The sequence below is a fragment of the Trichoderma gamsii genome (assembly GCF_001481775.2).
Source record: "Trichoderma gamsii strain T6085 chromosome Unknown Scaffold_2.2, whole genome shotgun sequence".
Lineage (NCBI taxonomy): Eukaryota > Fungi > Ascomycota > Sordariomycetes > Hypocreales > Hypocreaceae > Trichoderma > Trichoderma gamsii.
In genome coordinates, this window is record NW_020171339.1 from 696,152 (window position 1) to 826,259 (window position 130,108).

General features: G+C 49.1%; 31 protein-coding genes across 31 annotated transcripts; 18 read left to right on the plus strand and 13 right to left on the minus strand.

Moving 5' to 3' along the window:
- Positions 1-3,986: 3,986 nt before the first annotated feature.
- TGAM01_v200752 (hypothetical protein) lies at positions 3,987-5,705 on the plus strand (the record flags this gene model as incomplete). The annotated part of the gene is made up of 3 exons (XM_018802066.1): positions 3,987-4,630; positions 4,695-5,315; positions 5,429-5,705. 3 exons carry the CDS (start codon positions 3,987-3,989, stop codon positions 5,703-5,705), a joined length of 1,542 nt encoding a protein of 513 aa, XP_018664891.1.
- Positions 5,706-7,742: 2,037 nt separating this feature from the next.
- Positions 7,743-10,562, plus strand: TGAM01_v200753 (K(+)/H(+) antiporter 1; the record flags this gene model as incomplete). Its single annotated transcript, XM_018802067.1, has 5 exons — positions 7,743-7,874; positions 7,950-8,366; positions 8,432-8,531; positions 8,586-9,148; positions 9,222-10,562. The coding sequence occupies 5 exons, from the start codon at positions 7,743-7,745 to the stop codon at positions 10,560-10,562; spliced, it is 2,553 nt and encodes an 850-aa protein (XP_018664892.1).
- A 7,323-nt stretch (positions 10,563-17,885) lies between these two features.
- TGAM01_v200755 (hypothetical protein) lies at positions 17,886-18,656 on the minus strand (the record flags this gene model as incomplete). The annotated part of the gene is made up of 1 exon (XM_018802068.1): positions 17,886-18,656. The coding sequence occupies one exon, from the start codon at positions 18,654-18,656 to the stop codon at positions 17,886-17,888; it is 771 nt and encodes a 256-aa protein (XP_018664893.1).
- A 1,415-nt stretch (positions 18,657-20,071) lies between these two features.
- TGAM01_v200754 (phosphate:H+ symporter) lies at positions 20,072-22,006 on the plus strand (the record flags this gene model as incomplete). Its single annotated transcript, XM_018802069.1, has 4 exons — positions 20,072-20,592; positions 20,669-20,901; positions 20,982-21,560; positions 21,624-22,006. 4 exons carry the CDS (start codon positions 20,072-20,074, stop codon positions 22,004-22,006), a joined length of 1,716 nt encoding a protein of 571 aa, XP_018664894.1.
- A 3,180-nt stretch (positions 22,007-25,186) lies between these two features.
- Positions 25,187-28,483, plus strand: TGAM01_v200756 (hypothetical protein; the record flags this gene model as incomplete). Its single annotated transcript, XM_018802070.1, has 1 exon — positions 25,187-28,483. The coding sequence occupies one exon, from the start codon at positions 25,187-25,189 to the stop codon at positions 28,481-28,483; it is 3,297 nt and encodes a 1,098-aa protein (XP_018664895.1).
- An 841-nt stretch (positions 28,484-29,324) lies between these two features.
- On the minus strand, positions 29,325-29,942 carry TGAM01_v200757 (histone H3; the record flags this gene model as incomplete). Its single annotated transcript, XM_024548618.1, has 2 exons — positions 29,325-29,479; positions 29,552-29,942. The coding sequence occupies 2 exons, from the start codon at positions 29,940-29,942 to the stop codon at positions 29,325-29,327; spliced, it is 546 nt and encodes a 181-aa protein (XP_024406629.1).
- An 806-nt stretch (positions 29,943-30,748) lies between these two features.
- On the minus strand, positions 30,749-34,494 carry TGAM01_v200758 (hypothetical protein; the record flags this gene model as incomplete). Its single annotated transcript, XM_024548619.1, has 6 exons — positions 30,749-31,570; positions 31,625-31,693; positions 31,752-31,854; positions 31,909-31,964; positions 33,094-33,956; positions 34,023-34,494. 6 exons carry the CDS (start codon positions 34,492-34,494, stop codon positions 30,749-30,751), a joined length of 2,385 nt encoding a protein of 794 aa, XP_024406630.1.
- A 1,109-nt stretch (positions 34,495-35,603) lies between these two features.
- Positions 35,604-36,773, plus strand: TGAM01_v200759 (hypothetical protein; the record flags this gene model as incomplete). The annotated part of the gene is made up of 2 exons (XM_018802073.1): positions 35,604-35,924; positions 36,030-36,773. The coding sequence occupies 2 exons, from the start codon at positions 35,604-35,606 to the stop codon at positions 36,771-36,773; spliced, it is 1,065 nt and encodes a 354-aa protein (XP_018664898.1).
- A 547-nt stretch (positions 36,774-37,320) lies between these two features.
- On the minus strand, positions 37,321-38,285 carry TGAM01_v200760 (aflatoxin biosynthesis ketoreductase nor-1; the record flags this gene model as incomplete). The annotated part of the gene is made up of 4 exons (XM_024548620.1): positions 37,321-37,389; positions 37,446-37,545; positions 37,652-38,183; positions 38,243-38,285. 4 exons carry the CDS (start codon positions 38,283-38,285, stop codon positions 37,321-37,323), a joined length of 744 nt encoding a protein of 247 aa, XP_024406631.1.
- Positions 38,286-42,201: 3,916 nt separating this feature from the next.
- Positions 42,202-43,513, plus strand: TGAM01_v200761 (integral membrane protein; the record flags this gene model as incomplete). The annotated part of the gene is made up of 3 exons (XM_018802075.2): positions 42,202-42,381; positions 42,469-42,947; positions 43,015-43,513. 3 exons carry the CDS (start codon positions 42,202-42,204, stop codon positions 43,511-43,513), a joined length of 1,158 nt encoding a protein of 385 aa, XP_018664900.2.
- A 232-nt stretch (positions 43,514-43,745) lies between these two features.
- On the minus strand, positions 43,746-45,014 carry TGAM01_v200762 (hypothetical protein; the record flags this gene model as incomplete). The annotated part of the gene is made up of 1 exon (XM_018802076.1): positions 43,746-45,014. The coding sequence occupies one exon, from the start codon at positions 45,012-45,014 to the stop codon at positions 43,746-43,748; it is 1,269 nt and encodes a 422-aa protein (XP_018664901.1).
- Positions 45,015-50,621: 5,607 nt separating this feature from the next.
- On the plus strand, positions 50,622-52,005 carry TGAM01_v200763 (serum paraoxonase/arylesterase; the record flags this gene model as incomplete). The annotated part of the gene is made up of 2 exons (XM_018802078.1): positions 50,622-50,945; positions 51,016-52,005. 2 exons carry the CDS (start codon positions 50,622-50,624, stop codon positions 52,003-52,005), a joined length of 1,314 nt encoding a protein of 437 aa, XP_018664903.1.
- Positions 52,006-54,415: 2,410 nt separating this feature from the next.
- TGAM01_v200764 (ferric reductase like transmembrane component) lies at positions 54,416-56,894 on the plus strand (the record flags this gene model as incomplete). Its single annotated transcript, XM_018802079.2, has 6 exons — positions 54,416-54,867; positions 54,928-55,227; positions 55,287-55,516; positions 55,569-55,633; positions 55,690-55,811; positions 55,862-56,894. The coding sequence occupies 6 exons, from the start codon at positions 54,416-54,418 to the stop codon at positions 56,892-56,894; spliced, it is 2,202 nt and encodes a 733-aa protein (XP_018664904.2).
- A 560-nt stretch (positions 56,895-57,454) lies between these two features.
- TGAM01_v200765 (glycosyl hydrolase family 43) lies at positions 57,455-59,092 on the plus strand (the record flags this gene model as incomplete). The annotated part of the gene is made up of 1 exon (XM_018802080.1): positions 57,455-59,092. One exon carries the CDS (start codon positions 57,455-57,457, stop codon positions 59,090-59,092), a length of 1,638 nt encoding a protein of 545 aa, XP_018664905.1.
- Positions 59,093-60,330: 1,238 nt separating this feature from the next.
- Positions 60,331-64,215, plus strand: TGAM01_v200766 (aldehyde dehydrogenase; the record flags this gene model as incomplete). The annotated part of the gene is made up of 5 exons (XM_024548621.1): positions 60,331-60,552; positions 60,615-61,990; positions 62,527-62,598; positions 62,655-62,696; positions 62,769-64,215. 5 exons carry the CDS (start codon positions 60,331-60,333, stop codon positions 64,213-64,215), a joined length of 3,159 nt encoding a protein of 1,052 aa, XP_024406632.1.
- Positions 64,216-64,802: 587 nt separating this feature from the next.
- On the plus strand, positions 64,803-65,976 carry TGAM01_v200767 (hypothetical protein; the record flags this gene model as incomplete). The annotated part of the gene is made up of 4 exons (XM_018802082.1): positions 64,803-64,885; positions 64,953-65,235; positions 65,315-65,628; positions 65,694-65,976. The coding sequence occupies 4 exons, from the start codon at positions 64,803-64,805 to the stop codon at positions 65,974-65,976; spliced, it is 963 nt and encodes a 320-aa protein (XP_018664907.1).
- Positions 65,977-66,465: 489 nt separating this feature from the next.
- On the plus strand, positions 66,466-68,202 carry TGAM01_v200768 (hypothetical protein; the record flags this gene model as incomplete). The annotated part of the gene is made up of 2 exons (XM_024548622.1): positions 66,466-66,548; positions 66,612-68,202. 2 exons carry the CDS (start codon positions 66,466-66,468, stop codon positions 68,200-68,202), a joined length of 1,674 nt encoding a protein of 557 aa, XP_024406633.1.
- Positions 68,203-70,041: 1,839 nt separating this feature from the next.
- On the plus strand, positions 70,042-72,073 carry TGAM01_v200769 (amino-acid permease inda1; the record flags this gene model as incomplete). Its single annotated transcript, XM_024548623.1, has 7 exons — positions 70,042-70,209; positions 70,285-70,448; positions 70,509-71,068; positions 71,122-71,291; positions 71,348-71,426; positions 71,486-71,632; positions 71,691-72,073. The coding sequence occupies 7 exons, from the start codon at positions 70,042-70,044 to the stop codon at positions 72,071-72,073; spliced, it is 1,671 nt and encodes a 556-aa protein (XP_024406634.1).
- Positions 72,074-73,264: 1,191 nt separating this feature from the next.
- On the plus strand, positions 73,265-75,929 carry TGAM01_v200770 (alpha-1,2-mannosidase; the record flags this gene model as incomplete). Its single annotated transcript, XM_018802085.2, has 3 exons — positions 73,265-75,138; positions 75,218-75,316; positions 75,368-75,929. 3 exons carry the CDS (start codon positions 73,265-73,267, stop codon positions 75,927-75,929), a joined length of 2,535 nt encoding a protein of 844 aa, XP_018664910.2.
- Positions 75,930-76,147: 218 nt separating this feature from the next.
- On the minus strand, positions 76,148-81,236 carry TGAM01_v200771 (hypothetical protein; the record flags this gene model as incomplete). The annotated part of the gene is made up of 14 exons (XM_024548624.1): positions 76,148-76,796; positions 76,853-76,933; positions 76,992-77,610; positions 77,676-77,740; positions 77,902-77,973; positions 78,043-78,241; positions 78,297-78,527; positions 78,582-78,744; positions 78,806-79,500; positions 79,553-79,786; positions 79,850-80,129; positions 80,185-80,302; positions 80,367-81,019; positions 81,090-81,236. 14 exons carry the CDS (start codon positions 81,234-81,236, stop codon positions 76,148-76,150), a joined length of 4,206 nt encoding a protein of 1,401 aa, XP_024406635.1.
- Positions 81,237-81,738: 502 nt separating this feature from the next.
- TGAM01_v200772 (hypothetical protein) lies at positions 81,739-82,356 on the minus strand (the record flags this gene model as incomplete). Its single annotated transcript, XM_018802088.1, has 1 exon — positions 81,739-82,356. The coding sequence occupies one exon, from the start codon at positions 82,354-82,356 to the stop codon at positions 81,739-81,741; it is 618 nt and encodes a 205-aa protein (XP_018664913.1).
- A 2,437-nt stretch (positions 82,357-84,793) lies between these two features.
- TGAM01_v200773 (hypothetical protein) lies at positions 84,794-85,207 on the minus strand (the record flags this gene model as incomplete). The annotated part of the gene is made up of 1 exon (XM_018802089.2): positions 84,794-85,207. The coding sequence occupies one exon, from the start codon at positions 85,205-85,207 to the stop codon at positions 84,794-84,796; it is 414 nt and encodes a 137-aa protein (XP_018664914.2).
- Positions 85,208-86,027: 820 nt separating this feature from the next.
- Positions 86,028-86,731, plus strand: TGAM01_v200774 (hypothetical protein; the record flags this gene model as incomplete). Its single annotated transcript, XM_018802090.1, has 2 exons — positions 86,028-86,278; positions 86,362-86,731. The coding sequence occupies 2 exons, from the start codon at positions 86,028-86,030 to the stop codon at positions 86,729-86,731; spliced, it is 621 nt and encodes a 206-aa protein (XP_018664915.1).
- A 589-nt stretch (positions 86,732-87,320) lies between these two features.
- Positions 87,321-88,904, minus strand: TGAM01_v200775 (hypothetical protein; the record flags this gene model as incomplete). Its single annotated transcript, XM_018802091.1, has 1 exon — positions 87,321-88,904. One exon carries the CDS (start codon positions 88,902-88,904, stop codon positions 87,321-87,323), a length of 1,584 nt encoding a protein of 527 aa, XP_018664916.1.
- Positions 88,905-91,104: 2,200 nt separating this feature from the next.
- On the minus strand, positions 91,105-92,192 carry TGAM01_v200776 (histone H1/5; the record flags this gene model as incomplete). The annotated part of the gene is made up of 4 exons (XM_018802092.1): positions 91,105-91,269; positions 91,331-91,768; positions 92,006-92,032; positions 92,121-92,192. The coding sequence occupies 4 exons, from the start codon at positions 92,190-92,192 to the stop codon at positions 91,105-91,107; spliced, it is 702 nt and encodes a 233-aa protein (XP_018664917.1).
- Positions 92,193-95,781: 3,589 nt separating this feature from the next.
- TGAM01_v200777 (hypothetical protein) lies at positions 95,782-99,112 on the plus strand (the record flags this gene model as incomplete). The annotated part of the gene is made up of 3 exons (XM_018802093.1): positions 95,782-97,227; positions 97,291-98,949; positions 99,029-99,112. 3 exons carry the CDS (start codon positions 95,782-95,784, stop codon positions 99,110-99,112), a joined length of 3,189 nt encoding a protein of 1,062 aa, XP_018664918.1.
- Positions 99,113-100,452: 1,340 nt separating this feature from the next.
- TGAM01_v200778 (manganese lipoxygenase) lies at positions 100,453-102,281 on the plus strand (the record flags this gene model as incomplete). The annotated part of the gene is made up of 2 exons (XM_018802094.1): positions 100,453-100,758; positions 100,821-102,281. 2 exons carry the CDS (start codon positions 100,453-100,455, stop codon positions 102,279-102,281), a joined length of 1,767 nt encoding a protein of 588 aa, XP_018664919.1.
- A 4,079-nt stretch (positions 102,282-106,360) lies between these two features.
- On the minus strand, positions 106,361-106,676 carry TGAM01_v200779 (hypothetical protein; the record flags this gene model as incomplete). Its single annotated transcript, XM_024548625.1, has 2 exons — positions 106,361-106,403; positions 106,486-106,676. The coding sequence occupies 2 exons, from the start codon at positions 106,674-106,676 to the stop codon at positions 106,361-106,363; spliced, it is 234 nt and encodes a 77-aa protein (XP_024406636.1).
- A 634-nt stretch (positions 106,677-107,310) lies between these two features.
- Positions 107,311-108,222, minus strand: TGAM01_v200780 (hypothetical protein; the record flags this gene model as incomplete). The annotated part of the gene is made up of 1 exon (XM_018802095.1): positions 107,311-108,222. The coding sequence occupies one exon, from the start codon at positions 108,220-108,222 to the stop codon at positions 107,311-107,313; it is 912 nt and encodes a 303-aa protein (XP_018664920.1).
- Positions 108,223-110,749: 2,527 nt separating this feature from the next.
- Positions 110,750-112,620, plus strand: TGAM01_v200781 (asparaginyl-tRNA synthetase; the record flags this gene model as incomplete). Its single annotated transcript, XM_018802096.1, has 3 exons — positions 110,750-111,024; positions 111,080-111,407; positions 111,475-112,620. 3 exons carry the CDS (start codon positions 110,750-110,752, stop codon positions 112,618-112,620), a joined length of 1,749 nt encoding a protein of 582 aa, XP_018664921.1.
- A 3,631-nt stretch (positions 112,621-116,251) lies between these two features.
- TGAM01_v200782 (hypothetical protein) lies at positions 116,252-120,200 on the minus strand (the record flags this gene model as incomplete). The annotated part of the gene is made up of 3 exons (XM_018802097.1): positions 116,252-117,879; positions 118,014-118,035; positions 118,578-120,200. 3 exons carry the CDS (start codon positions 120,198-120,200, stop codon positions 116,252-116,254), a joined length of 3,273 nt encoding a protein of 1,090 aa, XP_018664922.1.
- Between the last annotated feature and the right edge of the window lie 9,908 nt (positions 120,201-130,108).

Sequence of the window (130,108 nt, forward strand, 5' to 3'; positions counted from 1 at the left end):
AAATGCTATACTACCTAGTGCTGCGTACATGTAGTTCGAGTGGAAATAGGTAACTAACGTAGCTAACCGGAAGTCGTCCTTTTTGGGGGGTCTGCAGGATTGGGTTTCATTGCTTCTTGGGTGGCACACTCGTGCTAGTAATACAGTTGCTCCCAATCCCTGTCATGTCTGTGTGCGTATTCCTACACCAATAGTAGTGTGCGAGAGCCCAACGGCCGTAGCATTCTACCATGCTGGGTTATATTGCAGCAATAGGCGAACCCAATCATGTCTAGGCAAAGTTGAATAGGATGGACCCTGGCGCTGATCCTTCATCTGGAGCTGAGCCAGTCGGATTGAAGAGGTGAGAGGGGCATTAATATATGCACATGCATGTATGGCGAGTGTGGGAGGGTAGTATTGAGCTCGTGAATGAGGCCATAACGATGCAAATAGTCAAAGAAGCGAGGGCTGCCTTGTTTGGGATTCGGATCCTGGGATGGAAGAGGGAGGGCATGTGCTTTATCTACCATGGCTTCATCCAAATTCTGGTGGGTGATTTGCTCCAAAGAAGTTTGGCCGCATAGAATATTGGCTGATGGAAGTATATAGAACGAATACGCGAAATTTTTGTTCATTGAGTCTGTTCACATGTTTTTAAACGGGAGGGTGGGACGGGGAGCAAGGGCCGTCTGTCTACATGTAGGTTATACCGTCCATGTAGGATTGCAGGTTCCACGGTGAAATCATGGGGCAAAGTATGGCCTATCTTGCATGAAATATTCATATGCGTATTGTTGGCCGGTGCCGCGGTCTTTTCTGTCGTTGTTGGCGGAACGAGCGGAAGGTTATCTTTGTAACCTTTTTGTTCCTATAGATACAGCCCTCGCGAGGTGAGGTATATATCGCGGGGAATGGGGTAAAAAGGTCGGGGTAGATAAGATCTCGATATGCTTACCGTTGGTAGGTTGCGATAACACAGTAGTAGTACATACTCAAGATAAAAATAGATGTTTGTATTCGGCCCATGTTTTTGAGAGATTTTGAGAGAGCGGATATTTCTGTTGCCATAGTTACAGTATTTGCATCGCGTAGACGGCCCGATGGCTGGTACTGAGATTGAAAAAGCGAGAGACGGATTTGTAAGTTGCTCTGGTGAGCGTTTTGGATTTTGACATGTGAAGAGGTTTGTGAGCGAATCTCTATCATTACTGCTTCCCCCATTATGAATTTATTCATTATTTTACTTTGCTTTGTCTGCTTCTTCTCCTTTTTTTTGTGGGCTCTTTTTGACCGGTATTTCTTCTTCCTCTTCAATTTTCGGTTTCGATGCATGAAGCAGTTCATTTGGAGAGGGGACTAGTAAGCGATCTTACTTGTACTTGATGGGTGATGTTTCTCTGTAGTGCCGCTCGAGGGTAGTAAGATGAAAAAACTCTGTGATGTAAGACAAAGAGAAAACGGTTGATGGAATTCGTAGATCTTGTTTGTCAAAGGTAGTTAGTTTTCTTTTGTCAGGTACAGCTATTTTCTCTCTCTTGAGATTGGCTGTTTCAAGGATTTTTCCCTTCAACGTCTTGACTCAGTATCACACTTACATAGTATGAACGCTAGCAAGCGACGTGGAATCGACCCTCTTTATTTCTATAGCGTTCTAACCTCATAAGAACATGCTATTTGATTTTTAGTCAGGTCCTTGTTGAACTAAAAGTCGGCAATGATTTGAATGTGGGTAGCTTAATATTAGCGATCTACGACTCGCGTGGAACGTGGACGATGGCGGGCTTCCTACCCTACAACATCCTCACTTTTCAATATTTTCTTTTGTTGAATGTTGCGGCGGTGGTGCAATAAAAATTCATGAGATTGGGGTAAATAGTATTGATATATAGTACTTATCATCTTTTTTTTTTTTTCTTAATCTTTCTCTCCATCAAAGTTGTTGGTAGAGAAGCTCGATACTCATCTTGCTATTCAGATGGTTTTATATGCCAGTCTATTTAAAATTCGTTATGGTGGAATATCAGTCTTCATCTCCCTAGCATAGAACAAACAGAGGGGATTCAAGTAGGAAAAAAAGAAGAATAAAAAGCTAGGAATGGTCCTGAAGATATAGATTCTCCCTAATCCATACGCCGTCTTGGACAGATAGGGGTACGAGATCGGTCTAGGACGGCCAGACGAGAGACTAGATTCGCTTCATAATTACTAATATATGAGAATTTAAGCATATCTTAGCGAAGTATTGGTCCTCAGAAGCGACAATATCCCATCGGGCTGTGGATATACAGGCATTCAAAGAACGCAGATGCCGTGATGAACATGAACAGATCAATTGCTCTCGACAATCGGTGCTACGAAAAGCTATGACGAGGTCATCGCGAGATTGCCATCTGCAGCAAAGCGCGGCAGTTTAGGCTACCCCTGGGTCTTCTTTTCGAGAGCGGTCGGCAGTTATCCTAGCTCTCGTTGAATTAACTGCCGACCGACGACCCAACTTGCCGGTCCTTGTTTTTTTTTTGCTGCCATTTTCACGGCGGCCGATTGATTGGGATAGGGGGGATACGAAAGATTTGGTTGCAGTGGAAATGTCAAACGTTCCCGAGGACGGAAAAACCGGGGCGCCATCCCGGCTACTACACAGTGTCAATATGGCCCTTGTAATTATACTAGCCTCCCCCTTATTTATTGTAGAAAACACCACTTGTACGCTTTTTATATCAGACTTGACCGAGCCAAGACCGAAAAAAGTAAAAATGGCGCCGAAATATCACATATTAGTAGTGCTACTAGGACTTCCGTCATAACTTCTAATACAAGGGCAATACTAGCCCTACTGTCAAGCAGAAAACTTGCTTCTGGAGATGAGAAAAGGGGTAGAGCTGCACTCAGTTATCACATTACTAACCAGCATGAACAGCCTCATTAAATGATAGGGAAAGTAGCTGACCAGAGAAGTCAACATCATCATCGGACATTCTACTGTGTAGGTACTTCCACGGTTCCCGCGAAGCTTCAAAAGCCCGCCCCCCAGCCGTTTATGAGACATCAAAAGCCACCCAACTACAATCTAGCAATTTCGTCATCTGCAAAGCTTTAGTTTGGTTGCGTAAACAAAGCAGAGTTCATTCAAGGCGAACACTAGATATAGGCCAGGTTGGTCGTAGTACTGGGCATAACAAGAGTAACAGGTTGCAGATAAACTCCCTTGTTGGTCTCTCAATAAAGGAAAACAAGGTGAAGAGCCGCAATTCGAAAAGATACCAATCGACTGTGTGCTCTCAAACCACAAGCAGCACCAACCATGAAAAGGGTTAGAGTTAGTAACGGCAAGATTCCCTCAGAAGAGGCCTCAATTTCATCAAATTTCCACCATTATCCAACGGGTGCTGCGAATTATGGGACGAAGTTGTCGTAAAAAACGAAGCCTCCTACCAGAAATAACATCTCAACACCGAGAAAAACACATATTGGTAGCACATACGCACATACAAGCCTGTTAATTGATGAAATGACGACAGATAGTGAAACAATACTCCACGGCCTAGACCTTCTCGGCAAGAATCTATGATACTGTGTGGCCGGGGGGCCCCCGGTCCGGACGTTGAACCCGTCTCCCGGAACCCTTTCTATTGCAACCAACCTTCGTCAAGCGAGTATATAGGTATATATTATGTGCAGAATACATGGTAAACCCGCATATCCGAAGTTAAAGCTGAAACCGCCTTCTTCACTCAGAAACCACGCGTATCGTCCTTCGGACGAGAGGAGTCCCGGCACTGAACGAGGCAGACATACGAAAGTTGGAATCGATAAGACTCCACTTGCATGAAACTTAGCACTACAAGTGATAAGCTAGTCAAGAACCATGTCATATCTGCCAGGCAGGATCATCTTAAAAAGGAGAGCATAGCGGCCGTTGAAGAACGATCAAGAATTGCTCGCTTCTCTTCATCCTTTCTGCCCGGCTTGCCAGGTTATATTTCATACTCAGTCAAACATTCACAATGACTCGACGAGATCTGACAGCCGTTGCCATTGTCGGCTCACTCGTGGCAACGTTTCTAACCCAACGGCCAGTCACACAACACGAAACACTGATCGGTGGCCGCAACAACACTGTCCTCGTCCTCACTGATAGCCACCCTGGGCTGTGCAACGCTCACCTGGCCGCAGTCTCGGAGCTGATCGAGAGCCATCCGGCACTAGAAGTTCACTATGCCTCCTTCCCTAGCCTGGCAAACAAGCTTGGGCGCATCGAGATGAATGCAAAAGCAAAGAACCCGTATGCTAAAGTGCATTGGTATGAATTCGATGCCCCCAGTCTCGCAGAAGAGGCTGGCGTCCACAAGGGTGGCCCTAGCGGGATCAGGACTCCTCCCGGGCTGCCAGGGTTGCATGCATTTGGAGACATCATCTCATTCTTCATGGCCGCATGGTCCAAAGAAGCTCATTTAGAGATATATCGGAGCATTGTCGATATCATTGATGAGGTTGATCCTTCTCTTATCGTACTCGATCCATGGTTTCGGCCGGGCGTTGATGCTGCGCGAAGTTTGAACCGAAGACGTGCTTACGTTTCACCGAATGCACTGCTGGACGACCTGAGCGTGAGGCAGCCCCTTGGAGCACATTTTTGGAAATATCCTGGGTGAGTATACCAATATCGAACTTGCTTGAGATCAAGGGATCATCATGTATTGACGATGGATTAGCATGGCCACGGGCATTGCGTTTCCAATTCCCTGGAAAGATGTCCCAAAAAACATATACCAGCAAGCTTATTCTCTGATTCAAATCCTTGGATCGTCTGCCATTAGAAGCAAGCGTTCCTGGCTTCAGGAACAAGGCATCAAACATGCTATTACCGCTAGCGAGATAGATAACCCAGCGGTACCATGGATTGCCATGAGTTTCCCTGAAGCAGAGTTCCCATTGGGCTATATTCCGGACAATATTCATGTGGCGGGTCCGCTGGTTCTCGACGCAGCACCAGCGGAGACGCAGAGCCCTGAATTGGCGGGCTGGATAAAGAAGGCTCCTACCATGCTCATCAACTTGGGTAGTATAGTGGAATACGACGAAGCAATGGCCCGAGCTATGCTGACGGCCATCATTCCTGTCTTGGAGGCTGAAAACGTCCAGATCCTATGGAAGATTAAGAAGCGAGGACAATTCGGTGACGAGTTCTTGGAGCCGGCAAAGACGTACATTGAGAGCGGAAGGCTGCGGCTCGAATCCTGGCTCAGTGTCGATCCCACTTCTCTGTTTAAGACTGGTGACATTGTGGCCTCCGTGCACCATGGAGGCGCCAACTGCTTCTATGAAGCGCTGCTGTGAGTGATCCCATCTATCCCTTTCTCCTCGAGTTGGCCATCTGGCCATGACCGTTGTAGATTGAAAGTTGAAGAAACTCCCTTTTGCTAACCAAAGCTCGGTGAATCTGCAGTGCTGGTCTCCCAAGCGTCATCCTCCCGCAATGGGCCGACCATTACCGATATGCGCAAACAGCAGAATACCTTGGCGTTGGCGTTTGGCCCTCAAAGGAGACGTCACCAGGGTGGGATGCTGCAGCTCTGACCGAGGCATTCCTCAAGGTGCTGAACGGCGAGGCTAGCGAGGCCATGCGGGAAAAGGCCAAGGCGCTTTCAGAGAAGGGGCTGCGGTATGGCGGAGACAAGGCAGCTGCTGCTCTGATTGCCAAGCTGGCGAGAGAAGGCCGCTGAGGAGCAACGAGCGTTGTGGTTTGCAAAAGGACGCCGCTCGTTGGCTCGGTAGTTGCACGCACGCGTTTGTTAGAGTGCTCCAACGGCCGCTTGCGAGAGGCACATGATGGCCCGGGCTGAGATTAGGTCACTGCATATCAGAGATCTGATCTCCTGGAGGCCCGCAACCTTGATTACCCCGTACTAATAGCGCGGGACGTTAATAGTGGGTGGGTGTAAGTCGGTCAGGCGCAGGCTTCTGGCGTATTGGAGAACTCGGGCCAGCTGATGATGATGGATGCGTTATGCCGTAACGACTAAAGTTTTCTGCTTCAATCGCGTCTTCCAGCCGAGATGCTTGTTGGCTCGCATGACTTGCGCCGTCACAGCCATTATGCGGGCAAAAGACGAAATCCAAACGCCATTCCGTGCAGCTGAAGTTTCAGCAGCTGCGTGGCTTGGAGAAGCTTGAAGCATGAGTCGAGCCCAATAATGCGGGGTTGAGCGGTGTGTTGCACTAACAGTGCCAGGCTTCAGTCTGACGGCAGGAAATTAGCATCAAGTTAGCATCATCTCTATTTGGACAAAAAATTCATACTTGGGCATTCATAGTAGTAGGTAGTTTAAAGAATCCATATAGTAGCAGTAATTGTTGCATGTATGCATCCTTCTAGACAGCACGACTAAGAGGCTGCTTCGTGTTGGCCAACTATTGACACTACTTTCCAGATTAGCCTGGAACAGCCGACTTGAATTCTTATACGTACCAACGCGTCTCATTTGCCACATGCGCTTCGATTGTTCCTGAACAGCGTTGCATCGGCAGCTGGGGACTGCAACAGTCAAAGCTTGCGAGACAACGGCCCGCCATATCTGTCTCACTAGACAGCACAGAACACTTGAAGAGTTCTGATTCGGTTCCAGTGCTGAGGCTCGACTATATTAGCGCGAGGTGCAGCTGATCAAAGAGAAACACCGTGCGTCGACCAGGGCTCAAATACAATCGAACGACTGCCACAGGGCTCAACATTGTCGACCTTTTGAGCAACAGACAGGGTCCATGGATTCTCGCGCTGCGTGGCAGAGTAACAATATTGGATTTAATTCCATCGCAGATAGGCCTAATTTGTCCAACTGCATGAGTTTGACGGACAGGCATCTGCAGGGTGCACCTCTTCCTTCATCCCGCAGTCTCTTCCCACGACTCTCCGCCTATTGCGTGATGCCGCCCCCAACACGATGACTTGCGTTTTGTTACTGTAGAGAATACTGTATTTGGACTGATAGCCAAGGGTCGCGCAACTAAGTTATGCGCAAATCCTACTCCGTCCATGGTGTGGCAGTCTTACTGATCGCCACTCTCCCTGTTGCTGTTGGTCCAGAGTCAGCAAGAAAAGCCTGGCCCCCTACAGCTTGCAGGCCGCCAACCAGCTTTTTATCGTTTTACAAGCAGTTTTTCAAGTATAATCAAGACATTGCGACATGATCCCTCTCCGCAGTGTAGTATTTTCTCACCTGTGCATGGATTCTCAATAGTCTTGATGCCAATGCTTTCAATTGCTTTGACAGTGCGCAGTCTTCAAGTGCCGCCCATCACATGGCAGTGGCTTCAGCGGTGGGTGGCGCCAAGCAGTATTCCCCTCCCCACTAACTGCGCCTGGAACCAGCTCTTGGCGGTCCTTGTCAACTGATCAGTGACCTCCAGCGGCCAAGCAGCCAACATTGAAGCTAAGAGAGTGGGCGAGGACCCTTGTGGGCGGGTTAGCGCTGAGGCATGCAGCTGGGGCGATAACAATGAGTGCGCCGATAAGTCGTCACTGTAAGTCGCCGAACGCAACTTAACCCTCCGCCTTTTCTCTCTTGCGGGAAGAGCTGAGGTTCTCATCTTTCAACCATCTAAGCGCTCTCTCTTCCACTCCAATCTCGCCAGTATCTCTGCGAGCTCAGGGCGCGGAGAGCTCTGAGGTTGTTTGTTTTCCAGGCGGGAGCATCGAGGCGGCCCGTCTCACATTCCAGCTTGCGCTGTCACGGCTGCAACTCGACTGAGCCTCGTTCACCATGGCGACCACGACGACAGCTTCGGCTGCGCCGACCTCGACCGTCCGAGTCGCGCCGCAAGGCGGTATCTTGGAGGGCGGGAACCCGTCGGTGTACGACCCCAAGAATCCCATCACCATCTTCATCATCCAGGTCAGTGCCGCCAGAGAAGCCAAAGGCAGCTTTCTGCTTTGCGACGACAAGAGATGCTAACGCCAGCGCAATTAGATCTCTCTCATCGTCATCATCTGCCATATCCTGCATTGGCCTCTGTCCAAGATCCGCCAGCCCCGGGTCATTGCCGAAGTCATCGGAGGTATCATTCTTGGTCCCTCTGTTATGGGCCACATCCCCGGATTTCGAGATGCCATCTTCCCCGCGGCTTCAATCCCTAATTTGACGCTTGTCGCAAACCTGGGTCTTGTCCTCTACCTGTTCATGATTGGCCTCGAGACGGATGTTCGATTTCTTTTGAGCAATTGGCGTGTTGCCACCTCCGTTGCGTTTGCCGGACTGGCGCTGCCTTTCGGCGTTGGCTGCGCTCTTGCCTGGGGTATATACAACGCCTTTCGCGACGATCCCGGTATCAAACCAATTAGTTTCAGCGTGTACATGCTGTTCGTTGGTATCGCGGTTGCCATCACTGTAGGTCTTCCCGAAGCGATTAATTTGTCCATTTCACTGGCCACTCCAGTCCTAACCTTCCTTAGGCGTTCCCCGTGCTTTGCCGTATCTTAACGGAACTTAAGTTGCTTGACACCCCGGTCGGCATCATTACTCTATCGGCCGGTGTTGCAAACGATGTCGTTGGTGAGTGCTACCGGAGATATTGACGTCGCAATCTCTTACTTATATGATTCCTAGGGTGGATCTTGCTGGCCCTTTGTGTTGCCCTCGTCAATGCCGGCAAGGGTATCACAGCGCTGTGGATTTTACTGGTTGCCGTTGGCTACATCATTTTCCTCGTAGTTGCTGTGAAACCCGGCCTTCGATTTACCTTGCGCAAGACAAACAACCTCGAGAATGGCCCTTCGCAAAGCGCCATTGCTCTCATTCTTCTTATTGCCCTCGCCTCCGCCTTCTTTACTGGAATCATCGGTATTCATCCCATCTTTGGAGGATTTGCCGCCGGATTGATCATTCCACGTGAGCACGGCTTCAACATTATTGTCATTGAGAAGCTCGAAGATCTCATTGGTTCCATTTTCCTGCCTCTTTACTTTACTCTCTCTGGTCTCAGCACAAACCTCGGTCTCCTCGACAACGGAACGACATGGGGATATGTATTTGCTACCACTTTTGTCGCTCTCATTACCAAAATCGTAGGTGCCTCCTTGGCGGCTCGACTTAATGGCTTAGTTTGGAGAGAATCGTTCGCCATTGGTGTCTTGATGAGTTGCAAGGGTCTCGTTGAACTGATTGCTTTGGTAAGTTAAGCTGAAAAAAAAATTGCTTATCCCCTTTCTCTCAAGAAGCTAAACTGACATCCATACCTCTCAGAACATCGGTCTTCAAGCCCAAATTCTCAGCGTTAGGACTTTCACAATCTTCGTCGTTATGGCTCTTCTTGCCACCTTCTTTACGACACCTGCCGTCTCTTACCTGTACCCTCCTTGGTATCAGAAAAAGATTGCTGCTTGGAAGCGCGGTGAGATTGATTGGGAAACTGGTTCTCCAATTACCCAAATAACCGTGACCCCTACGGCTGAGATAGACCACAAGAGGGTTAGGCGGTTACTCGTTTACCTTAGATTGGATAACATGCCCGCACTACTCAACCTTCTTTCGCTGTTCGGAAGCTCTCGCGCCTTAGAGACATCGAGTGGAAGCTCTGGAGACTCCAAGGGAAATTACAATGAAGACATCAAAGCACCTGTCCGAGCGCACGGGCTGCGACTCCTCGAATTAACAGATCGTGACTCATCCGTCATGACGGTGGCCCAGGTTGACGAATATAGCAGACACGACCCTGTCGTCAACATTTTCCGCAGCGTTGGTCAGCTTCACAACATTTCAGCATCTGGCGAAGTTGCTATCATGCCAGAGGATCGTTTCGCTGATACGCTTGTCTCGCGCTCATCTAATATGACATCTGATCTCCTTCTCCTGCCTTGGACTGAGACCGGTAGCATGGGAGATGCTCAGATCGTTTCTTCAGCCAATGTTGAGGACCGGCTTGCGTCTAGCTACATGTTGTTTGTGAAATCTGTCCTTCGTGCTCCCGAACTCAACATTGGCGTGCTCTTCACGCGAAGTCGAGACGACGTAAAGAGGAAGAACCAGGGAAATGAGCAAGCCAAGCTTCGCCGACAATACTCTTACGACGTATCGAAACGCGACTTCCCCACTGCGCCTCTAGTTTCTCGCATCCACAAGATCTTCTTCGTCTATACTGGAGGACGAGATGACAACCTTGCTCTTAATCTTGTTATTCAGCTCTTGGAACGCGAACACGTCACCGCAACCATTGTCAACGTCGCTGAGATTGCCGAGAAATCTTCATCAGCAAATGAAAATGTCATTGATTTAGTCATGAGCAAACTCTCCCGAGATGTATCTTCCCGGATCAACGTCGAGAAGCACTCCATTGCCCCTACTGTTGAAGATTTGCTCAACTTCGCCGACCCTGCTCCCAACGCCACCGAGTCAGAAGTTAACAAGCCGACACTAGTTGTTTTGGGTCGCAGTGGAAGCGTCGCTTTGGAGGAAGGCAAGCTTACAGAAAGGCCTAGGGAGGATGTTCAAGGCTGCTTGGGCAAGCTTGCTGCTCATTTTGTTGCTAGCGGAGTGACGACAGACTTGTTGGTCGTGCAGGCTAAGGCAGGCGGTGCTTCATCATGATGAATATGATACCTTTTTGTATATTGTGCTTTGGAATATTGAATGATTCATACATCTGCATATATGGGCCTGCAGATTTGATAGTTATATGACCATATATGGCTTGCTAGCGACTATATCGTTTTACTTTAGTATCATTCACATGCTCGCTTTTCATACTCGTGACGTTTGTGTGTCCTACCTAGCTAGCATGACTCTTATTGTAATAGATGAAATTATGCTCATGAAACTTTCTTGATTTTGTTGTTGGAGTCTGGGACAGTGAACCCGCCGATTCACGAGTGGTAAGAAATTTCATCTTGATCCAAACTTTGCGCTTCACGGCAATCTCGTTCGTCTACTCTCCCTGAACATGTTCAAGCCCTTCAACACGATTTGTGCCAACTTCGGACTCTCCAGAGCTGTCAATGAACTTGGCTACTTACAAAAAAGCTATTGGATACCCATGCCTTCTCGTTTAGCCCACTCACCGCTGTTGCCGCCTGTATATTGGCGTCATAGGTGTCTCTGCATTCAATAGTGGTAAGTGATCCTGCATCATCGCGTTTGTCATGAAAGGAGCACCATTTGGACGTAGTTGCCTCGCCTGGAAGCAAGCTCTTTTATTCTTCTTTAGAAGCTTTTCTTTGCATTCGGCATACCGCAAGCTCATCTGCCAACACTTTCTAGCAGGCAAGAAATCATTGCCACTTTCCGCGACTAAATTTAGTGCAACTTGACCTATAATAATGCCTTTTTTTTTTCCAGAACAGATTCTTGAACGTTTCATTTGTTTGCTTTATTTCTAACTTATGTACTATTGGATATCGGCAACGTGTTGTTGATATTTCATCTTCACCGTGCTGGTATACCCTTCGTATGTCTGAGCTGGTTACTTCCAGCGAGTGACATCTCAAATGGTACGCAACAATCTATTTTCGTTGTACATCTATGTTGAGCCGTAAATCTCTTGCCTATGATACTCTTCTATTCTTGCTGCTTGTGTAGTTTTTCAATTGAGGATGATAAAAAATTCTTGAACTGTGTCAAGCTGATGATACTCTGGATATACTCGATGTAATTGCACTTGTATGGCACTTAACATATTAAGGTAAATTTGTGGAAGTTGGTTTGTTATTTTGATTGAAAGCTTGAAAGCTGTTTTGTGTTTTTCTGATCGTGTTGCTTACGGCAAGGTCGTCACCACGCACGAGGGACGTGGCACTTGACAGACATAAGACAATTAAAGAGAGAAAAAGAATGAAAAAGAATGAAAAAAGACATTATAGCATCACGAGAGGAAAAGGTTCAAACTGAAGGTCTTGCATTCTACTGCATGCATCGGCTGACACCTCTAATCTGCTGGTGTAGCTCAAGTACTGAAAAGCGGAGTAGCATGCTTAGCGCACTTGTATCTCTTGGAGAAAGCAGATCCTTTATCCATATCTTTGTTTTGTCGTGATAGTTTGTTTATTTTGATATCATTCAGCACAGATGTCTTGTGCATGCTATAAAATACAAGTATTGAAACGACTAGGTCCCTGATAAAGGTGCTGTGGCTAAACGGAAAAGCAAAGAGCTAAAGACAGGTCGTATAATTCAAACTCTTCAACAACATTTGGCAGAAATATTTGCTATGTGTTGGATTCCGTAAAGAAGAATATTCTGTGTTAGGAACAATCTTGTTATTGTTGTCTCGCCAGTGATACAGCTTCGATTGAATGTATGGTAGAGCGAGGCAAAGGTTATTGTTTCTTTTTATCCCTCCCCCTCTTCCCCCCTTTTTGAAACCAGAAAGAAAAAAAGGGAAAGAGGAAAAGGAAAAGGAGAAGAGAAAGAGAAGAAACTTATGGTATGCTTCATGCTGGGTTGGGCCGACTTTATCTTGCTCCTAGACAGCATATTGGAAAAAGGTGTTAAACAGCAAATTGCCGGTGCAATAGACGTGTTTCTGCCAACCTATCAACGATAAGTGAAACATGTGAGAAGCTATACGGGATACATAAAGATGTCGATCAAGACAACATTGGACGATATTGGATTGTAGTTGGACCACCAAACTCTCATTCCAGTGGACATCGCTGTCGAAATGCCTCTGCTCTATCAGTAGCCACAGGTAAAAGAGAACCATGTGCAAACTCCTGGAGTGATATGTATTTGGATGAAAGAACCAAACAACATATTAATGAAGGTGGTCATGAATATGTTTGTAATTTTTAAATTGTAAAGTCGCTTCGAGTGCTGAGCAGTAGCTAGTAGTAGTACAAGTACTGAAAAGGGGTCGATGAAGGTCGGAGGAAAAGGTCATCTTGAAAAGGTCAACTATCGTACAACTATTTCCCAAGTTAGCAAAAGCAAAGAGAGAGACAACTGCAGACTGTATCACTGCCATCATAGGCGGTTCTTCTCTCTTTTGGCTGCTTAGGTTTCTCTTGTTCACTTTTCATGTGTAGTGGTGCGTAGGACAGTTAGGCTCGTCTTTGCCGTCTTACTGCCATGATAGATTGGCTGTCGTGGGAATTTCAAGCCTAATAGCCGCAGACAGCTCATGAAAAGTTTGGAAAAGTGGCATCACCTAGCAATCCATATTCCTGGGTGGGTGGCAAAAGTTCGACCCAGGCCTTCACCGCTGTAAGCTGTCATGGACGGGCCATTCTCAAACAAGCAGCATATGCACAAAGACGCGAAAGGCTGATATTGTGTAGCTGAAAGAGATGAAGGAGAAAGTTCTGAATGGTAAAGAGATATGATGAAAGGGGGCAATAGAGAGCCTCAGCTGCGGGATCATATGGCACAACAACGATTCAAATTTCAAGGAAAGCAGAGTTAATACACCTAGGCTAACGCGCGTGGAAGGAAAATGCTTAGGGCAGTAGTTGAATTGACGGGGGAAAATGAACACAGAATATTGCCCTTGCCCTGCTATCACTACACAGGAAAAAAGGGGGGAAGAGGAGGCATTGTGTCGGCGACTGCTAAACCGACGTTGGTTGGGAGAGCCATTTGATTTTGGTGTGTAAGAGCGCTACGTGATTCCCTTCTAGGAAGTAAAAAATCATCACATGCCGTGCAGCAAGAAATTGAAACAAGGGATCAATTGTTCTAGTTGCTAAAGTCGTGTCATACCGCGGCGTTGGGTCCAGCCAGGACTAGACTTTTGGGGGAGTGAAGGAAGCAACTTGGTCCATAATTACAAGTGAAGGAGGCGGCGTGAGGAAATATCCTGACCATGTTTTTTCTGTCCCTTTTTTCCCGGTTTTGCAACGAAGGCATGGGCACCCCGGCGGAGGCGACGTTAGCCCTGGTGTTGTCCTCCGTAACAGAGATGAGGTATCACTGGTGAACTCACGAGAGCAGTGGCTATGAGCGATATACACTGGAGGCACCTGGAGTCTGCTGAGCTGGGAAACATTTTTTTCTCTCGCTACTGGGCTCGCTCGCTAGCAGGGCCGCACTAAGACGGAGCGAGCAGCCGGGACTATGGGGATCGGCAGAGGAGTGAATAGTTGCCAGATGCATAAATACGCGGGCTGTGATTGGCGAGAGGCCATGCCCCCGGACGCTGTTTAGGACGGAAGCAGTAAGTCGACGCAGCGTTGAAAGGGCGGGCAGGCTGATAATAGCGTAGGGCTCGGAAACGGCCTGAGGCTCTCGGGGCCATGCACAACGGCCAACTCGATTCGACCGTCATCCTACGTCACGCTCTGGAGGAGGCCTCCCTCTCGATATAGCGATAGTATGAGGCATTTGGCTTTGGGCCGGGGCATGGCTGTGCTGTGCTGCGCTGTGCTGTGTCTTGCGGTGAAGCTTTTCACCGTGTCTAGACCAGTCCAATTCTCAGCGCCAGAGTCGATCGCTGGTGTAAGAGGCCAGTGCGGCAGATGCGGAGTTTGCCGCGCCAGTCGAAAAATCTTTTTTGGTGATGATGGATCCCGGCAGTGTGTTACTCGTATATGCTATCTAGTGCTTTTTGGATGTCTTGATTTTTTTTTTTATGATTAGTAAAGCTCCGTCGACCAAGTTGCTGAGCTGTTTATACACGTATCTATGGAGTATGCTCTATGGCCTTAAACAACGTTGGAGTGTTTTCATCTACTCTACTCACTCTTGATGCCATCTTGCACTGCTAGATTCACTTACACAAGAACTCAAGTCTCACCGCTCAAGGGTCGGAGAATAAACCGGACGTGCTAGTCTCCTTACTACCGTAGCACCACCAGCTAATACTGCATGGACAGCACAAAACATTCAAACGCAGGTGAGGCGCAGAAAAGGTCGCGAGAGAGCACTGGGAATCGCCAAAGTGCCCGAGTCTGGGGAGCAGCTGGTCGATGCTTGCTGCTCCCTGTAGCCCTAAGCCATGTCCGTCACTGGACCCTTAGCGGGTAGTCGGTACTTTGGCGAGCGTGGATACACAGTGCGGACGCAATACAGCCCACACTGGCAGCTCCATTATGCACGGGCTGCAGCCAGAGTGCGCGTACAAGCATATTACGCCCCCATTGCCGCATATATTCTCCACGTTGAAGCATCGTCAAAGCGTCGTTGCACGCCATCACCACATTGCTGCATGCTCTGGATCCGCCCATCTCGAACCGGATCGTTGCCACGGCCGCCCCTCCTCGCGAAATTCCTGGGCCGCTCCCCATATTTTGCCATGAGCTTATCATAGAGCGAGCCTTGGCATCTAGGAACATGCACCGCGCGCAACCAGACGCACACGCCCCTACCACCTGGCGGTTGATGGCCATGACCTCATGCGCTTGGCTGTACGAAGCCTTTGGCAAGGTGCCTCTCGCCGCCTCCCACCTTTATGCGTTCCCGAGTGCTCGCTCGACGTCTAGACTGAGAGATATTCACGCATCATGAGTATATAGACGGAGGTATGGACAAAGGACCAGCACAGAATACCTAGCACGGAACTGGCTGGGAGCTATAGCTATACAGAGAGCCATATAAGAACGAGCCCTCTGCTACTCCACAGGTCTTCTCAGGGTACCACAGCTCACAGCCCTAAATCACTAAAGCAGACAGCATTGTTCGGCAGCGACAATTTAGCGGCGGCTAATTGCGTTGACGATGGCGGTAGTGTCGCGGGCTCCGCCTATCACAGGTACCATACATCGAGAAGAGCGACAAATGCAGCAAGAAAATGAATGGGATGGCCCCGAGCAATGCTTGGCATCGCAACGGCGTGGCCTACATGGCTGAGTCAATGTTTTGCGCCTTTGACGATGTGTCTTTCTATTTCTTCAATACTGGTACCTTCGAAAGCCATGTTAAGGGCGCTGCTGGTCTAGGCGACTAAGGTTTGCAGAGTACAAGGTATTGATTGGGTCTTCGTGACCTCCTCCTTTCTCTCTTCTATTTTCTCCTCTTCAGTCGGGCTCATTCAGCAGTCCTGTCAAACGAGACTTGCGGAAAAGAGACTAATGAAGACTACAGCTCTGTCATTTTGTTCTCTAGCACAAAGCTAAGAGCCACGCGGTCATAAAAGTTGCGCCGACAGAAAAGTGGCCATATCACGTCCACTGGCAAGCGCATGTCTCACTAGAAACATAAACTTCTGCGCAACAAGTCATCGAATGTCTTAGTAAAATATGCGAGTGCGGACACCAGTGCTTTAGTGGGAGAATTGCCCGCTCTCTATCGCGCCACGGCTGCGAAAGCCTCCTCTATCCCTATTCAATTGACACAATTGCTGGCTAATATGCCACTAGCCACGCTTGAATAACGGCAACTTGCGGCATTACCACAATCGAACAGATTCTATTAATGCATAGACAAGCGATTCTGAAGCGCTAGACAATGCGACCAGACCACGATCTATGGAGCCCGACTTACAAAAAATTCTAAAATTCTCCTCAGTGCCCCAGAACCAGGCAATAAGCTGTCAGTTGTCCCAACAGCCATCCTGAGAACAAATGATAGGGCTTGTCAGGAGAGTGGGAATCTGTCCTCTTATAGGTGCTTACTGGAGGAAGCGAGCAACCCACTTTCGGACCTTTTACCAGGACATCTCTAGCGACGCAGCACTATCATTTGCGCGTATTTGCTTGCGCAACACGACTTGCACGTTGCATTGGCTGAATACGAAGCACTGCTCAAATACGAAGCACTGCCGTGAGTGGTGAAACTGCAATGGAAGCGACCTGCCTTTCTTGATGCTGGTGCTGGTGCAGGTGCATCGCTCGGATCTGCGGCCTGCCGTTGCATCGTTGCATCTTTCTCATATATCACCACCATATCATCTCGTCGTTGGTTGTGTGAAAGCGATGGTGAAACTTATCTCTCCGCCATGTGAAACAACAAGAAGATTCTCGCGCGTCACAGCATGGTGGATGGTATTGCCGTGTGAACCGCAGCTGAACGTCGACGGCGTGAGCAAGAAAACTCCCTCCTCCAGATTTTCGATGGCCAGCGGACAGTGTCAATGTGCTTCTGATAACCTGGCAATTGTCTTCATACAAATCTTTTTCTTGTCAGAAAACGATTCTAAAGAAAAACTTTCCAATTTCAACACGATAGACGGACTGGAGAGAGAGAGAGAGAGAGAAAAAAAATCGGCCCTTGTGTTGGCTCACCGTCGATAGTCCTGCAGCCAAGCGGGAGATGGTGGGTACGACCCGATGAGACATTATTTCGGCGCCCACGTGCGTGAGCTACCACTGTCAGATGGATACGCGCCAAAGGGCCCTCGCGGCGCCCGCAGCCTCTATTTGACGGTTTCGGTTCCGTTTCGAATATTGATTTCTTGTTGCGATGCCACGTGCTCGAGCTCTGGCTGCATTTGGCTGCGAAAATTTACTCACGCTACCGTCTTCAGATTTTCCATCGCCAACACAAGGCGTTTTACCAAAGTCCCTTTGTCGATGACTCGAATGGGCCATTTAGAGGGCCTTCTAGAACTCGAACAACGGAGCTGTTGGTCATAGAGCAAGAGACCGGTGGATAAGCCATTAACCACCATCACCACTGGCGCGATGCAATCCTCATCGCCAAGTGCAGTCGCGGCATCGCCAAGTATGCTGGTGGCATCGCCAAGTACCTTGGCTGACATATGTCATTTAAAAAATTCATCTACTGCCAAGCTGTCGCATGCCCAATTGCCGAACCGTTGGATCAATTGATCGCAGTAGTGCCATGCGGATTTAGCACATCGGCAACGCCCAAGTTGTAATTCCCGTGATCGAGATTGCACACCTTACGAAGCTGCACTTGTTTAAACGGTCATAGCCAAAAAGCCAAGTTCAATGTGGTGAATCAGGATATACGTGATGTTCATTGCCATCATTATTATTATATATTACAAAATGCTTCTATATCCATGCCCAGGTGCTGGGATCATTTAGGGTTCCCTTGGTCCTTCAAAGCTTGCTTCAACGCCTTGTCTGCCTTTTCCTGGCGCCTCTTGAAAGGTCGAAGAAACATATCAGGAAGAGGATTGGCGCTGTTTGCATGATCTGCAGCAAATTCTACGCTGGCGCTCGAGCCAAATGCGCGATATGTGGTCTGGACTGCAAAGTGCAGCAGGTCTGAGCCGACTCCCTTTCCTCGGTACCGCAGCTTGGTGGTCCAGGCGCGGATGATGCCTTGACCATCTGTGCTGGCCTGCGCAGAACCCTTCTTCTTATTTAACTTGTCTCCCTTCAGTCTGAGAACGAGAGTGCCGATTAGTTCTTCGCCAAAGAAGGCCGAAATGATGACATCCTCCTTGCCGTCGGGGCCGGTGATCCATTCCTTCCAGCGAAACTTTTCCGCCTGCTCAAGGTACCTCGACGTGTAAAATCGAACGAAAGACAGATATACGATGACGACGCCGCAGAGCATCGTCAACACGGTGCCGTAGCCGGCATACTGGTATTGGCGATATACGCCGGCGCACGTCGCTAACAAGCCTGCGAGGCAGAGGGGGTTGAAGATGATGGCGGCAGAGGCAGTTTGACGTTGCTGCGCAATGCTATCGGCCACCAGGTGCAGCGCATCTTGCTTCTCGCTGTCTCGCGTGACCACGCGATATGAGAGCGGCAGCACGCCGTCGAGCGCGTCCTTGGTGTCGCTGTTGTCGCTTGTTGGCTTCTCTGCCATGGTTTGGGAGTGTGTTGTGAGAGACATGGTAAGGGTTGATAGCGAGAGCTGAACAGAGGGGAAAAAAATATTAGATCCCGGGCTGGGCTTGAGCTAGGGTTGAGACCGACTGGGTATGAAGCTGGGATGGCACAATCCCCAAAAACCCCAAAAACCTTGTTCTTCTTCTTTTCTCTGCTCACACGATCAAAAACAGGCAAAGAAGAACGAAAACCGCTCAATGTAAAAACAACCTTAAAAGTAAGCTGCAGAAGTGGGAGCTATCCTGACCTGCATGCAGGCTTGCTGAGTGAAGCTGAAGTGGCGCACATGAGTGAACTTGGAATTGATCAGCAGCTCATCGAGTGGGAATATTCTCTGGGTCGGTGGATTATAACTCGATCTTCTACTGCAGCGCCACCAGAAATCGCAGAGATTCAACGACCTTGGGGCTCGCACGTGGGAGAATGCAGGCCTCATGCGCGGAGAGGCGTCAAGACGAGGCGAGCCCAGCATGGATCCGGACCCGGGAGTCGCCACACTCGGTGTCCCTATTAGGCAACCGACCGGATCCACGCCTGAGACCCTTAGCCTCACCACGTCTCGGTCGCCAAACCAGACGACCGGCAGCGGCAGACAAGGCAGTGGCGCTCTCAGATGCTCAGCTGCGAGCCTTCAGCATCCTCACAAGCCGTAATTTTGGCAGCAAAAGAGCCTGCCAAGCCGCGAGTCAGCGCCGTATAGCCATGGCCTCTGGTGGCTTTTGACTCTCGGGACTCCTGTGCGCGATGCAGCTAGATTTCAAGCATATCGCAAAGTGTGGAGAGGCTGCGTCCCCCATACAGATGGGGTTATCTCGACAACGTGCCGATTTGCGAGCCCCTCATTGGCCGATCCTCCACATGCATCGACGCAAACCAGCATAGAAGCCATGTCGGGTCGACCACGCTCTGGGCTTTTTTATCTCGAAGCTGACAGGCATTGCAGCCAATAGATTGACCAGATTGGCGTTAGAGTGCCTGATCTACTGCCCTTCCATCTCCGTCTATGGCTGCATTCGCGTCAGTTCATTATCAGTTTTGCTCCCGCTCCGAGAGGCAGACCAAGGCTAATATTGGACTTCGGTCGTCTTGGCTGGGAAAAGGGCCCGAGGAATCGATCCACGATGGATCAAGCTGCCTGAAAAAGATTAAGATTAAAATCTCCTTCACGGAGAATGTGAAGCAGTGTGGCTGTAGTATATATTTCCCCTGAGCCTGTCCCTTGTATCTGGCTGGACTTTTCTTTTCCCCCCTTCTTTCCTTGTTTCTCAACCACAAGTGTTCAAGACCCCCTTGTCTTTTTCCTCTTCTTACTGTAGAAGGGTGATACAAGCTTCTTCTTTGACTTGTGTTGTTGCCTCTCATTACTACCTTTCTCTTCTTCTTCTACTTGTTTGCACTTTCATAAAAGATAAAAGCACAATGGCCTTCGGCAAGACTACCGGAGGCAACAGTGCCTACCACAACTATAACAATGACTTTCTCCACGTCCAGGATCTGAACGAGCGCCGCCGCCTGGCCCTTGCGGAGATCGACAAGGCTCCCTTCGGCTGGTACCATGTCCGTGCCATCGTGGTCGCTGGTGTTGGTTTCTTCACGGACTCCTACGATATCTTCACTGCCTCCATGTTGACCATTATGCTGGGCATCGTCTACTTCCCCGGTGTTGGTGTTATGCCTACCTCATCTGACAGCGCCATCAAGCTCGCTACTTCCGCCGGTACCGTCATTGGTCAGGTTGGATTCGGTATCATGGCCGATTTGGTCGGTCGTAAGCGCATGTACGGTCTCGAACTCATTGTCATCATCTTCGCTACCATCGGTCAGGCCCTGACCAGCGGCTCCCCTGCTTGCGATATCATTGGCCTCATCATCTTCTGGCGTGTGATTATGGGTATCGGTATTGGTGGAGATTATCCCCTTTCTTCCATTATTACCTCTGAGTAAGTTGATTCATTCTTCCAAAAACTAATTGAGTTGGTGAGCGTTGGTTCACTTACACGATTTGCTCCTGTACAGGTTCGCTACTACCAGATGGCGTGGTGCCATGATGAGCGCCGTCTTTGCCATGCAGGGTCTCGGTCAGCTCACCGCTGCTCTTGTCATGCTCTTCGTCACTCTCGGCTTCAAGGGCTCACTGTCCTCTGCTGCCAAGGTTGCCCAGTGCTCTGGTGTTTGCCAGCTCGCTGTCGACAAGATGTGGCGTACCCTGATCGGTCTCGGTGCCGTTCCCGCCTGCATTGCCCTGTACTGTAAGTGACTAAGACAGAAAAAAGGGACCCACTTAATAAATCCGTGTAAGAGAGAGTGCTAACTTGGCCGTTACTCGCAGATCGTCTCACCATCCCCGAAACTCCTCGTTACACTTTCGATATCGCTCGTGACGTCGAGCAGGCTGGCGATGATGTCGTTGCCTACGTCACTGGCAAGCGCGAGGGCCACCCCGACGAGATTGCCCGCATCACTGCCAACAAGGCTGCCCAGCAGACCCTCCAGGTCCCCAAGGCCAGCTTCAAGGACTTCCTCGCCCACTACGGCAAGCTCAAGAACTTCCTCGTCCTGTTCGGCACTGCTGGTTCATGGTTCTGCCTTGATGTCGCCTTCTATGGTCTTTCTTTGAACAACGCTACCATCCTGGGCGTCATTGGCTACTCTACCAAGAACGCTGCCACCGTCTACGAGTACCTGTACAACACCGCTGTTGGTAACATTGTCATTGTGCTCGCCGGTGCCGTCCCTGGATACTGGGTTTCCGTCGCTACCATTGATACCCTGGGCCGCAAGACTATCCAATTTGGTGGCTTCGCTATCCTGACCATTCTCTTCATCATCATGGGTTTCGCCTACAACCACCTTAGCTCCAACGGCCTTCTTGCCATCTACGTTATCGCCCAGTTCTTCTTCAACTTTGGTAAGTAAATTTACATAATCATTCTTTTCCTTCAAGCAAAATACTAATGAGCACGCGGCACAGGCCCCAACACCACCACCTTTGTCGTTCCCGGTGAGGTGTTCCCCACCCGTTACCGTTCCACCTCCCACGGTATCTCCGCTGCCTCCGGCAAGATCGGCTCCATCATCGGCCAGGGTGCCATTGCTACCCTGCGCACTCGCGGCGCTACCAAGGAGGTCACTGCTCCCTGGATGGACCACGTCCTTGAAATCTATGCCCTCTTCATGTTGCTCGGCTGCTTCACCACAATCTTCATCCCCGAAACCGCCCGCAAGACCCTTGAAGAGCTCAGCGGTGAGAATGACTACGCCGTTACCCACCACGATGACCCCGTCGTCCGCCCCGGCTCTGAGGTCGTCACCATGATCTCTGCCGATGGCGAGTCTCCCAAGGCTCTTGCTTAGATAAAAAGTCTCGTGTGATGAGGTTACGGCGTTGAAGGCGAGAGGGGAGGTTTCTCTGGTTTCTTTTTTTTTTTTAACATCTTAATTGAGGCTCATGAACCTTACACGTGCATATGAGGTGTGGCCCGCAAAACGGTCTTTGTTGATGATACCACTCGCTATACGCCGGCACGGTTAGCAAATCATTGGGGCGATTTTTTAAATACTACTACCAAAAAAGAAAAAAAAACTACCCTCTTTTTATATAGTCAATATACTATACATATATACTTATCTAATACTATCATTCATTCATTCCCTTCTCATTTTCTTTTGACTGTATCTTGTAGGGCTGCTAGTTTCTTGCTGGACTTGTCCTGTGCTTTGCGCATTGACCCAATAAAGATGCCCGGAACGTGCCGACCAAGTGCGGGACCCCACATGCCCAAAAGGGCTGGCCACGTGCAGGGTCACGATGCCAAGACTATTGCGCATCTGGGGATTTATGCGCGTATGTGTGTGTGTGGAGAGCTTCTTTGCTTGTTTGGAGTGCATACACCACTGGAAGTAGTAATAAGGCTCTTTTACTGATGTTGTTTATAGGTATGCAGCGGGAGGTTTCTTCCGAGGTGGACCTGTAACGTACGACTTTGGATTGCGTATCTTTACGGCTTTATGGACGTCCAATGAGTGCCTGTCGTAGGAAGCATGCGCCTCTTTGCATTATCTGCGGAGTTTTGCTGTGCATATCAATATTGGAACTACCCAAGTAGGTATTACTGACGCGTGAATCAGAGTATTGCCGCTCAGCATGTAACCCATTGGAGCGGGTGGCGCCACTGCTGGGATGGGAGGCGGAGTAGATGCATGGTAAGCTGGAGCTGGCAAGTGTCTGCTTGGGCATGAATCAAGCTTTTTGAATGACTCGAAGCGGAAACGAAGATGGCTTGTTTCTACAGGGGTTTTGCTCATATGCTTTGAGTAATCTCTATGGTTGTTGCTCTATGTCGAATTAAAACATGATGGAGAGCTGGTTGGATGAGGTATGTATGGAATGATTTCTCTTTGTATGAATGGATGCGGTGAACTATAACTCATGTGTCTTGTTAGGGCATATAAACCCCATTAAGAAGCAGGAAGCTTGAAAAGATGGAGACGGGATTTTCTTTTAACAACGAGAGGAGGCAGTGGTATACGTGAAATTTGAAGGACAAAGAAAGGTAGTATAATGTGGGACGTGCGGTATTTATATCCAGCAAGCCTTTTTATCAATGAGAATTGAGTAAAACAAATTAAAATCAAAGCAAAGCTGGGAGGCAATATACGAGGTGGTATCCCAAGTCCATACGAGATACGAAGATGAGATGAGATGGAGATGAGAAGCGGTGGTGGGAGGACGAACGGGCCTCGAGACCTTAGCAGCGCACATGGCCCGCAAAATGGCAAAATGGCAGAATCAAGGTCGAGTGCCGAGGAGGGGGACGTGCATACGCATTGCATACAGCGGGGCCTTGACCCTTGTAGTGAGGTGCATTGCATGGCCGCATGTGTTAAAGGGGGGGAGTGAGATTGAGATGTGAGTTGAGTAGCGAAGAAATGCGTCACTTTCGGGGAACTAGAACGCCGGGAGTTTGATGGGTAAAAGAGCTGAAAAAAAGGCGCATGATAGATGAGAAGTTTGGAAAGAATTGGAGAACATCAAAAAGTCAAAAAAAAAAGAAAAAACGAGAGAGAAACGAGGGCAGTGAGCTGAGCGGGAACCAAGAGCAAAAAGCTCAAGAGGAGCTCAAAGACCCGTGAACTTTTGCCCAACGCGCTGATGTACGTAAAAGGCGATACTTGATGCGGTAAGTCCATATTCCCCGCTGTGATGCAATAATTTTCCATCTGGCAGGCAGCGCGCAAAAAATAATTCCCTCATACAATTGCATATTTATCCACAAGCTCGGCTGGCGGATCCCGAGAACCACCAGGCCAGCAGCGCACTGTGCGAGGGTTTTCAAGCTGGCGGAGGCGTAGCGTGTACCCGGGCACTCTGACCATGTAGTTCTACTGTTTGGCTTGAATTGGGAAATTTTCGGGGTCTTTTTATTCTGATACGTGTATTAATTGCCTTTTGGCGAGATCCATTTCGGCCGCCAGAAGAAAAAAACGAGCTGTGAGACACCCCCCTTTTTTCGTTCTGACACTCCTCGGGCCATTCCAGATCAGGGAGATGGTATTCTTTTTTTTTTCTGGGTTGTTTCACGCCCTCAGCCTCTTTTTTCTTTGCCGTGTCTCTTTTCGGCCTTTGCCATGTTTCTCTACCTAGCTGGTTCAGGTAAGCTGAGAGAGACTGTGAGAGGCACAGCATAAACGGGCTTTTTCCCTTCTTCTCATTTTGTTCCTTTCTTTACCTGTATGCGGGAATATATGTGATTTCACTTACGAAATACCGTGCTCTTACTTGTACACTTGTCTCATCTCGACACGCCCCCCCTTTTCCCTTGTCTATACATGGGGGTGTGAGTGAGAGCTGAGCGCTGCGTTGTCGACATACCACCTCTAATACATGTCAATGTATTTGCATCTGTAGGTAATCTCATGTAGCTGTGCGTGTACGCTGTACCGTGCCCAATCAGTATGTTATGATTGTAGTAAACTACCTTGCCTATCATGGCCTGGCCTGGAGGGGGCAGAGATATCACATACAGCCCCCAAAGAACCCTAGCCTGGGGGGCGTGGGCATGGAAAACGTGTTTGCTTCGTTTGGTGCAAAAAAAACTGATTGCTCTGGTGGCGACAAGGGGGGGAGAGAAGAGCTCAAAGGGTATAGGCAATTGAATCCCTCATGTTAGTTGAAGCTGCATGCAGGTGCTATTGTTATCACAGCCCAGCTATCTGGGTCAAAAAGTTTTTGTCTGTCTTGACCGCTCAGACTCAGCTGTGCATAAAGCCCGCCTCGAGTCCTCTGCTTTTCCCTACTTTTTTTTTCACAGAGTTCAGGTTCACACTTCTTTCCTCCTCCTCCTTCTTTCATCAAGGCTCTTCTTCGCTTTGTATCAAAACTTGCTGTGAAAAAGACGGTCAGTTGGCTTATACACTGCCCCTGTCCCGCTTGTTTTCATCAAAGTTGCCCAAGAAGACTTGAAATCAAAATCGAACTTTTCCATCTTCCTTTCTCCCTTTTGAATTTCACCCCCTTTTACTTCAATTTCAACCATGCCTGAAAACGTTGCCCCCGAGCCGGACGAAAAGGAAGCCAACGACCTCCGCATCACCTTCAACGATGTTACACATCCATCAGGCCGTGTTGGTCGCAGCAATGCGGCTGATGCCGAGCAGGGTCTCCCTTTGTCTCGCAAGAGGTCCATGAGTCGCGGTTCGGTCAACAGCCGTCGTGATCTGCCCTCTTCGCCTTACTCCGGGGTTCAGATTGAATATCGTACCTTGTCTATTCACGTCTCCGAGTCTCGCCAGGTCGATTCCGATAACTTGCCTGATATCAAGGAGAAAAAGGACAACAAGGAAGAGTACTTCTCCAACTTGACTTTCCATGAGCTCGAGGCGGATCAGCTCTGCCAACAGCTCAATGTCTCTCAGGAGATGGGCCTGTCGGAGAGTGCTGCCGCGCTGAGAATTCAACGAGATGGAAGAAACACGCTGCCTCACCCCAAGCCAAACTATCTGAAGAAGCTTCTGATGTACATCTTTGGCGGCTTCTGCTCCGTCTTGTGGGTGGGCGTCATCATCTTCTTCATCTGCTGGAAACCCCTGAGCAACCCTCCTTCTCCTACAAACCTGGCTCTCGCCATTCTTGTTCTCATTGTCATTGTCCTTCAGGCGGGCTTTTCTGCCTTCCAGGACTGGTCTACTTCACGTACTATGAATTCCATCATCGATCTCTTGCCCTCGGACGCCTTGGTGTGTCGTGATGGCCAGTTGATGAAACTCAAGGCTACTGAACTTGTAAGCGGAGACATTGTCCATCTGCAGATTGGCAACAAGGTGCCTGCGGATATGCGAATCATCAACCACTCCGGTGATCTTCGCTTTGATCGTGCCATCCTGACGGGAGAGTCGGATGAAATCGATGCTTCCATTGACCAGACTGAAGAAAACTTCCTGGAGAGTCGCAACATCGCTCTGATGGGCACTCTGGTTGTCAACGGCAGCGGTGTTGGAGTTGTTGTTCTGACCGGCCCTCGCTCTGTCATGGGTCGTATTGCAAAGGCTACTGCATCAGCAGAGGAGAGGCCAACTCTGATCCAACGGGAAATCACTCGATTCGTCTACATCATTGTTGCCTTGACCGTTGTTCTCGCTCTCATCATCCTCTTCACATGGCTTGGCTGGCTGCGTAAGGACCACCCCGACTACATGAATGTTGTGGCCATGCTCAACAATGTCATGGGATGCGTCGTGGCTTTCATTCCCGAGGGTATGCCTGTCGCTGTTGCGCTGACTCTTATGATGGTGGCAAGACGCATGAAGGCCTCCAATGTTTTGCCCAAGGGTCTTTCTACTGTTGAGACTCTGGGTTGTGTCAATGTCATCTGCTCTGACAAGACCGGTACTTTGACTCAAAATCAAATGCACGTCAACTCCATCGCCTTTCTCGACGAGCCCATTGCCATGCAGGACCTCTACAACAATCTCTCAAGCGACAAAGTCGATACTGGAATGAAGAAGCTTCACCAAGCCGCTTCTCTGTGCAATGACGCCACCTTTGAGCCATCTACCCTTCATCTCCCTGTCGCCTCTCGTACCATCCAAGGCAATGCCACAGATGGTGCTGTTCTCAGATTCTCCGCTGGTGCTCCTACAAACAACGAGAAGGCAGCAGACCAGCCTACCCAAGTCTTCAAGATTCCCTTCAACTCCAAGAACAAGTGGATGCTCACAATGTACAAAATTCCAACTGAAAGCCAAGCAACCAACGAGTTCCAGGTCTTCGTCAAAGGAGCTCCCGATGTCCTCCTGCCATCCTGCACCGCCTACTGGTCTCGCAAGTCAAAGTGTGTCATGCCCCTCGACGGACCCGCAAAGGTTGCCTTTAAGGAATACCAAGACAAGTTGTCCAAGAACGCCGAGCGTGTTATTGTCCTCTGCATGAAGAACATGACCGTCGACGAACCCATTGGCACCAACCACTTTGGCGACGAAGTCACCAGCCGAGCCACCGAAGACCTCACAGTTGTCGGCATTCTTGGTATCACTGACCCCCCTCGCCCAGAGACCCTCAGCACTGTCCAAGAGTGTCGTCGTGCTGGAACTCGATTCTTCATGGTCACCGGTGACTATGGCCTCACTGCCGCTGCTATTGCCCGCAACGTCGGCATCATCACCAGCGAGCGAGACCCCGACACCATCACCACCATCAAAGCCAACAACGACATCGAAGCCGTCAAGAAGCTGAACGAGGCCCGTGTTACTGGCGAATGCAACAGTCTCCTGCTTGAGGGACAGAGTCTCGGTGGTCTCTCTGACGAAGACTGGAGCATCATCTGTGAATATCAAGAGATTGTCTTTGCTCGAACGACGCCTGAACAGAAGCTTCGTATTGTGGAAGAATTCCGCAAGCGCGACAACATTGTGGCTGTAACTGGTGACGGAGTCAACGACGCGCCCGCTCTTCGCGCCGCTGATGTCGGTGTCGCCATCGTCTCTGGTAGTGATGTTGCTATCGAGGCAGCTGATCTCGTCTTGCTTGATCGCTTCGACTCCATCATTGATGCTATCCGTCTCGGTCGTCTTGTGTTCCAGAATCTGCAAAAGGTCATTGCCTACCTTCTTCCTGCCGGCAGTTGGTCCGAGATTTGGCCCGTCATTCTCAATGTCTTCTTTGGTGTTCCACTCCCTCTGAGCTCGTTCCTCATGATTATGATTTGTGTCTTCACCGATCTGTTCCTGTCTCTGTCTCTGATCATGGAGAAGGAAGAGTTTGATCTTCTTTCACTTCCTCCTCGGAACCACAAGAAAGACCATCTTATCAACTTGAAGATTTACGGTCAGGCCTACCTCTTCACTGGTACTGCCGAAACCCTCTGCGCTCATTCCATGTTCTTCTTCTACATGTGGAAGAAGGCCGGCATCCCCGTCCACCAGCTCTTCTTCCTTTTCGAGGGCTACACCGAGGGCTTCCACGGCTACACTCAGGATCAACTCAACCAGTTCAACTACACCGGCCAGTGCGTCTACTTTGTCACCCTCGTTATCCTCCAGTGGGGTAACATTCTTTCTGTGCGCAATCGCCGCCTCAGCATCGTCCAGGCCGATCCGTTCACCCAGAAGCGTCGCAACCCGTGGCTGCTCCTCGGCATGCTCATCAGTCTTGCCATTGCTATTTTCGTTACAGAGGTTCCAGGCCTCCAGACATTGTTCCTCACGGCGTCGGTTCCCATTGAGTTTTGGTTGATTCCTATTCCTTTGGCTCTGGGCATTTTGGTCCTGGATGAGTTCCGCAAGTTGATTGTTAGACTCTTCCCTAACGGACCTGTTGCGAAGGTTGCGTGGTAACCAAGAAACACTTTTTTTATTAATCGTATACCCCAATTTCTTTCTTCGTTCGTTTATTTGTTTGGGTACCACGTTTGCTTATGTACGCGATTGATTTGGGTTGAATCGTATAGAGGTACGAGTGGAGGAGGCTTTCTAGAAGTATATAGTATATAATGACTGCTTATGACAAAATATACGATTGACTTTGATGATGATTCTTCATCCAAGAGAACTTGAATTCCAAGAAAGTTGTGTATTTGCTGTGAACATTGGTTTGTTTTAACAATGCATATATCATCAACTGCGGAGAGTTTAGAGCTGAATATACGCTTTTGAAGTGACCTCTATGTTGTAGCTAAATCTGCATTCCTATACACACCTAACGCTGCCTGAGAAAACAGTTGGACCTTAATCAAATTCAACTAATCTAAAGCTGTTAGAGCTCTTCCGTGGTAATTGCTTGCATCACCTTTGCAAGAAGCGAATGCTACCTGATACAGACGGTAGTATCTGAGAGCGCTTTGGCCATAGTGACATGGTAAAAGAGTAGATAAATTTTCATGCTGCAGATTGCTGGGAAAGCTCCATGGTCGCCTTATGGGTAGTCCTAAGATTTCTTTGATGGGTGATAAGCTGAGTTCAGAAGAAATACGCCCAATATCGCAATGAAAGAAAGCAGAATAAAGATGATGAGCAAAAGTGATGTGCTTTATTGAGCAATCTCGTCCATATAGCCGCTAATCTTACTGAAATGGATCTAATACCGAACCATCTCGCAAGCATATCTCTCAGTAACAACATCCTGTGCGCCTTCTATACTGTCTTGGATCTCAAAGATATCTTCTTGTTGCGCAATGCACTAGTTATCGAACTTAAGCGAATCAATGGGCTGCTTTGGTTTGTACTTTGCTAATGGATGCGAAGGGTTCGCGAGACGCATTGGCTCTCTCAAAAGCTCGCTATCCTCAAGCCGGACCGTCACGCGGTTGGCATGGTTGGCATGTTTTTTAAAGGCTGACAAATTAGTATTGCGTTAGCAGCTATCCAATGAAGAACCCATACCATTATTTGTTATTATGAACTTACAGCTGAAATATGCTGCCCCAAATGACTTGAACTCTTCATAGAGGGCAGCGTACGCTTTTGGGTGGAAGCGAAAGTCAAGCCCCATCTCCTCAGCTAAATCGTTGACAAGTCGTTTAAAAGCTCCCTCTAGGGAGCGACGAGCAGCTTTTTGCGTGTTTCTAATTTTGTGAAGCTTATGATCTATGACAATTAGCAACGCCATGTCCGTGGAGAGAGAAAGCAGAGCATAAACACTGGAACTCAATTCTTGGCGTCCACTGTTTTCTCCAGCGACAACTGCGCGCCCTATAATTGTCGTCGCCTCGTCGTTTCGAGCGACGGAGCCCTTGAAATAACGAGCCGTTCCCTGGTGGGAGGCTTTGCGAGGCAGCATCTGGAGATGGTCCGCCATCTCTGGTGATCTTGCTCCAAAAGTTGCAAAGTGGGTGAAGAGAGATAAAGAGGATGAGATTGAGAGATTTCATTAAATAACTGATGAAAGAAGGTGCTGTTGGCGGTCAGTTGTATCTGGCCGGCAGTATTTTGATGCGAGTGGCAGCTGTAAGTGGCTGCTGGAGTCGTCACTTACATGGAGGCTTGTTGAATGCATCAACACCAAATCTTTTCCATCCTCTGTCGCGATTCTCCTCCTTTATTTTTTACACTTTGTCCGTGTCTTCTTAATTGATCAATTACGCAGTCAGCTGCATTCCAAGACGCTGAGCAGAATTGCAAGCGTGATCTCCAATAATCGGATGGCGGCCTCCCCTGATGGACACTATATGAGGAGAAAGAGGGCGAGAGTGCGTATGCTCATGCAGCCCAAAGCTACAGATTCTCAAGAGGGATTGCCTTAGTGTTTTGCCAACTTTGAAATCTTCCTACTGAAAAACTATAAAACATACTAACATTCTTGTAGAAAGGGGACGCTAGCTTCATATACAGTTATAGATTCTTTCGGCTATATACCCACGGAAATGAAAAGCTTTACGTTGAAAACTGCTTTTTAGCAGCATCAAATCATTTTTCACAAGTGACATCAAGCAATAATAAGTGTCTGGCATCAATTTTTATTTATCTTCAGTAGAGCTATACAGCTAAAGGAATGACCGAGGCAGCAATGAACGTAGAGGTGCCAGATCTGCATGCGTCTACAGCGAGCGAGGACGCAATCACGCATATGCTCAGCCAAAGTGGCTGAAGGCCGTCTTGATCAGATTAAGCCTTGATGGTAGGCGGGAGTCGACGGAAGCCGCCGCGACAGGCAACATCGCACTGCAGCTCAACCATACGCTTCTGATCGCCGGTCGGGTCTTGAGAGTCAGCCTCAAGCTCCCAGCCGAGGAACTCGTTGGTGTAGTTGGACTTGAACTGGGCATCAAGAACGCCGAGCCTTTGTCCATACTTTGTCACCTTGTTCCAGTCACGCTGCACGTTCTTCAAGTCCGTGGAAAAGTATGCGAAGCTGCGCTCAAACATCTTGCGGTTCAGCTCAGTTCCCATGACGGGCTTGAAGTCAATGTATTCGGCCCAGGCCTTGCTCGGCTCAGCGAGCACAAAGTCAGTGGCTTTTTTCACAGCACGAAGGAAAGCGCGGACTTTCTCCGGATTCTTCTCAATGAAGGACTCGTTGCCAATGTAAAGGATGGTGCAGAAACAGCAGCAGCCCAATTCAGCGAGTTCGTCAATGCGGAGCATCTGAACGTCTGTCTTGGGGCGGCCCTGCTTGTCGAGCCATTCCTCAAGCTCGACCATCTGAACGTTCTCCAGGCCAATACCAGCGTCAATTTCGCCGGTGATGATGGCCTTGGAGACATTCATTCCGCAGCGGACGGCAGTATAGTCCTCTGGAGTGAGGCCATAGTGGGAGGTGAGCTCGTCAATTTGGATCTTGCCAAACTCGCCCACATAGCCAATGCGCTTGCCCTTGAGGGAGCGGAAGTCGGTGGTGATGCCAGACTCCTTGAGATAGATGACGCCAGTGAATGGCTCGTCAAGCAGACTGCCAATGGAGGTGACAGGGAAGCCACGGGCCTTGGCCTTGAGTAATTGTAAGTAAAAGCCAGTATACTCAATGGTAGAGGATAGTCTTACAGCAAGAGTATGAATCATGGCTTTGAATCCGAGGTCCACTTTACCAGATCCGATGATCTCAGTGACATCCTAGCAGCAACAATGAGCTTTCTGTGCAATTGTCTTGAAAACAGAACAAGTCACATACGCTAGGGTCGTTGGGCTCCAAGAGAGCGACCTTGATGCCTTCATCCTTGAAATATCCTTTCGCCTGAGCGAGGTACAGCGGTGCGTGGTACGGGGTCGCGTGCCTGTATCTTGGTCAGTACAATCGGCTCGACTCAATTGACGAGGATAAGCCTGACCAGTTGGTCAAGAACGTAATCTTATCCGTCGACATTTTGGGTGATCGAGCAAAGAGCTACGTGGGTTAGTCTGCGCAAAAAGCTATGGGGAGAGCAGGGGAAGCCCAAGAAGCAGATCCTTTCGCTGGTATTATCCAGATCAAGTTCGCCGGTATTTCTCAGATCAATCCACCCCATCATGCTGTCTCTCTCCATGAAGAAGAGACAACAACATGATACAGCAGATCGAACACCCGGATGCTTGCTCAGTCTACTTTACCTCGATGACTGGATAGTTCCATTGCGACAGGTGACATGGCTCCTTGTAGACGCGTGTCGTACCAATGGATTTTTTAAACGGTTTGTTAACTTGTGCGATTGAAAGCTTTGATAGAAGCAGAGAAAAATTGTGAAGAAGAAGGAAAAGAAAGAGGGATTCGAGATCAAGGTCAAAGTTTTGTAAGACTTACCCCTCACCCTCAAATCTCACAGTGGGTATCAGTTATGTCATACCAGAGTTCAGATATCGCGCATAGAATCAAGGTTGTTCAATCGATCCGATAATATCCGTGACGATGAAGCGATATTTCCGTGGTGGGCTGCGCTGATAGGATGGAGCTAATGGAGCTGTCATATTAATGAGTAGCTCCAATTGATAACCAGGATTAGGAAAAACTTCTTTCCAATCTGCATGCGCCCTATTTACGTGAGGAATAGCTCTATCGTGTGCGATGGGTATGGATACGTACTCCAATTGACTTTTACATGTTGCTTCTTAAATTCGGTAGCCCTGATTATATGCTTGTGGAGTTAGGAACCTCCTAGTCTCAAGAAATATGAAGACAGACGTGATTCATTTATGGGTCGTATATACATTTCTAGCATAGCTCTCATCATTCATTTTGAACCTCCCATCTCATACGTTAATTGTGGTGACAATTACGAATTTGTTATCACGGACCCAATGTTCCTGATCCAGCCAAGGTCACAATTGGGGCACGGCGAGTTGAAAACTGACGGGTGCACAAATTGCGCTTTGGGAGTATTGTTCTGACCAAGCACAATCAATGAGGCTGTTTTCTGGTCAAACTCAGGCCATCCAATGCTTTTAAGCCCAGACGATGGATTATTGCTGAAAGAGAACCAGGCGTGCTGCATCAGCCTCGTCAGGCTCCTCTGGTCCGCAGTCGTGGGCAAGCCACTGACATCTGCTGACGCTCCAAAGATCATGTGCAGGTCGACTCCGTGATACGCACCGCTGGTAGGGTACAGACGAGTATTGTTCCAGTCGGCCATGTATCGGTAAGCCCAGGCTGGCACGCCGTGAGCTCGGCGAGCACTGGCTTGGTGAGATACGGGACAAGTGAAAGACTCGAGGAGAAAAGATGCGACTTGGGCATCTGTCGGTATGATGCCGGAGGCATAGGCGGGAATACGATAATATCCATCTTCATTGTTGTTGTTGCCCAGCAGCAGGGGCACTTTTGCAAAGTGACCAGAGTTGGTCAAGTTCACATAATCTGAAAAGACAATCTCGTCGTCGGGGATTGGGTAGAACGCAGGCGTGCTTCGTAGGACACTGGTGGTTGAAGCAGGCTTGATGCTGGCTGCGGCGGCTTTGATAGCCTGCCAATCAGCCTTGCGCATACACGCCATGACATTGGACGCAGAGGAACAGTTCACGGCAGCTACAACAGTATCCCAATTCTTCTCGGGGACACCAGGGGCATTGACAGGAAAGCTGAAAGCGTTGCCCGAGTGCGAAATGACGCCGTGGACGATGGGGTCGTTTTCGTATGCATAAGTCCAGTAATCCACCGACACACCACCGGCGGACTGGCCTTGGATGGTAATCTTGTTTGGATCGCCGCCAAATTGCTTGATGTTCTCACGGACCCATTCTACCGCTGCTCGCTGGTCACGGAGCCCGAGATTTTGAGTCGAGCCTGGGGCACCGGGGAAACCAAAGATGTTGATCCGGTAGTTGACGGTGACCACCACGATGTCCTCGGCGTCGGCGAAGTATTTGCCGGTGTAGAAGGGACTATCGGTGTTTCCAATGGCAAATCCTGCTCTCGTGTTAGTGATTGAGAGCTTTCACCGTGGACTGCTAAGCCCGAAGACTGTTTGCTTACTGCCACCGTAAAAGAAGACCAACACGGGCTTCTTCGCTTCAAGTGAGTTCCGCGTCGCCTTGGACCAAATGTTCAGAGTAAGGCAGTCTTCGCTCTGGGGAGTGCCTGCAGCACTAGCGAAATAGTTGACGATGCGCTGCGCTTGAGGCGTGAAGCCAGGATAGTCCACAGGCTTTGAAGGCGTCAGAGGACAATCGGCTCCATAATGGGCCGCCTCATAAGTATCCTTGGCTGCGATTTTAGCGGGCGGCGCGAATCGCAAGTCTCCAACAGGCGGTTGCGCAAACGGAATGCCCAGATACTCAATCACGCAGTCGGAGTTGGAGGCAGTGTGGCCTATAATTGGGCCGTTGGACGTCGACACGGTGAGGAATTGCTGTGTGTTACATGATGTCGTGACACCTACGGAAGCAGCTACAGCAGCGGCAGCACTTAGGATCAAGAGCGTGCCCTTGGCCTTGGAGAGAAACATTGCGACGATGGGACGAAGGCTGGCGGTGATGTGTTGGTGAGCTGCCGCTACTCAGTACGTCTGTTCTATCCAACAAGCAACAGCGGCATCTCCGTTGCTATATAGGCCCTGCAGCTCAAGCATGTCCGATCCAATGCGCGGCGTGGATACGGCTCATGGACCGTTTCAGCACCCGTCGTTTGCTAAACTCCATATTGATTGCCCTTGACCAGGCTGGAAGGATCGCAGCTATAGCCCGATGCAGTAAGCATGCCGCCAACTGCTTCTACTGGTACAAACATTGCGAACTAATGTCTCAGTCAATCGTGGAGGCCCCAGCATTAGCCTCTCGGAGCAATCTAGAAAAGTCTGCCAAGCATGGCGGTTAAATACAATTAGAGCTCGCTTTGCGTTAAGTACTTTGCGTGGCAGATCAGTAAACCTGACATCAGCAAAAGTAAGTATCGCCAAGCAACCATGGCCCGTTTGTATGCAGGTGCTAATGTCCTTGTATGCTGGTTGCTACTAAAGCGTCCAGTTGTTTTGAGGGAGTTTGTTTCTTGCAGCATGCCGATCACCGCTCTTCCACGGACGAACTGAGCCGGTATCCGCGGCTTCGAAAGCCATCCCTGTCAATAGCCAGAGTCACCGATACAACGTAAAAGTTTGTCAAAGCAGTAATGTTTGTTCCTCCCGTTGCTGAGAGAGTACAGGCAAGGCCGAAATGAGTGTCCGCTTTCTTGCTTATAATATATTTGCTAAAGAGAGCCAATTTGGATTAGGTGTGGCTAGTACAGTGCTGATGTTTATTTCAAACACTCAGATAATGTAGCGCTAAGGAAAAGCGGAGCTATTGATCCCCAGCTAACAGCCATTTCAGATCTACTTTATAACCATCCTTCAAATATCAACACCTAGACAGGTTTTGCATAATGCTAGGGATTATTCTTAGACAGCGATATAGGATCATGCAGACTCCTCTTCATTTAATTCATCTTAGATACACCGCCTTCTCGAGGCTTGCAAATGCTTACTACCGTCCAAAACCTATTAATTGGCAATAGGTTATGGCCCCGTGTCTATAATGTGCTCAGGTCAGTTAATACGCTTCGCCCCACCATTTTGCGACCATGGAAGCGCATGGAAATGCAGGAATCTCAGCAGGCCTGAGCGTACGAAGTGCTGTCGGTGCGGTGCCGGATGCTCTGGTTTCTGGTACAGGCACTGCATTGCCCTCATGTCGTCCACGTCCGTCCTCTTCAACTGAGTCAAAACTGTACGCCGCCACCATGGGCAGTGAGACAGTTGATGACAGCCAATGGCTGTATGACAATGGACCTGACTACTCAACTCCTGTTCCTCTATATGGCTCTAGTGGTTCGCCACCCCCAAGCCAGCGAGGACGAGGCCGACGAGGGCACGCAAATATTGACAGCCAAGACCAGAGCCAGGTGCTAGATGAAGCCTCTCCAATCGAGTGTTGGCCATACACTATCATATGGATGCTTTGTAAAAAGTAGATGAGACGCGAGAAGCTTACTGTAGACACAGTATAGAATGTCAACCGCTACTTAAGCGTTTTCTGGGAGACCAGTTTTAGGTCCGAAATCGAAGCGATTGTCAAAGATAAGAAGTTGACTGATACCCACGAGCCGGACGAGACTCAAATTATCGTTTCTATAAATGCAAGGGGAGTCGAAGACATAACCATGCGGTCTCCAGGACTTAATATTGATTGGAGCGGAGTGAATCAACAGATTGATAGCTGGTCGAGCCTAGTCGATGGTGGAAGGAAGCTGACCATTCGTCTTACGTTTATTTTCAAGGAAAATAGCCGATTGATACTGGCGAGGACTGACCGCCGAGGCCGGAGCGCTACAAACGCTCAGCTAAATGAGCGAGCCGCTATCCATAATGATCAAGATGCCACGGATGAAATTCCGCTCTGGGAACAAGTATATGATCTATTGGAATGCCCGGGAGCAGGATGCGACATCGGGCCATACTGCTGGCGCAAACCAGCCACTGGCATACGCCATGCTGTGCCGACAATTATTTTGACAAAATTAGTCCAGTATGCTGAGAGAGGTGGGAAAATCAAGGAGCATAGCGACGTTCCTAAACATTACCAGAACGAAATATTGAACCCACCAAGCAAGAAGAAACAGGTCGAAGGACCCCAGATTAATATCACTAATGTAATGCCTGGGGCTGAGACGGCGCCACCTCCAAAGAGGCTTTTGCCGGTCGCAGAGACAAAGCCATTGAGCGCTACCGCGATTGGCACTACAAACAGGTAGATGATCCGGATTGGAAGAAAGAGTTCCATGCTATTGCTGGGCTTACATTCGAAGCACGTCTTCCTCTTAATAGGCTGTTTGAGGCGCAGGAAGAAGAGATGAAATTTTTCGTTTTATATAAGATACCGCGAGGCATAGCACATCAGTGGGTAAGCATGGTGGACCAATGCAAAGAGTTGGAAGAATAGAAGTAAATAAGCTCATCGGCGGGACCGATAACAGCTTAAATGCTTATTAGAATTGTATATGTAATAGAAATACTGGACGACCTTCCTCATAGCTTATTTGCTATATTTCCTTGTAATATTAATCCTTAGTACAAGATGTTATAGTAATTTCGCCGGTGCAATTTGTGTAGGCATAGTATGTAATTACTAGCGTGCTTTCGCATAACATTGCTCTAGAATATCTACTCCATGTCGCTATTAGCGGAAAGTATTTTTAACATGGTACTGCTCTGCGGTACATATCTACTACATTCTTTGACAAAACCCCGTTCGAGTATATTCCACAATTAAGCTAGTTATTCGCGATTGATCGCACGCCTTTACCATGCAATGACCGAGCCATCACTATTGAAGAAGGTACCAGATGTTTCGATATTCAGCTCATCAGTCTAGAGTAGCATAGATATTAGGTAGAGTTTAATGTAGAAGTGTATTTGGAACTCACAATTTTGATAACTCTCTGAGCACTCTCCTCAATTGTTAATGGCGGCTCCTTCTGATTAAGTACATCCGCAAGTGCCTGACCCATAGACGTTTTGACCCAACTGGAATAGTACATACAATTAGCATGCATAAGTGTTAAGGTGGTATAATGGATATCTCAAATGACTTGGCAAGAGTCGCAATACGGGATTTTGTGGCGTTACTTACCCAGGATGAAGAAGACCAACCTTCAGGCCTTCATGTTTGAACTCGATACTAGCCATCTTTGCGAACTGGTTAACCGCCGTCTTGCTAATGCTGTATGATGCACTAGGAATATTCGGACGGTCTGCAATGCTGGCAAGGTTGCTGCTGGCAATAACAAACTTTTTACCCGCATCACCCGCTTTGCTCTTGGTTAGCAGTTCCCTGGTGGCAAAGAACAATTTCACAACACCGATAGTGTTAACTTGGAAGTCAGTGGCGATCTCATCAGCCGTCGTCTCCTTGATAAATTTGAAGCCACTAGAGTAGCCAGCATTTGCGATTACGATGTCCAGATGATCCACTATCTCAAGCACACGAGAGGGCAGACTAGCATAGTTGATCTCCAAGACTTCATCATCAAGGGCGAAGGTAACGAGCTTGCTGGTTGCGTGCGGAGTGATACCCGTAAAGACGAACTTAGGGTCACGAACAGTGGCGATAACTGTTGTGCAGGGGCGCTTAACTAGAGAAGCAATAATATGCTTCCCAATGCCTGTAAAAAGGACTGGTCAGTAGGTTGCTAAATTATCCTGGCTTTACACTTATTGTTACCCCTATTGGTGCCTGTAATCAAATAGACTGTGTTGCTGGACATATTGGCTCAGCTATAAGCTTGAATTGCTGAATAGGGGAGAGTTTGTAGAATCAAACAATTGATCGGTAAAAGGATTTTGGTGTAATCCTGAATATTAGAGACGCAGTATACAAGACCTATATATACTAGTTTTTGATTTAATAGATGGTTACTACATTATTACAAATATAATTAGTAAACTCTCCTTACTCTTACTTGATTTATCAGCTTCCGAGTATAAGTTACTAAAGTGTTATACAGGGCCTTCGCGTATGCTACTTCCGGACAGGCCGTGAAACTACTAAACCCATTCATGAATATCTCGCAGCATGGTTCCACATCAAAAGTTATTATGAATCATAGTTTTTTACAAGCCTAGATTCTGCTTAAATGAAGACAGTAACATAATATTTGCTCTTGATTCGGATAGATGAGGTTATACATAGAATAAACCCGATCTTATTTAGAGCTAACGGCCATAAAAGTGATAACTTATACCAATGGCCCTAACCCAGCCCTGTTCCAGAACATAGGTATATTCGAGTAAGTAACTTCATATTATTATCAGAGTCGACCTTGGATAGTCAGTAAGCTATTAGTGAAGCAATCTCAATTCCCGCAAATACCGGAACGTGCTGCAAATACCGCAAATACTGCAAACTACCGCAAATAGTGCAAACACCACAAACATTATATAATACCGCAAACCCCGCAAACCCCGCAAACCCCGCAGACCCCTAAATTCATATTAAGTGTACGTATAAAATTTTCTCTCTGTTACGTTGTATTAATACATGTCCATCCACATCCGTCGATTGTGCAACAAGTTAGGTAACAATTTTTATACTATTGCGTCAGTGCAGCCAAAGGCAGTGTAGTGACGGTAGAAAGAGATAAGCTCGTATTATTATTGGCTTTACTTTATATAAACTAATTCATTTACGTGGTCCTTCTTCGAGCTCTCAATGGCAAACAACTCCCTAAATATACAACTCCCCTACGGATACTCTATTGTAATGCCAGAATGACGGAAATGACCTTCGGCGCTCTCACGCTTTGCACCCACCTGGCTTATACACCACTTAAGGAAGCGACCAAATGGCAGCCCTTTGGTATCGCGAGAGTACCATTCTTTCCTCATAAAGCATTTCACCTCCCCAAAGTGTTCTTCTATAGGGTTTAAGTCAGGTGAATACGGTGAGAGTAAGAGAAGCTCAACTCCAGCAGCTGAACAAAGCTCCCTTAGTTTCCATTCTCTACGAAAGCTTGCATTATCCATCACGAGAACGGACTTGGGTTGCGGAAATGTTCCACAGTGGCGAAGCAGTTGCCTGATAAAATCTTTACATATGACATAATTAGTCGAGCCCCGAAAAACATGAGACAGTTCAATTCTATCCTAGGCATAAGCTGAGGTAAACTGATGCCTAGCATTGCGTTTGAACTCTGCGACAGTTACTGGCGTAGTTCCTATAGGAGCCCATCCTTTCCGCCGCTGCGCTGTTAAAGAGTTACACCCAGACTCATCGATGAAGATTAAATGATATGATTTATACTTTGAAAGCTTGTAGTGGTATAGGTGCCGCAGCACTGAATTCCTTTGCTTCGCGACACAACGTAATACCTTTTTGGACCATTTAATCGATTGCAAGGCTTGGGTGACGCTGCTAGGCGATACCTCCACATTAAATTCATCTCAAAGATATGACACTATCTCTTCGCGGTACATCCATGATTCTTTTTTTAGCTTATTGCATAATGCATCTCGCATACATGCTGTGATGCTTGAATGGCGACCGGTTTTATTTGGCGGCGGTTGGGTGGCTCCGAATCGACGTACATTTGAGCGGATTCGGCGAATAGTGCGCTCGCTGCATTCGGCCTTTCTGGCTGTTTTACGAGTCGATTTCTCGGTTAGAAGTAAGGCCTGAATATACCTATGTTTGATGCTGGTTAACTGCCGTGCCATTAATTTACTTCGCAATGAGCCTTTCTTAGCTATGGTTTGAAGGATTAAGAAACGACTGCAACAGCAGCAAGAGTACAACAGGCTGTATGTTGAAGGGAGGGGTAGTGGGGGCAGAGATGGTTCCTGCATACCTACGTAACCCACATTATGACAAACTGACAGGTACCTAAAGCTCACAGTAAGAAAACAGTATAAGCCACATGAGGCGGAAGTGGTCTATGCTTAAAGAAGATTTAGTGTAATTAAAAAACGGACACTTGTTTCGGCCGACCCTGTATGAGCGTTTGTCATAGGCAAGGGCTGATAAAAGTTGCACGTAGCCATTTGGATCTAAGAGTTGGGAATGCCGTACGTTCAAGACAAGACATCGCGTGCTCCTTGCGAGATTTTACTTCTGATTGCCTATACAGAACATAGCTAAGAATACTAGCCGCAGTTTACAAAAGTTATGTGATAGCTTTGGGGTGGGCTTTGATTCAATCACAAACAATGGAGAGTAGCCATCAGTGCAAGGATCAATTAGCGCACTATTCAGTTCTTTTGGCGCCTATGTCTCGGCAGTCTAGTCCCTTAGAGCTGCTGTCAAAAGGATTAGAGTTGACGATTAACTCAGCTCATCTGTTAGACATGATTCGTGCATTGAAAAACAACACACAGGAAGTTAGTCTATCGCTAAGCATGAAGAGCTGTGCTGTTTGTGCTGGGCGACATCGAGGAATCATCCCATCCTCTTTCATCGACTCACTTGCACTATGGGGTCTGTGATTATTTACCTCTTGATTGAACCAACACGCCTTCCTAACCAGTGCACAGTTGGTCCTCTCTTCAATTATTGAGTGGAGACAATGGAGTCCGGCTCAGCTCCCCGAGCGGTGCGTGCCCTGGTAACCATTTTGCAGTGGGTAGAAGCCGTTTTCGCGAGCACGTTTCTTTGCAGACAAAAGAACCCCTGAGAGGCACTGACGAAGGAGCCGAATCTGCCCCAGATTGGTCTAACGTAAGACGATTTTCTCATCACAGGGGATAGTCCTCGTGCTTAATGGTCGAAGAGCTTCAAGCAATAGCCATACAAACATCATCATGGAATTGTATACGGTTCATCTACATTGTCAATAAAGCGGCGGTGAAAACGTCGGTATATGCTGCCGGTATGCGAAATAGAAGAGCAACTGGTCTCGCAACGAGAAAGATCTACAAAATGGGTTATGTTTTGGGCTGCATATATCTCTCTCTTTTCACTAGTATCAACCATTCGCAGAAAACGACTGAACCTGGCGCATGCGAGGAAAGGGATATACTCTATCAAGCTCTACAGTTTTGACATTTCCTTCGAGTACTCGCACTTTTATTGAGCTACTACCTCCTCATTATAAATAGCACAGGAGGCTGTCTCATTTCGCTGAGTTATGTGACATGCTCCACCCGTTGTTATACGGGCAACCCAGACCTTCTATTGTTCCCACCGGTGGCCCGACGCTGCAGGCTCACCTTGTGAGCAAAGCACACGCCATCACGGGCTGATCTGCCAATTAAATAGCATAGCGTGCGTCAAAGATGTTGGCATTGACAAGATCTTTCCGGCTGCACCAGATGCTTGCGTTACTCAAAATATCTTTTGCTGCTCTTCTGCAGATGGATTTTCTCTATAGACACTGGTGGCATCCGGCGCTCACATCTATACAAGTACTCAAGGGGGTAGCAATTCGTATCTGATCGGCAACAGTAAATTATCGATACCAGGAGCTTGCTTATCGTGGTGGGCTGAGTGCTCTCCTTTTCAAGGCATCTGAGGGTCCCCCAGCGTTCATCTTCAGAGGAGCGACCTTTATTGTTGGGTCTTTTGGATCAATGCTTATGAACAGAGTCTCAGGAATTCGACTTCTACCAGAGTAGGCATCTGGATGCCAAAATCGTGGTGCCAGCCATGTATCTTGCTATCAAGCTATAGCCAAGGTTACAAAGCAATCCATGATGGGGCCAAAGGGCATGGGCTTCCCTACCGACGGAGTAGACAACCATGGCTGGAAGCTGTACATTGCGTCCATGGTGATGATTATCTTTGCTGGTGTGGTTGTTATCGCCAGATGTGTAGGCCGAGTCTATCTCTACAACTTTGGTGTTGATGATATTGTGATTATCATTTCACTGGTAAGCTCCCTTCCACCCCCGCCATATCAAATCTCAACAATAACAGACATTTTCTGACTTTTCTATAAACTGTTTCACCCAATGCAGCTGTTTTCAGTTGTTCTTTCCGCTGCTGTTCAAGTTGCCATTGGAAATGGATACGGCATGCATAAAGCTGACCTCACCGCCATCGAGCTCGAGACGGCGCTCAGGTGGTTCTTCATCGCACAAACGCCTTACAAAGTAACCATTTGCCTCAATAAAGTGGCCACCATCTTGCTCTACTTGCGCATATTTGTGACCCAAAAGTTCCAGATCGCCGCCTACACCGTCATGGGAATCATTATCGCTTGGAGCATTGGAGCTGTGGCATCAACGATTTTCCAATGTGTACCTGTTGCGGGTGCGTGGAATAGGAAGCTGGATGCAACATGCATCAACACGGATATCTTCTGGATCGCATATGCTGTTATCAATATTTTGACGGATGTGATGGTTTTGGCGCTTCCCATTGTGCCCATCGTGGCGCTTCAGTTGAGCACGCGCAACAAGTTGATGATTTGCGCCATCTTCTTGATGGGCGGATTGTAAGTGTGAACCTTTTCTCGCCCGTCTAGACTAAATACTAACTGTGGAATGCTGACTCCATATTAGTGTTACTGTCACGTCCATCCTCAGGGCAGCATCTGTGAAGAACTCGCTCGCCAACAAAGCCGATACCACGTGGAACTTTATCGATCGCGGAATATGGACATTGATTGAGGCGAACTCTGGCATTATCGGAGCCTGTCTTCCAGCTCTCCGGCAGCCGCTAGCTCGGACATTCCCTCACATCTTCGGCTCCATATCGAGGAACTCTCATTATGAAGACGATAGAGTGCCGGCAAAAGGAACCTATCCGCTATCCAGCCTGCCTAGACAGGCATCCAGCTCTGCTTTGTGGCGTGGAGGCGCACACGGCCGCCCAGCTGTATCCACTGCCGGATCCGAAACGATAATGGAGAGAACAAGTGATGAGCGATGCTTTATCGACGAGGGTGTCGAAGACAACGATAGTGGTTCCGAGATGCTGGGTGCTCATGGGATCCCAAGAACAGACAAAGTTTCGAGAACACCATTTCACGTACATACAAAACGGCATTTACCATGCTAAGGCTGCCACGCCAGAGTCTTAATAATATAATGCTTGTTGATATTGAGTATTCTCAATTTGTTCCCCATACATAGTAATGGGATGAACGAGGTATGTGCATTTGTCTCTGCCCAAGTCTCGAAAACTAGGCTTCCAATTACATCAAATAAAACGAAAAACCGCGCTTGCCTTCTATCCTGAAAATTATCAACATGTTTATACAAATCAAAAGCCACGCATATATGGATGACATTTATGCTGAATAGAGCCTCTCGAAACTGAAATTCCACGTCGACTTGAGGGCGCCTCCTGTAGCTGACGACCCCCTTGCCCCAATATGCTGAAAGGCACTTGGCACAAGCGCCCATTTGTCAAGCTCAAGGCTATCAGCTAACCTCTCGATTGTAGAATCGGCAGGCAGATCATAGGGGGCCTGTTTTAGCTTCTCTTCAAGCGTGGTGAGATGCCGGCTTGGTATCACTAAGCTCTGGCTACAGCAGCCGTACCGCGGCATCTCTTGAACGCCGAACGGGAGTGGGCTGACTGTTAAGCGACCAGCCATGAAACCTAGCCCAATAAACAAGGGCATCCATACGACAAGTATATTCGCCATCAGCAGTTTCGAGATTTTGGAGGTTCGCTCTTTGGCAGAGGGTTGCGCCATGTGGAAGACTTGTCGAATGGCAAGCATGGCTCCCAAAACGGCCGCGTACAACAAGAAAATGTTGCGTATGTATATAGGCCATTCCTCCGAGTTCCAACCCATATAAGTTTCGGTGTAGAACAGCCGAAGGTACAACCAGTCTCGATGTTTGGCGACCGCGCGCTCGTTTACTTGCGGTGTTGCGTCTTGGAGTCGCTGGAACCAGTCTCTCGCGGCAATAACGTCATCTTCGACTAGGATAAAGTATTCGGCGTCGTTTTGGCGACACATTTCAGAAAGTACAGAGTAGTCGCGTCGTACTCGTTCGTCTCTAGCGGCAAATTCGTGATGCCGCGGTATCGTCTGGTAGCCATTTTCCGCAACTAGGTCCTTGGGCGTATCCTCATGAACCACAACGGTGTCGGCGATTGCGTGAAGCCAGTGTTGTCCAAATGCTGAGTTCGCCGTCGCATCGTTGTCGGACAAGAGAACAACAATGTATAATGAATCTCGTTCTTCGGCTGTCAGGGTATCGACGAGGGACGCTGCTGTCTTCGCGAAAAATTGCGCGCGCTCTCTTTGCAGAGTTGGGATGCCGATACAGTAAGGCGCGGCATGAACAGTACTCTTCTCCGGCCCTTTTAGTAGTCTACTCTTGTGCGACTGGCTTGAGGCGAGGAACGTATCGGCTTCCTGCTCTCTTACCGCAGAGTAAAGTGGCTGATACGCGGCATCCCAGCGGAAGAAGAATGAGGACGGGTCGTAGTAGGTAGTCTGCTGAAGGTATCGGAAAGTAATGAGCCAAACTAAGCCGAGCACAAAGTTGACGACCCGAAAATCGACTATGAATCGCGATAACGAAGGAGATGATTTAGTCATTAGGGCATTCTTTGCTACGTATGCCGAGCGAAGGCGAAAATGCTTTAATCGTCGGAAAACAACAAGATGACATGAAAGGAGTGTTTTGTCGGAGTTCTAAAACTAGCCAGGCTCTACTACTAATATGAAAGGCACCTCGCAGGGATTCTGCCTACGATGATTCAACTCCATATTATAGCCTAAAGCGTCTCCACGAAACGCGGGCATTAATAGCATTGCAGACGGGGCGGTTCATACAAAACGATTGCTGGAGGATGAAGTGGTAAGCGCTAGCCGGCGGGATATCCATGCTCAATGGCTTCTTGGGCTGCTGAGCCCTTGTGAGAATACGCAGCCAACTCTCGAGCATCTGTCGTTGACGTAGATGGGCTGTCAATTCAGAGCATCATCTGATGCGCCAAGTGTTGTTCGTTCGCCTTGGTAGGCGTATATGATGCTGAAAGGGGCAACACTACCACGGCTCTAATGTTTAGTATTTCTTGACCATCGTCATATTCCGCGCTAGTACACGTATTAGATACGAGATGGTCTACTCCTTGGCGTTTCAAAGACTACAGTGAGCTTCTCGTCCGGAACACCGGCGCTCGGAAATAAAATAAAGTTATGATGCCCATAGGGCTGCTCTGTGTATCGAGATGTCACAATAAGCTCAACTGATTCAACCCGAAAGGTTTCTCATAAACAACCGGCAGAGGGGGAAAAACAAGTCTGTTGCTAATAAATGGCCTAGTCACAGCTAGTCTCATGCTGCCAGATTTTTTGGGCTGCTTTGCGTGCGGGCCTTGACGGAATATTGCCCCCGTTCAGGGGAATAGACGCCCGCCACCTCAGCTAAGATTATCTTACCCTCATTACGGCGTAGTAGGGAGGGCCAATACGCTCGTAAAAGTCACTGGGCATTAACGCCGCCGGCTATAGCGGCTCTTGTTTACTTGGCATGTCGTATCAATATTTGGATCTAGAACACGTTCACGTCGAATATGAATAACGAATGCGTACTATCCTTTCTAATGATTGAACATTATCATGAGTGGCAATACAGATGCTTCAGCCGAAGTAGCACATGTATTGATGCCGGTAATTAATTGATCTACATATTATGAGCTATGCTGGGTGAAATAAGCAGCAATTAGTGGTTGTCGCTAATGAAAGTTAAAAGCTTATTCCATGCATTGCAGCGCGTTGTGAGACGTTCTGAAAAGCTAACCGCGACAGTAATAAAATATTCTTACGCTATTCTTTGTTGGCGGCTCTGTGTTTCACTGCATGTCAGCTGAAAGCGCCCTCAACTGCCATTTAGATCTCGCTCGACAGCGTTGTCTCATACTTTTTCTTTCTCCGTGCCCTAACTCCTGGCCTTTCAACCTTTTTACGAAGTTTACGAGCGTTTTGTGTGTAGCACTGCCACTGACACTATGGTCTAATTCCCACAGCAGCCTCCACTTAGACTTCTGAGCTTTCCTCCCCATCGTAACACGCAATAAAGGAGCAGCCGTCATTTCAATCGCTTTGGCGTGTCGCTCGAAAGAGAATATCAATTCGAAAAAAAAAACCCCCCCCATGTCGAGTTTTTTCGCTACAATTGGTTGCGGATGTGAAAAAAGAGCACAAAAATGACCTGTGGAAAGCGCTGCTATCGCCGGCGCCATCAATGCTCACGAGGACCCCAACCATATGTCTTAACTTGTTCGAGTTGATGGTTAAGGAATCAACAACCAGCTAGCGTTCTGCAATTACATATACTACAAGAGGAGAGGTCTTTCCCCACAATGAGGCTCTTCTTTCTTTCCCCTGTAATCTATTCGATCGTTAAGCCAAGAAGCCAAGATACCAAGCCAGATACCAAGCCAGATCGGAAGCTCGCTAATCAATCGCCAAGGCAAAGCTTGACGATAGGCGCTTCACTGGCGATATTACCCCAGCAAGCGGCAGCAGAAAAAAGAAATAGCGATTTATATATTCTTATCGCTACAGAGCGTTTCTACATATGTACCCTTGCTATCATCTTCTGTTTCCACGCATGCACTGTGTGAGGTCTCGTCGAATGTCAGCAACTCGTTCAACAACTTCCCGAATTTTGCATTTTCTTTGAAATACTATAACATTTGCAACGAACATCTATTCGTGCAAGTCTCTGATTGATGTCGAAATTAAAGAACGAAATGCCATTAGCCTGTCATCAATCCAGATGAACTATTTATGCTGAACCATTCTTTATAGGAGATGTCGAAGGTGCTACTACCGCCTTTGTCAAATTTTAGACTTCATGTTCCTTTTACCTGCCTATAGCCTATAAGGTAGCTTGAGCATTACTAGCTGGTTACCAGTAGCAATCGCGGCTCACGTATACATAACGCTTTAAATACGTCGAATTCCGGATTTTTTTTTTTTTACCAACCTGCCCACAAAGCTGACTTAGAGGAAAGCACATAGCTCTCTGCCTCATTGCGTATACAACTGGCACTGTGCCGTCAACATCACGACCTAGCTACGGTAGCACAATTTGAGTGTGGCGCCATAGTGCTAATTCCGACTCTAAAACTACATGTACGAAGGAGCCGCCTACACGCATTTGGCATTTGTGCCGAGCGGAATAGCTGCCGCAAGACCCCAGTGCTCGATTAGCTCGAACATGCTTAAAAGGAACTTTAGAGCGCCCCAATATACAAGTATCAAGGCCTGGTTGGCGGTGCTTGGCATACCGTTACATTCGGTACCACCTTGAGCGGAGGCAAAGTGCCTAGAACCCGAATCATAGGGCACTTTTGAAGGGCGGCTTGCATGAAATACGCTATAGATACTTCGTGATGGCATTTGAAGCCCAAAGATAAGACACGGAAGCTAGGCATGTCACGCTATCACTGTAGCTCCAAAAGGAGGGAAAGGTAGGGGGAGAGCGAAATATTAGAAAAGCAGAAGCAACGAGCTACTACCAGAGACACGTAAAGCCTGTCGCTCGTTTTTCTGAGATCGAGCTCTTTGTCATATCCGTCCCAGCTCTTAGTGGCCTCGTATCCCACCATTCGCGATCGACCATTGTCTGCCAAAAGTCCCATCGCGTGGAGCGAATCTGCGCGTCTCGTTCCGGCAGGTCGACCAAAGTGCAGTGCAGTTACTGCAAGATTGAACCCCAATCTGCCTCGCTCACGGGAAACCAGCCTTCTTCGGCAGTTCCATCGAGCAGATTCACTTAGCTCAAGGCCCAGAAGCATTGCTGGGATCGAAAGCCGTGAGCGGGGAGGCCCTTGGGAGGATCTGCATAATGCGGGCGGTCTAGTCATGATCCAATCAGCGAGCAAGTTAGAGCATTTGATCATCCTCAATCCCAAGCTGTAAAGGCAATAAGATTGTTTTCGCTCGTACTTGTTTGCTGTTCGTCGCGCTATAGCGTTGCACTGCCCTCGTTTATTTGGCTGGGCCATTGGCGGAACTTGCTGTCGGTGTACTTTCCTGCCCCGGCTACTACCTTCTAATCGTGGTCAAAAGCCGCATTCAGTTCATACGAGCTTTGATTCCAACAACAAGAATTATAGTCAGCTTGAATGATGCAAAAGGGTTGACTATATATTGTGAGATGCGAACGTACTCACCTGAGAAACACCTGCCTATCGTCCGCGTCTGCCAAGACATTCACTTGGTACTACCAGTACACAAAGTGCAATCTCGCTGTTATCGTTGACCTTCACCATGAAGTCTCTTACACTGCTATCGGCTTTCTTTGCTTCGGCATTGGCTGCCGTTATCCACCCCCCGAAGGTGTCCTACGATGGCTACAAGGTCTTCCGACTAGCCGTCGACAACGACAATATTGACCGCATCAATGGCGTTATTGATAAGCTGAATCTTCAGACGTGGCAGGCTGCTAAGAAAACAGGCTCCTTCACAGATATCGTAGTCGAGCCCAGCCAGCTGGAAGCTTTCAATAAAGAGACATTCGGCTTGAAGACCATTGTCATGCACGAGAATCTCGGTGCCTCTATTGCAGACGAAGCTGCTTTCCAGCCTTACGCTGTTGGCGCTGTCAACAGCACATGGTTCACCTCATACCATGCCTATGCAGACCACCTTCAATTCCTCAACGACCTGCATACGCAGTTTCCCAACACTTCGGAGATTGTCACATCTGGCTCTTCTTTGAACGGCAATCCCATTACTGGCATTCACTTCTGGGGAACTGGAAGCAAGCCTGGCGTCAATCCTGCCGTTATCCTGCACGGCACCGTTCATGCCAGAGAATGGATTGCTACCATGGTGGTCGAGTACTTTGCTTATACTCTCCTCACAAGCACCGACGCTACAACAAAGAGCTTTCTCAACAAGTATGACTTTTACGTCTTCCCTGTTGTGAACGTCGATGGTAAGCTTCCTTGCACATCTCATACGATGCAATCCTGATATTCACAATTGTAGGATTCCTGTATACCCAGGCCACCGACCGTCTGTGGCGCAAGAACCGCCAAACAAACTCTGGAAGCTCATGTGTCGGTCGTGACATCAACCGAAACTGGAATTACAAGTGGGATGTTCCTGGAGGCGCATCCACTGATCCCTGCGCCGAAGATTACAAGGGCGTTAGCGCAGGCGACACCGTCGAGTTCAAGGCTCTCTCTTCATACATTCAGAAGATCAAGACTGCCCAGGGCCTCAAGCTATATATCGACTATCACTCCTATTCCCAACTCTTCATGACCCGTAAGTAATAAACGGCCTACTAGTTAGCCGAGACAAGCACTAAATCATGAGTTCAGCCTATGGATATTCTTGCAGCGCCGTCGCTCCCAACAACAACGAGCTGCAGTCTCTTGCAAAGGGCGCCGTTGCCGCCATCCAGGCCGTCCACGGAACATCCTTTGCCTACGGCCCCATCTGCTCGACCATCTACCAGGCCACCGGCTCCAGCGTCGACTATGTGAATGATGTTATCGGCTCGGATTACACCTTTACCTCTGAGCTGAGAGACACTGGCAGATACGGCTTCGTGCTGCCGGCTAACCAGATCCAGCCCAGCGGAGAGGAGGCATATGCAGGCTTCAAGTACTTGCTGCAGAACATGAAATAGGCGCAGAAGAAGGAATAAGGAAAACAAAATAGTCAATACATAACCTCACAAGCTCCCTTTTGAGTGAATCCTACAGTTTCCGTCAGCCATTGGGAGTTGTGAAACGCTATAGTCGCTGCATCAACTAGCTTCAAATCCATCTAGAGGGATCGCACAACCGATTCGTGCACGAGCCAATCACCGTTCTCGATATTATACAGCTCTTTTTCCCCTCCTCCAACTCTTTCTCTTTTCAGTAAATGGTCTTTCAGCTCGCCTGTTGGATTGTCAAAATCTCCGCTTTGGTTCCAGGTTAGTGGCTTAAACAAGCCACTCAGATGTGCAAACTATGTGATGTTGGTCGTCTTATCTGACCAATATGGACATATAACAAAAGCTTCTCCAATACTGGGCCTCGGTCCCCCGCATTAAAAGAGCCGAAGTGACGCAATGCTGCAGTTAAAATCATAGGAAAAAGCCGTACTATTAAGTCGGGTCGCGCCAGTTTTTTATTTTATTTTTCCAGTTACTCTTTCTATAGAGGATTTACTGTTTGCGTATTCGTCACGATGGCGGCCCGCGCCTCAATCACCGCCGTGCTACTGGCCGTGCTGCTCGGCTATGTGTACAACTCGTATCTGCAGCGAGCCCTTGTTGTAATGGGCGCCTTTCGACAAGCAGGAAGCACAGAGCTGGCGCCTGGAGACTTTGTAGTTATTGATGGCACGACACACTGCGAGGACCTGCATTATCACGAATCCACCGGCCTCATCTTCACTGCGTGTGAAGGTTTCCAAGGGGCCCGTCTGAAGTGGTTCCCTCCGATCGACCACTTTTTTGAGCCATCACACCCTGAGCTTGTCAAAGGGAATCTCCAAATAATTGACCCAAAGGTAAGAGTGATAAGTAATGCTTTTGATATACCAAGGCGGGGGGGTTTTTTTTTCTAACATTTCAGCGCAGACATTAAAGGCACAGGTTCTGGAGCTTGAAGGCTTTAGCGGTCCATTCGTGACTCATGGCATTGATGTTATTGATGACCCGAACAAGTCAAAAGGCGAAGCGGTTTACATCTTTGCTGTTAACCATAGGCCCAATCCTAAACACTATGGCGAAAATGGTGATGCCAATGCTCCGCAGTGTTATTCAGTCATAGAGCTATTCCATCACGTTGTTGGATCAGGCAAGGCAAAGCACATCAGGACAATATGGCATCCACTCCTCACCACGCCAAACGACATATTTGCCATGTCTCCAACGTCGTTTTTGGTAACCAATGATCACTATTTCAGGACCGGATTTCCGCGAATGTTGGAGGACCTTATGCCTGCGATTGCACACACAAGTGTTATTCATGTCCAGCTCAAGGACTTGAAGCCGGTAAAGAATGACGACGCAGGAGTTCATGCGTCAGTTGCATTAGACAAGCTGCACAATTTGAACGGACTCGGGCACGGTCGAACTGAAGATGAAGTCTTCGTCACCGGCTGTGCCAGCGGTGTCATGCATGTGGGCAAGATCAGCGAAGGCAAGGATGCCGAGAAGATCATCGGCGTCAGCAAAACCATCGAATTTAGCTTACCTGTCGACAACCCGACATACTTCAAGGATCCTTATGCAAATAAAACATTTGATGCAAGTGGAGTTGTTGCATCTGGGCCCACTAGAGGCATAGATTGGTTCTCGAATAAAGGCAAGGAGAATGTGTTAGATCCCAGCATGGTGTGGATGGCCTCGCCAAGGTCCAGCGGACAGAAAGGAGAAGGTGCTGCAAAGGGGGAAGACTGGGATCTCAAAGTCATCTTCCAGGATGACGGGCAGAGAGTGCGAACCTCGAGCGCCTCTGTTTTGCTGGCCATTGACCCCAAAGAGGAGCAAGGCAGACGACGCGCGTGGCTCTTTGTCTCGAGCTATCAATCCAACAACGCCATTGCTGTCAAGATCGATCTATGATGTGGGGACCGCAAGCTTTTATGACTTGTTCTTTATTTCCTTCTCTTTTTGCTTTGCAAAATTGCGGAGATCAGAAGCGGTTAAACATGAGACAATGATTTTACGCATAGCAAGGTGTGCGAATGCCCTGCTATTCCACGTTACCTGGTCGTGGAAGACACGACGTTTGTGCGGTGCTTACCATACAGCGGCGCAAAAGTGCTTCGTCGAGCATCTGAGGTAGATAGATAAATAATCTGAATATTGATAAGACGGAGTCGGCGGCTTGGCTATATATTGCGTCGGCCTAAGTGATTGTATAACATCATCTGCAGCGTTGCATTCTCCAGTCCCCAGAGCTATATATAGAAAGGCAGCATGGGTGCGGAGGGACTCTTCGGACAGACCCATATTCCGAGTCATCACGTCGTTGTATTGCCGCAAACTCACAAGAAGCATCTGTATACGCGTATATGTAATCATCAGTCCATAGGAATACATTAGGATACTCTGACTTCATGAGTCGATAACGCCCACGCCTAGTATCGAGTCCATAACTGTAGTTTCCATATAGTATAGGTAGAATATAGTGTTAGATAGGGAGGTATATGGAACCAAAGCGGGCATAGAAGCGAGCAGACTACCACATTCGGCAGTCTCGGCGAAATCCCTGAATGACAGCGCTTGGCCAGACCTCCATCGACATTACCGATCTGCGGGCATTTGGCGCCCCATCCAATAGCCTATCTCAACACTTAGCATAGTCTATGTGTGTGTGTGTGTGTGTGGGCAGAGCCTGCCGTAACCCCCCGGTTGTCCGCCTGGAAAGACTTTGCGTCGAGTATTTTGCCGTAATTATTCGGTTGGCTGGAAGACTGCAGTGTGGCATGGTGACTGGGGTCGTGATCCCCTTCAAGAGCTCGAAACCTGGAACCGGTATTTTTGACGTCTTTGACAGCCTGTTGGCACTCATTTTAACAATCTAGGCTAATGTTACTTTCAACGACAGGCTGTGGCCGTTAATTTATAGTATGGGGTAACCGGCGTGATTATTGGGGTCACCACCTGCGACGACAACGAAGCAATGCGAGATTGACATCCCCTCCACCACTTCTCTCCATTTCTGGCAACTTTTTGGAGCTTCCAGACCTGGCGCAGTTCGCAGAGCGGCTTTCGGCCCAATTGTCCAAATCTGAACCTCATGTCTCGGGCTTTTAAATGGAGAAGTACAGCTTTGTTGGGAGGAAACGATTATAAATGGCGTGCTTGAGAGATACAAGTCGAGGCATTTTTTCGGTTTCTTGTGGGCTCGGCTTAAACCGCACTGCGCTGCACCGTAGAATGCCAGATTGGGACCTCGCAGGCCAATCAAGAGGGCGGGATTCGATGGAGCCACATGAGTAAGAGAGGAGTAAGAAGATATACTTGCGATGTAGCAGGTTGTGAAAAATTTTTATCTGATCATCTTATCAATCCATCTAATCTCTAGCGGGCATCGTCACTCCACCACCCCTGGGGCTTGTATCCAGTTCTACCCACATAGTTAGTGTTAAATTGTGGTAATATAGCGACGTCGGCGGCCCTAGTTGTCGGGCGGGAGCCGCCAGGAAAAACTGTTCTCGTGAGATTGAAGTATGTACCTACAGTAGTGTGGCGTGGACACGGCAGTTTTCTGATTCCAGAACTAGCATTTGTATGGCACGCAGATACAGCTCCTGGTACCGCTAACCGTTACATGGGGTCGTTCTAATAAAAGTAAATGCTAATTTTTATTTTGTCTCGTCTTCTCTTGATAACCTTACAAGCAAGGACGGGTTGGGAAGGTGTCCAAATGTTTAGTCTAGGCGCTGACTCCACACGATTGGAAACGACTAGCATCAAGGGCCGGGCGAGACCTGCAGGCTCCGCAGCCCATTCTGATTATGCTCAAGGTTACAGGGCAGTTTGCATGTTAAACTTTCACACGCATACATACATGCATTGTCTCGTTTCTTGGATGTTGAGATCTGAGCTAGGTACCCCTACCGTCTCTATCCTAGCCTCACGCAACGTTGTCCCGAAATCCGACTCCGACCATGTCCCGAATCAAATTGTAATATCTGAGTCAAGGCAGTAGCTCGAGTTCCTCCGAAATGTGGATTGTTTAAGCTTCGGCAGTAGCCCGTCTGGCCAAGTTTATTGCCAGATTCGTGTGGGTAGAGAAGCGTTGATACGCCATTGATGCCTCGGGTAATACCTGAAAATCTTCAATAAGCCAACCGTAGCCATATCTTGTGTGGATACCACATGTATCCGGTAAAACTGTTCAAAGACTGGGCTACATAGGCATATATATCATGGACCTTTGGCGTCTCTGATGTTTCCCAGCTTGCCAGCCCCTCAGTCATCGTAGACCACTCTACGAGATCAAGTTAACAGGATGCTATCACGGATGCACTACCTCCTGTGCCTGCTTTTCGCAGCCTGTGCTTTGGCGGCCAAGCCCCTTAGCAAAGAGGTTTGCGGCGCTTCCTGCTATTACACGTTGAGCAAGGCCAAGTTCGCTTCGGATAACACCACGGAACAAACGCTTTGCACTCACCCGTTGCGTGTCACTTCAACATACTTGTGCATCTGGGAACACTGTAAAGATTCGGAAATAGCACCAGGTATTGCCTGGTGGGCTTCGACGTGTAAGAAGTCTTCCAAGGTGGTCAACCTCAAAATATACGAAAGCACCACTGCCAATGTCACGCAAGCATACATCGATGGCCTTCCTACTGTCGAGCAGACGCAGAAAGCCATTGTCGATGTTGTGTCGAGGCCATCGGATTCGAACTGGAACCAAGTTCATCGAACTGTCCTCACTTACTGGACTAACATTGTGTACCACCAGAAGCTGAGGTAAACAACCTTACTATGACACCCGCTCTTCTAGTCCTTCGGCTAACAGATGCTCAATAGATGGATCCCTTATGCTTACTGGGGATTGGTGCTTTTCCTGGGCACAGTCAGCCACGCAATTGCTTCGATTCCAGTGAAACGATCTAGCCAGCCGGTCCGAAAGAACAACACGGGAGCGAAAGTAAAGGGATGGTTCCATCGCAACCTGATGATGGCTCCTACATTCTCATACCATCACCATCAGCCTTTGGGATGGTTCATCGTCCCGCTTCGGTTACAATCTTTGGTGATTGCTGGTTACATCATCACTCAAATCTTCATGCTGGCTTTCCATTACCCTGTGTTCTCAAACAATATTTAGTAGGTCTTGACTATCAGCTGCTATAACTATATGTAATACTTTACTAACAGACTACCAGCTACAAAACCATCACAGGCCAAGTGTGCAGAATTCTGGGGGACAGGCTTGGTATCTTCATGACAGCTGAGCTGCCACTAATCTTCCTCTTTGCCGGACGATCAAATCCCTTCGTTTACCTCACCGGATGGAGCTACAGGACATTTAGTATCTTCCACCGTTGGATCGCACTGATCTTGACTATGGAGGGTATTATTCACGGTTGTGTATTCTCAGCCTACTATGTCAACGGTTAGTATGCCTTTACAACGTCCACAAAGGAATGACGCTGACAATCGTATAGAGCAAGGATGGTCTGGCTACCACGAAGAGCTATCAACTGATCCTACTTTCAAATATGGACTTCTTGTAAGCCGATATTTTAAATACAATACTTTTCTACAAGATGCTTACACAGAGTTTAGATGGTCATATCATTGTCAATTTCCGCAGCTTTTGCCTTTGGCCCCATTCGCAATCGAATTTACGAATTCTTCAAAGCTTCTCACGTTTCCCTGACAGCCATCTTCCTTGCTGCGTTGTTTTAGTAAGCAAAACAAGCCCATCTTGCATCTGCACTTGCTAACAAAGCCTTAGTCACATCGAGGGCCAGTTCAAAGGCATATACAAGGTCTGGGTGTGGGCCTGCGTTGGCCTATGGGCCGGTGACCATGTCTTCCGTCTACTACGAGTCCTTGTAATGAACTACAAGTCGTTCCTCGGACAAGGCTCTCTGGCATTGGCTAGTTACAGCGAAGAAACTGGCATGATTCGACTCCAAGTCAAGCCTTCTATCAACAGCAAGCGCCAAACTCCAGGAACTTACTTCTTCGTATACTTTCCGGGTATGCGCTTTTGGGAGACACACCCATTCACTCTAGCTGGAAGGTCAAAGCAAATCGACGATATCTCGATATACAACAGCAGCAGCGACCAGCCAAGCGACAAGGAGAACGGCACGCAAACTCCTCGCGTGACCGAATTGACTTCCGAACAAGGCGATACTCACATGACCTTTATGATCCGTCCTCGAGATGGAATGACTCGAAGACTACGAGACAAGCTGGTGAGCAAAGGTGAATCCGGCCCGCTTCGTGTCAGAGTCTTCCTTGAGGGTCCGTATGGTACACCTGCTCGCCTCGACCATTTCGACGATATTCTCTTTATTGCTGGAGGCAGTGGAATTACCACTGTGCTGCCATACCTCCGCATGTTCTTCGAAGACCAATCATCGCAACCACCTCCGAATGTGCACCTGGCTTGGGCTGTGCGAGATGAAGGTTTCATTCGAGACGTGCTTGCCAACGACCTCCGAGCTACTGAGGGATCTGCTTTTGCAGCATCGAAGCTCAACATGGAATTCTACATCACTTCGGGGGCTTCAGGGACTTCCACTCCTACGCCAGTGTCAAAGGAAGCAGGAAACGCCACTTCCGACTCTAGATTCAAGAGAGTGCGTCCTGACATTCACACGATGGTTGATAACTTTGTCAACCAGTCTCAAGGCCGAGCAGCCGTGTTTGTCTGCGGCCCGGCTGAGATTGCTGATACAACACGGCAGGCCGTGCTTAGGCAAACAAGGAAAGTTCATGTTGACGTTGAGCTCTTTGAAGAGATGTTTGTTTGGTAAATGGAGACCGAAGCGGGACTGCGGTCAATTGGGCAAATTGGGTTTAATGAGGCGTATTGAAAATCTGGCGGTATACACACGGTGGGCCATATCATATACATTGATTGGACAGAATCGAAATAGCAATCAATTTCTTGATGGTCTCTCTGCGCATATACACTTCGTATATACGTACTTTGTAATTTTTTAGAAAGGTGAACACGAGTAATTCCATGATAGTGGAGTATTTCTAGCCAAGAATCTTGGCAATCCCATTACTCCGACTTAGTATCTTATGATAGCACCAATCTCATGATAACTCAGAAAAAAATGAGCTATAATAGCGGCACCGCCATATGTAGACAATAGAGGCCTGAGTGATTAGCCTAATAGTGGACGTCTCCGCACGGCTAAGCTTGCTTCTCCTCATGAAGCCAATTTCCCATAACAGCCATTATTAGAAGGTTCGGAGAGAAGGAATAGACGATGCATTCACACCGAATGCAAGCTAGAGACTCATCTTCATCAAGACAAATTATCTATTACTCCAATCGCATAACGCATAATCACATTTCTTCGCCATGCCATTGGTTCGCAACCCCATTCTGCCGGGGTTCAATGCCGACCCTTCTATATTGAGGGTTGGCTCGGATTATTATATCGCTACATCGACGTTTGAGTGGTATCCTGGGGTGCAGATACACCACTCCAAAGACTTGGCGAACTGGGAGCTCGTTGTGCGTCCCTTGACCCGCCGGAACCAGATCGATTTGCGTGGCGAGCCAGATAGTTGTGGAGTTTGGGCTCCCTGCCTAACGCATGATGGCGACAAATTCTGGCTCGTCTATACAGACGTGAAGCGCAAGGATGGGTCATTCAAGGATACGCACAACTATATCGTGACGGCACCTAAGATTGAAGGTCCCTGGTCTGATCCCATCTATGCCAACTCATCTGGGTTCGATCCTTCTCTGTTTCACGATGAAGACGGTCGTAAATGGTTCATTAATATGACCTGGGACCATCGGGCAAGGCCGAATACTTTTTCAGGGATCGCGCTACAAGAGTTTGATCCGATTAAGCGCAAAGTAGTCGGCCCTCGAAAGATTATCTTCCACGGCACTGATCTGGGACTGGTAGAAGGGCCGCATTTGTATAAACGAAGCGGATGGTATTATCTTTTGACAGCTGAAGGAGGCACCGGATACGACCACGCAGCAACACTTGCGCGGTCAAAATCTCTTTGGGGCCCTTACGAGCTTCACCCACAAAAGCACATCCTATCTTCCAAAGACACTCCATTCGCGGCGCTGCAAAGAGCTGGCCACGCCGATATTGTAGAAACACCAGAAGGCAAAACATATATGGTGCATCTTGCCGGTCGACCCATTGGACAGAGCCGAAGATGCGTGTTGGGGCGAGAGACGGCTATACAAGAAGCGTACTGGGACGAGGATGACTGGTTGTATGTCAAGAATGGCCCAGTTCCATCATTGGAGGTCGATGTGCCAGGAACTCGTGACGAAGACGCCTACTGGGAAGAGAAACGCTATGCGTTCGCAGATGGCCTTCACAAAGATTTCCAATGGCTGCGGACGCCAGAACCAGAACGCATATTCGGTATTCAAGAGGGCAAGCTTGTACTCACAGGAAGAGAATCCATCGGCTCGTGGTTCGAACAATCACTCGTGGCTCGGAGACAGACACATTTCTCTTTCGATGCTGAAACTGTCGTCGATTTTTCACCAGAGGATGAACGCCAATTCGCCGGCTTGACGCTGTACTACTGCCGATACAATTTCTTCTACCTCGTCGTGACATCACACTCGGATGGCGAACGCGAACTCCAAATTATGCGGTCAGAAGCATCTTGGCCAGAAGGAAAGCTCGCGGATCGTGGTTCAAGCGCCCATGTCGTGAGCCTTCCCGCAGAAGGCAAGGTCAAGCTTGCGGCCACTATTCGCGGAAGCCAACTACAGTTCTCTTATGCCGTTCTGGCAGACAACGGTGAGGAAGAAGGAAAACTCGAGCGATTTGGACCTGTCTTGGATGCCTCGATTGTTTCAGATGAGTGCGGTGGGCATCAGGCTCATGGCAGCTTCACGGGATCTTTTGTTGGGGTGGCCTGTTCGGACTTGAATGGGACGGAGAAGAAAGCCACGTTTGACTACTTCTTGTACCGCCCTGCGCATGATAGAACAGATCGGTATACCATATAGAAGGAGAGTCTCATGGGCTTTTGAAAAAGTGGGAATGTTTAAACTTATCTACTAGGTATACAACTGTTTCGATAGTGGCACATTAGATGAATGTACATCTATACGTATTCTTCGACTGTTCTACTATTGACCTGATCTGATTTGAAAAGAATGAGTAAATTCCTCCGACTTACGTGTCACTTCCTTGATGCTAAGGCCGTGGCAATCGGAGTGTTGGCTGAGGTGAAATGGAGTTATATGCAGGGAGAGAGATCAGCACCCAGCCAACTAATAATATCTTGCGCTAAGTGCCGAAAGCCTGGTTGAATCACCCGTTATAAGGGCTAAATAATTTTCATGCGAGTGTGAATGCCAGGGGTATCAGCAGTACTACTAGTAGTACCAAGCAACCAGTTGTCTCAGTTGGTTGATTCATTTTAAATTGTCTCAGTGCGAGGCGCTAGTCGGACCGTTTGGCTGTTACGCAGCTTTTGTCTATGTAATCGTCTCTCTCATAATCTCGTAATCAGAGAAAATAGAATAGTTTTATTCCTTTCTTTTTAAGCCTACTGGGTAAAGTTAGATCCTAATGACACTTCGACGCCGGAGTTGATTAGTGAGCTACAGCATTCAACAGACTGCCATCAACATGAGCTGCCTAATGGAGCATTGCTTCTTGAGTCTTGTGAGACGTTCAAGCGAACTTAATCGAGGCTTTTCTCCACTTCGGAAAGATTGAGTGACGGCAGTGGCGGGACTATGGCTTAGAATGGTTCCGAAAGCCGCCAACAGTTTTGTCGTATATCAAACTGAATGTTCTTAATGCGTAGTGTTGTGGCCCGCTTCCGCCCAAAAGCACGAATAACGAGTAAACATCTGCCGATTGCTTTCCAATTTCATCTTTTCATCTTGCCATCAGTCCGGTTTCATCCGCAAGCGGCCATGTAACCTCCCCGCCCTTGAAGTAATCCATTCCCCAAAATAGAAGCGAGAACCTGATCTAGTTTTACCCCACACTTCCAATGCGATCGCTTTGTCTACCGCAGACAGCGCATATACGAGGCATGATCGAGGAGGAGCTGCAGGGAGAATGCCATGGAGCATTGTCAAATCATTAGCAAGTAAGGCCGAGAGTTACGTAGAGAGTCTTGGCGGTCCTACACACACATATATATACTGTATCGAGGGAGGGTCGCGTCCGAGACCTTGTCGTTTGGAATGGGAACTTCCCGCCTCGTGGTTTTCTAGACGGTAAAAAAATGTTGGCCCCGCGACTTCTTGTACCTATTCTCTTGTTTTCAATAGCCGAAGCTGTCGAAGAGACGGTTAACGTAGGCTACTCTGTTTATAAAGGACAAGCTCTTTCAAATGGCGTAAGCCAGTGGCTGGGAATTCGATACGCAGCACCGCCGTTGGGTGAGTTGCGATTTGCGCCGCCACAGGATCCTCCTCATACAGAAGGCGTACAAGATGCCACACAGGTCAGTTTCCACATTCATAGTGACTCAAACTAGCAAATTTTACTGAATGGCAAACCATATAGCATGGGAAATACTGTCTTGGGACTGGCCGTTCCCCCACAGATACGGATACATCAGAGGACTGTTTGTTCTTAGATGTGCAGGCTCCAACATCAGCCACGGCCGGTGCGAAACTTCCCGTATTCCTCTACATCCAAGGCGGCGGCTTCAGTCTCAATTCGAATCCCAACACAAATGCATCGGGTCTAATAATAAACAGCGGCCACGCCATTGTCGTTGTGAGCCTCAACTATCGCGTTGGTCCATACGGCTTCATGACAGACTGCGATAAAATCCTTCCCAACAATGGCCTCCGTGATCAGCGAAAGGTCTTGGAGTGGGTGCAGAAGCATATTTCTCGATTTGGCGGCGACCCAAACCACGTTACTCTTGGTGGAAGCAGTGCCGGAGCAGCCAGCGTGACATTTCATCTAGCCGCCAATAACGGTACTGACCAAGGGTTCTTTCATGCCGCCATTGCTGAATCTCCTTCCTTTGCTTCGACTCTCTCAGTTACTCAATCCCAGTACATGTATACACAATTTGCAACTCGCGTAGGCTGTGTCGGTAAAGACAACCTCGCCTGTATGCGCAACAAGACAGCTGTGGAGCTTCAGACAAACAACTTCAATATTCCTTTGCCGGGTGCTTCCAAGCCACCCAACTATATGTGGCTGCCTGTGCTCGACCGAGAATTTGTACAAGACTTCTCCTATCGAGTATTTCAAAAGGGGAAGTTCGTTAAAGTGCCAACCATCTATGGCGACGATACCAACGGAGGGACCAAATTTGCTCCTAAAGATACAGCCACCCTCCAGCAGAGCAATAACTACGTGCTAGATCAATACCCTGATCTCACTTTGAACATGCTTGGGCAAATCAATGAGATGTACCCTAATCCAAACAACAGCTGTCCGGCTATCGGCTGCTATTGGAGGCATGCCAGCAACGTGTACCAAGAGGCCCGTTACATGTGCCCAGGTATGTATGTCAGCTCGGTGGTCACGAAGCACGGTAAAAATGCTTGGGTATATCGATGGAACGTTGAGGATCCTGACCAGATGGCCTCTGGACTGGGCGTTCCTCATACTGTCGAGTTAGCTGCTCTTTGGGGTGCTGATTATTTCCCCGATCCGCCGGCGAGCTACCGCGATGGCCAGATCAATGCCAATGCTTCGCGCGCTATGCAGCACTATTGGTTGAACTTTATCAAATACTACAACCCCAATGGGCGGCCCGTCGACTCTTCCAGCAACTATACCAAGTGGGAGGCGTGGGCAGACAACGCTCAAAGTCGTCTCACGTTTCAAACCGGGGGCCTGACGGAAATGATCTTCGTTGATTCAGGTTTGAAGCGGCGGTGTGAATTTTGGTCTACAAACGGTATCGCATTGACTATGTAAGGGCGCCGGAGATGATACTATAAAGCGATCCTTCGTTGCTATACATGTTATCAAACAGACATGGCTGCCTGTTTGCTCTCATGCTCTTCTGAATGCCTTTGAAGTTTATCAAGCATTATTACCCTCCGTATATAACTGAAGATAAATACATAGACCAATTGCAGCTATGCGGAAAGATCTCAGTTGCATCACCGCTTGTCTCACATAAACATGCACTATTCGTATTCGGGTGACCTAGGAGCCGTTCTCTAAGTCATATTGCTTCAGTACTAACCGTTTCATCTCGGGAATGTATAACGGTCCTATCCATAACAAAAAATACGGGCTTTTACCACAGACGATAAGATTCTAAACGATGTTATCTTGTAGGCGCCGAGATACCTGCGGCATGACGACACGTGATGGTTCTCCCCGCACGGTTTGATAAGCTCTCATTATCCACATGTATGTAACCTCAGCTTAGACAGCACTGAGCGAGAAGTCATCTCGCCATATTAACTGTATAGAAACTTTGTTATATAAAAGCTACAAGAAATTTACTCGAAATGTCCAAGCCTTACATGCTATGGGTTGGCGGCAAAGAAGTGGCGGGCACCGGTGAGCCGTATGTTGCTGCTCCATGTTCCCACTCTCAAGACGAAGCTAAAGTCGCTTGTATAGCATAGCTGTTGAGAACCCAGCAAAAACGGCAATATTTGCAGAGTAAGAGGATCCCTCCCGTCAAATATGCGTTTTCTACAAATACCATCATTCGTGTTCTAATTTTCTGGCTAGATGCCATTCCGCATCACCTCAAGATGTCGACGACGCTGTTCAGCTTGCTCATAAAGTCTTCAAATCTGGAGTTTGGGCCAAAGCTCCTCGACACACACGAGCTGACGTGTTGGATAAAGCAGCCGACCTTCTCGCTTCGAGGCTTTCTGTGCTAATCCCCCTGGAGGTGGAACAGACGGGAAGAGCCATCAGAGAGATGCAGGCCCAAGTCCCATCTCTGGTTCGCTGGTTTCGCTACTTTGCTGCCGTGCTTCGTACTGAAGAGCGTCCCGTCCTACCAACGATGGGAAAGCTGCATAACTGGATAGAGCGGGTTCCCCTCGGCGTCGTTGTTCAGATCACTCCGTTCAACCATCCTTTGCTCATCGCAGTCAAAAAACTTGCCCCTGCTCTAGCGGCAGGGAACAGCGTTGTGCTGAAGCCGAGCGAGCTCACGCCTCTCACGAGTTTACTACTAGGGCCAATTTTGAAAGAAGCAGGGCTTCCAGACGGCGTTTTCAACGTTCTGCCCGGCCTTGGAGCTACAACAGGACGTGACCTTGTAAGTCATCCGCTTGTCCGGAAAGTCGACATTACCGGAGGAACAGTTGCCGGAAGAGCAATTGGTTCAATTGTCGGTAATAACTTGGCACGCTACAATGCAGAGCTAGGCGGAAAGGCACCCTTGATTGTGTTCGAAAAAGCGAATCTTGAAGTCGCTGTCAATGGCGTCGCATTCGGGTCATTCATCGCGACGGGCCAGACTTGCGTTGCAGCCACACGGATCATTATTCACAATAGTATTCTCGCAACTGTAGAAGAGAAGCTTTCTCAAAAAGCCAAATCCATTGCGCGACGTATGGGCTCACCTACAAACACAAATTCAGCAATGGGCCCTCTGATTTCATCTAAACAGCTGGGAAACGTCGTTGGCCTCGTTGACGATGCTGTTGCGAATGGCGCGAGGGTTGTTTGCGGCGGAAAGAGAATGACTGGTATTTCTGAAGTCGATGGCACGAATTTTGCCGAGGGCTACTTTTTCCCACCAACAATCTTGGCTTCCAGTCCCGAATGCGATATTACCAAGACGAGTATCTGGCGCGAAGAGGCGTTTGGTCCAGTCATTCTGCTTGTTGGGTTTGAGAGCGAACAAGAAGCGCTGAAACTCGCCAACGATAGCGAGTTCGGCCTGGGAGCGGCGCTGTGGACCGATGATCTGAGCCAAGCTTTCAGGGTCTCTGAGCAGATCGAATCTGGCATTGTCTGGGTGAACACGCACCATCGGAATGACCCGAGCAGCCCATGGGGTGGAGCAACTACTGCCAGCGGCGTGGGAAGTGAAAATGGAGTTGAGGCATATTACGCGTATACAACGACGAAAAGTATCATTATCAATTATGCTGCCGGGGATGAGGCCGCAGCAGACGATTGGTTTAGAGAAGACGGTGCTCAGGTTCGTTACGGATAAGCTATCATCAATGCTTGGCTAGAAATGGAAACTTTGTTCTACTAAAGCATACTAGCTCAACGAGGATGTATTACGATAGGGCTGGCTATATAAATAGAATTCAATTTGGAAACATAGATTAGGCCGCTGACTGTTTTTAACCAAATCTGTAATATTGCCCTGTTTGCGGAATTTCAGTGGTTCTGCGGAGTTAGTTGGTAGAAGCGGCCGCTGAGCGGCCGCTTATCTCCATGCATATAGCAAAGTGCGGGAAATTGCGATATTAGTAGTGAGCAACGTACGCAACGTACAGTTGGTAGCTGGCTCAGGGCTCGTGGCTTGTAATTTCATGCCAAATGTACTGAATTCTGTCAACACAGGAACTCGACAAATTACACGCGTTGAGCGGAGCGGACAAAAGCTTCAATTTTGTTCGCGGAGGCTCCCAGCAGAAGTCTCCGTTGACAATGCGGTTGGATAGAAGTATAAGTAGGAAGCCACTTCGACAGTTCGTAATAATAAATAAACAATTAAAAAATCAATATTCAATCGTTTCCTTGTCGACATTTCCGCCCTACGTATAACATCAGTGCAGTGTAACTTTCGTCATGCCTTCATCCAACTTCTCACCAAGCTCGATTCCCGATCTGTCAGGGCGAGTGTATATCGTTACCGGAGGCAACGCCGGCTGGTACGTCCACTCCAACTGCCGAACCGGCATTTGCCAAGAATTAGGAAATAATTCTCCAAAATTTTAGTGGTTATGAAACCGTTATCGGTTTGGCAGCTCGCGGAGCCAAAGTTTATATGGGTGCGCGCAGCAAAGACAAGGCCAATGCCGCCATTAAAGAAATTCAAGAAAAGCACCCATCTGCCAACATTCACTTTCTCGATCTCGACTTGACCAAATTTTCCAGCGTCGTCGCTGCTGCCAAAAGAATTCGAGATGAAGAAACAGCATTGCATGGACTCGTTAATAATGCTGGCATTATGGGTGTGCCTTATTCCGTAACAGTAGATGGTTATGAGATCCAATTGCAGGTACGTTATCTAGCAGAGCTAAGAAGCTGCCTCTTTTATGCAATTAAAATTCAACAACTCATCTGACCAAACGCATTAGACCAATTACTTATCACATTGGCTCTTGACCTATCATCTTCTTCCTCTTCTTCAATCTAGTGCTCGATCAAACCCCGAAGGAACTGTCCGATTGGTTAATTTGACATCGGATGGGCACAGTTTTACACCCTCAGACGGAATCCGTTTCGAAGACATTGGCCTAGAAAAAGAAGGTGCTATGACAAGATATGGGCAGAGCAAACTAGCAAATATCTTACACACGACGCAGCTGAATAAGAGATACGGTCCCGATTCTAACGAGTCTCAAATCGGGGCAGTTTGGTTTGCTGCCGTGCACCCTGGCCACATCAACACGTAAGTCTTAAAGCCCTAAACTCTCATCAGCTTAATGAATTAGCAGACGATTAACAACAAGTTAGTGATCTGACTAAACAAGCCACTGGAGCTGCGCCAGGGTTCGTCCTTCGTGCTGCTGTACCAGTCATGCGATGTCTCGGAGTTCTGGAGCCACAAGAGAAGGGAGCCTGGTCTTCGCTTTTCTCCATTGCTAGTAACGACTTCAAGAAGGCGAACTCGGGCGCTTATATCGTGCCATATGCGAAAATTGGAACGCCGAGCAAGCATGCACAGGATGAAAGCCTGGCAGAGAAGCTGTGGGAGTGGACTGAGACGGAGCTTCGTGGCAAGGGCTTGCTAGAATAGTCGCAGGCGAAACATGACTTAGATAGGCCCATCATTACACTCGATACAGACTCCCGTATTCTTAATAAAATTCGCTGCTTCCTTTATATATCTATCTATTCATGTCTTGTTACAGGTACACACGATTAGGAGACCAAGTGGCTTACACTTACGTATACTTGGAACAAAATGCTTACACCAGAGCTGACACGGCAAGCAACCGGCATACCCCGCTTCAGCCAATTGGAAGCCAGAGTTTCCGAGCGGACCAATCATCAACTGAGCCAGGGAATCCGCATTTTGCTCTGACGAAAAGGGGATCGGAGTCCGGGACGGCCCCACAGCAGATGAAAGTCAGATCTCTCAAGCATCTCCTCGGTTACTTTCATCTATCAATCTTCATGAATGTTAGACGGATTTTTTCATTATATCCTTTGCATGTACTAATAATAAGATTACAGTACTAACCAGTTATCACCGAAGAAATCTATCTAGAACACTAAATCTCAAATGGAAAAGTTGCCCCAGTGCTCCAAAGTCCCAGCAGCGAAGACTGGGAATCGAAAAGTAAAGACGGGATGTCAAACCTGCAAGTATGCATATTCTATGGACTTTGGTGGAATTAACATTTGCCTGTTGCTAATCCAAAACGGTAGAAAGCGCCGTGTGAAATGCGATGAGAAGAAGCCGGCGTGTCAGAGATGCACCTCTACTGGCCGCGTCTGTGATGGGTATGGGATATGGGGAGGAGGAAATGCTTATGGAAGCTCCAATCAGACTCCATCTTTATCCCATTCGTCTCTGGCCCATTACAAAAAGATGCCGGCCCCGCTGAGCGTCGTATCCATGTCACAGAAGCACAGGATCGCGGGCCAACCCGCGAGCGTCGGCTTTGAGTACTTCCGCAGGTATACTGCTACTAAACTCCCCGGCCTGTTTGAATCTGGGTTCTGGGATTCTCTGGTGCTCCAAGCAAGTGACCAAGAACCAGCTGTTCTACATGCCGTGGCAGCGCTGGGAGCGGCGCACAAGAATGACGAACACATCTCGCTAGTCGAGTATAACAAAGCAATCCAGCATCTGCGCCAGAGCCTAAACAGCTCCGACAGGGATACAATCCGCGTATGCCTCATCACTTGCTTGCTGTTTGTGTGTATTGAGTTGCTGAGGGGAGGCTTCAAGGCCGGGTATACGCATCTCAGTACTGGCCTACGCATGCTTCACGAGATTCAGAGGCGCGACGGAATCACAGCCAATAATGAAATCATCTTGCGGTCGCGCGCACAGTCTGTGGAAGATACGCTCATCGAGGTGTTCTCACGGCTCAACTTACAAACTGCGCTATTTGGCCACGTCTCTGCATATCTGCTTTATATAGGAGAAACCGATCAGGCACCGCGAGTATACGACATACCGTCAACATTCTCATCCTTGACAGAAGCTAAAAAACACATAGATTCTCTCATCAATGGATCCTATTTGCTAGCGCAGCAGGCCACTCAACTGCTTCATGAGCAGCTCTTCCCCTTCCCAGAGATTCTGTACCAGAACCAAACCAATCTGGAGACGGCATTGACAAAGTTCCTGGCCACTTTAAACTCAAGCCAAAAAGACCTAACTAAATATCCGAATTGGCGCTCTGCATTCGGCATGCCAATGTTGGCCATGTATCACACAATGGCAAAAATCATGACGGCTACTGCCCTGCGCGGAGTCGACGAAATGATATTCGACAACCATCTGCAGGACTTCGAGTTGCTTCTCAAACAAGCGTCTGGCCTGTGCGATCAGATGCTCAACGAGATGGCACAAGCTATGCACAAAAAAGTCGCCATCATGCCAGGCCACAACACCTTTACCATTGATATGGGCTTCATACCCCCCCTCTACTACACCCTTGCCAAGTGCCGCCAGCCCAATCTTCGGAGGATGGTTCTCGAGCTACTTCAACGGGTTCCGCATCGTGAAGGCGCCTGGGATGGACCAACGGTGATTCGCATGGGCAAAATTCTCCTCAAACTCGAAGAAGGCAGAATATATGACGGAATCGATATCATACCGAGCTGCAGCTTGCCAGATCCATCAATAGCGGATGATTTGCCTGTTTTGCCGATATCTCAGCGGTTTAACAACATCAATGTAGCGCTACCTGATTCTGCGGATGGCAAGGCCACGTTGTTTTGCAGGCGGTACGAGGGATATGGACTCTGGGAAAGCAAAGTTGCGGAATTTGACGTGACACTTTAAGAGGCTTCGCGGTTCATGGATGTGTGCCCAACGCCTGACTCTATTTTGGAGTGACGGAGCTGAAGAAGGTTATTTGGTATTCGCCGTGACGGCTAATAGATATTGGGATAGTTTTCAAGTATCTCTTAGTCGATCTTGGCACATTTATACCGAAGATGAGGATAGAGCAAGAGTCAACTTGAAGAGAGGAGCTTATTCACACTTACACACGATACATTTACACTACAACATTGCACCTATATGCATATGCCGAAGATTTCCAGTAGCTAGCCAATCAACATATTGCTATCTCGCTCTCCAACATCTTCAGCTGCCCCGTAAAAACGTAACGGTGGGGTCTCATAGTCTAACCTCTGCACCGAATTATATCAACCGTGGCGGCGCCCCAATGGTGAAGGGTTGGACGCTAAGCGCCACAGCTCTGATATCATAGGTCGATAGGTTATGATGGACTGCGTGTGAGGGCATTCCGCAAGTTCAGCAGACTTTCTAGAAATGGAAATATGATTGTTCACACGTGGCTCAAAACCTTGCCCTCAGCCACTTATTTGCGTTTATTGCTTGCCAAGAGGCCTGTCGAGGCGATTGTCTTTGCAATGACAGGAGAAAAATCTATGGTTTTGCCATGTGCAAGTGGCAGATTGAAATCTGACCAAAGCGAAGCCTCTCCGTGTAAGCTACCATCCTAGCAGGAGAAGAAGTGGGCACAATCTATTTAAAATACAACGTAAAACGTATTCACGTAGTGCATAATCTGTGAAGCCATGGTCGTAATCTTTAGCCACAAGTAGTCAAAGAGCATGCTTATCATTGCCAGAGACACCCTTGCATTTGGGGTCACGAGCAACAAAGACCCCCAGAGGATATCCGACGGCGCATGAAAATGGGAGACTAGCCGACGAGCGAAAGCCGCGGGTTATCGAACCATCGGCATTTATGCTGGCGCCTCAACTGCTACTACAGCAGAGATGGCTTGCAAGCTGTGGCGGCACTGTACTGTGTTAGGCGAAGGCAAATGCCATTTCCAGAATCCGGATTTCTTCTCCCGGGGATGGCAATCTATACGCGTACGTGGGGGATGTTATCGATGGGGTGATTCTGAGATTGAAGTCATCTACTTCTACTCCCAGCCCACATAAATGAGAGAGCACAGCACGGGCACATCAACGGACATCGACCGCTGCTTCTCTAACCCCACTAAAGAAGATTTAAAATGCGGAGGAGGAGACTTATCGTGAAGCCATCTCCCAAGCCCCCCGTTTATGCCCTTGCTATCAGCCTCGATGTGAGCTAAAAGCCCCCCACGAACAGCCGCTGAGCTTCTCGCCATCCCCAAACCTCTCCACAGTGTCTTGATAGCCACGTAAATCGGCATATTAGTGCTCATGATACCGCTGCCATCGGCAATTAGCGTGCCTCCTTTCGATGGCTGTCTTTATCTCGCCAGCTCTTCTTTATCACAAGAGCGAGCGTGGGGAAGATCGTTTCTCATCCACTTCAGTTCCCCCACCTGTGTTTGAAGCAGAAGCAGTGATCTTTCGAAAGCGCGTGTACGACGATTAGGCGAGGAGGTATATTAAGAAGAGTCGGGCTACCATGCAGCATTGCTTGCATCCGAATGCAACCCTGAGATAGCCGCCTTGTCGACACCACACTTCATTTGTCGCTAGCTTGCCATCCTCTTCTTCGCTGATTTCCTGGCTGGAACATCGGTCCAATTGAAGAGCAATCGGACGCGACATCCGAAAATCATCGGTTTTGAGTTTGGCAGTTTTGCCCGCGATCTGATTGGGAATCTCAGACATATTTCCAGGTCAGAGCGATCTGACTCCCCACAAAATGGCCATGTTTCAAGATGCCAAAGAAAAGGATGAGAGGGATCTGCAGACTGTGTCGTCGTTCCGCCCTGGAGCGACGACTGGTGTTTTGCAGGACTTTGCAGACCCAGACGTCCAGAATGAAGGCGAAACGACTCACAAGGGAGAATTTGGCACGAAACGTGACCTGGTGAGTTGCTGAATATGTTTCTACTTGCACATGTATTTCATAAAGAAGGGATCGACTAATTGTACTTGTGGCTAGAAACCTCGCCAAGTGTCCATGATAGCAGTTGCTGGTACCATTGGAACTGGTCTTTTCCTAGGATCTGGTGCTGCTCTAGTAAACGGTGGGCCTGTGGGCTTCTTTCTCGGCTACACCATCGTTGGTTGTCTAGTTGGCATGATGATGTTTTGTCTGGGCGAAATGTATGTCTGGCAGTGAGCACGGTATCATATATTCTTGCTTTGCTAACAATGAGCGTATAGGACGGTATACTCACCCAATATTGGTGGCTTCATCGAGATGGGCACCAAATACATCTCGCCCGAGGCAGGATTCGCCATGGGCATCAATTACATCTTGCAGACCGGCTTCGCTGTCCCGACAGAGATCACAGCAGCTGCCGTCATGATCAGCTATTGGGATCCCGTCACAAACCACGTAGCAGCGTACATTGCATCTTTCCTTGTCCTCAGTATAGGCATCAACCTCCTTGGAGTCAAATACTTTGGCGAAGTGGAATTCGTATTTGCTTGTATCAAAGTTCTGATGCTCGTTGCCCTCATATTGTTTGGCCTCATCGCCGACCTTGGTGGAGTCAATGGTGTATACACCGGTGGTCGCTACTGGAGAGACGAGCCGTTCAATGACACTTTTGCAAACTTGACTCCAACCTCATTTGCAGCATTCCTCGGATTTTGGAAAGTTCTTACTCAGGCAGCCTTTGCGTTTGGCGGCATTGAGGGTATTAGTGTGCTGGCCGGTGAAGCGCATAATCCCAGGAAGACCATGCGAAGGGCTGTCAGAACGGTCTTTTATCGAATTGGTAAGTACAAAAATGAAACATAAAGAGAAAATATCACTGACGGAACTGGACAGTCGGGCTGTATCTCCTCACTGTCCTGATCATCTCTCTCAATGTCAGCCAGCATTCGTCCGCGCTGCTCGATGCAGTCTCAAAAGGCGGTTCAACTGCAGCATCCTCGCCGTTTGTAGTCATCTGCCAGCAGACTGGTGTTAAAGTTCTCCCAAGTGTGATCAACGCTGTGGTAAGAAACCAATGGTTCTCAACTCTGAGAATAGCAAATGCTAAAACCGAATTCAGGTCATGACCTCGGCTTTGTCATCTTGCAACGAGAATATCTTTGCTGTAGCAAGAACGCTGTTTGCATTATCTCGTCAACGTAGGGCGACTCCCTCATCCTAGCAACTGTTTTTTGGCTGCTAACAGCGCACAATCCAGACTGTTTGCCCAGATGCTTTCTGAGCGTAAGTCGATTGGGCACGCCGTTCTGGGGTGTCTTAGTAGCTTTTTGCTTCGGGCTGCTAGGCTTCCTCTCAGTGTCCAATGGCTCCAATCAAGCTTTTATCTGGTTGTCAAACTTATCAGGTGAGCAATTTGTGGTTCCGCTCTATTCCTATACTTGCTGACAATATTTGGACTTCAGCTCTTAGTAGCTTGATTGCATGGATCAGTATTTGCGCTTGCTTCGTTCGATTCTACCATGCTCTGGAAATCCAGGGCATCGACAGAAGGAACCTTGACCTCCGAGGATGGTTCCAGCCATATATGGCGTGGATTTGCATTGTCTCTTTTTCTGTTATTCTATTCTTTAACGGTTTCCAGTCCTTCATCCACAAGTTCTCGGTCTCAGATTTCTTTGCTTGCTACATCACGTTGCCGGTAGTTGCCTTATCCTTGCTTGGCTTCCGAATCTACTTGTGGCGGACTGGGAAGGCTTATGGTTTGACGAATCTTGATGAGATTAACCTAGGCAACGGACCGGCCAAGGCTCTGCAAGGCACTCGGTATGATCTTGGGGCGTCATAAATGACAAATTAGTTGGGAAAGTTGGAAATATGGAAGCAACAAGAATGTATTACGAGGCTTTTAGGATTTATACAATTCGATGATAATTAATGAATTGACTTTGAAAATCTGTAAAGATTTTTTTACCCGCGATTACACGTTGATAGCTAAGGATCGCCATCTCTTGCCCCTACCACCCCTGGCTTGCCCCAATGGGAAGATCCTGGACGGCATGCATGCATTACAGACACTACGACTGCGGGGTAAGAACTACAGAAATCAGTCAATAATGAGATCTTCGCGAGTAGCTATCTGTTAATACCTCGAGGAATAAATCGGTCCAAAAGTCGGCGTTATCGTATCTGCTTCGGGCATTCTTAGAGGCTTTACAACTATCAAAACTCTTACCAGAGGTGGCGGGAAATACTACACTTCCACGGCATGTGACTAGCTCACAGAATTCTTGATCCTATAACCTTCCCCGCCTCTTCGCCTCTTCATTTAATGCTCCGCAAGCCGAGAGTGTTACGACGCTTAACATGAATTGGGCAGTTCGTTATCGTCGGTGGAAACAACGGATGGCTTTGGAGACAATGAGCTCCACTGTGTTGACCTCACACCACATGCAATATGTAGTGGTACGTCACAGATATTCTGCAGTGCACGCTATTAGCCGTTCCTGGATTTGGAGGCAATCCAAGACCGAGGAGCGGCTACGGCTCCAGCTTCCCTTAGTCGAGCGCCGGTATTAGTCGCAATATGTGAATGCTCCGAATGTCTCAGTAACAGCACATAGATCCAGATCTATCCTAGATCTTTATTGCACCCCGCCGATCGAAAAAGCGCCCAGATTCAATACTCTTCTGAAGGAGGGGCAAAACATCCAATCAATGCGCTGTGACGGTATGGCGCCGGCTGGGGTTGCAGCCATTTAGCCATTCCAGGGGTATGAGCCGGCATTTCGTATATTGGTAATGCACTCCTTCCCCCTCTTGGTTCAAGACATGCTCATCACAATAACGGTAAATGTCTCACAGCATACATAGCATGCTAATACGGAGCGAGCATTCCGGCAGAGCCAGCCCTTCGAGTTGTTGGACGGGCGCTCTGCTGGCTTCTGCGATAAGGAGCGAGCGATGTAACATGAAGAAATGAATTAAGACCATTGAGTTTGAGGGGTTGAAAGCGGTCGGGAGAGACGATGGATTACATATGAACTCGAGATGGCACCTCTATGACATAGGATGTTCTCTCCATGCCTCCTTACTCGTCACCATTGCAGTAAGGGCTTGTGATAATATGGCACCGACAACCAAAGCCGTCAAGGCTGTAAGCTTGCTGTGTGGCCTTGGGGCCATTACTCAAGCTCAAGCCGCCGCTTTTGATCCCTTAACCTATGTTGATCTGCTTGTTGGCAGCAGCAACGGTGGCAATGTCTTCCCCGGAGCTACCCTTCCGTTTGGTATGGCCAAGGCTGTTGCCGATACGAACAGTGGCAGCAATCAGGGCGGCTTCACGTTAGATGGCTCACCCGTTACTGGCTTCAGTGTCATGCACGACTCCGGCACTGGAGGTTCGCCGTCTCTTGGCAACTTTCCACTCTTCCCATACACGTCTTGCCCAGGCGGTGAAATTGACGGGTGTGCTTTTCCCAAGAATGACCGTGTCAAGTTTGGCAGCTTCTCCAACGACAGCGTTGTTGCGAAGCCGGGATACTTTGGGATAACTCTCAACAGCGGACCCAAAGTTGAAATGACAACATCACAACACGCGGCGCTGTTCAAATTCACGTTCCCCAACGCGGCTGCCGGCGACAAGCCACTTATTCTGCAAGATCTCTCAGATCTCTCAAACTCGCGCCAGGATAACGGCACCGTGAGTGTTGACGCAAAGACTGGCCGCATTACCGGCAATGCCGTCTTCGTCCCCAGCTTCGGCAGCGGGACCTACAAGCTCTACTTTTGCACAGACTTCTCAGGAGAAGAGATTTACGATAATGGCATTTTTGCAAACTCGCGCGCAAGTGCCAGCGTCAAGGACCTCACCATCTCTCGCTCCATCAATGGCTACCCGCTGCCAGGCGGTGCCTTTGTCCGCTTTGCCAGCGCTGAGAATCCGATATACGCTCGTACCGGCGTCAGCTTCATCAGCAGTGCCAAAGCATGTTCCAACGCAGAAAGCGAGATTTCTCAGTGGGATCTTGACAAATACGCCAATGAGGCCACCAGCATCTGGCGAGAGAAGCTCTCTCCCATCACCGTCAATACTACGGGTGTAAGCAACGACTTCATCACGTCATTCTACTCAGGAATCTACCGCACACTGGTCAATCCACAAAATTACACAGGAGAGAACCCTTACTGGGATGATGGCGAACCGTACTATGATTCGTTTTATTGCATTTGGGACCTTTTTCGATCACAGATGCCTTTCATGACTATTCTAGATCCTGCGAGTCTTACGGAGCAAATCCGCTCCCTGATATCCATTTACGAGAATGTCGGGTGGTTGCCCGACTGTCGTATGAGTCTTTGCTCCGGCTACACTCAGGGCGGCTCCAACGCGGATAATGTCCTTGCGGACGCTTACCTCAAGGGCCTCAAGGACGGTATCGACTGGCAAAAGGGATACGCGGCTGTTGTGAAAGACGCAGAAGTCGAGCCCTATGCATGGAGCGTCGAAGGACGCGGTGGTCTAGACAGCTGGAAGAGCCTCCACTACATTCCCGTCCAAGACTTTGACTACAAGGGCTTTGGAACCATGACACGTTCTATAAGTCGAACTCTTGAGTATAGCTACAACGATTTTTGCATTTCTCAGCTTGCCGGGGGCCTGGGCAAGAAGTCGGACCAAGAGAAATATATCGAATCCAGTGGCAATTGGAGAAATCTGTTCAAAGCTGACCAGACTTCGTTCAGAAATGGGACAGACACCGGCTACAAGGGTTTCTTCCAGGCCAAGTTCTTGAACCAGACTTGGTTCAACCAGGATCCCCTGGAGTGCAGCAACTTGGATTCTACGAGTGTATGCTCTCTGCAAAATTCTGGTGCCGAGACATTTGAGAGTAGCATCTGGGAATATGGCTTGTGAGTTATAATCCTTTCGTCGATGGCGACAGCCCCTATGCTTTGCAATTCTCTTTTTAACTGACTGCTTTGCCTATAGTTTCGTGCCGCACGATCAGGCTAGCCTTCTCAACCTTTACGGAGGCTCCGACAACTTCGTCAGTCGCCTCTCTTACATGCACGATCAAGAGATTACATAGTAAGTCATATTAATGAAATCCATACCAAGACATTCTAACAAGCTTTTCAGTATCGGCAATGAGCCGAGCTTCCTCACTGTGTTCCAATACCACTATGCTGGCCGGCCTGCTTTGTCTGCTCAGCGGAGCCACTTCTACATTCCCAAATTCTTTGCTCCTACTCCAGAAGGTCTACCAGGCAACGACGACAGCGGTGCCATGGGCAGCTTCGTCGCATTTTCCATGATGGGCCTGTTCCCTAATCCTGGCCAAGATGTGTACCTGATTACACCACCTTACTTCGAAAGTGTCAAAATCAAGAGCCCAGTCACGGGAAAGACGGCGACTATTCGCAACATCAACTTCGACCCTACCTATCAGAATGTGTTCATTCAGAAGGCTACTTTGGACGGCAAGCCTTACACTAAGAATTGGATCGATCACAGCTTCTTCCTCGAAGGAAAGGAGCTTGTTCTCACTCTGGGTAGTAAGGAGAGTGCGTGGGGCACGAGGGTGCAAGACCTCCCGCCGAGTTTGAGCCCGTATAATAGTAGCAGTGTCTCTCACAACACTTCTGGTCCAGCCAAGAGGTCTTACCAACCCCGATTTGATCGCGGGATGGGATTCCAGTAAGCAAGGTATATAGCAAACTACAATAAATAAATTTGTTCTCGTTTACTCTGTTCAAAGTACCTCACTCCATCCAAGAAAACAGGCATTATTTTACTTGGTAGCGGGATGTAAGATCTAACTAATAAGCAATTATCTAGAAGCGAAGAGTATCTTCAAGCAGCATACTAACTTCAGCTTACAACGTACATATTAATAGAAGCCAAAACTATAATACATGCCTACTCTGTATCCGCAAACCGCATTATTTCTTCATACTCGCCAACCTTTACAATCCTTCCATCCTCCACCCAAGCCACTCTATCCTTCTCGGGCCTCATCCTGCCAGCAACGACGCTCAGCCGGTGAGCCACAATAACAGCTGTATATCCTTCTTGAATAAACTCACTCTCCAACACATCGTAAATGGCTGCTTCGGTCGTTGAATCGAGCGACGAAGTGGCCTCATCCAGCAGGAGAATTGGCTTCGGCGCATCATTTCCAGGATAATCCGGCACTGCCAAAGCATGTTTGCGAATGATAGCACGGGCCATGGCAAGTAGCTGTTGCTGTCCCACAGACAGCACAGGCAATGATGAGAATGCTGCATCGAGCACTTCTACTGGCGTCCCATCTCTGCTAGAAAGCAGTGACCAAATGCCAACTTTCTGCAAAGCCGTCTGGAGGACCTCATCAGCAACAATGGAATCGGGATCCAGGTTGAAGCGCAAGGTAGCTTGGGGGATTAAGAACGCCTCTTGAGAAATGGTTATGAAGCACTGTTTACGGATAATTGACCTGGGAGTGCGAAGCAAGTCTTGCCCATCCACCTCGATGGTTCCAGTGCAATCAATCAAGTGCAGCAAAGCAGCAAGAATAGTACTTTTTCCACTAAAAGTTTCTGTCAGCTAAAGAATAATGTGATAAAAGTGCTACTCTCTGCTTACCTGCCAGTACGACCACAAATGACGAGCTTTTGGCCTTCGTGGATATCGAGATTGACCTTGTGTAGAATTTGATGATCCGAGCTATTCCAATTAGTCTTCATTCTCTTGGATGGTGACATGATGAAGCGTTCAAGCTCACCTATAACCTGCGTCAAGATCCGCGATAGAAACTTCTCCCTTAGTCGGCCATCCAGCATACGTCACAAGATCTTCCTCAGGCAAATCCTCTCGAGGGGTATGCATTTCCACGTTTCTAAGTCGGGCAATTGCACCCAGGGACACCTCCAGAGACGCCCAAAACTCTACCAGTCGCACCAATGTCGTATTAGCAACCATGATCAGATTGAGAGCTGCACCAATATCTCCACCAGTTGTCGTCCCCCTCCATTTCACGGCGAGCGCGATTAAACCAATGGCAATTCCGCTGACAATCAAGTTGAGCACTAAACTCAGCCATCGCTGGACGCACATGAGAGCATAGCGCGGCTGAAGTGACCAGTCAAGAGCTTCGAAGCTCTTCCTTTCAGCTGCAGAAGACCAGCCAAAGGCCCGTATGGTGACGACGCCTTCTACCGTCTCTAAAAACCATTGGTAAAGCGTCGCCTGGTTCTCAAGTTCCAAGACCCGCAGTTGGCGGGATGTCCTGAGGTATATCCTCTGTACGAAATAGACCACAACGATGCAAACAGGGAGAGAAAGAGCCAGTCCTTTCTGAACAGCCATGATCAACGCCAGTTGATTTGCCATTTTGAAGGCTTCTGAATGAGAAAGAAGATATTAGCGCAGGTCAAATTCCTAGAGAAAGGGCGAAGAGGTTTCTTACGAACGAAGATGGACATTAGAGCTGACGGCAGCTGCCTATCCACATAGGAAATATCTTGACTGAATCTGCGGCCGAGTTAGACTTTGCCAACGGATATCAATGCCAATGTAGAAGGATCGCGCATTACCTATTGATTGTGACACCAATGTCTGTCGTAGAAAAGAACAACAGCGGGGCACTTAGAGAGTCAGCACGTTATACTATCAACTTGCCTGGTTTACCTTACCCAAAGATGGTTCCAAGAAGAGATTTGTGCAGCACTTCTCCAGATTTCGTTGCTATCAAAAACAATGTGGACCTACACGACACATGTTGTGAGCAATTTGGCGAAATAATTCATTCCTGGTATGCGCGCTTGAAGACTTACAACATCATTCCATTGGTTGCGACCCAAGCAGTAGCAGCTAACAAGACATAGCCAATCATATAATACGTCGAGTCACTTGGAGAGCCTTCTGTCCAAGATTTGACCCAATACTGCGGATAGGTAATGGAGAATGAGTAGACTATTGTAAGTCCAAGCAACAGAGCCACGTTCCCAAAGCCAGCGGATTTCAGATAGTAGGCTAGTCAACTGATCAGCTCATCTTCTTTCATCACATGTATGTGGTCAGGGCTCACAGTAAAGAGAGAAATCGCCAGTTTTCCGATAGAGATCATCTTCAGCGTCAGTACTGGGCCGCGGTATCAATTTAGCGGCATTTGAGATGGTCTCTGCCCTTTTAGCTGTCTGTGTAAATGTAAATTTAGACAAGTTGGTCAAAGTAGTCTTCAGCTCATCCCACGAGCCCCGAGATAGAATGCGGCCCTTTTCGAGAACCAGAATTTCGTCTGCAACGTGAAAATGTTGCGCTTTTGGGATATTTAGTCTAGAAGCTGTATGGACTGAAAGATGTTTGGGCTTACCAGAATTTGTAACCAGAAATACTGTCGTGTTTCTCTTCTTGAACCAGCCGTTTAGTCCAAGCAGATTGTCAACAACTGCATTCTCCGTATTGCCGTCTAATGCGCTAAACGGGTCATCTAGTACCACGATATCGTGGAGATTATACACTAAGCGCGCCAATGCCTAATACACATTTTGTCAATTATCACTTCCGTCCAGCACAGACACAGTGCTGATATCTTACTAGTCTCTGTCTTTGTCCGCCGGAAAGATTGATTCCACGACTGCCAACAATGGTGTTGTCACCATCGGGGAAAGTACTCAAGTCATGGTCTAGGCAACAAGCATGAACGGCAGCTTCGTATCTCTCCTCGTCAATAACCGTAGAGAAGCCACAGATTATTTGTTTGACTTTGCCTGTGGGTAGCCATGCTTGCTGGTCGCAGAACCCAATCGAGGTAGATGTAATTGTAATCTTACCCTCGGAAGGGACGATTTCACCTAATATTGCCTTGGCAAGAATCGACTTACCGCTACCGACAGCACCCGAGCAGGCAGTTATAGAGCCCCGACGAAGTCTCAGCTCGATATTCTGCAAAAGAGACTCGTTTGCTGATGGCGACTTTATCGTTACTCCATCAATATCACCGGCAGCCTCTATCCTATCTGTAGTAGGCACATCTGACAGCCGAGAACTGATTTGGCGCTGATCTATTCGAGATGGCTCTAGTAGGTAAGCTTGTATTCTCTCAAAATTAGCCGAAGTGGCAAACGCCTTGGGTACAATCGTCATAATCATGTTTGCAGGCTCTGTTACGAGTGCCAAAATGGCAACAGTTGTAAAAGCGGTGCTAACATCCATCTGGGAACCCTGAAGGCGAGCCACAATAGCAAACACCACCAGAGTAAGTGCAGGTGCAAAAATTCCAAGCGCATTGGCTATTTCAGAGTCAGTATCGTACCAAAACGAAGGAACTCGGCCGGATCTTACCGCTTGCATTGTACACAGCGTTCATATAACGGACGTTGTTGGCGCTTTTGATCTCATCTTGCCTGAGACGGTCGACATATTTCATCATGGCGTCTGATACCCCCAGTGCCTTGACACTCTTCATAGACATGAGAATTGGGCTCAAGGCTGATATCCGCCGTTGAGTGGCCGTACTCCAACCCTTTTGTCTAGATCGGATATTCTGCGCCACATAACGGCTGATTTGAGAACAGACTACAGTTAAGACAATTAGAGCACTATACTAGCAAATACATGGACAAATTCGGGCCAACTTACAAATGATTATGACGAATGGAAGCGGAGCAAGCCATTTGATTTCTCGGACCAGAAGAATCACACCGATTACAAGCTCAAAAAACTTTGCCCAGGCTTCATGAAGCATTTGTCCTGCTTCTGCTGCGCCATCAACATCTGTGCTCATAATCGTTATTACTCTGCCCGTATCGGAGACGTTTGATCCAATGGTCAATGCTTTATTGTAGATTAATGTCGTAAGGCATCCACGCATCATAAGCTCAAGCTTGTTGAGACGATTATAATACATTGAGGCGGAAAACTAGAAGACGGATATCAGTAAATTATCCTCACTTCCAGGGCCAGCTCATACTCACGGTCTGGCCCAAGTAGACAACGATAGCGGCGACTATTAGCCAATATCCTACGTGGCCGCTGTCTTCATTTGTATATCCCTGGACAAAGCGAACGGCCTGTTCGATTAAAATCGGCTGACTGGATCTTAATATCAGAAGACTTAAACGCGGGAATATCGCTGATAAGAATGGCACTAAAAGACACTGCAACAAGGCTTTCGGCAGCGTCAAGATTGTCTCTTGTTTTGCTGTTGCACCGAGTCAGAACAAAAAGGAACATCAGGAAATCCAAGCCCCATGGGACCCTGCTACGAAAGTTAAGCATACCTCTACGATCCCAAGATAATAGGATACCACGATGCAGACTCTCAGCTTCCATCTTCTTCTCCAGGGCAGGAAGATGGCTGCCACGCAGAATGCTCCTATTTCCGCGACTCAACAGCCCATTCAGCCACCAAAATAGGAGAGAGCTCAACAATCCGGCTGTTTCTTCGGGAGAACGTTGGCGATGTTTTGGTTTCATGATGGATGTCTTTTCCTGGCACTCAAGGGTCAGTATCGCGAGCCGAATCGCGAGTCCGAGGGCTATGCTGCCTTTGGAGGCATTCCGATCATCCAAAAGTCCATTGTAAGTCAATGCGAAGACGTCCCAAGTAGACATTAGCAGCAAGTAGAGCACAATCAAGCTGGAAGGGCGGATGGACCGCTTATGCTCAGCAATCGTCAACCAGACCAGGCCAGCTGATGCAGCCAACGATGCGCCACACGACTCGATTCGCAGCCATTCTTTATTGCCGTGTAGCAAATCTTGGACCAAGTCATTGAGCAGCAACAGAGTAAGAGCTGAGGCTACGAGCTGTTAATTTGCAGTGAGAGTCAGTGGCGGTATACTACCGAGAAACGCGTCGCGTAGAGGGAATGCGTACGGGTTTAATAACACCGAGCCAATTCGGCTCTACTTTCGCCGACTCATAACGCAGAGCCCATAATCGGCGGATGCCAAAAGCAATGAACGCAAGTGAAGTCGCTAAAGTAAGCGAATGAAGAAAATTAATGTTGATAGTAAGCTCCATTTCTCTATCTTCCGTCCATCAGCACGCGATCTGTGACTGAGCAACGCACTGCTTGTCTCGTTGGAAATTGCGAGGAAAAGCTGTTCAAGGAGATCTTTTGGGTCCGCTTATGTAGTCTATATGATAATTCACTTTTGACAATAGATGGAACCGCAAGCGCACGTCATTTTCAGCATTGCGTGCTGGGTGAGCTAAAGGATCAAGTCCCTGTCAATACGAACCAGCGTTATCTGTTAGATGCTCGTTTATGCACAGTCTAAACCCAGTTGATGCTATCTTTTCCTGGGGTTAATTACACGCGCGACTCCTGGCTTCGTATATCTATGAATAGAAGCAGACTTACACAATGAAAGAGAAAAATTGAAAAAGAGCAAAGCTCTCTCTATTGACATGGTATGTACTACATATGTGTAAAATCTTATAATTACTAATACAAGCTCCAACAACTGAAATGAAACGCTAACCGCACACCGCACGACGCTGATAATAACAGCCTCTACTTCTAATGCAGTCCAAAGGCCGTCTTTGCCCTGTCAAAGTATGCCGACCGAGCATCTGTAACGGTCGTGCCAACACACGACGTAAGATATTTTGAGAATCCATCATCAGGATTCGCCTGCAAGGCTGCCTTGACCGACTCATCGCAATGCGTAGAGTAGAACCAGGCACCACTAGCAAAGTTGAATTCGTCGGGCTGGACCAAGGACAGGATGTGGTTCAGATCACCGTCGCTCAGCCCATCGGTGGTGGTGAACTGCGAAACTTGGCTCTTGAGGCTGTCGATGCTTTGAGCGTAGGCCAGGTTGAAATTGGGCATCTGCATGTTGGCAGTACCCTGGCCAGGACGGCCGGGCGAGACGTTGTGCTTGAATTTGAAGTCGGCGGACTCAAAGGCCATGGTGGCGATGATGGCGGCCATCTCGGCCACGTTGTAGATTTTGTAGTCGGACATGCTCTTGGCGATGAAGGGAGCCGCCTGCTCAGCAGTGCGGCATTCGGTGGTGTCGGCGCAGTTTTCGGCGTTGGGAGCAATTGCCTTGACGATGGGGGGAGCGGAGAGCTGGGCCGCCGCGATGGTGGCGAGGCTCAGGACGAGCGAGGCAGCAGCTGAGAAATGCATCGTGGATGGGTATCAATATGTGTGTGAGGGCGAAGACTTTGTGATGAAGCGAGGAGCTTTGCGAGTATTTCGTTTGAAGGTGTAGATGGATATAGCTGGACGAGAGAGCGATAGCAACAAAGGACGCCAGGCCCTTATAACAAGCTGTTCAACGTTGGAAACAAGTCGGAAAGTATTGAGCAGAACAAAACCTTGAACAATAAATGAATGTAAATAGCGAGCGCGATCCAGCGCAAGAAAAGGAACGACTTGTATTTGAACGTGCGTGTAACGAACGATGCCCTGCATTCACTCTCGCCACCAGGGACAGACCAAGTCCCTTTTGTACGGCTCCCTCATTCTGCCACCACGCACAGGATCGTGAATCATGCCATGCTTCTCCAAGGGGTCCCACGAGCTAGAATCCCGCCTCCATGGAGATCCCAGGCCTGATTGGGCGGCGCCATACGGAGTAGTGCACCCAAGCTTCGTTTGTCCCCCTGGCGAACCGACGCAAGAGCTCTATTCACACGATCAGCGCCCAAGTAGCCTTTAGAAACCGCGGCTAAAGATTGGCTCCCTTTGGGCTGGCGCAGGGCGCCGAAAAGGGCGAGCAGGGATACGACAACGACCATCCAATCGCTGCGCTTGAAGGGCCAGGCACTAGCAAGAGGGGGACGTTTCATGAAACAGAAAGAGCTGAGCTGTGAAACCGCTAGGAGGCGACGACAAGGGGGGGGGGAAATCGTGCAGAGCCTTGCCTGGAACACGGATTTGGGGTTGAAGCCCCCCAATTCGGCTCTGACGCATGTTCATCTGGCGTTGGGGGCAGCCTCAAGCGTGGAAGGAAGGGACATTTACGCACTATGAGCACTGCAGTCTTGGCAATCGTCCTTTGTAAGATTTGCTCAATGCTATGTCCTTCACATGAGAGACGCGATATTACTACATGCACGTTGGCCCTACGCGAGAGTGGGCATATTGGCCTGATTGCGCTGTATTAGTTCGCCACCCAATATTGTATCTCTTCAAGCAGCATTCCGCCATGGTGTGCGTCGTGTAGTCTGTGCGCGCCGTTGGCAAGCGTGCAATAACAGCTGTTTTTGAAAATATGTAACATTGATCGAAACTACCTGGATGTATGTGAGTGAGCACGGCTCATTGCTGTTTCGGCCATGCCGCAATGAAAGCCTCGGGTCCTCAAGGCGTCGTGGTAATCGATCAAAGCGCTGCGAGTTCGGCAATGAAGATGTTTGCAATTTTGCGCAGCTGGAGAATGAATTTCGACAAAGCCCTACCTAGTATTTTCTTTGTCGTTTAAATGATGATCTGCGCGATCTGGGCGCGTCTTTTCTCGATACAAATATACCGACTTCGGTTAAGGGGGCAGTGTATAATATCAAAACAGCTCAAAGGATACGCAGAGACGGCCATCTTTGCCTCGGGCGAACGAATTCAATCTATGGCATTCATATTTGAAAGTATCCTCATAGACATACGTAGTTTTACATCCACTATCGCAGCTAGGGTTGTATAACTATGAAAATAAGGATGATCCCTTGCCATCCAGGGTAGCCTGTCAGGCCAAGAACGCGAACATCTCAAGTGCTAAAAGAAAAGGGCACCCGCCTAGCTTGCAGTTGTATACCTAGACGAGGCAACTTTGATACGTCATATGGACATGTTCTCGCTAATCTACGGCCTTTACCATAGCTGACGACGTTGTATGGCGCTTATGCTTCTTGTGTAGAGCTTAGCCAGCCCTTTAACATTCAATGTTTCTATACACGAAGACACGGTGTTGAAGAGATCGTCTCTATCGTCCAGACGACGATCCCTACCATCTTAGGCAAATTCACCGTCTGAGACCGGCATCGCGAATCAATGGGCGGATGGTTTAGTGGTATAATTTTCCCTTAGCATAGCGCAGCTTCCGAGTTGCCGCACCCGCCTGGGAAAGGTCCGGGGTTCGATTCCCCGTTCGTCCATACGCGTGATGCGGGCCACAGGCGCGCAGCCTCTTTTTGGCATTTTCACCACTTTTTTTGATGTCCGGACTTCGACTACCAGGTATCTCATCTCATTAATTGTCCATCTATATAAACAGGGCTTCTCTATTGAACTCCATGTACACGACCTCCTTACAAGTTCTTTTGGAGCTTGGAGACATACCGCTGTTGGAGCCGGCAACGTTGCCAGCCACCATGATACTGAGCTGAATTCGTCATATCTATACCAAACTGTCATAAGAGAAGGGTGAGTCCGTTGTTTAGCCCTACTAAGCCTCTAATACCCATCCATCATAATATACAAATACTGCTGTTGTACACAATCCGCCACCTTTTTTCTCATAATAAATACATATACCATCATTCCCATTCCATCCATGGCATGTGGTCCTCAACCATCATCGTAAGAGCCCAAAACCTCCGCCGCGAAATCATGCATACATACCTCTTTACCTCCCCCTCTTCTGATCCAGCATATCTTGAATATCGCCCTTCCCCTTGCCACCCTTCGCCCCAGCACCCCCCTCCGGCGCAAAGTTCGAAGATACCTCCATCTCCACAGCGCCCTGCTTGCGCAGCTCCTCCAGCCGCCTCTTCTTCTGCAGGTCCGCAACGCGCCACTGCTTGAAATACTTGACCCAGGCGGCCGAGCAGTCGCGCTCAAACTCGGCAGACTGCTTGGGGCACGCCTTGGCAGCCTTGGAGGCGTCCTTGTTTGCGTCGAGGATGTTGTTCGCGTCTAGGCACAGGAAGTAGGCGTCCCGGGCGGCCCAGCAGAGGGCGCGCTCCTCGCGGGTCGGGATGGCGGTGCCGGTGCGGATGGCATCCTGGCGGGTATCTGCGGAAAATGGCCACCAACCCATTTTTTGTATGGAAACTGAGTTGTAGGTTATGTGTGTAGTTGTAGCTGTGTAATTGGTTGATATTCTTTGGTCAAAGAACCCCAGCGAAAGACTTGATATTGAGACAATTGCTTCTTCCGGCACGTTTCCTGCTTTGTAATGAGGGGTATAATAGCCTTGAAACTTGGCGATATGAACAAGACAAGGACCTCAATAAGCCAATTGAGTAACAAAAAAGATGATTGATTTGCCAGCTGTTGAATTGAGATTCCTTCAGCCCCGTAGATGTAGTGATTGCAGGCTAAGCGTCGTCCCAAAGCTGCCACGAGCTACCAAAGCCGCAAACTAGTGAGCCGCCATCCGGTAAATGACGATGAGAAAGCCCGGCAGAATCCTACGGGCGGTCAGGCGCAAACGCCCCCTTCCAGTCTAGCGCCAAGCTGCTCCAACGCCTGAATCTCCTATGGACGCTGGTCACCTGGCTGGCGTATCATGTATGTGTTCATGCCCCCAAGTCATTTCTCGTGCCGTCACCAGCATCATCTCATTGCTTTGCGCCAGGCAGCGCTACTCGCCGAGCATTCGCCTTCGCCTGCACCCGTTTCCGAACTCGGCATCTCCTTCGACTTTGTTAACACGAATCCTCTCAGCATGGATTAGGACCGCGCGCGATTCGAGCCAATGTACAGCAATACTCCATCGCCTCATCCACACTCAAGCATTTCGAGAAGATAGCCAAACAGTTTGCTCGATCACCGACATTCCAAGACAAGCACACGTATCCTCTCTGCTTCAAAGCAATCACAAATAAAACAAACAAAAGAAAGAAAGCAAAAGCATCATGGCCCGCCGACGCAGGCCCCCTCGCGCCGGCGCCCTCACCGAGCTCCAACCTCTCAAAATCGCCGCCCAGATAGCCAGCCTCCAAGCCCTCTACTATTTCGCCGCTCTAGTCCTCACGCTCTTCACGGCCCTCGTCGCCGGCATATCATTCAACCTCAACCTAATTCTCGGGTGGGATCACGTCCGCGGCGATACAACGCAAGGATGGCTCCTGGCCTTTGTGTGGATTCTCAACGGAGGCTTTTGCATGTGCGTCTAACATCCTCCTACACGTCAATCTCCACACCCCTTCTCGCAAACTGAAGAAAGCTAATCTCTTGTCTCATCACCAGGTCCCTCGCCATGGTCGTCCTCATCGCGCGCAGCAAACTCGTCCCCGACTTCGCCCTCACAATCCACTTCCTCCACCTCCTCTTCACATGCCTCTACACGCGCTCCTTGCCTCGCCACTCCATGTGGTGGCTCACCATGCTCGCCTCCTCCGCCACCGCCGTCGGCCTGGGCATGTGGGGATGCCGCTACCGCGAGCTGCAGCCCGTCTTCTTCCTCGGCGGCAGGATCCTCGGGTCCGGCACGTCCGGCCCTACGAAGAATACTAGGAGTACGGGAGCCATGGGCGATCCGGACGTGGAAGACGGCATGGGCGAATCGTCGAGTATGGCGGGAGAGTACGAGATGGGCCAGATGAAGCCTTCGACATAGAGAGCAATTTTCAACATTCAACACTGGGAAATAATAATAGACGGAAATATTCTTGGTCAGATGGGGCATTAACCTTGGAATATATACTAATAATCGATAAAAAGTAGCGTGGCATTATTCGGCGTTTATTTTGGGAATATATAGGGAGAGCCACATAGACGGTCGCATCTGGTAAAGGAGCAGTAGCACCATATTCATCTCGAAATAGCGAGAAGAAGAAAAGCAAATCATTTAGTAGAGATTCCAGGTTGTATTCAACTATCAAACGCATTGTGTCGCTACGATGACTCGGCCGCACCGTCAGTCTTGTACAGGATAAAAGGCTAAAGAAAAAAGTTTTTGTATCGCGATATACCCAAGCTCATGTAACAAAGAAAATGAAAAAGATAAAAGTAAAAATAAAAGAAACGCCTCCCATATATACTATACAGCGGACTCCATTTCTTTTTCCCCCCTTCTCATACTCATCTAGTATAGTCATTTCGTCCCTTCTGGTATCATCGTTGGGCTAAACTCCCCCAGCCCTCCTTCAAGTTCATTACTGCGTACATATTCCGCAAATGAAGCAATCGTATATAGATATTCACGATCAACCCATCTTCCCTCGTAAAGCATCCACCTCTCTTTGTAGCGATTCAAGATCAGCGAGAATGTCTACGCTTTGCCCTATGTACTGCTCGTTGAGGTCGCTAAAATCATCCGCAGATGTTCTTGGCTTCCTGGCCGAGTCTAGACTCGTTCGTCCAGACCGCCCACCCGTGCTGCTTTGACTCCTCGAGGGAGGTGGAGGAGGAGCCACTGCGTCTCGCGGTTTGATGTCGGACATGGTTCGTCGTTGGGAGGACTCCAAGCCGTATAAACTTTGAGGTCGGCGAGTAGATGGATTGCGCGCGGGTGGAGGGGGAGGCGCCATGGGCCTTGCTGAGTCGAGGGAGGCTCTTGGCGGATCAAGGTCGGGAGGATGGATGTGTGTAGAGGATTGCGGCGTGCTTGGATGGCTCGGATGCTTCGAGCTCGATATTGTTCTCCGGGGCGGCGGAGGCGCTGGCGCATTGATACTTTGGCGGACACTGCCAGACCTAGACACAATCGAGTCCATCGACGTGCGTGGAGGTGGTTCATTCTCTTGAGAGTCCAAGGCATTTGTCTTCACCTCGATTCGAGGCTGTCGTCGGGGGGGAGGGGCCGGTACAGCCTTTTTGGCATTGTGAGGAGGCGTTGTAGAAGCATCCATTTGGTCAGGACTGGATGTAAGCTCGGCAGGATGACTATCAAATTTCACGGGTGGTTCCTCTATTGAGGAGTTGCTGCTTGCCGAGCTCTCCCGAGACAGCACAGGCCGAGACGGCTCCTTGTGATGCGCAACCGGCTCGGCCAGCTTTTCTACGGGGCTGCTGATGATACTCTCGGAGCTGGTGACATTCTGCCCAGGCTTAATCACCTTTCCATGTCTGGAGCTTGGAGGCGGTGGAGGAGCCTTCTTCTCCTTGCTGATTCGTGCCGCAGCTGGAGCAGCATCCTGTGCAGGCTTTGAGCGGTCGAGGTCGGAAGAAGAGTCCGTTGGAGACGTAGAGTTGAGCGGGCTCGCATCGCCCGTCATGAGCAATCGCTTGAACGAATCCACGTTCAGGGACCGCCTCGCAGACTGGGCCGCCTTGAGCGCCTCGCCCTCCTCATGCAGATCCTCCTTTAGGTCCTTGGAGTCGCCAGCATCCTGCGTCTTCTTCTTGCTAAAGGGATTGGCCACGGTCTGCACCGGCCGTTGCATCTGCGTCGTCTCCATCAGCGGCTGCCGTCCCTGCGGAAGAGCCGGCTGAGGCTGAGGGGGTGGGGTAGCGGATGCATCCTCCCAGCTGTTCTCGTCGACCACGGCGTTGCTGAAGGGATCTTGCTCCTGTGCATACGACTGTGGTGGTGCGGCGTGGTTGAAGTAGCTGGCCGTCAACTCGGGCGAGTCGGGCGACCGCGGAGGCGGTGACAGCACGCGGACCTTTTTCACCACCTTTGCTTTCTGGGAGGGCGATTGCGCGGCCGCAGGAGGCACGTTTTCGTCGCGGAAGCTCGTCTTCGGGGGCGGGAACAGCTGGACGGAGCTGATGGAATCGATTGCTGGATAGCGACTCTCTGCATGCTGCGTGGCAGGCTTGCGGAATGGGTTTGATGACGACGCCATCGTGACGGGCGTGGTTAGTTAGTGGATGCGTATGGCCGAGCTATTATATGGTGTTGTATTGCTTAAGTAGACGGTAGGTAGTCTCCTCTATTTCCCTTGGGTCATGACAGAAAGAGACAGCAGTCGTCCGCCATCTTCCAGCGTCAGAAAAGAAACCGAAAAAAAGCGGTGATCGCACTCTGCGCCGTTGTCGACAGGATATATGAAACCTTGTCCAGCTTAACAATCGGGAGGTGTGTGGCCAAGGAAACGACGTGCAAGTGAGGCCCCGTCCGGAAGAATCGGTTCCTCCAGAAGTGGGACAGCTACAGGTAGGTACGTAGACGGCCGGGCCTCAGTGACATGTGTCTGGCTGAGGGGAGCGCCCACGCCGAGTTAAGCATATACCTGGCCACGCTATCGTCGGTGGCGGCGCATGGCAGGCAGACGCACCGCAGCCGCAGGTATCTGCCCATCGCAGCCCTGTACATGGCCGAGGGCCTCGCACGGGCCCGCCAGCTGTTCTCGCCAGGTACCGCCTGTTCCTGATACGGTCGGCCGTGACGGGATGCGCTGACGAGATTCGCTGACGGCGAGGCTACGTCCGGTGACCTTAGCATGAATAAGTACCAATGGCATGTAACCGGGGGGCGCCGGAGAGGGGGACAGGACGGACGGACGTCTTAGTAAGGACCCAATGACTTACACGCAAAAAAGACACACAGAGGAAGAAAGACAAAGTCTAAACAAGCAAAAGAGGGGGGCAAACAGCAGCCGTTGAAGAATTGGATTAGCCTGTACAAAGTACAATACTTCTAGTGCTGCTATTCGTAGATCGTACCCTGGAGCTTCATCGCATCCATTTGGCTTGGGTTGACGTGGCAGCGAGCCGCAGGAACACAGCATGCAGCTACAGGGTACTGGCAATAGCGATGCTACCTCACCTCACCCACCCGTTTATATATAGCGCTACGTTGGAGAGCCGGGGGGCTCCAAGTCGGTGACGATGGTGGACGTGATGGTGTGCTGCACACAAGCAGAGCAAATGCACGTAAGTACATGTACCCATTTGACTCGATTACCCTGGACGATGAGAAATAGCAGGCATCAACGTCATGGTGACCAACCCCGCGAGGCTGAGCGCCATTCACGCCATGGGGGAATATTCGCCTAGCGCCAAACTCATTGCTGAAACATGCCATTTGCTGCCTATGAGCTGATGTCCTCCCTTTACTTCTTCGCTCAAGCTTGTGAGTCAAAAATTGCAAGAAGTGATGGAACTGAGACAGCATCTTACAATTTTTTGGGGTGAGAATAAGAATGCATGTTCTAATATTGCTCAACGTGCCCATCCCGTAAACATAGGAGCCTCTCTCCCGAATTTACTTACACGCATTTCACCATGGGTACCTGAATATATCACATCTTACCAAAAGAGCGAGTCTCAATTCATGTGGCCCATACTTCGCTACGCGTAGTCCCTGCTTTATCAAGTCTCAAATCTCAATGCTAGATCCAGGGGAAGGAGAGGAAAATCGAGCATTTCGCTTAATTACGCATTCAACTGGAGCCGTGGAACAGGCAACAGAACTTAGAGCACAGTTTGCCCGCCAGCAATGTTCAGGTTACAGTAAACACCAGTAAACAGTTCTGCATTCATTTCCGGAATAGAATTACAGTAGTATTCTATACAATTTCGATTTTTGCTGGGATTATTTGCGCCAGGCAACACTCAATATCCAGGGTCCAAAAGTTTTGGTAGAGACGCGCGCGCAAACTCCTCAGACACCGCCCCATCGTCCCTCTTTTTCTTTCAAACGTTTCCATCCCCCCACAACAATGGAAATTGAAATCGCGCCAAAAGAGACAGAAAAAAAAAATATTTCACGAAAAAAAGACACACGAAAATAGTAATGTGAAAAAATAGTAATAGTATAAGTGATCCGCCCCACCGGGAGGCTCATTCCAGGAAAGTCACATATATAGTGCGGTTAATGCCAGGCCCAGCGCGTCTGAGAGAGTGCGCGTATCAAAACAAACATTCATTCCTGCGCACCGCCAAAAACAGCAATCAATCAATCCCGAGCCAACCCAGGCTCTCCTTTGCCCGACCCGTAGTAATAAGTTGCAAGCCCCAAAAACGCCGTGCCACATTCATCAAGGATACAAGAAAGTAAAACAAAAGCCGCTTTTTGCTTCACGCAAAGGATAAAGACTAGATTTATGCCTTCACAGCAGCAGCAGCCGCGGGGGCAGCAGCGGCCTTCTCCTTCTTGGGGGCAGCGGCCTTCTTTGGTGCAGCCTTCTTAGCGGCGGCAGCGGGCTTCTGGGCCTTGGCGACGCGGCCGGACTTTGTCTTGGTCAGAACGGTTTCAGGCTTCTCGGGCTGAAAGGGGGGTTTGGGAGTTAGAATAGGGACAAATATGAATGTGAGTCTGTAAACATACCTTGGTGGCAGTCTCCTTGGCCTTCTTGGGGGCAGCAGCCTTCTTGGGAGCGGCGGCCTTCTTAGTAGCAGCGCCCTCCTTCTTCTCCTTCTTTTCCTTCTTCTCGCCCTCCTTGGCCTTCTTGGGTGCAGCGGCCTTCTTGGGGGCAGCGGCCTTCTTGGTAGTGGTGTCCTTCTCCTTCTTGGGAGCAACAGCCTTCTTGGCCTCGGGCTTCTTCTTGGCCAGCTTGGTGCCTCCAGAGGGGCCCTTGGGCTGGGCGAAGAAGCCCTTCTCAACACCGGCCTTGAGGGCCTTGTTGAAGAGAGAATCGAACATGTTGTCCGAAACGTTCAAAGTGTTGTTGGCCTTGACATACTTCTTCAGAGACTGACGGCTAGAACCATTGCGATCCTTGAGCTGTTGAGTGCGAAAAAAGAGCGGGTTAGTTTTTCGTGTCTTCTTTTACACCAATAGTGTGTGCAGATTCTCATAAACCAATCGACGTGAAATACCACGCGACGACTGAACGAGGTGATGTGATAAGATGAAACAAAAATCAAGGGAAATGAAAAGGGCGCAAGCGGCTACAAGACTGCTTGCCCAGTGAAACGAGACGGGGGAGGGAGGGAGAAGATAAGGCGCCGACAATAGCGCTTGTGCAACAACACATCAGTCAGAGGGCTGGCGCCAACGTACATTAGCAATGGCATCCGTAATCATGTCCTGCAGTCCTCGCATTAGCCTCACACACGCAGAGAGCGTGGTAAAATAACCACAGACATGCCGGCATGCGGCCGACGGCGCAACGAACCTGGTAGCTGGCGTGGGTAGAGCCAGACTTGGCCTTGGGGGCAGCAGCGCCTTCGGACTTCTTGGGAGGCATGGCGATGGATGGTTGGGTTGAGATGGTGTGGATGTACGAGACGAACGTGTTCGACTGTGATTGAGAGACGAGACGCGACTGGAGATTGCGAGCGATGAAGATCGAGAGGAGCAGAGACAGCGGGAACCGAACAAGTCGTCGGGCGCGTGGGAGGGAGATGGGGCTTGTTTATATACGGGGCGGGGGCAGCGCCGCAATCAGTAGGTCCTGAGCTCTGCGCAGCTTCTGGGCGGGCAGCTGGCCCCTGTCGGCGCTGCAGCATGTACCGCCAGGCCGCTAGAGCTCCGGTGGGCCCCCCGCTAGCGGGCCAGTGGCCAGACCCTCGTCGTCACCGTCACCCACACCTACAGCGCTGCCTTTGTTTGGCCGCGATCCCGGCGGCACACCTGCGTTGCTGCTTCGAGGCCGCCTTCTAGCGCAAGTACCGGTACAAGCGATGGGATGGAGGGCCCCTCTTCTCCCCGGCCGGGAAGCGATCCTGCGCAAGCCAAATCTTAGCACTGATGGGCGTTTCTTTTCTTACCATGTACAGCACAATCAATCTGCTGCTAGACACACATCGAGCAGCTTGGCACGCCCATCACCCACCACCACGTTTCTCCCTCTCCCTCTTTTTCTCTGCCGCACTCATCTACAGCTACAGTACGGTAATACCCCGTCGGCATTCCATTTATGGTGCCAGCACAGCTTGCAAGCTGAGTTTTTTTTGTCTGTTCTCTTTGACCAGCATCATGGCGTGAAAGAAAAGAAGCTTTCCGCCTCTTCTGATGTGGAGAAAAAAGACATTGATTCCCAACTCCAAACTCTCTTTGATCAGGCTTGCTCAGCTCAAGAGTTATCTACGAGTATGCCCGTCATTGTCTGGCCAAAAATAGCCATGCAGCTCAAAGGACAAACAAAAAGAGGCAATGGAGGGGGGGGACAAATATTTCGATAACAAAAAAAAGAAAAGAGGTAAAAAAAGCCAAAAAAAAGAGCTGCCCAAAGCATGGCCCGCATCGCTTGTCCTCCGGTACCTTGCGGTTCGGAGTACCGGTACAAAGTCCCCTACGTCTGGCGCGCCCCACAAGTTTTGTTATGCTTCCAAAGTAAAAATCGACGCCAGTTCGGCTGCGAAAATAATCCCTTGCCTCGTGACCAATTTTCTGATTGGCCAGCGCCAACATCACCTCGTCCGCCGTGTACCTCGACCTCTGTGATCTGAGAGCTCGACCGCTCCCCCCGAAAATCCTCGACGTTGCCAGAAATTCCTGTCCCTCGCTTCTCTTTGCTTTTCTTTCTCTTTTCTGCTCTTTTTGCCTGCGACCCTCCTCTACCTTGGCCAGTGAGGCATTTTTAGCATTTTGCCATTTATTTGCCATTCATCTGGCGCGCTCTTTGACGTCAGATGCGGTTGTAGTCTCGTATGTTGTAAGCGCTGCCATCTGGCGGCGGGTCATCGCCAGAAGACGTGGTTTGCGTCTGATGGTCCAAGGTGTTGTCGTTGTCGCATTCTGAATTGCGCGACGGCACCCCCCGTTCGCGACCCTGTGAATGGCTGAATGTGAATGCGAGTTTCTTGGGCTTTTCGCCAGTGCCATTTTTATTCGGGCTACTGCTCGTCTTGGTGTCTCTTTTGCCGTTGATAGTCAAAGTCACTTTTTCGACCTCGTGTCGCGCCGGTCGCTCGCGATGCACCCGTGAAGCTATCCAGAGATTACCGTCGCAAGGCTTTTTGGCCACGCAGCCTCACAGCAGCAATCTAAATCTTGTATTTTTTGTGTCCAATGCAATTTTGGGTAATTTCTCAATTGGTTTCATCCTTTTTTACTATTCTAGCTCGTCTTTGTGGCGTGTTATTGCGATTGCAAAACTGCCCGCGGCGGGAGTGGCAGATGGTCATGCGACCGAAGGCTCGGCCACCGTCTCACATTTGCCACTCTCGGGGTCACATCTCCAGCTATTCTTTTGCCATCTTGTTCTTGTTCGCTTCCGCTGGATCAGAGAAGCTCTTCCGTCCTCTTTCAGCCCTCCCGAGTTTCAAATTATGTCCTGCTACACTCTTGCGCCGGCTTCGTAGCTCCGGATCGTTGCACCATGTCATGTCATCCTTTCCAGGGTCCAATGACCACCCAGCTGCCTATATGGTTGCATAGCAACGCACAACAACGCCATCATGCCTATTTTATTACAGCATCAAACATTTTATTACATCTAAAGAGTTTATTTCTTTTTTTCCTTGTTCAAATCGCTGTTTTATACCGTGTTCTGCGACAATATCTGGCATCGGGCGCGACGCCGTCATCACCTCTGCGATCCCCGCACTTCGACTCTGCCACAACACGTAGCCCAACCACTTCTGCCAGCTGTGCCCAACCAAGACAGACGGCTTCTTCGAATTTCATCTATCTGAATCAATCACTTTTGAACTTGCGAGAGTGCTAGGCATTGATGCAGACTCCTGCATTGACTCGTTGCCGTCTTACACGCTCTTTGCAGGCCCATCGCGCAGATGCATCGGTCCGCCAATAACACTCCCGATTGCTCCACGGCTTTCGCAGCGGGAGCTCTTAACAATTCACCGTGCAGGAGTAAGCAAGTAATCAATTGCCAGCATTCAATCGGATAGGGACACTTGTCTCTTCCATATAGGTATGCGACTTGTCGAATAAGGCCTGATGCGGTGCCTGTTGTCGAATGATAGGTCACAGATGCCTAAATCATGTCATGCTTTGATGACCGTGGCGCTCCGGTGAAGCAGCAAGGTACACCAATCCGGTCACCCAGAGCGTCTGCAAAGTTGTCATTGTCTGTGTTTCGAGTGCTGCTATTATTCCCAAATTGCAAATAAAGAGAAGAACACAGAGAGGAAATGAGTCTTGCAAGCCCAAAAAGCTCACTTGTTTGTATGTGCGTATCATGCAGTTTGACCCAACCTACAGCGGATTGGCCCGACGTCCTGCTAGATACATGTCCACACACGTGTATTCTCATCTCAGCCATTGGACAGCCACTTTAGCCGCCAGTCAAAAACATATAATGGCCCAGGATAAGTGAGCTCTCTCCGCGAATTCTTCCACCGCTGCCAGCGGCCGCAAACCTCAACCGTTTTTCAAGCCCGACCCTTTGTCTTACGTATAGAATGAGCCCTCTGCTAGACCGTCTCCATCTTTTCGCTTACACTAATTGGCTGCGCGAGAGACCCCGATACAGCGACTGATGCTCCGTACATGCATGTGGGGTAGAAGCCCCTTGTCGCGATAGGGACCGATAAGCCACTGATAGCTCAGAGCCAGGCTAAGCCAATCACAGACAAGCGGCAACGAGGCTCTCAAGCCACGATTGTAGAAAGTCGCGAAAAGGCCACCGAGGCAAGGAACAGCTTCATCCAGACCGTGCGGGCGCTTTGCAGCATCACGACCTTTTGCGAGCCGGCCTTGTGGACGAGGATCATGGAAGCGTCCTTGAGCCAGTCTAGAAGTCTCTGACCTTGTATCATTTTGCTTTGTTGATTCTGCATCGCCTGCGCTTGTCCCGCAACAGACCCCTCGTTTTGCCAGCTTTCTGTAGGCGCAAGCTCGTCTGATATCGCCACTTGCACACAACAACAATGGACTACACTCAGTATCACGCGCTGGGCCACGGCGAGCCCCTCGATCCCAACGACCCCAATAAGACGTCGGCCCCGGCTCCCCAGCAGTTCCAGCACTCGGTTCCTCCATCGCCATACGCACCTCAGGCAGCCTTTGGCGCTCCTCAGTATGGAGCTCACCAGGGCATGCCGCCGCCGCGAACTCCCGGCTACGGGCCTCCGATGACTCCAGGCTACGGGCCGCCAATGACCCCAGGCTATGGACCGCAGACTCCGGGCTATGGTCCGCCGCAGAGCTTTCCTGGATCGCCAATGCCGTCGCAGGATGGTGCCCTTGCAGCACAGCTTGGGGGGATGAACTTGGGTGCCGATGCGGGGGGTGCCGCCTCCGCAAGGAAGAAGAAGAAGGATAGACACGCCTACCATTCCGTTGAGCCGACTGGCTCGTCACAGGCCTTCAATGGGCTGCCGCCAGGGACGCCTGCCGAGCAGTTCCTCAATGTCAACAACCCGCAGGGAATTCCGGCTCTGGGAGGACAGTTTGCAAGCCCTCTGGCAAGCCCTCTGGTGGCCAATCCAAACCAATTCCCGGTGCCTGTCGGAGCTCCATTCTCTCCCGCAAACCTCGCTACATCACACGAACTTGCTGAACGCTACCTTACTGCCGACGACGATGACGAGCCCATCGGGCCACCTACGGGGCCTGTGGGCTCCGGCGGCCAGCTTTCGGCTGACGATATGCCCAGCGTACCGGCTGCAAGAGACTCGATCCAACAGCACTTCTTCAAGAACGTGTATCCGACGTTTGAGCGCCATGTTCCTCCTCCTGCAACAGTCTCGTTTGTTGCTTTTGACCAGGGCAATTCCTCCCCTAAATATACTCGACTCACGCTAAACAATATTCCAACAACGTCCGAGGGTCTACACGCGACTGGTCTGCCTCTTGGCATGCTCATTCAGCCCCTGGCTCCCCTCCAGGCCGGCGAAGCAGAAATTCCCGTTCTTGACTATGGAGAAGCCGGCCCGCCACGTTGCCGAAGATGTCGAGCCTACATCAATCCCTTCATGATGTTCCGATCTGGCGGCAACAAGTTTGTGTGTAACCTCTGCTCATACCCCAACGACACGCCGCCAGAGTATTTCTGCGCTATTAGCCCTCAAGGAGTGCGGCTAGACCGAGATCAACGACCGGAGCTTCACCGGGGCACTGTCGAGTTTGTTGTCCCCAAGGAGTACTGGACCAGAGAGCCCGTCGGCCTCCGGTGGCTGTTTGCCATCGATGTCACCCAAGAGTCGTATAACAAGGGCTTCGTAGAGACATTCTGTGAAGGTATTCTCTCAGCACTGTACGGAGGAGACGATGAAGAAAAAGATGAGAATAATGAGCCGAAGCGAAGGATACCCGAGGGAGCCAAAGTTGGCTTCATCACATACGACAAGGACATTCATTTTTACAACATCAATGTAAGTGGACAATGCCAAATGACGGAGTGATTTATATCGATCTGCTGACATTGGGAATTCTAGCCACAGCTTGACCAGGCCCATATGATGATTATGCCCGATTTGGAGGACCCATTCCTTCCTCTCGGCGAGGGACTCTTTGTTGATCCTTACGAATCAAAAGCCATCATCACCTCTCTGTTAACTCGTCTTCCTGAGATGTTTTCTACCATTAAAAACCCAGAGCCTGCTCTGCTTGCTACGCTCAACTCCGCTGTGGCTGCGCTAGAGGCAACAGGAGGCAAGGTAATTTGCTCTTGCTCTAGTTTGCCAACTTGGGGCCCTGGTAGGCTGTTCATGCGTGATGACGGCAACCACCCCGGCGGCGAGCTGGACAAGAAGCTGTACACGACGGAGCATCCTGCTTGGAAGAAAGTCGCCGAGAAGATGGCCTCCTCAGGAATTGGCATTGACTTCTTCCTTGCTGCGCCGTCTGGCGGTTATCTGGACGTTGCCACCATTGGCCATGTTGCCGCAACAACTGGTGGCGAGACTTTTTACTACCCCAACTTCATCTCTCCGCGAGATGGAGCCAAGCTATCAATGGAGATTACGCATGCCGTCACAAGAGAAACGGGCTACCAGGGGCTCATGAAGGTCCGCTGTTCGAATGGACTGCAAGTGGAGGGGTACCATGGCAACTTTGTCCAGCATACGTTCGGCGCCGATTTGGAGATTGGCGTCATTGACGCGGACAAGGCGCTCGGTGTATCCTTTAGCTACGACGGCAAGCTGGACCCGAAGCTGGATGCCCATTTCCAGACGGCTCTTCTGTACACTGCCGCTTCTGGACAGCGGCGCGTACGATGCTCCAACGTCATTGCTAGTGTTAGTGATACGTCCAAGGAGTCAAGTACCAAGGAACAGGCCATCCGACAGTGCATGAAGTTTGCTGATCAGGATGCCGTTATTGGTATCCTGGCCAAGGAGGCTAGTACCAAGCTGGCAACAACCTCGAGCAATCTCAAGGATATCAGAAATTGGTTGACAGAGCGAACAATTGATATCATGGCCAGCTACAGGAAGCACTCTGCGAACCAATACCCGCCAGGCCAGCTAGTTATGCCCGAGAAGCTCAAGGAGTACTGCATGTACATGCTAGGTCTCCTGAAATGCAGAGCATTCAAGGGTGGCGTCGAAAATTCTGACCGGAGAGTCCACGATTTGCGCATGGTCAGAAGCATGGGACCTTTGGAGCTTAGCTTGTATATCTACCCCAGGATGATTGCTCTTCATAACCTTCAGCCTGAGGAAGGATTTGCAGATGCAGAAACTGGCCACCTCAAGCTGCCGCCTTCTGTTCGGGCATCATTCTCGCGCGTCGAGCCCGGCGGTGTTTATTTGGTAGACAACGGACAACAGTGTTTGCTGTGGCTCCACGCACAGACATCACCAAACTTGATCACCGACCTATTTGGTGAAGGCCACGATTCGCTCAAGGGCTTGGACGCCTACACATCATCGCTACCGGTGCTGGAAACCCATCTCAGCGCTCAGGTCCGCAACATTCTTGAGTTTTTGAAGAGCATGAGGGGATCAAAAGGTTTGACAATACAGCTGGCGCGCCAGGGAATTGACGGAGCGGAGTACGAGTTTGCACGAACGTTGGTGGAAGATCGAAACAACGAAGCGCAAAGCTACGTTGACTGGCTCGTACACGTTCACCGGGGAGTGCAGCTTGAGGTATGTCTTTCTAACAAATCCCTCTGACTATCCAAACTCTTATCAGAGTAAGAAAGCTAACTCTGGTGTTTCTTCATAGTTGAGCGGACAGCGTAAGAAGGATGATGGAGAAGCAACGGCTGTGATGGCTAACTTTGCGGGACTGAGGCCGTCGTACTGGTAAACACCAGCCATTGCGTCAAGTATGATGCTATAATAGAACCAAAAAAGTTGTGCATTATTTATTATTCGCTATCCATACAGACTCTCGAAAAGAAAGGAAAGAGGTGTCTAGCAATAGCTAGTGTGGGGGAACGTCTTTGTGAGGCGTACAATTTGGGTAAACTATGATGCAGCAAATACCCGCACAGTAGGCCAATGCTAGATTGCCCCCATACCAAGCATTGACAGTAGTGGTCTTGATGTTTGGTCTTTGTGGGAGACGCTTACAGCATGCATTGCGTTCAAACATCGTTAATCTTGTTTTCAACAGATAGCCTTTGTTACATATAGTATAAATGAACATAAAGTTTTCTTCTGATTTCATGGACTGTGAAGCGGCTTTGTAAAAGTGATGACTTGAGAGACTTTGTAGCTTCTATATTTTGCTTCATAAAATCACCATATAGTCACCATACACTAGCTACTCTTTTTACATGCAATGATTACTCTCCAGAGGCGCCGGTAGCAAGTGTTATGTAAACTCTAACAGGAGCTTTGCTTGTCTTACGAACTCTTTTAGCGAGCATGAGAGTTTTCGGTATTCATTGATTGCTGCTATTGTCATTACTTTGGACTATATGGCATGGAAGAAGGATGTAATTCAGTAAAAGAGGCAAGCTAAAGTTGAAGTTCTTCTTTAAGTCTTTTGAGATTTGTATGCTGTTGTCTGTTGTAAGCTGAGATGAGACAGTTCCATGGCACATACGACCATATCCATTGGAAAAATACGGGATCCCCTCAAGCACTTCTCTTGAGTGTGATGTCTTCCATTTTTTGGCTCCCGAGACTCCAAGAAAGATTACTAAATTATTTAAATAAACCCTTAAGACCAAGCCAGGTCCAATATGGTGGGCCGGCTCAATATGGCAGTTGGCCACGGAGCAGGGTAATATAGGGGCCGTGTATAGCTGACGTGAGAAATTTTAGATGCTCGCTAGGAGTGTCGCCTCTAAGACCTTAAGAAATGCCAACGGTTATAGAAATGCCAAACGGTTATAGAAATGCCGAGGCTCAGCAAGCCGATATAAAGAAAACCTGGCTCGAAACAAAATTTTCCACCTCTAATCCCTTGTTGGAAGGTTGCTGACACGAACCTTGGTTAGCAGGCATGTTCGTACTGGAGCATTTTAAGCATACTGCCAAATGCAGGAGCCTATTTCATACAATGGAGTGCCAACTTGTGCAGATCTATGGCCATGGTATCAATTCTCTATAAAAGGGCCTCATCGCCACCAAACTTGACTATTGAAAGTACCACCGTCATAGAGCTTGTCAATTACCATCTCCGGTTTCACTTTCAACATGCGATCTGCCAATTGCGTCGCTGCTGCTGCGGTCCTTTTCGGCTCAGCTTTGGCTGCTCCCATCACCGACCCGTGCATCCCTCAGCTTGATCCCAACCCCGTAGCTCGTGCCGCTGCTGTCTCTGCTCGTCGTGATGGCTTCATCTACGGCCCGTCCCTCACCGGCGAGGCCGCCCCCTTCCCCAATGGCACGCTTGGCAATGCTCGTACCAAGGCCGACTACGATGAATGGAACAAGGACCGTACCATCATTGATGAGCTGATTGCTCTCGACGTCCAGTCTCTCCAAGCAGCTATTCAAACCGTAACGGCCACACTTTCATCATACTGGAAGACGGGATCAAGTAACTAACTTTCACATTGCAGAATGGCGGCCTCAACAGTTGGCAAGACTATGAAAGAATCCTCTACGATGGCCAGCTCAATAATACAAACCCTCGAGGTCCCGCTCCCGGTATCATTTCTAATGCGACGCAAGATCTCCTCTTCTCCATGGAACGCCTCAGCGAGCATCCCCATGCCGTCCGTCGCGTCATGGCAAACGAGCCCCTTCCTTTTCCACTAGACGATGCCATCACGAGCAAGATTGTCGGTTCTGAAAATACGCTTCAGTCTCTTCAGGCTGGCAACCGCCTTTTCATTGTCGACCACTCGTATCAGGCCAAGTACGGCGTTGCTACTGTCGTCGAGCGTTTCCCCGTCGCTTGCAGCGCCTACTTCTACATCGACCCAGAGTCTGGCAACTTCCTGCCTTTGGCCATTCGCACTAATGTTGACGCCGACCTGACTTACACTCCTCTCGACTCCGCCAACGACTGGTTGCTGGCAAAGATGATGTTCAACGCCAATGACATGTTCCACGCGCAAATGCTGCACCTTGTTGTGTCGCACGACGTCACCGAATCCGTTCACCAAGCTGCTCTTCACACTCTCAGTGAGAACCACCCCATAATGATTCTTCTCGAGCGCCTCATGGTGCAAGCCTATTCTTCTCGTATCGTTGGAGAGGAGCTTTGCTTCAACCCTGGCGGTCACTGGGATCAGCTCATGGTTTTCAATCAGTTTGGCTGCCGTCAGTTTGTTACCGACAGCTGGCCCGTTGACGGTCGCTACCAGAGCGGATATCTGGAAAACAACTTGAGAGCCCGTGGTCTGATTGATGCTAATGGACAGTCCGTCTTCAACTCTTTTCCCTTCTACGACGACGCCAAGCGTATCCGTGACAACTACTTCACCTTCTTCACGTCTTTTGTCAACTCGTACTATAAGAGCGAGAATGACCTCGCTGGCGACTTTGAGGTTCACAACTGGTTCAACGAGGCCAGCACATTGGCCAAGGCTCAGGACTTTCCTCAGGAGAAGGATCTGAGCAAGAAAATTCTCATCGAGGTCCTCACCCACTTCGCCTATGCTACCTCAGTCTCGCACCACAGCGTCAACGGCGGCGCTCCAATCGCCTCCGGTACCCTGCCATTCCACATCCCCGCCATTTACACTGCTATCCCGAAGGAGAAGGGCGTCAAAGACCTCATGCCGTATCTGCCAGACCCTGCCACCGCTGTTCTTTACCTTGGATTCATGGCTTCATTTAATCGCCCATTCTATGGCAGCGACGGACGGACACTTGAGGATGCTTTTGATGCTACTACTGTGCAGCGTTTAAACCAGGACACAAAGAGTGCTTCCAAGGCCTTGCTGGACAGTATGCAAGAGCTCAGCCAGCAGATCCGCAGCCGTGCGTTCGACAGCCAAGGTTTGAGTCAGAATATGCCTTTCATTTACAGGACTCTGGATCCTGCTTACATCCCCTTCTTCTGTGCCGTCTAGAGCAAAGGTAAATATTTTCCTTGGGTTTATGCCAAGATTTAGCTCTGACTCTATGCAAACGTGAATGAAAATCTCCGAAAACAGAAAACCTACTGTAATATAATGCGCATTTTGTTCTGCAGGAAAAAGACTACATGTAAGGTTAAGAGGAGTTACTTTAGAACGGGTTTCCCGAATACTTCCGCTGCGGCATAGGGGACACGAATTTTTTTAGCCAAGTGCTTTTGTGTATATATTATGTATTATACCTGCCCTACGTCTGGCCCTATCTTAATGTTAATAAAGATACAAGTATAAAAAGGAATATCTAAATAATTTATGTATTATACAAATTCTCCTCGTGTAATAATAAAGAGTATTTAAATTGAGCTATAAGTAAGTAGCTTATTCATTTACTTACTAACTCTTTTGAATCCATAATATAATTACTTATCAGAGTTGCGGCACAGCAACTCAGCATGTGACCGAGTCATTGAGAGATATAATACGGCATAATTATGTATGTGTATGTGCAAGCGCAACCACTCTTCAGAAAAACTCCATAAAGGATGCAAATCCTGGCAAACACTTGGTCTTCAACTCAAGGGTTATAAACCCGATTTCCCATCGGACATGTACACCGTTACATAACCCACCTTCCTGATGAAATCAAACTCCGTCTTTTTACCCTTTTCACCTGTTCAGCTCTCCTCTTTTTTATGGGAAGTAACAAACTGGGAATGGGGGCCAGAAAATGGAGAATTTTTTTTTACAGTTTTAGATTGATTATGGTAAGACGGCAAACCAAACGTTCAAAGAGCAAAAAGGGAACATTGAGACAAGGAAATAAACCGGGCCTAACAAGCAACAGAGTAGTAGCGAGAAGGACTTCGGTTAAGGACAAACTTCGCCTACCAAGCACCAAGCAACAGAGTAGTAGCAGAGGGATTTTCACTATGAGCACAAATTAGTCTCTTTATTCTGGTGAGATACAACCTACTTCCAGAAAGAGTAATCATGTGGTAAGCAAGTTCCAAAAAAGAATGTAGTAGCACATAGAAATAATCTTCCGCGTATCATGTCATCCAGTACCCAAACAGGGCATCTTTTTCCGATTTTGATGACATCCTACCTGTACTTGCTGCCTGTTCTGTTGCTTTTTGGTTTCCCCCAAAGTCTTACAGTTCATCCCGCTTATCTCGTCTATAGCACCCGTTCGCATGAAGATGCGGGCGAGAGAGAGCCCGTTTCGTCTCATTTTCGGCCGAGTCAATTAAAAAAGGCACGAAAACCTAAACCCCCTACTCTCATATCACCAGGGTATCGCAGCATGCTCATGTTACCCAGTAGAGAGTTGTAAACTCTACCAATAAATTAAACAACCAATAGGTACTCTGCAATGCGGTGAAAATGATTCCAATATATAAAGCATGATTTTATATCCTCAATAATATTTAGCCATCTTTCGGATTTAAAACTGTATAATCGGAAACGCGAGGTCCACCGCGCGGACGTCTAGATTGATACAAGTATCTTTGTAATACTGCATGTGGAAATCGGGGGAAGCGATATCTCTACTGCCAAATGGGTCGATGCGTTGCCATCCGCGGCTATACCATCGTTGTTGGTTCTAAGCAAACGGCCCAACACAGAAAATCAGCAGAGTCATGCACTCCTCCGCGTGTCATCTTGAAATCACAAAATGCATCTGCCGATCATATAGATTGACTCGTTGCCACAAAACCATCTAAAAAGAAGGCTACAAAGGAACATACACTTGATCAAGTTCACTATTATTATTCACGTAACCTAATGCGGATAATTGTTTCCTATGTGTTTCAACTTACACGTACTAGTTGCGAGGCAGCAGGCCAAGGATCGCAGAAGCTAAAAAAAAAAAAGAGAAAGGGACTTAAAATTGTAAGATCAAAAGAGGAGAGACAGAAGAGGCAAAGAGAAGGAAAAAAAGCCAAACAGTAACCAAACCGTAAACCCACAGGTCTATTCTGTCAAGGATTCCTGTTTAGGCAACATCTGCGTTGCTGTGGAGGTGGGGTGCGGCAAAAAAAAACCGATCATCAGGATTCCTACTTTGCTTATGCTATTTTGTTTTTGATGCCCTGGCGTAGTCGTTGGAATACGGGTCATGTTCGTGGCAGCACTACCTGCTGGCCCCTGCTTGCCATGACACAGAAAGCGGTCAGCGAACATTTATGGAAACTGGACGCGAATCGCACACATATACCTATATTGGACAACCAGCACACGAAGCCAAAGATTGCCGTCGCCTATGCCGGCGGCTATGCAGTAATTACCTACAGTAGTTATCTTTGATACTTGACCAAGTTTGTTTGCTAACGACGCCCCAGGGACGCGAAGAGCGGGCAGCCGATTTACGATTGATGAGGGCCAAAATCTCTTGTCGGCTTTGGTCTGAGTGACATGTCGCTTTTGCTTTGCTGCTGGCTTGGCCTTTGCACTACCTGTAGACAAGTAGGTATGAGGTAGTTACTTGGTATACTTGTGTTGGCTTCTCTTTCATGATTTCTGATGAGATAAATAGGAAAGTCTTTGCGAGAGAAAAAAACGCCTCTGAATACGCCTCTGTGTAGGTAAGATACGACAATATATCGGCATAACCACCACCACTGACGCCAGGACAACGGCAGCGGAGAACCGGTGTCGATGGCCAAGATGCCCGAACGGAGAGAGGACAAGAAAGCGCGAGCACACCCTGTCATCTGGATATGTTAAACGGTACGGTATGTAATGCCAGTATAGGGATGCTCCGTAAAAATATAGCACGTTTCTCGTCAAGTGCCGTTGTGTTCTCTTACGGAGAGCTCCGGGCACCTGTTAATAGCAGTAGGTAGCACCAAGCGTACATATTAAACGGGTACGGCCATGAAGCTAATGCAAACTTGGCGTCTGCCTATCCCATGCATTGCGCGCTTCTGACAGGCGCAGATGCCGGCCTTCCTAATGGATGAAGGCAATTGGATGCTAGCCAGGCTCCCGTGCGGCCGCAGAACTAAAGCCCCGAGGAACGCTTGTTGCGCCACTTGCACCCTCTGAACATGTCTCTTAGCTCGGCTATGTTTGATACTGTATCTCTGCATTGCAATGTAGCATAGGGAGTTGGAAGCCGGTGGGAGCCATTGTGCGAGTTCCGCAATCCCCGTTGATGAGCGTGAGCTCCGCACAATCCCGCTAATGCAGCATTGCTACCCAGATAGGAAGAGACACATAGAGAGACACATAGAGAGAGAGAGAGAGAGAGAGAGAGCCTTCTAAGAGGTTCACAGAGCCTCGTGTGGGGGCAGCTAAGATTCCAGACGTTATGCACTACAACACTTGATCGTTTTTCGCTTTCGGTCTCGCAACGTCAGGCTACGGCTGAAATGCAGCAAACGTGGGAGGGGCACCACCCCCTCATGACTAGTGGTCGAGGCCGGGGGCATCACACAGCCTGTCTGAGGGTTAGAAGGGCTACAAACAAATCGGCGATGATGCATGTAGTCCCCGACATGGAGACAGCATTCTGGGCAGTGTCTGCCCGTCCAGGCACGTATCCGGTATAGGTAAGCGAACCGGCCCCCTCTTTGAGACTGTCAGGCTTCAATTTCGATAGAATCAATAACCCTTGTAACTCCAATGGCCGGAGCAGCTAGCGATGTTCACTGACTCAACCCCAAGTCATCACAATCACGCGTCGATATGCCTAGCATCCTGGTAACGACTACCTGTAGATCGGATTAGCCGCGAATCACAGAAGGCCATGATATTTAGCGCTGCGCCCATCCAGTTTTCACCGGTTTCAATCACTGGCATTAGCCATCCGACGATGCAAGGGGCTCCAGCAGGACGGGCTCTGGCAATAGCAGCACCGCGGGACTCCGGATCGGCTAGCGGAGGTGTCCTGACAGCTTACTTGGAAATTCTCGTCCACGGTGGCGGTCTCACTTAGGTTCGGTAAGTGTACGGAACGCGAGGTAGAAACTAGAGCAGAAAGTCAATGCTAATGGCTCGTCTTCGGAGGCCCTTTGCCAACATACAAGTGAGCATCGATATCTTCATAATGTAAAGTTACTTTGGTCCACCTAGACTTTGAGTCGTCGTTTGCAGGCAGTCAAAAGACGGCCTCTCAAGGACGTAGATTGGACGTTAAAAAGAATAAAGCAAAGGCAGCGTAGGAAGAAAAGGGGAGTGAAAAGAGAGGAAGTACCTGGCAGGCCACCATAGGTCGAGTATTAGAGTGCTTATAGACACGACACTAGCCCCCAAAGCTGGCATCCCCAGTCGCCCCTTGTGTCGTCGTGCCATTCCTGTCTCGGCCAGTTCATTGCCAGCCAAGGGGGGGCCTGATGTCAGCTGTCTGTCTCCTGTCGTAAAAAGTAGATATTGTCGTCTGGGCATCTTCACTTCAGGGAAAAGAGAATGAGACCACTTGCTTGGATTCACCGCACCTTAGCAGCTCTGAGAACCGGCTGGGGTGCTTGACCTCAGCCCGCCCGCGACTACTAATCGTATTAGCAATCAACCAGTCGCATGCGCAGAAATGGCTCCACGGGAAGGCAAAAAGAGACAAAAGTTACCCAAACGGAAAGAACTTAAAACCCGATATATGATACCCCTTCGTAGAATAGTCTAACCCGTTCATCCAAACCTAGCCACCCGCACACATACCCAATTGTCCCCCATAGTACCCCAAACCCAGACGCTCAAATCCTTCTCGCTTGAAGCGGGAGAGGATACCAAAAAGCCACTAAATTTTCAAAGACATACAAGGCCACCAATAGCGAACAAATACAGCTCCCCTCCCTCTTTGTAATAGCACACTTAAAATCAAGCTCCAATAAAGAAAAGGAAGAGAGAGAAGAGAGAGAAGGGAGAGAATGCGAGAAAGAAGATGGGGGAAAGGGACTTTTGCCTAGCGTCAAAATGCCAGTCAAGGCCTTCCAGCCATGTTGCCCACCTCCGTCCTCGACAGACGCTCTCCTCATACATGGCTATTCCATGGATGCCACCATGGTCACAACGAAGAAAGGCTTCATGAAGTAATCATGTCAAGGCCGTAACGGGGATCTGGCCGGCAAAGAACACGCTCAATCTCCTCAGGGTCAAAAGTATGCCCAAAGATGTCTATATCAGTAGCGCCGAGGCCATGGGGCACCTTTGTCTTTGTAATGCTGCTACCCTTCCGGTCTTTCTTGGCCATTTCTTCATGGATCAAGCGAGTCGTGTTCTGCGTGGGATCTTCAAAGACAAAGACAACGTAGGAGAACTGCCCACGGAGATCAGGGTCAAATAGGAAAATATCCCGCCAAATTTCCGCAAGTTCCTTGGGTGGGTTGCGATAACCATTGCCGAGGCCGAAATCGCCAATCACGACTCGATCGTAGTTGTTGTATAAGCAAATGCGAAGGGCGCCTCGGATCTTTTCTCGTATCATGTCCCGCTCTTCCGAGAACGAATACTTAGTTCCATTCTCTTTAAGCTTGGGCCAGCGTGTTGGCGGAACGGAGATGACTGGCAGATCGTACCAGCGATCAAGTGGCTCGTAGCGATCGTGAGGCCCACGGCATACAACAACCGAGTCTGAGAGAATAGCTCCAACAGATGGGATAGGATAGTTGGAGACCTCTCCGGTCGCAGGCCAGGGGCTGCCTAGCGTGGCAGAGAGGTTGCTTCGTCGGCACAGCTTCTCTTCATAGCCAGAGCAGCCGGTTTCCCAGTCTCCCCCTGGACGCCGCTCGTTCGCGGCGCAGATGAAAGGGATTCGAATTCTTGGCCCTCTTGCTGCTTCACTAGACTCGCTGTCCATATTGGCGTAATAGATGGCTTTCATGACAGGATCACCGGATTCTACCCGAAACTGTGGGGGACGAGTGCTTGGCTTCTGGCGTGGAATGTCGAGCTGCGCCGCCGGATGTCGATAAAGAATGGAGTATGGTGGAAACATTTCCGAATAGTTTGCTTTGACTAGAGGAATAAAGTTTCTCTTGGTATCGGCCGCTACATCGGACGGCCTTACCTTGCTTGATCTAGTTGGAGCCATACTCAAAGACTTTGCCCAGGTCAAAGGAAAAGCGTGTAACAAGAGTAACCCAAGGGCGAAGACGAGATGCAAGCCAGGTTGTAAAGTAGGTGTAGAAGATTGAAGAACAACTTGGGGACTCGGGTGTTTATGTTGCCTTCTCAGGGATGTAAACCGGTCAGCAGGAGCGGGCGAGGCGCCTTTATATATCACTGTCTCGGCCTGATATGAATTGCTTTTTTCCTCTCTGCCCTTGTTTCCTATCCTTCAAACCAAGTTGCCAATCACCAGTGGCCAATGACCAATGAGGCAGGCAGTGATTCAGAGGCGAGCATCCATAGAGTGAGTGAAGCGAGATGTAGGGGCTGCAATTAATTGTACGACCCAATACGTCCAGAATCTGAACCATTTGTTTAGAACAAAAACCAACGGCAGGCGAGCAGACGGGGTTAGAAGGACCAGCCCAGAGGCTAGCGATCTTCAACTTGAAAAGAGTGCCAAGCAACGCCTGAATGGCCACCGTGGAGGGGGCCAGATTATGTCTCGCCGGCAAGACAGGAATTCATACCGGGACCCACGAGGCACCGGTAGCCAGACTGGCGGGACACGCACGATGGATGGTATCTTGACGCCTAGGACTGGTTAGAGAGTAATCTTTGACCCTTGGGTTGATTAGAGACGTGCGGGATCTCAGCAGTACTTGTCCTGGCCGGAAGCCCCCGGTCGAAAGCCAGAGAGACATGATACGGTGTGCCCCACGGGGGCCTTTGAGAGACATTCTTGGACAGCGTTCATGGTTCATAATGAAGCCTCACACCACTGGGAGAGATGGGGATCCCTAGTGAGCGGAGCCGATTCCGCGCGCTCATTGGGTTCCATAAGGACTAGGAACGGCACGAATAGGTGCAGGCGAGCATGGCGGCCGGAAGCCATGACGAGGCACACTCGTAACGGTTGCTTTTGGCATAGGCCGGAGTATTGTTGCAGACGCATGCGCATAAGATCTGTGATACTTCATCTCGCCCTGTTGAACCTTGCAAGGATCTAAACTAGTCTGCGTCGGCGCAGGACATGGGCCAGGGGGTTCGAGGCCCCCGGGTTTGAGTGCCAGATCTCTCCACCGTATTGTACTTGTACAGTATGCAACAAACGGCCAAGCCCAGCATAGCACGCTCGTGAGGGTGGAGGCCAAGAGCGGCGGCTGTGTGTCTTGCCAGGACTTGACTTGCTGGTCCTATCGACGGTCCTTTCGATGGGCCAATCCCACGGCACTCGCTAGGCTTGGGCGTGATGCTCGACGACGGGCTGATGATTGGGGATGGACGACCAGGCTGGGGCTAAAACATGCAGCGACCAGCTGGTTGGCCGGTCACTCGCCGGGCCGCCGACGGCGACGTATCAAGGGCCAGTCTCGCGGGCTTCTTCTGGATATGATGAAAAGGGCCGCGGTCGCCAGACAGATGGTGGGTGCGAGTGGAACATGGCGTCTTGCCCACGGCCATTCAGAGGAGGCGCTCGTCACTTGATGACTGCCAGCCAACAGCACAAGAGAGGAGCAGGGAGATGAGGCGGGCGAAGGATGCGATACGCCCTCCCAAGCCTGCTTCTCGGCGATCCAAGGCTTTCTCAGAGGCAACGTCGAAGTCTGCCAAGTACAGGCAAGCAAACGTGTCAAATATAGTGGACGATGTCTTGCCTCTGGCGGTTGATGCGATTTGGCAGTATGCATGTGTGTACCTGAGGCAGCGGCGATGATCAGCGGCTAGAGTACACGATACACGCTCGCCCAGGTAGCGGGTACCACCGTTCTAAGGCGATCGCGATGAGGCGGTACCAATGCAAGATACTTAGTAGCTGTAGCGGCTGGTGGCTGCAGGGAGGAACAAGCGTCGAACGGTGGCTATCCGCGACGCCACAGCGCTATTGTCTGGAGCTGGATCCCCTGAATTCCGCCATTTTCTGGCGCTGCTGTCTATCTGAGTAATTTACCGCCATTCCTAGCTTATAGAATAGACAAGCAGAGCAGCGAGCACACTGAAGTTTGAGCACAGAGAGCCAGATGTTAGTAGATACAGGTAGCATGCTATTACAGGCGATAGCGCTGGCTAAAGATGTACCTCATAATGCATGCCCCAGGTACCCGCTAACGCCGTTGCGCGGTACTACAGTACAGTAAATCACCACTCACCGCTTTGACTACACGGCGGCACAACAGTTTTTCCTTTTTTTCTCATTCTGCCATATCCCTGCTCTCAGCTTTCAGCCCGCCAAAAAGCAACCTTTCTCCAATTTAAAGACGAGACATATGATGGCCATTGGCATCTAATACGGCGCAGAACCCAAGACAAGCCCTGTGCCATCTCCCTGCTCGGCCTAAAGGCACACGTCATGAGACTTTCTGCTCACGTCTTGCTGCCTTGCCAAAGTCCCCGTGAGCGGCCAACGTCCAAACATGTCTCGTCCATTCCGCCTGCTTGGGCGCTACCGACGCTATCCTTTTGCTCATAGACGATGCTACTCGGTGCGTGTCCCCAGCGACGGTGCCGGGGACATCAGGACAGTGGCAGACCTGAAAGAATGGCAGCCTGAAGGCCGTGTCTCGGATGTGCAAGTCTGCGGCTGGGTCAGGTCGGTTCGCAAGAGCTCCAGCGTGCGCTTCGTTGACATCACCGATGGATCGTCCATGAGGCCAATGCAGGCTGTCGTTGACAAGAGCTTGGCCGCAGAGTACGTCAGCCCTCGTCCCAGCGGGATGGCGAGCAGCAGCTGACAGGCCTCGTAGTATACGCCCGGGTGCAGCCGTTCGCCTCAAGGGGGTCTGGCATAGTAGCGCCTCCAAATTGCTGCCTAGTGTAGAGTCTCAAGATGACAACCTTGCTCGTCGTAGTCCAATTGCAGGCGCTCAAGCCCTGGCTGACCACCAGCTGAACCTGAAGAATCCCGGCCGTGGTTCAGAGCATGCCTCAGCAGCAAGCTTGCCGGCGTCGACGTCAGTGCAAGAAGCAGAAGCGCCCAGTATCACCGCAACAAGTCGTGGCCAGGCTCAGGCCTCAGCTACGGCTGAATTGCAAGTCAACGAAGTGGAAATCCTTGGCTCATCTGATCCCCATGTAAGGCTGGAGCCGTTTTGCAAACAGTTTCCCCCCGAAACGTTTATCCATTCTGACGTTTATCAAGACATATCCCATTCAGAACAAATATCAAACACCAGAAAGCTTGCGAGCAATATCACATCTTCGGCCGCGAACTCCTCTCAACTCAACGCTCCTTCGGCTAAGATCAGACGCCATTGCGATTCTAACCAATTTCTTCTTCAATGAAAAGTTTCAGCAGACCCACCCCCCAATCATTACTTCATCAGACTGCGAGGGAGCTGGTGAAGCATTCAGCGTCAAGAGCGGCGGATCTTCCGAGTTCTTCAGAGACCCCAAGTATCTCACTGTCTCATCACAGCTCCATCTAGAGGCTCTGGCTCAAGCGCTGGGAAATGTATGGACTCTATCGCCTACTTTCCGAGCCGAGCAAAGTGACACCTCTCGGCACCTGAGTGAGTTTTATATGCTTGAAGCTGAAATGAGTTTTGTTCAAGACATGGATGAGGTCATGGACCTCGCTCAAAGAATGCTGGCGTCGCTTGCTAGCGGGCTCAGCCAGTGCAGTGCCGCCCAGGAACTCGAAAATCACCGGCTTGATTCCAGAGACCCTGCGGAACGTTTAGCATTTGAAGACCTTGTCGATATCAAGGAACTGCAACAGCGGTGGAGGGGCCTGACGGCGCCGACCAGATGGCCGCGAGTGACGTACACAGAAGCCATCAAAATCCTCGAACCCGTGGCCCATCTGTTCGAACACAAGCCCGTCTGGGGATCCGGCCTCCAGTCAGAACATGAGAAATACTTGGCCGAGAAAATTGGGTATGATGCAGCAAGCGATGCGTTCCAACCCATCTTTGTCACCCAATACCCGCGAGATATCAAGGCCTTCTACATGCTCCAGTCACAGTCTCCCCCGCCTCAGGGGCAGACGGTCGATTGCTTCGACCTCCTTGTCCCTAATCTTGGAGAGCTTGCGGGAGGATCCATGCGAGAGTACCGGCTTGCCGAACTTGAGGACAACATGCGCCTGCATGGTCTAGAGGTCCCAACAAGCCGGAAAGCCAGATCCAACGATATGGGGTGGTACCTGGATCTGAGACGCTGGGGATGTCCTCCCCATGGAGGATTTGGTCTTGGTTTTGACCGCCTGTTAAGCTATCTGACTGGTGTGCCCAACGTCCGCGATGTGGTGCCATTTCCACGCCATTTTGAGCGCTGCGATTGCTAAATGTGGCTATCTTTTCGACTTTGTGCCACGTCAAGCTTCGTCACTAAGACAGGAGATTGCCCCGACGTCTCGGGAAATGATGAACCACAAGCCTGCTGTGCTCGTCAATGCTTGCCTACCTCGGACTGTTTCATTTCAGGCAAGCTTGCTCGCACAGCAGCAGCAAACGGCGATCTGCGTCAGGGGACCGATTGCATGACGCAGCGCCACGCCGCCATTCATTGTTACACGGCGTAACCTGATCTTGGGGCTCAAAGACGAGAACGGCTTTGTGGGAAGCTGCATGTGCCAATGTTCATGTCTCTCCTTATTTATATCTGAGCACCTTACACGCGAGGCGGGGAGGCCGACACTGATGCTCCGGTAGCGATTGGATCCCACTCGGCGAGCGTGGCTGCCATTCACGAATGGGGAAATTAGATCTTGTGCGATTTGCCCATCTGCGACAATGGGTGCGATTATGCGGGAAAGCGATGAGATCTTTTTCATTTGGAGTTCGGCGATTTGCATTATCGTTACTCTCAGCCCCGACCTTGCCTGCCTTGTTTGGAGATATGCTACCCAAATCCAAGTGGATGGCTCTCTTCTTTCTCTTCTCTCTCTGGTTACGGTAGCACAACCCATGATGAATTTGACGCTGCAGGAACGCATCTAACCGTGCTGTTGTGGATTCAGAGATCTGATCTCTTTGTATTCCGTTCAAAATTGCCAGATTGGGAACATACATGGATGGTTATGTATGGGGGGATGGGATGAAGAAGGAGAATACGTTTGAGAAGCTCTCTCACCTCGTACTGTGATGCCAATATAACTTTTTGGCGATATGTAGGATACTGTAAAATAGGCTATTGTAAGATGGAATAGAAACTAAAATACCCCCGTCATTCATCAGAGAAAGGCCATGGAGCTGCGTTAATACCTGCTCCTTTTTACAGGTGACATTTTCTAAAAAGTGGCAATGGCACATGCAAGAAGAGCTCCAGGGGATGTTGAGCCCGCAGCTTATGGACGAATACTATGGACGTGTAGTCGCTTACCTTTGATATAGATTTGGGAGACAGCTACAGGCTCTGCAGTTCTACGAAACAAGTATATTCACATTAGATTAAATCTACAGCCCTTGGCATCACTATGGCTGCACTCAGTCATAAAACGCATGAATCCCCGTGGCTACAGAACTCGTCTGCCAAGTGGTATGCTCATATCTAAGACTGAGAATTTGTTCCTTGCCCATCCGAAGCTTACAAGTACAAGTTACAGCTAACCCTAGGCGTCAGCTCAGCTTTTCAGCTCAGCTTCAGCTTATATTGCCCGCACACCCAGAGTATATCAGAGCCTCGCCGGGTGCTTTTTGGGGGTAGCGCGGGCATTGCATGGGGTTACCAAAAAGCGCCCCCAAAGACAGAACCCGAAACGCTTCCCAGCGCTGAGTTGACGATGTTCACTTCAATTGGTTCAAGCCATTGATAAGGGGGGCCACCCCTCTTCAGTCTCAGCCTCGAGTTCGAAGCAGACAGGCCCCGGGCATTAACACCAGCCAAGGTTTGGGCAGAAAGCCGGGACGCGCTTATGCCATATTTTCTCAAGGGCTCGTTGCTTGTTTTCAGCTCTCGATATGCCAACACACCATTTGATGAAGTAGTGGGCGTGGCGCAACGAATGGTGCATTCAAGGGATCCTACAAAGGGTGTTGTTTGGATACCAGGGCCAGGGTCGGGCTTTTTGTAAGGGAGGAGGGGCTGGTTTCGCATAAGCATAATCAGCTACTATATCTCGATGAGCCTACAAGGGGAGAAAACACACATAGGGTTGCCCATTAACGTGCTTGTACAGGCACAGTGCAAGCGTCACTTGTTTTCCCCTTGGTTACAATTTGAGTCTATCATTACCTGTGGCTTGAATGGCCTAAAAGAGTTGAGAGAACTCTTCCTTGGCCGAAGGATTTTGGCCTCTATTGGAAAGCAACACCCGCTAAGGCCAGGGATCATTGAGGCTGAAGGGGGCCGTTGACGCTGTGGCTTTTTTACCTCTCTGCTGTTGGCGAAATATTTTTATTTGTTATTTCTATTTTTCCATTTTCCTGTTTTCCAGTTTTCCGGTTGGTGAGGGGAATGAATAGTAATCTAGAGGAAGGCAAGCGGTCGACAAAAAAAGCGAGACCGCAAAATAAATATGCACTCACAAAACAGCAATAAGAGCACAGATTGCGCACACGCTGATCTTGGCCTTTTGTGTACATAGTTACCACATTGTGTGTTTCATATCTTTGCGGTCTCGCTTTTTCTGTCGACCGCTTGGAAGGGTAGGATTGAATCAGGGAAAATGGAGGGGAGGCTGGGCGGCCGTGCCGTACGAACCGAGTTGGCGTGGGAGAAGGGGGGGGAGTTACGGGGGGAATAAAAAAGAACTAGAAGAATGTAATTAATGGAAAATGTGGAGGGGCGTGCGGAGTGAAGAGCGAATTGATTGGGAAAAGAGAAATAAAAATAGCCGCAAGGATTTGTCTATCCATCCAGGCTGGAGTACCAATGGTACAGAAGAGAGATCGCCAGATCAAGTACTGGACTGTAGCTTCGAGGTCTGATAGACAAGGCTGTAACCGGAAAGGGTAACATTGAGTCCGCAGTGCATTAGCAATTGAGCCTATCCGCGAGCCGTTGTTATGCAAAGCTACGCAAGAGAAGCTCAAGCGAAATATACACTGCACAATTGTCTGCTGCAAGATTAGGCAAAGGGGCTTGTTTTGTCCTTGTGACATTCATGCGAGGCTGTTCGTGTGTATATTACAGATGCTGGATGCTGGGTAATGAAGCGCTAACAGAAACAGGGACTCGACTTACTATGTAGGGGAACTATATCGGAATAGATATTCAGTAAGCATGCACCTAGAGTACGATATCTATCAATCCAGAGTTATAGGAGGAGGGTTTTCGATGTATTCATCAACCAACACTTGGCTGGACTAAGCCTTTACAAGGAGGAGGAAGTGTCTGCAGTGATACGGTCTATTCTCCTAGCTTCCTGCTACGTTATTGTGATAGGATTAGACCGCATAGTCACAAGGAACTATAGGACTTTTCCATTATGAATACATGTCAGCGAGGCTTAGCATAGTCGATTATTACTATCTATAGCACACTGCTGCGCTAATTACCTACGTACGTACTGAGAGTTAGTAATAAAAGTCTTGGAAACGTATTCTCTTCTACTAGCCACCCTGAATTAAACATTAAGCATGCATGATGTATCATTGAGATTAAAACTCTTCTTGTTGAGCTGGGAGAGAGTACCAAGGAGTAATGACCGAAGGCATCAAACCCTAGTACCTATCTCAGGCAAATACGCTTATAGCTGAGCCAAATGTAATTGTATACATGCTTATTGTAAGTGGGTGTATATGCGGATGTATGTATTGCTTACGCGCCTTGTTCTTATACGCTATTTTAGTATTATACCACTAGTAATATTTCTATTTTACAGTAACTATGTTCTACTGGTATCTAAACTATTATAGACTGTTATAGTATCGTCCACACTTAACTCTCCATTCCTTCTGACCTAGACATGACCATTTCCTCAGACGGCCAGGCTTCATGCCCGGCAATAAGATCTGCTCTTTTTGATTATAGACTTAATTATCGGTAAACTTGATTAGACATAGATGATTCGACTCGAGGGCGACAACACCAATAGCGATCTGAGATTCCAACACTGCCGTTGCTCTGTTTCGGTAATTTGGAGGCAACCAAATCAGACGCTCCTTGCCGTTTACAATCCATATACCATCAAGACTTATACCATAGCCACGGTAGAGCACTTCTCGCGGTGATACATTGCTGAGCGTTGTCGTACTACCAAGGCTTAAGTCCAAGATTCCAAAATTGGTGTGAATATGAGAACTGTTTAGCGGATCAAAGGAAAGGCTGTTGGTTGGCGGATCAACGCCGAACGATAGCAGAGAGGCACCTGTGGCGACGTCCCAGACATTAATTCTATCTGAGCGCCTAGTGGATTGCCACCACTTGGGTGTTGAGATTGATACCATTACCTGGTTATCTGACGAGAAAGCGCCTTTTTGCACTCTTCTACCGACGGCCTGAAAAGTTTGTACACAAGTGCCCTTGACTACATCCCAGCATCTCACTAGCCCGCCTTGGTCATCATCAACTGTATTATCTTCCGTTGCCGTACCGAGTAGCTTGTCATCTGGGGAGAAGAACATATATTCAACAGCGGGCGCATTCAAAGTTTGAAGACACTGCTTTGTTGTCAAGTCCCATATATTCACTACTTTGGATCCGCGCTGGACGGTTGCCGTTGCGATTTTCTGACTATGCGGAGCGCATGCTATAGGTACCCAAGGCGTAACATCGCGAATGATCTGGAGACACTCTCCTGTCGTTGGCTCCCAGGTTTTGGCCACATCATACCCCCGGCTAACAAGATAACGACCATTTGTGGTGAAGACGATTTGCTGCAGGAATTCCCCATGTGCATTTAACATCCGAATGGACTGGCTCCCGTCTACACTCGAAATCTTGATTGTACCATGCTCTTCGACAACAGCGACCCACTGTCCACCTTCCGAGAACATCACGTCATTGGAAAGAAATCGGGGGTGAACGTGGATCGAATGAGAAAAAGTGCCATTCAACGTGTTCCAGATCTTGACCTCACCATCCGATGGTGATTTTATCGACTCGTTATCTTTGGAAAGGACAAGGCTGTCGATTCTGTGGATGGGGATTTCGGGTACTGGAGAGGTATGGCCTGCATCTACATTCCAGATTCTGGCTACGCCCTCTCCCGAAGCTGATATCAGTTCTCTGCCATTGGCAGAGAATACCACCGACTGAGGCCAATCATTCGCACCGAGTATTGTCTGAAGATGGTCTCCTGTAGATGTATCCCAAATCATGAATCTTCCACCAGACAAAGCAGACGCAATTCGCAGGCCGTCTGGTGAAAAGACTACCGACGTCACATCACCAGGGCATACCAATGTCTTTATGCACACTCCTGTCTCAATATTCCAGACTTTGATTCCGTCGGCGATGTCTGAAGCTAATAGCTGGCCGTCCGGTGAAAATGACATGTGGTTGTCTGAAAAACGAAAGCTGCCTTGTAACGTCCGAAAAAGCGTCTTTGTCGCTATATCCCAGATAAAAGCGTGGTATTGTGAAAAGCATACGGCAAACCGCCGGTTATCTGCTGAGAATACAATTTTAGTCCGGCCGCCAATGTCGCGAATTGCATTACCTGAAAGGCGAATTGCAGGCACGCTGAGAATACCGAGGGAGTATCCGCCAAATCCCATATGACGAGATTACTCTTATCCGAGAATTCCGCAGCCAATTTGCCATTTGATGACAACGATGCCGAATAAAACGCACGGCCGCTGCTGAATTCGAGTGTCTGGAGACAATTCCCAAGCTTCGCATTCCATATCTTGACTATGCCGTCATTTGAAGCCGAGACAACTTTTAGGCAATCTGTCGAAAAGACAACCGACCAAACCTCTGCACTGTGACCTTTCAGAGTTAAGAGACATTCTCCTGTAAAATAATCCCATATTTTCACTGTTTCGTCTGCCGAGGCTGTGGCGAGTCGTTGGCCATCTGATGAGCAAGCAATACTTGAAATCGAACCTTCATGGCCTTCCAGTGTTTGGAGGCAAGGGCCCCATTGTGGATCCATGACGGGCTTCGACGCAATCCACATTGGCTCTTCTTTACTAAATAGACATCTTATTGAGCAATTGGTGGGACTGAATAAGAGTGCAGATGCGTAAAGCTGCAGCGGAGCAATCTCAATCCCCGTCCTATATGTGAGAATGAATCGGCGGGCATCTCTTATAACTTTTGTCGATTGTATCATTTGCTTCGATACCAATCTTCGCTGATCCAATTATGAGCCTCCTGCACAGAATTTGTTGGATTAACAATCCAGGCACTTACTATTGAAGCCTCGAGCCTGTTGAGTGCTCTTACACCGGATAATATACTACGTAGCAAGCTCAGAGCCTCTAACCAATACAGATATTTCTCGTTCAGAAACTGGTGTATGCTTCCGTTGTCCTCAAGAGCGTGGATTTGAGCCTGCGTTTTATCTGGGATGCCGTCATATAGGTGGTCAACCCAGTAGACACAAGAGTATCGTGTTGTGGCTAAAGGGTCAGGATCGGGCGCCGTCGCTTCATCAATGAGAGCTCCAGGGGCCTTCAAGCCCCAAATATCGCGCTTCAGGGCTCCAGACATGCCCTGAAGCGACCTAGAAAAGAGAAAATGATGATATTTGTCTATCCCAGCAGGGAAAATAGTCTTGAAGGCTTCGGTAGATAGATAGTCCTTGGCAGATTGATGAACAAGGTAAACGTTCTCGTCTCGTATTGTAAGGAATGAGCCACACATGGCTATGACTCTTCGAAGGGCCCCTGGCTTTTCAGATATCCCCCGGGGTAAGTCTGAGAGAAATCCTAACTCCGCAAGACTTAATGGGCGATACGTTGCGCATACCGCCGAAAGCAACTGTTTACAGTACACTGGGTTTTTCCTCTCCAGCTGAAGAACCTGCCTCATCATGCGGGCGTAGACTTGTTTCAAGTCGGATGGAATTTCATCGACAACCTGCAGTACATCCCAGCTTTCCACGTTTTCAAGCTCTTTCATGACAAGGGAAACCCATAAGAATGTCCCGTTAGCTTTTTGCCGCACTGCCTTGTCAAGGTTGTCTTGGAGATCCTCATCATCCCGCACCGAGTCAAGCCGTCTGACGCTGAATTTGATGTAAGCATCCACGGCATTAGATATGCAAGTTTCATTTTCCTTTAGCTCTAGACTGAGAAGTATCCGTGAGCCAACGTCTTTCATTTTTTGCTCGATATTAAGTCTAGGACGACTGGCAATGATCCACTTGACTCGGCGAAGTGATGAGTATTGAAAGATGAAATCCAGGAGCTTTGCTTGATCTGACTGGCATTCGTCCAACGCATCGATAACTAATATTGCATCACCTATGCATGTGTCTTGCAGAACGCTTATCAAGATCTGGGATAGCGCTGTCCAGGCATTCGCGTCTTCGAAAAGGCTCTTGCCTGCAATATCGTATTTGCTCTTGAGATGTGAGATGAGTAACGGCTGTTGGTCAATGAGGAGGTATAAAAGGCCGCGCAGCACAGCCACAGCAGTGTTGATGCGCAAGTCGGTACCCTGGCAGAAGAAATACGACAACAGTCTCTTGGACTCTGGATTTTTTACTCTTGTGTAGCTTGCCAACTCATCAAGGATGCCACATATTAGCATAGTCTTTCCCTTGCCTGGATCACCGGTGATCCACAACAGCCGGCCTTGAGCATCATCGCCGTCATGCCAAAGCTTGAACTTGTCATTTTCTAGAATCCAACTGTATGATTCTCTCAAAAGGCCCCCCTTTGTTTGCTCAAGCCGTATTTTGTCGTCGCGGGGGTCCGTTGGTCGCAAATCCGCCAAGCAGCGGTCGCTTGTACCCTCCGAAGAATGGTGATACACATTCCCTTGGTGGACAGTGGCGTTGTTGCCAAAGCTGTTTCCCGTGATATCCATTCTAAGGACATCATCTACAAAGAGCGTAGTCGTCTTGCTTTCTCTTCTCTGAACAGGATTAATGACTGAGTATATCAGGCATCACTAGAGGAAGGCGAAAGATTAAGATGCAATTATGTCGACAGAGCCTTGATGCCTTGCAAAGCCCAACCGTACTAATGTCCTCACCCAGTGATAATATCAGAGATCCAACAGAGGCGCAAGATCCTCCTGAGAGTGCGGGGTTGGCATCACAACCAATCAAAATCGACCTTGGCCGGCATCGTAGCCTGGCCCAAGTCGTATGAGTGGGTTCATCCTCCAACTCCGAGATATGTCAGAGAACAGGACGCGAACAGCTGAAAGGAAGCTCCTGGGCCTTTGCTGGTCATTGAAGTTTGATACAGAATCAGAATAGTTTGGTCAGATAGAAGATTGCCAGGTTCAGTAAGTATCTAATATACTTGTGATTTATGGCGAATGAGGCTGATTCTTACCTACGGTTTCCTCAACCATGTTATAATGCAGGATCGACATCATATGCCTTTACTCCCTTTCTCAATTTCAAGACATGAGAAATGCGTACTTCGTCATGATACATTTTGGCAACAGAGTGTAAATAAAGTCTGCCAGTTATGTAAAGCCCTAGCAGTTGCAATCTCATAGTACCTACTCTACACATAGGTAACTCAAACCCGCGGCTTGCAATACGAATCTGCAGCCGAAATATCTATGACCAGCGTATCGATCTTATCTCACTCAGCTTATATATCGCCACAAGGTAGTCCTGCTCTCCGCCCCGCTTGTCGGTTGAATCCTTAGCGAATATTCCCTACTGAATCAGATATGAGGCCGATGAAGGAGTGCTCAAAATAGGTACATAATCGGTGCTGCCTATTCTCTTGGAGAGTGGTTATAGGCTTCGCAGCCGTCTACATGACATCAGTACAACCATTCTTGTATGTTCATGTTACGTTACTGAATCCTAAGCGAGGCTGAGCAAAGTGAGGCGAAATCGCCAACTCAGACAATATTCACTAGATCTAGATCCCCCGAAATTTGGGGTTTATGAAACTCTTGGCAGTCTGTTGAGTCCATGGCTCGCAACCAAATAATTGCCTCGATATAATGTTCTTCTACGGCCATAGCAAAAGCTCAGTAAGCCGAACTGATTTGCCTACCACGTCTTTTTTTTTTTTTTTTTTTTGTCTTGTCTGTATCAGGGAAATTAACATTGAGCGGGGAGACACCTTAGACAGGCGACGTTAATATGCCGCTTATGAGCCAGAACTTGAAGAAAAGACCAAGTGTCAAGGCAATATTGGCTAGTCGCAGGATAAACAAGCTTATACCTCCATTAGTAGAAATGAGCATGGCTAATGGAGTAAGTCTGAGGTTCAATAAGTGATGACGCTCTTGGACGTTGGTGATGTTGATTCTACCTAGCATGGTATTACAACGAACTACACTTTGCTGACAAGCGATATGTCAAATTACTATCAGAAATGAGTTCAAGGTAATCACGTTATTGGAGCTCATGAAAACTACAAGGAAATGTGCGAATGGCATACTACGTATATTATATTGCAATATAGATCCCGATAGTCCTCTGGGTTGTAGTTAAACTGACTTGACTAACGTTCCCTCGGCGAAGTGCACAGCAGTCGATATGATTTAGGGTGTTACTCATCGATAATTAGAGTTGCGGCGGATTGTTCAACGTAGCTACTCAAGGTCTTGCCGCGATCCATGTTCAGACAAGACGTGGGTGAGTTGCCAAATGCGTTGGCAATGTAAGCGTCAGACAGATAGCCGATACGTTCCTAGAGCATCTTTGTAGTGTTCATGTAGAATAGTCCAGCTATATAGTTATCGTATTGGCAATTTGGACTAGTATAGCCGCTCTATATGCATTGTTAGTTGCGGGAGATGTGCAATGCCTGCTTATGCCAAAGATATTTTCCGAGCGGGCGTAAAGATTGCGAAAAGAGAGCTTGGCCAGAGGATTGTCCGACTCTCTTTTTGGTCGGATATCGGGATGTTAATGGCGAAAGAAATAGACTGTTAAAAAGAGAGTAACAAGGATAATAACGCTAGGATTGCTTCATCTACAGCCTATGGCAGAGCGATCTGCTTCTGCCTGTACAAGACCTTGCTCCGCGGCAGCTCAAAGCTTCAATTTTGTCGACTGCCGACAGCATGAGCTATCAGAGCGGCAAACGTTCCAGCGTATATCTTCCGTTGGGCAATACCTAGGCAACGGCAAGCTCTCGGTATGTCGAGTCAGTTTCAGCCTAGTTGACGCAAGCCACGTACTTCATACACATGCCTTCCTTCCGCGATGGCGTTTTCTGTTTTTTAATCGGAATACTTACACTCCATGCACTACTCCCGCGTGTAGCACAGATGATTAATATCTTTTTCTATTTCGTTTACCACTTTTTGGAACAAAGACTCAAGACTCTGTGTCGATTCGTGCCGATAGCCAGAAAGCCGGCAGCGGGCACGCCACATACTCGACACCCCATCCCCAAGAGCCCAACAATCCGGCCTCTCTGTTCCGGTCCATCCGCTATTGAATTACAGCCATCCCACTCACAGTGCAGGTAACCACTTGACTGCCATGTAGAGAGGATAGATAAGAAAAAGAAAAGAAATACGCAATCCTCATCCCCCTTGCCAAACAGGCTCTTTTCCGTCACATATCCCAAAGCATGTAGCAACCATCCCAGAAACGAAACCCCCCCCTCTCCTCCCCAAGAAAAAGCAAATAAAATAAAGATGTTGTCAGCGTCGCACCATCCAGATACGCCCTTTCTTGGCAACCACGATAGGATTAAAAGTAAGGTTACGCCATGCCCGCTAATGCATGGGCACACACACAAAAACAGAAAGGGCATCAAAGGTGGGAGAAAGCTTCGAAGCTTTTTTCTCATCAGAAGCGTGTGCAGCCAATCATCTCCATCACTAACAAAGGCTAAGCTTTTCTTTAAGCAAGCTTAACGCCTTGAGTTGTATAAACGCCCGGTTTTTTATTTCCCCCCTCTGAATATCATGGTATCATCGAATATACATGAACGTAGATGGTACGAGCAGACTCTGTGCATCCTGCCAGGGTAAAAGTGTTACGGTGGTGGTACAGGGTGCGCATTCGGAGATGTCCTTTTTCTTGATGGAGGGTAATCTAGCCATTTCTGGACTTGATCACTTTACTGATAGCCTACATGACTAAAGAGCATGGATGACTCCAGAGTACCACATACAGATAGATGCCTCAGCGGCCGTTGGAGAGCCAGAGAAGACATCCTTTGAAGGCTTGTCGTAGCGCCATGCCTGTCGATTACAGGTGCAAATAGCTCAGTATTGGTTCGGTATTGGCTAGCAACCTCAACTATGAGAAGAAAAGCGGGACTTGGCCACTTCTTTCGCCTTTTCCCGATGCTGCAGATGCTGTAGCTGTCTCATACGAGCACTACCTACAGCTCTCGTATAAACACGCATAGATACGTATAAATAAGTCCAACCCATGTGTACACGACAACTCCTTTCTCACAATCTACTTGAGCAATTTGTAAAAAGGCGATCAACTGCCAAAACCCCGACTTCTGCGCGGGCGATCAACGAGGCCAAGTGGCCGCTGGCGCTTTCATTGACCCTGCCCATCCCAGCTGAGCTAAAAATACGCTTGCTATTAAAGTCCACGGACCGGTTCAAATTGGTTGCCTCACTGCTTACCCTGGATTGTCATAATCAAAAGTCAATACTTCCCTAGCACGCAGCTATTGCTCGCTCGCTCGCTCGGTGCGGGCATCTATTTGTAATCCATCCCGGTCCTTGTAGTAAGCCTGGATAAGCATATTGCATAGGTTTGCTTGACCAAAACCCTCCGGCAAGGCTCGAATCCTCGGACCCGAGCGATTTAACACTGGCGAATGGATTCCCCGAAGGGGCTGAATGGAAAAGAAAAAGAGAGAACACAGGCTGGTACGTGCAATACGATCCTCTACTCCACCTGTTGGCTTGGTAGTTGGCGTATATCCAACTGAGTGGGAATAAAGCAGCAAAGACAGCCTCTATGGCGCAGGCATCCACATAGCACGCCTGCTAGTGAGAGGCATCATTACAAATTGCCCACCCAAGAAGATAAGTTGTAGATTAGGTGCTATCTCGACTTTAGCCTGCGCCTGTAGCACGTCGCGAGTAAGCATCCAAACCCAAGACGTGTTGGATTAGTTCCTGCTTGCTGGGGGTCACGAGCCCTTGCCTGAAGCAGACCATGAATTAACCTTATACTAGAGAGCAGCCCGGCGCTGGCTAGTGTCTCTGCAGCAAGTCGGATAATCGGAATCTCGAATGCGTGTCGGCGTATCCTATCCTTTTTTCTGCCTCTGCCTCTGCTTCCTTGCTGCTGCGGGTACACACTGTGTGTCTAGAAACTGAGACCGGGCTCGCAGTCAAACGACATCTCCGTATTACGTACCACCAGCACCAGAATCCGACGTTGGCAGTTGGTTAGATGCCTGCCTCGCAAATTAGTACCAGTAATTGTAAACTTGTCGAATGGCCGTCGCAGCAATACGCGGAAATGAAGCTCAGCAACACACTCCGTAATCCGGCCTCCCAAATTGGCGTCTCCATTGTCTGTCTGCTATGATTAGAATACGGCTGCCAAGCTCAGGATCAGCAAGGCTCGGCGTCTTTAGCACTGGCCAATGCCACGAGACGCCCTTGCCAATGGCCGGCCGCACAAACTCCACACGCCCCTCTCCCTGGAAAGCCAAGTCGGCAAGCACGGCATCTTAGATTTGCGCCAAGTGCTTCAGCGGCTCCACCGATGGCAAGCCACCGTTTCCACCGCGACTGGCGAAGAGGAATGGCGACAAGGCGCCAGCTTTTTCTGTATTGATGCTTGGAACCTGCTGCAGCGAGAGCAGGCCAAGGTTTGCCGTGGTGCATCGGGAGGCTGTTTTGAAAGAGTCTTCGCAACCATATGATGCAGCCAAGTACCCGCTGAAAAGAACCCCTTCATATAGCCACGCCCTCTGCGCGTTTGCAGATGCAAATAGTTGCCGTGCCAAGCATAGTGGCTGACAACGCTTAAATTCATGCTTAAACGCGCAAGCTTGGCTTTAGGGTGGAACCGCCGCACAAATGAAGAAAATGAAAAAGCAAGCAAAGAGACTTTTTCCCCGGCCGACTTTTCCGTGGCATCCCCACCCAGCACTCAACTCTATCCAATGACGGCTGACGCGTGCACCATGTTTTATCCACTCCGGTATGCTCAATGACCTTCTTTCGCATGCTCTATGGGCTGCTCTTGCGCGCTGCAGCTGTCCATTTTCTGCTTTGTAAAGACGCAGTGTTTGCTGAATGGGGTTGTTGCACGCGGCAGCCCGTAGTCGGTTGGCTTTAATAGCCGCGAGGGAATGGCCAGAGATAAGGACCCCCGTCCAATTGCCTGTCATGGGACTGATTGTCGATGAAGACGAACATGCTGGGAGGTGCTACTGTACTAGTACCGATGTAGTAGAATACGCTGTCAGATAGTTTGTCGCAGCATCGACATTTCAGCATCAATGAACTCGTCTCTTCTCAGACAGGCCATTCTCGTTTCAGAAAAGATATGCTACGTAGCATACTGCATGTGTCAGGCAGATTTCTCTCCTAGGCAGGCAGAAAGACGGGATGCGGGCCCTGGATCGCCAATCTTGGCTTGGCAAAACGGCCGCTCAAAGATGTTCATCAGGGCACATTTTGCGCGTCCAAGCGAAAAGCGTTTAGTCATGCCTAGGCAGCTACTAAACTGGGGGGTTTTTTTTTTTGTAGACGAGGAGGATGAAGAAAAATTAAGCATTGGAAGGATATCGCGATGCGCATCTCGGCCGCTTGAGAGATTGGGAAGGTCATCCGGCTTTCACTTTCCCAGTGAAGCAAGCCAGTTCCATTTTCTGAAACCCAGACTGTGGGATGGAAGCGATGTGGAAGCCGATTACCCGGACGGTAGGCCGATCAAGAGTCTAGACTAGCAGCTTATCAGCGCTGCTTGTTGGCCCCAAAATGGCAGACGGAAAAACAGCTCGCACTGTGGGCTGTTGATCTGTCGCTCGCTTGTTGCCTCCTGCAGATTAGAAAAAAGAAAAAAAGGCGAATCCTTCGTATTCAAGCGCATTGTCAATTTTTAAAGTTAAATCTCCATGCAGCGCGCCATATCTCCTCTACACGTGCATCCGTCCCCTTTCCGTTTTCTGGCTCCTCTGCCACGCTGAAAAGAAAATAGCCATGCAGAGCCAAGAACGAAAAGCGTGTCTGGGCACCCCTTCCAGCCCTTTTCGAGGCCGCCGCAGCCGGCTCGGCATGCTGATGGCGACGTCATTACGGGGCGCTGGGAGCGAAAAGACACTGTGATGCGTTCAATCTTCTTTCCTCGTCGGTATCCCTAGGCCCGTTGCGGCGACTGCTCAAGGGGCGTGCGCCTGTTCGTCGACGCCCCCAGGGCAAGGCTGGCCGTCTGAACCGAATCTCGCGCGCCTCACTGACCAGCCGCGGCGTATCTGCTGTCACGTCATTTGCGTGCCCGTAGTCGCATGCATTGTTGCTCTGCTTGCCTCCTCTTTTGGGGGAAGACATGCCAGCAGAGCCAGTGGCATGGATAGGCATGCTTGAGCCAAAGGGAACAAAAAAAAAGGTACCTGCTTCGGCACGGATTCTCTTCAAGCTTGCACATCAAACGAGCAGCGCAATCTCTCGAGAGATTTTAGACGCGCTATAACGGCAAGAGGCGCTGATCTGTACTTTGCGAATTCCCCCTCCGAGCCTAGTGCAAACATGCTTACCTGTTAACCTCATGGGATCGGCGCAACGTCTCACATTATCTGTCTTACCCAGCAAATGCTTATTGGCATCCGGCATAAATAAAGAAGCATCAGAAAGAAGAGGTGGCCCGTGCCTTATGGATATCGGCACCGTTCTCCATCGCGAAACAGCCCGCACGGCAATCAAGTCCCGAATAGCACAGCTGCCTGGCATCCCCCTTCTCGACGGAGAAAATATCTTCTACTCCTCTACCTACACCTGCTATACTCGTACATGCCCCAAGGCCATATTTGCTCGTGCTCCGGCTAGATTTTCTAAAATAGGTAGGCTGCATGATCAGACAATACATGCTAGCCCCGCTCTAGGTAGGGGAGGCTGATTTGATTTTGCCGTTTCAAGGCAATATACTCGGGCTCGCTGCCCTCGACGCCGTTTTTTCGGACAATTCGATATCGTGGGGAAACGGCGAACCGTAGGCGATGCAGTTTCAGGCGGTAGTACGAATACCTATACCTTACCAACACGCATTAACAGGAGGCTATCCACGTCCTCCCAGTAGCTTGAGCCTGTATAGGAGTAGTTCCTGGAGCCGAGTAGCCGCCTGGAGATCCTCCTTCCTTGTACGGCTGTCAGTGACTGACCTTATGCGACACCTTAATTTCTACGGCCCAATCCGTCCGGTGACTAAGACACTTGTAATTATGCTGTACCAGAGAGATGGGACGAAGCGAGAGGGTTGAATATCGCCTATATCTGAGTGATGGCGCAATCTTGAGTTTCGGTGGTGATCGGCCAGGACGGCATGGAGGTGGCCGAAAATCACAACTGGCGAGATCGCCTCTCCTTTTTTTCTCGTTTCACCTCGTAATTACAAGTATCGTTGCTAAGAATAAACACTCGCCATTTTGTTCCCGTCTCTTCGAACGATGAGAGGATACCAGACAATCCTCGTATAAGAGCCTCTGCTTCGTCATCAAGCCCGTATTTGGATAAAACGGCACCAGCCGCAGATGCTCCCGTATATCTGCGTGTGTATACGCATGCGCTTGTCGGAAGTTCGGCCCCTCTGGCTCCGGTGGATTACCAAAAGGCCCTGGGATGTGGGAGACCTCTAGTGTAGAGAGGGGGGGGGGGGGGGAGAGGCTCCATTCTGGCCCCAGTGAATAGTAGTGTAGACGCGGAGCTAGAATAACCCGAAGCAACAATGAAGCAAAAGCACACAGAAACCCAGATCAAAGGGCCAAAAACCCAAACGCAATCAAAGTTTCTGCACGGCCCCCCCTTCATCGGCAGCTACGGCACTTGGTGCCCTGGAGAAGCGACCCTTAGCGCTTGGTGAAGGATGAGGCCAGATAGCCGCAACAAAGCCGCAATATCCGCGGAGTTACTCTGCCAGCCGCTGTAAAGTGTTAGCAGCGCATTGTACATATTGCTTGGCAGCATCGCCGAGAAATCCAGCGTGGGATGCGCAATCTATTGTCTTTCGACTTTGATCAATCTGTTATGCGCTCGCCTTGGCTAGATTGCTTTTTCGCGCAAACAGTCACATGGACCCTTGAAAAGGGTAATAATGGAATAACGCCATTCTTTATCTTTACTTTACCTTGTTACTTTATTTTATGGATGTTTTACTATGCCATAGTTTATTTCACTTTAACCTCAAAACTGAGATTAAGCATGGCGGCGTGCTACCCCAAGAAAACTAGCACTAGGTAGGGAAAAGCAATTTAATGCGGTGCAACTGGATCTGCCATCGCCCGTACAAGTTAAATGGCAACCCGGCCGTCAAGCCTCGACAACGCGTAAACCTCTCAGCCATGGGCCAAGAGAAATAGAAACAAATGTCGTGCCGATTTACCCAGAAATATCGGCTCCTGGCACGGATTCTTGTTCTATTATAGGGGCTGTTAGGGGAGGCGCAGAACAATGTACACTGGACCTAAAGAAAAAAACTTACACAAACCTCACGCCCTCCTGAAGCACACAAAAACCAACAAGACACTCACCAGCGGGCAAAACGGCACCGGGGAGAAAAGAGAATCGAAGGGGAATTAAGGGAAAAAGAGAAGAAAAGAAAAGGAGAGGGGGGAGGGGGGTGTGCGCAGCAAGAATTGGAAAGGAACATGGACGATTCCTAAAAAGCTGCTAAACGGGCAAACGAGCAGGGCATCCATGTCGCGAATTTGGCGCTATGCAGTCAGTGGCGGCAGGCTAAGCCTTTTGGTCAGCGAGTATTGAAAATAAGCTTAGGAGGAATTCTATGACCTTATTATACCGCCAGTCCCGTAGCGGCGACGGCGCTGATTATGCACGAGGCCACGGCGTGTTGGTGGTGTTGCACTGTGGGTGACTCCATTTTCGTTTCTTTTTTCTTCGCAGTGACAAAGAATGAGGAATAATATGCGGCGATGATGAAGAGCCGATAGCAAAGGCGAGTTGGCTTGTCTACGGCTCTCGGGCTCGGAACTCTTTAGCTCTGCGCTTCTTGACATCATCTTCACTTCTCTTTTTGCTGGCCAAATGACCGGTTCTGACACGCCCGATGCCGTCCATCCCGTCAGAGGCTTGCTGGTATTAATCATGCCGTGCGCTCTGGTCTATCGCCCTCTCCCGGCCCGGCGGCAGAAATTGAGACCGAAGAGGGACGTGTCAAGCCAAATAAGAAGATACTACAGTGAGGTAATCTTGCAAAATCTGGGTTATTCCCATCTCCGAACGTGAAAAGAATGGGGAGGGGGGTGGTTCGCCCACCAAACAAGGTAAACACGAGTCATCATCTTTTTCCTGGCAACCCCGGCACCGAACAACCGGACTTTTTGAGGAGCTCTTCTTTTTTAGGGTTGCCAAAGTCGCTGTTTTATTCAGTCGCCTTGGCGCGCAGCTGATGGAATCCCGTGCTTTATTCCCGGCCGTCTAGCCAAGCACTTGTGACAAAGTACCAGCATATAGTCTACCTAGTCTGTCTTTCTGTATATACACCCCACAGCGGCCGTTGTCGCTTTGGGGGTTGCCAATTGCCGTCTTTTCCATGGAGGGCCAGGCTATTGATGGCCAGGCCGCGCAGAGTTGCCTTGAAGACGGTTTTGCTTGAACGTATTTGGAAAGAGGACAAGGAA